Source organism: Camellia sinensis, chromosome 14 (assembly GCF_055761805.1).
Source record: "Camellia sinensis isolate YWXY chromosome 14, ASM5576180v1, whole genome shotgun sequence".
Lineage (NCBI taxonomy): Eukaryota > Viridiplantae > Streptophyta > Magnoliopsida > Ericales > Theaceae > Camellia > Camellia sinensis.
In genome coordinates, this window is record NC_138974.1 from 26,468,254 (window position 1) to 26,588,971 (window position 120,718).

General features: G+C 37.4%; 3 protein-coding genes and 1 long non-coding RNA gene across 4 annotated transcripts; 2 read left to right on the forward strand and 2 right to left on the reverse strand.

Moving 5' to 3' along the window:
• The first annotated feature begins 17,241 nt into the window (after positions 1-17,241).
• On the forward strand, positions 17,242-19,382 carry LOC145807553 (uncharacterized). Its single transcript, XR_014350766.1, has 2 exons — positions 17,242-18,115; positions 19,027-19,382. It is a non-coding gene; the product is annotated as an uncharacterized LOC145807553 (long non-coding RNA).
• A 24,991-nt stretch (positions 19,383-44,373) lies between these two features.
• Positions 44,374-57,392, forward strand: LOC114263164 (uncharacterized). Its single transcript, XM_028203662.2, has 3 exons — positions 44,374-44,959; positions 45,261-46,602; positions 46,686-57,392. The coding sequence occupies exons 2-3, from the start codon at positions 46,540-46,542 to the stop codon at positions 47,076-47,078; spliced, it is 456 nt and encodes a 151-aa protein (XP_028059463.2). The 5' UTR covers positions 44,374-44,959; positions 45,261-46,539; the 3' UTR covers positions 47,079-57,392.
• Positions 55,294-55,980, reverse strand: LOC145806859 (uncharacterized). The gene has a single exon (XM_082904693.1). The coding sequence runs from the start codon at positions 55,978-55,980 to the stop codon at positions 55,294-55,296; it is 687 nt and encodes a 228-aa protein (XP_082760819.1).
• Positions 57,393-68,652: 11,260 nt separating the features above from the next.
• LOC114263165 (putative methionine--tRNA ligase) lies at positions 68,653-87,002 on the reverse strand. The gene is made up of 17 exons (XM_082906443.1): positions 86,747-87,002; positions 86,492-86,636; positions 78,234-78,387; positions 77,896-78,051; positions 77,112-77,342; positions 76,828-76,971; positions 76,481-76,571; positions 76,231-76,337; positions 76,018-76,132; positions 74,198-74,334; positions 74,024-74,089; positions 73,779-73,907; positions 73,531-73,674; positions 73,309-73,429; positions 71,220-71,455; positions 71,008-71,109; positions 68,653-69,258 (listed from the first exon to the last, which is right to left on the reverse strand). The coding sequence occupies exons 1-17, from the start codon at positions 86,856-86,858 to the stop codon at positions 69,028-69,030; spliced, it is 2,421 nt and encodes an 806-aa protein (XP_082762569.1). The 5' UTR covers positions 86,859-87,002; the 3' UTR covers positions 68,653-69,027.
• Positions 87,003-120,718: the final 33,716 nt, after the last annotated feature.

Consider the following 120,718-nt stretch of genomic DNA (forward strand, 5'->3'; position numbering starts at 1 on the left):
TTAAGGTGTAGTGTCAATTGAAAGTTTGGCCTTATCCAATGCAGAAAGGACAGCTTGTCTATGAACTCTTGAAGCCATAAGCAGTCCCCAGATGGAGATGTCTACCTGTATTTTCTTAAGCTGTTTCAGCACAACCTCTTCTTCAAGTAACTTTTCTTTCTACTTTTCCACCTCATTGTCCTTCCCAAGCGCTTCTGGTTGATCTAAGTGTGGGGGCTTGAAATACCACCCACTCCTAGTCATATGGTCAACTTCGCCAACATACCAGGTATCATCCGGCTGGCTTTGCCCCCAATCTTCATCTGTGTGGGCCAGACATAGGTCGTCATCTTCCCATCACATGCCATCGGCAGCCGACAGACACCTGTTTGGCTCTGTCACAACTATTCCTGTGCCTGCAGCACCTTCCGTTCTTGTGCTCGCAGCATGCTCCGTTCCTGTGCATACAACACGTTCTGTCCCCATAGGGGCTTTGACCTTTCTGACCCTTTCAGAATCTTCAATCCTTTCCCGCTCAAACTGCCTCAGTGCAGCCTACTGTTCAGTGTCTTCTGTACCCAAACTATCTGTATTTTGAGCAAAATTCTTAACACCAATGCTCTCCGGCAGTGTATTCTGTTCCTCAGCCCTTCCAACCACAGCTGATGTCCCCGTCCCTAACGGACCTTGTTCTGACTGGGGTTGTTCAACAACGTCCGGCTCGTCGCTGAGCCACCCAGTAGCTTCTGCTGATCCTTCTAGACCAAACTAGTTGACAGTCACGTCCCCTGAGTCTTGTTCGTTGAAGAATTGAAGGTTTGCGATGTCCTTCTCCAGTTCTGCTAGGTTATCTGGCCCCTGATTAAGTCCATCCTCCCGTACTACACAAATCTCTGCCCCCACTGGCAATTCCATGTTTGGCCTAGCCTGGCCTGCTGATGTAATGTAACCGCTCGGTTGTATATAAAGCTCGCAGACCCCTCAGGCTCTTTTTGATCATTCCCATCTGCCTCCACAGTCGACCCAATTCTATCTTCGATAGTCACCACCACCGTCTCAGGTTGGGTTTGGGAGATGTCCAACATGCACAAGTTAGTGTTGTCAGGAATGAACACCTCCGACTTGGGTATGTGGGAAGGGGTGATATATATGCTAGGGTCGTATGACATAACCCCAGTTTGGATTAGATTGATGCGTTTGGGAGGTGGAGCTTGGTTATGTGGTGGGAGAAGGTTGGTTGTGACATTCGGTTTCTCCGGAGGCACGATCACCCAGTTATCAATGAGATCCTAAATCTCATGACGCAATCGAAAGCACTAGTCAGTGTCATGACCATGTTGTTGGTGAAAGGCGCAATACTTGGCTGGGTTATGGGAAGCAGGACGCACCGGTGAATGGTGTAGCTGCAAGGGTTCTTGGGGTGGTGGTGGTGGTAACCATACCCACATCTGAAGATCTGGTAGCTGCAGCACTGCTTGTGCCTGCATTCGTACTGCGGTTGAATGCCCTCTTAGGCTGCTCTCTCTCATGATCAGTGAGGCCTTGTTTCATGGCATCCTCGATTTGCACCCCTATCTCGTGTAGATCTGTAAAGGTGGGGAGGGGGAAAACGATCATCTTCTGCATGAGTTTGGGCTGGAGGTTGCGCACAACTATCCATATTTGGTCCTTGTCGACCGGCCTGATGGTCATCATCGAGGCTATAGCCCTCCAATGGGTCACAAAATCGGAGAAGCTCTCCTTCGGCTCTTGCCTAGTTATTTCAAGATCACGAGTTGTGACCTCGATCTGAGTATTGTAGGGGTATTGAGCTATGAAGGCCTCAGCCATCTCCTCCCAACTTTTCTTAACGGAATCCTCCAGTTTTGCATACCAAATAGCCGCTACACCCAACAGGGTCCGGCCAAACAAAGAAAGCTTCTGCAATCTAGAGAGGCCCATCGGCCTTAGTATATCCGAAAACAGCCACAAATGCACCATAGGATCTCCAGACCCGTCGAAACGGTCAATGTGCGGCATTTTAAACCGATCTGGCAGAGTCACGGCCGAGTTGGTGTACCCATCCTCTATATCGGGGATGGAGTAGGCCCCTTGGGACTTCTTGAACAGCTTTTCTAGCTTGCTCACTTTTAGTGCTGTAGGGTCCACCTTGAACTCAAAGGGTAAATCCACTAGGTTGGTGGGCGCTTTGGACAGCTGGGGTAGAATCGGGGGCGGAGCTGGCCCTATTGGAACGTCCGTATTGTCTTGGACATTAGCTGTCTCCCCGAGTATTGGAACTCTTGGTGGGGGAGGAGCTTGGTGTGAAGTAGATGCTCCAGTTTGCTGTTGTAGCCTGGCAATTACCTCTGCCTGTTGGGCCATAACCTCGGCCTGGCATGTGGCAAATTCTGTTTGACGGGCAGCATCCTGCTGCATGGTTTTCATATTTTCCTGGAGTTGACGCATCATCTCTTCCAAGCCTGCCATATTGTGCTAATCTAACTAAATAACCGGTATATCTGTCCCTAGAGTAAAAATTGAGACCTCAGCCTGACTGTTCACTGGTGGGGTAGACAACTGATCTGACGACCGCTGTACCGATACACTGCGCCTTTTTGACCTTCGTCTGGTAACCGGGGGTAAAGAAAGGAACACTGCTTGTCCGTCTATCAGATCCTTGGATCGATTAAGTCTAGGACCTCTAACCCAGAGTGCTTGGGGGATATCTGCCTAGTCGGATGCAATGGTGCTAAACTACCTTGCAAAAAGATAAATAAAGCATAATAAGGAAACAATGAACAGAAAAAAAAAAAAAAAAAAAAAAAAAAAAAAAAAAAAAGGGATAGCATAACGGCTTAAATTAACACAACACACAGTTGGCAAACACAAGCTGAATGAACTGTTCTCAAGCCACTAATCACTGCCCCAAATCTGAATCTGATACCCGCAGGTAAAACTGATTCCCAAATACTGATGCTCGTAGGCCTGATACCCAGATTTGCAAACTAATAAGTGCATTCCTGTAGAGGTTAACTCCAAAAGCATATAGCAAGCAAGTGAAAGCCAAAACACCCCTATGTTGGGGTAGGGTTTTCCCTGTCCTATTTTCGTCAAGAACTAGGGTTTCACTATGCACACAGTGGCTTCAAACAACCTACATTCGGGTAAGCAACCTATCCTAGTTTGGAATAGTCACTATGGATTCTGATATGCACTAGGTCGAATGGTCAAAAAGGGTGCCCCGGTAAAAACCGAGGTTTGTGTTCCCGTCGCGGCAGAGCCCGCAACCAGTCAGCCTTATGGCACGCTTCTCGAAGCGAGCCTCTGGCAAACCGTTCAGGAATAGCATACGACAAACATGGTGTCCTAGGCGCACCAATGCAAATACAATGCAAAGAGACACATAAGTGTAATCGAAGCAAGATATCATGAGTTCGAGTCAACTTCTCTAAATCCCCAGCAGAGTCGCCAGAAACTGTAGACGTGCCCGAATGCCACGAGCTCCCGCGCGCGAAATTGGCACGGAAATCCGTTTTTTTCATTGGACTTACTACTACAGTTCGAACTCAAATGTCACGGTTCTGAATCTAATCTCGTAAAGTGCAATGCAAGACCGATAAATCACCAAATAGTCCAAATCCGGCAAATCATTTTGGAAAACTGATTTTTATAAAGAAGTGTCAAACATAGACTGTTTTTCCAGATATAAAGTCGCTACCTAAATATTTTGTTTTGGGAGAATTTAGGAAACCCTGACTCATGCCTAAAGTCACGTGTCCGTCATCACCAAAGTTGCCTCGGCTCAGGAACTTTGGTACGAGAGGGGAAGGTCATGCAATGAGCACCCCCGCTCGCCCGATCAAAGATCGGCCTATACTAAGTATGATATCTTATTTTTGAAAACACATGTGCTCTTATTCCGATTGATTAGCTAATCTTACTACGTGATGCGTGCAGCATACAAGTATAGACTAGATCACCTAATTTGGAACAAAGCATTGCATATTCGTTTTTTTAAAAATGGTTTGAAGTTTGCTACTTGCACGTAGGCTAAATCAGGGATTTGATGAATTGTTCCAATTCAAGTAATCCAACCTTCACCTACGGGCATTCAAGCAGTTATAGCAAATAAGCAATTAGCCTCATGGCAAGAATGCTATCATGGCAACATTAACACACATGCAATATGCTAAAGCATAAACACTCACAGTGTACTCCGAGCCAAAACAGAGAACTAGTTAGAAGTCATGCATGACCCTAGTTCATGTTAAGATGGCTAATGCAACGCATACGAGAATGTAACTAAAATAGGCTCGGCTATTCTAGAATGGTATGTGAAATGCAACTTGATAATCATGTATTCAAATCAGAATTGAAATACAATGCAGTTTGTATGAAGCGCCGAGCCCGGTGTATGCAAGACATATGAATGGATGCACGCATGCAAGCATAAGAATGCTAATTGAAATATGCCCTAAAACTAACCACTGAAAGCAGGTAAGTAAAAGGGAGAAAGAAATGGGGGTTGAAAGACATGCATCGCACACACGCACGCTTATTACAAAATTCGCCCTCTCGACAGAGGGTCCGAATAAATAATACAAACCGACTAATTAACTAACTAACAAGCTAATTAATTATTACATAACCGAATGAATAACTAGCTACAACTAATTATTACAAAACTTAATTAATTAACAAATTAATTAATTAATTACAAATTCGAATACTAACTAACAACTAAGCATTAAAATATGTAAACAATGTTGTTCCAGCGCTGGTTGAAGGAGAAGGGGATGCATGCTCGGTTACCGTCCCGAAAAGCTCTTTGGTTGCTCTCAAGAGGCTCTGTCTACAGGGTGTCCTTGAGAACTAGCCGCTGGATCTTACCACAACAGTGCTGAGGAGTGCACCAGTGGCCTGCCGACCATGAGGAGCTTCTGCCGACCCCCTTGCCGACCAAGAGCAGGTACTGCCAGCCAAGAATGAAGGACTGCTGGCCAACAACAAGAGGGTGCCGGCCACTGGTGTGCTGTGACACCAAGCTGTAGTAGAGCACAAAATAGAGAAAATGGAGGGTCTCCCAAGGGTATATACACACTATGCCACTCCATATCACCTCAAAACATCAAGGGAGAGGCATAATCGGATCCAAGACCATCAATCACGCATCCCGATGCATGATGGCCAAAGATCCAACTTGTGCAAAATGAATGTACAAATAAACATATAAAGCCTAAAACTCTATCATGCGTCATCAAGAGCGTCAACAACCAAGAATCGAGGCACGTTTCATCACTTGAAGTATGAAACATTCCTCGTTTCTCGTGCTTGGATTAACACTTAACCCAAACAAATGCAAGCAACTAACATGGCATGCATGCAATGTGACTTAAGCATGCAAACATGCAACTACATGGCATACTCAATGCTATGAACTACATGGCATGCACAATGCGATGTAAGATAAGCATACTCAATGCTCAATGGCATGCATATTCAATGCAAAGCAACTTAAGATTCTAAATATAATGTAATGCATGCATGCACAATGCAATGAAACAAGGACAGCTTATCAATGCTATGGACATGCATGCTCAATGCAAAGCAAAATAAGCATACAAGCAACATGCAAGTGAACATGCCAAATGGACTTAAACCAAAAGGGGTAGACCTCGGTCATGCCCAAATCAGTGGCCATTAGTGCTAAAATAAAGGCATAAAACATAAAGCATGCATGCACAATGCATTGGCCAACCAAGGAGGCCTAAGAGCACAACCCTCAAGAGTGCTCAAAGAGTGACAAACATGTAAGTGTAATAACACCAAATGCACTAAAATGAGGCAAGGAATGATGCCAAATCATTCAAATAAAGCAAGTAAGGCATGCAAGAGTCCTTAAGGCATGAAGCCATTAAAGAGGACTACAAAGGAGGCATGCAATACATGGAAAATATGCATGAACCAATCATGGACAGAGCTCTAGTAGGTCAAAACAAAGACCTAAACATGCTGAGATGAGGGCTTAAACACCTAGGCAAGATGGCATACATGCTAGGCCACAAACTAGGCAACAATGCACAACACTCAAAGGCATTTAAAACATGAAAGAAATGGGAATATTGTCATGCTATAAGCTCTGAAATGAAGTATTAAATGATGCCAAATCATCTAAATAGCTTAAAGATAGCATGCATGAGTCAACAAAACACAAAGCTAGCAAGGCCAATAGCACTACAGCTATACAAAGCATGAAGCATCTGGCAACGGCAACCCAAAAAAGTCTTAGAACATGTCAAAATGAGTCCAAAACATGCATGAAAGGAAGCCAAAACAAGTTATCATGAAGGGCATAAGGCATGGTGGATACAAGGCAAATAAGGTGGATTACACTACACCTATTAAGACCAAGCATAAGATGACTTAACCAACAAAAATTAGAGTTATATCATAGCAAAATAACCCCATATAAGCACTAAAATGATGGTTCGCAAGCTAAGGCATGAAGGCATACACAATGGTTCATGTTAAGGCATAAAGGGGCCAACCCTCCAACGTATTGAATGAGTGACAAGCACAAGTGTAGGACCATGAAATAAGCATTGATATAACATTTTACATGATGCCAAAGCATGCAAACATCACAAGTGTAGCATGATAGGAGCCTCAAAACTCAAGACTAGTCAATGCATTTGCACTATAGCTATACAAAGCGTGAGTCGTATGACCATGGTAGCCCAAAACAGTCCTAATACAGTCCACAATATGAATAAAATCATGCTGGAGCATAGCCAAAATATGCTAGAATGATGAGCCAAAACCTCATGCATATAAGGCTAGTAAGCAAGATTTGCACTACAAGTATATGGAGCATGCAAGAGGCTACCAAAACAACCCAAATCAGAGTTATGACATGTCAAATGATGATCAAAAACCTACTGAAATAGAGCCAATGCATGCTAGAAAGACATGTTACTTTGATGAGCCACAAATGGGATTACACTACACATACAAGAAGCATGCATAAGGTGACCAAACCAGCCATGGACAGAGTCAAGGCAGGTCCTAAAAGTCACAAAAAAGTGCATGAACTAAGCCTCAAAAGTATAGAGATACATGCTCATTTGATAGGCCAATAACTCAAGCAAACAAAACAAAAAAAAGAGAGGGGGTCATCCCCTCTGATTTGAGGCCTCAAAACCACATGCCTACCACTGAAAATCCACTGGATTTCAATGGCTAAAAGGCCAAACAAAGACTAACTCAAAGGCCTTAAGACATGGCACAAAACAAGGCCAAACAAGGCACACAAGAGGGTAGAACACCCTCAACATCAAAGAGGCCTTAAACAACCATCTAAAGCACTTAAAAACAGAACTTTTTCAGTTGAAAGCAAGGCCTAAAACAACATGCAAGGATGGCCAAAATGTGATACAAACAAATACTAAAAAGGGAAAAATACTCACCCTTGAAGCTCAACTTCGAAACCAGCAAACTCTGAGGCCAAAAACCAACTTTCAGAGCTCAAACAGCACTCCCAAGAACCTCCGTTCAAAGATGGTGGTGTATCACTAATGCTATGTTTGGTTGGGGAATTTGAGGAGGGATTTAGAAAGGAAAATGAAAAAAGGTAGGTGAAATAAGAATAAAATATGCCTAAATTTCACATAGTTTCACGCACCTTTTCCCTTTCCCTTTCCAAATCCCTCCCTAAATCCTCCAACCAAACACAGCATAAGTGTTCCTTTGCAAAAGTGAAGAGAAAACACACTTTGGGACACTATTCAATACAATATAGAGAGAGAGTGTGTGAGAAATATATATATATATATATATATATATAGAAAGAGAGAGAGAGAGAGAGAGAGATCTTCTCTAAAAATGCTAAACCTCTGTAAGGGAGGAGGGGCCTCTCCTTTTATAGAAGAATGCAAAGCCAAGCTTGTTAAACAAGCTTGAAAAGGGCCTCATCCCTCCATACACGTGTATGGAGGAGGAATGAGTGAAAACCAGCTAGCTCAAAAGATTTAGAGTGAAATCTACTGTGACAAAGTGTTCTGTCGGCCATCAGTTGTGGCCGACAGTGCCTCATTGATGCCCGGCAGGCTTCATCAATAGCAGGCAGGGGCAAAAACATGGCCGGCAGGGCCAAAAGGTGGTCGGCATTGCCTCACAAGAAGCAAGCAGAAAGGTCCAAAAATGGGGCAGAAAGGATACAGGGTTTGAAAAGTTCAAACCTATGATGTTCCGCTGCGAAGGTTGAGTACTCGACAAGCAATCGAACTTGTGGCTGGATGTACCTGCAAGCACAACCAAGTCTTGAGGACGGTCAAAAATAGGGTGTCTACAGATGGGCAGCAGCCTCCACAAGGCGCCCATAGTCCCTAATCATGGACCCAGCAACGCGAAACATGAGTTCGGTCCTCAACCTCTTCTCAAACTCCAGACAGCGGCATTCCTCAGTCGCCACTAACTCAGGTGCAAACCTAGCTAAACTAGTAAAGGTGGCCTCAAACTCCGCCACTGGTGTATTCAACTGCTTGAGATGAGAGAATTGATCCCTCAACTTCTCTCACCATAGCAGGCAAGTACTTATCTTGGAAAGCTTCAACAAAGGCCTCCCAAGTTCCTCCAATGCACCCCCGCGCATACTTCTACCACTGACCCGCGTCTCCCTTCAGCTGGAAGGACGCCAACGTCACTCGCAAACCTCCGTCTTCGATGCCAAGCATCTCAAACGTCTTCGTCATCTGCTCAAGCCACTCATCAGCCTTCAGTGGCTCCTTAAGATCTCCCAAAAATTCATCTGGATTCGACCAGAAAAACTCCCTCTTCAGAAAGGACGGCCCTGCCTTGGCTACTTGGGCTTGGACTTGATTCTCAGCTTTGAGAATGTCCATAGATTTCCTCAAAGCTCCTGCCATCTCGCGGGCTAAGGCGCCCATGGCCTATTGACCTACTGGTTCGGCCACGTTGGCCTAACCAATTCCTTCCTCCTGCGCCAGAATTTCATCCGGTATAGGCATTTCCTGCCTCTTCTGCCTACTACGCCTACCACCATGACCTTGTCCTAACATCCTAATAAAGGTAACAAAAGAGATTAGCACATTCACAAATGTGCCGAAGCTATTTTACTCGTGTCCTAATACAATGGACAACTGTAATTCACTCCACGTAAGCACATAATCACGAAAACACATACGAATTTCGTCTCCAGATAATGACCATCTCGTGGCGTTGCTAAAGTTCCAATTACAAACGGCAGTGATCAAGTGTCTTTCCAACGGGACTCCCAGAAACCCATAGACCGGATCAACATCCTAGAAACTAAATTTCATACCTACATAGTCACATAAACATATTATCACATAGGCACATAACATTACACCTTAAGTCTCTAACAAGCAAGACAAACCTATTGTGGTACTAACCACTCCCCACGTACCCAAAGTAATCAAACTCGGTACGCTCTGATACCAAGTTGTAATGCCCTCAAAAATAATACATAAACCATTCATTCAATAGATCTATAAACATGGTAGATATTTCATTCATCAGAGTTAATATTACAAAAGGTATTTCATGTAAATTCCAAATGTTTACAACAGAATAAGTGCCCTATGGGTTTACATCTTTCCAAGTTGTTACTTGATTACAACAAAAGAAGAGTTCTAACTCTTTTATATGTAAAGCCCTCGGCTTAGATTTACATTTAAATACAAAATAATAACAAAACAGCAAAATGAAGCCTTCAGCTCCTGAACCTCCCAAGCTATACCCTTGGAGGTAGCATATCACCTGCACTTGAAAATGGTGTCTCAAGTAGGGTGAGCCAAAACCCAGTAGAGATATGCTAAACAGTATATGAGAATTAACTAAAACATTAGCATCCGATAAATGTTTAATACTTGTAAACCAACTTACACCGTTTCCATAACCAATCAACATTAACATCCATATTTCAACCCACTTCCATTTATATTCCCAATTCAATTCATTGGCATGGTTCGTTTATCCAAACAATTCAAAATGAGACTACAACTCATGTAACAACACTTTAATCATAAAAAGCATTCATACACTTTTTTTCATTTGCCATTTTACGGAACTACGTCCAAGGGAACCGGCACCCAAATATAAATAAGATTTCGAGACTTTTACCCTGGACACTCCGGCCAACTTAATTATCAATGGAGTCCATCCCCTATCTCCTCCAAAACAATAGAGTACATCTCATATCTCCTCCCAAACAATGATACATATGCAATGTATTTAAACACGTTGTCATATACAATGACCAAATATATCACATATTCAATGCGTTAATCCAACCGTCATATTCAATTACTTAATCCAATTGATTAGTTTCAATTTACCTAATCATCATGCATTCTCTACGACAATCATGGTTATCCTCGACCGATAGTCCAAAACAGTTATTTCTAGACAGATAAATAAATCTATCAAACATATAATTTATCAACTTTTCCTTAGGTGAGTGATTTATCAATCCAACTACACCATTTAGTCACAATTTTCCCAATTTCTCAATTTCCAAACCAATTTCATATTTCCACAATTGATTTCATTAATTATACACATAGTTGATATAATTCCAATTAGGGCATTTTCTCCCTTTTCTCAAATATTGCACCCATGGCCAAATTTCACCCATTATACACAAACAACTCCATTTCCAAGACCTCACATACATATAGAGCCCAAAAAAAATGGAAAACCCCTCTTTCATAATTTCAAACCCAAACCCTAACTTTACCCAAACTTTTCAAATCCCACCATTTATACAAAATGACTAATATTTATGTCAAAGCTCATAATAAAGAGTAGATTATCCCTACCTCAAATGGAGAACTCAAAGAGGAAGAAGAAGAAATTAGAAGATGCCCAAAACTCCAACTTTTTCAGATCAAATGGAAGCCCACGCAAAACTCCACCTTTTTAATAAAGGGACTAGGGTAGAAACTCTTTGGTGCTTAGGGATTTGTAAAGAGAAGGTGAAATTTTAGAGAGAGAGACAGCCGACCTAGGTTTTGGGTGAAAATAGATCAGAAAGTGAAGAAGAAAACCCCTGCTGCGATTTGATATATGCGAGGCTCGCTCGAGCGAAGGAGTTGTCGCTCGAGCGACCAAACACAAAAGAACCTCGCTCGAGTGCAAGAAGCGTCACTTGGGCGCACAATGCAAAGCTTCAGGCCTGAACCAACGCAGATGCACGCTCGAGAGCAAGAATGCTCGCTCGAGCGAAGGAACACATAACACAGGGCTCGCTCAAGCGCAAAAGTTCTCGCTCGAGCGAAGAATACCAACCTTCAGGTCTTACAAAGACGCAAATGCACGCTCGAGCGCAAGAATGCTCGCTCGAGGGAAGGAACAAATAACACAGGCCTCACTCGAGTGCAAGAAAGCTCGCTCGAGCGGAAGCTGCCTCTGAAAAGAAACCTGATGACCCTCAATCCTCGCTCAAGCGCAAGAACCTTCACTCGAGCGAAGAAGCAAATACCCAAGACTCACTTGAGCGCAAAAAGCCTCTCTTGAGCAAAGAAGCCAAAACCTGGGCAGCAACCATTTGCAACAACTCACAACCAACCTGTTTCAAACTCACCCAACACGTCCCAAAATTCAAATACAAGGAATCAAAGGACGAAAAAGATGCAGACAACAATATACAACAACGGAACCCGAGTCCGAAATACAATAAATAACGGGGAAAAACCGAGATCGCTATAGTATTTTTTTGTAAAATATATAGATATATAGTTAATTTCAATGTCACTCGTTTAACTCTTTAATATGAAAAGTTATGAGTTAATTGTGAAAATTTTAAATTTGTATTTAAAACTTATAAATCATATGATAGATCATTATAATTTTGAATTTATATTGTGCCAATTTTAAATATAAATCAATAGATTAGTTTTTATATTTAGTGGCTCTGAAATTTAAATTTTCAAATGAATTAGCATACTTTCCATTTGAAAGTCATAAATCAAGAAATATTTTTTTTATTATTTAAATAAGAACTAGCGAATAAAAAGAACATCTAACAACCATTTGATCCGTGAATCACGACTTCGCTCAGTTCGGTCAAATTGCAATAACTAACCAACCTCCCAACTGACAACCTCTTACCATCCTTTTCCTCTATTCACTTATGAGGTTTTGAAACTCTCATAACTTCTCTCTTTAAAAGTATTTTTTTGTAAAATATATTGATATATAGTTAATTTCAATGTCACTCTTATTACTCTTTAATACAAAAAAGATAAGTTAATTGTGAAAATTTTAAATTTGTATTTAAAACTTATAAATCATATGATAGATTATTATAATTTTGAATTTCTATTGTGCCAATTTTAAATATAAATTAATAGATTAGTTTTTATATTTAGTGGCTCTGAAATTTAAAATTTCAAATGAATTAGCATACTTTCCATTTAAAAGTCATTATAGCAATTTCGGTTTAGACTCGACCCATTTTATATTCTGGACTTGGGTCTCATGGTTTCATATTGTTGTTTATGTCTTGTTTTTTCTTATACCTCCTTGAGTTTGGCTATTGGGTTGTATTGATTGCATTTGGAACTTGTTGGCAGCTTGGTTTTAAAACTTTTGTTGCCCAGAATTTTGTTTCTATGCTCAAGCGCCAAGCGGTCTTTGTGAACTCCCAGTACTTTTGCAGATCTGCAAAACTACTGGGAGGGTACATTCTACACTCAAGCGGTGATTCTTGCGCTCGAGCGGTCTTGGCTCTAGAGCCCATTCTTGCTGTCGAGTGCTGGCCTTTTGTTTGTAAAACTACTGGGAGTGTGCATTCTACGCTCGAGCGTCACTTCTTGCGCTCGAGTGGTGATGCCTTTTTCATTGTGTCTTGACGCTCGAGTGTTACTTTCTGCGCTCGAGTGGTACTGATTTTTGTGTCTGGACGCTCAAGCGTCACTTTTTGTGGTCGAGCGGACTGTGCGTATATCAATTCGTGAAAGTTACTTTTTACATCACTTTTTCATATCTCTCTCTCTCTCTAAACTTTCTAAAAATCCTAAGTTGAGACCCTCTCTCTGTAAAACTCACATTCTCTCTTCTAAAATACTTGGATCCATTGATTTCTCTACCCTACTCCCTTTATTAAAAAGGTAGAGCTCACCTAAAGTTTCGTTTTCATCCGAATAGAGTTGGATTTTGGCTTCCTTAAGGTTTCTCCACTCTCTCCTTGGTCTTCTAGCTTTGAGGTAGGGATTTTTTACACTCTTTTATGATTTTTAACTTGGCTATCTATTTTTATAAAACAATATTGGGATTTTGCAGGATTTTGAATAAACCTAAGGTTTTGGTTTAAAATCAAAAAAGGAGTTTTCAAATGGATATATGGAAAATGGTTATGGGAGTGGAAATAAGGATGACTTGTGACTAAAGTACTGATTTCATACTTGGAATGAATTTTGGAAGAAAAAAAAGGATTTTGCCTTAAATGTCTTAAGTATTTATTTTGTATAAATAAATGGAATTGATGTTGAAAATATAAAATTAGATGGATATTGATATGGATGGTGGAGTTGGATATGTATTATTGCTCAGATCTTAAATTTTGGATAGTTTATCTATATTGGAGATTTTATATTTGTTTAGAAATACCTGTTTTGGACTATCGGTAAAAGATAGCTATGATTGTTGTAGAAATTGTATAAGGATTAGGTGAATTGAAACTAACTTCTTATATATGTGCGTTGAACATTGTTATTCATTTAATACATTGCAAATGTATGTGTTTTGAGAAAAACGGGTGAATATGGAGAGAGATGTGTATCACCAAATTAAGCTTGCTTGTGTGTCTAAGGTGAAAGGCCTGAAAAACGCGCATATACATGGATGCCGATTCCCGTAAACGAAATATCCGTAAAATGGCAATAGTAGCGCTTGTATAGGCTACGTTTACATGGGTGCCGTTTGACGGTTTTTCGCGGACGAAATATCCATGAAATGTTGTACCATTTTGAGAATTCTCCCTTGTTTCCTATGATAAAGGACATGATTTGAGAATTGTGGTATAAATTGAGCATGACATGATTTTGAGAAAGAAATGTAAACCGTTTTGGACATGGGCATTACATATGTATTTCACTCTTATATCTTTGTTAAGATTCATATTTTGTGTTAGATTATTTCTACTGTGTTTTAGCTCAACCTATTGGGGAAAATCATTTTCATGTGTTGGTGATATGCCTCCACCAAGGACTTAGCTTGGGAGGATTGTGGAGTTGAATGCTCAGTTTTATTTATTTTTTATTCACTTTTGTACAAGCCTAGGGATTTATTTGTGTTGAGCTTAAGACTCACTTTTAATATATCCATGCCTTGACTTGGAAAGATATAAGCCTTTAGAGCATATGATTACCAGTTTAGTTCTTACCTCTTTTGTACAACTGAATCTTATGCAATCAAAAGAAATTATACTCTGGTCTATACTATAATTTACTTATCGTCGTGGTCGGTTTATTATATTATTTCGGGGCGTTACAGTCATAAATCAAGAAATATTTTATTTTATTTTTATTATTTAAATAAGAAATAGCGAATAAAAACAACATCTAACAACCATTTGATCCGTGAATCACAGCTTCGCTCAGTTCAGTTAAATTGCAATAAATGACCAACCTCCCAACTGATAACCTCCTACCACCATTTTCTTAATTCAATTATGAGGTTTTGAAACTCTCATAATATCTCTCTTTAAAAGTATTTTTTTGTAAAATATATAGATATATAGTTAATTGTGAACATTATAAATTTGTATTTAAAACTTATAAATCATATGGTATATCATTACAATTTTGAATTTATATTGTGCCAATTTTAAATATAAATCAATAGATTAGTTTTTATATTTATTGGCTCTGAAATTTAAATTTTCAAATGAATTAATATACTTTCCCTTTAAAAGTCATAAATCAAGAAGTATTTTATTTTTTTTATTAATTAAATAAGAACTAGCGAATAAAAAGAACATCTAACAACCATTTGATCCATGAATCACAACTTCGCTTAATTCGGTCAAATTGCAATAAATGACCAATCTCCCAACTAACAACCTCCTACCACCCTTTCCTCTATTCAAGTATGAGGTTTTGAAACTCTCATAACATTTTTCTTTAAAAATATTTTTTTTTGTAAAATATATAGATATATAGTTAACTTCAATACCACTCTTATTACTCTTTATAGAAAAAAGTTATGAGTTAATTGTGAAAATTTTAAATTTGTATTTAAAACTTATAAATCATATGATAAATCATTATAATTTTAAATTTATATTGTGCCAATTTTAAATATAATATATTAGTTTTTATATTTATTAACTCTAAAATTTAAATTTTCAAATGAATTAGCATACTTTTCATTTGAAAGTTATAAATCAAAAAATATATTTTTTTATTATTTAAATAAGAACTAGCGTGTAAAACAACATCTAACAACTATTTGATCCGTAAATCACGACTTCGCTCATTTCGGTCAAATTGCAATAAATGACCAACCCCTCAAACTGACAACCTCCTACCACCCTTTCCTCTATTTAATTACGGGGTTTTGAAGCTCTCATAACATCTCTTCTTAAAAATATTTTTTTATAAAATATATAGATATATAATTAATTTCAATGTCACTTTTATTACTCTTTAATATAAAAAGGTATGAGTTAATTGTGAAAATTTTAAATTTGTATTTAAAGCTTATGAATCATATGATAGATCATTATAATTTTAAATTTATATTGTGTCAATTTCAAATATAAATTAATAGATTAGTTTTTACATTTAGTGGCTCATAAATTTAAATTTTCAAATGAATTAGCATACTTTTCATTTAAAAGTCATAAATCAGGTAATATTTATTTATTTTTATTATTTAAATAAGAACTAACGAATAAAAACAACATCTAACAACCATTTGATCCGTGAATCACGACTTTGCCTTGTGCGATCAAATTGCAATAAATGACCAACCTCCATGTGACGAGTCAGGAGCCTCTCCTTGCAAGCTTGTGCTTGCGCCCGTCCTTGCAGGCTTTCGGGTCTACTTTTAGGTCCAATTTTGATAATCCGAACCGTTTATATTTTATGATTTATTCAGTATATCATACCTGTAAAAAATCAAGTTGATCGGATATCAGAAAGTATGTGTTTGAAAAATTGAACTAAACACTATTTTTTAAAGAATTTAATAAACAGTTTTCGAACATATGCTTTCTGATATCCGATCAACTTGATTTTTTACAGGTATGATATACTGAATAAATCATAAAATATGAACGGTTCGGATTATCAAAATTGGGCCTAAAAGTAGACCCGAAGACCTGCAAGAACGGGCGCAAGCACGGAAGCTGCAAGGAGAGGATCCTCACTCTCCATGTGACAACCTCCTACCAGCCTTTCCTCTACTCAATTCTCTCTCTCTCTCTCTCTCTCTCTCTCTCCTCTTTTATAGACGATTCAATTCAAGTGGGGGCATAGAAGACAACACATGTAATTGAATCTCTTACATATAAACGTACAAGTGCGGATAGGGCAAGACACCGCAAACCTAACACCCACCCGCCCATTATTATTCCAACCATAGCTTTGTGGTATCAGTAATGCCACATATTAAAAAAAAAATGTACAAAAATTAAAATATAGTTAATCAAATTTAAATTTACAATACACATTTCATTTTTACAGATTCAAAAAAAAATGTACAAAAATAAAATGTATAGATCGACCAAATTTATTTTGGTTGTAACTGCCAAATTTAAATTAACACTATACATTTTATGAATTTGTAGCTTTTTAACAAACTGCATTCGTGGGCAAAAAGCGGTAAAAGAGTGAGCTCAAACGTTGGAAGCAAAATTTAGTGGAAGAAAGAAGTGTTGTCAAATTTTAACAACTTTCTACTCTAAACAAAAATTGTTGACGGTCATGGTGGTATGAGTCATGGCCCATTTAGTAATCCCATTATTTTGAATTTCAAACTACTCTAAAAGTAAATAATCTACAAACTCATCTTATGAGGAGATAGAGTTGTGGGTAGTTACATCTCTACTAAGGCTATACGTACTAGGTATTAAAGGTTATGGGTTTAACCGATTAGTTTTCTGCAAAAGGTTTTTCTCTAACTCTCTGCTATTGAAGAACAACCTTACTTTTATATTGTGAATAGTGTGGATAGTTCTTTAATAATTTTACCCCACTATTGAGAATTATTCGAGTTCATTAATGGAGGTACGTGATCCACTCACATAATCATTGTATTTTGTTTGAGCATAAAATATATGTCTAAATCTAATTATTTTCGTTGTATTATTTTTCCTACAAAGATATATATATATATATATATATATATATATATATATGTATATATATATATATTATAACGATTATGGTTTAAACCCGACCAGCTCATTGTTTTGGATCCGGGATTTCTTGTCTTGATGGTTGTTCATGTCTCCTTCCATCTTATTCCTTGTTGAGATTGGTTATTGGGTGTCTTGGTTGTGTTTGAAACAAGTTGGGAGTTGGTTTTTTTTAAAATTGTTGTTGCCTAGATTTTGACTTATTCGCTTGAGCGAACTTTCTTGTTCTCGAGCAAACTTTGAGAACTTCTAGTACTTTTGTACGTCTGCAAAACTACTGGGAGTATGGCATTCTTCGCTCGAGCGGTCCTTCTTGCGCTCGAGTGATCTTTTGGAACTCTCAGTACTTTTGCAAGCCTACAAAAGTAGTGGAAGGGTGGTGTTCTTCGCTTAAGCGGTACTTTGTTCGCTCGAGCGGTCTCTCTTTTTGTGTTTGGTCACTCGAGCGGTGTTTAGGTCACTCGAGCGGTCTGCGCATATATCTGTTCTGAAATGTCACTTTTTGAGTCACTTTTTCATATCTCTCTTTCTAAACATTTTAAAACCCTAAATCTAGACCTTCTCTCTCTAAAACTCATCTTCAACCTCCAAGTACACTCAATCTATTAATATTTATACCCTTTGTTAAAAAGGTAGAGCTCACCTAGAACTTCATTCTAATTGGAGCAAAGTTGATTTTCAGTTTCGTCAAAGTTTCTTCTCTCTCTCTCTCTCTCTCTCTCTCTCTCTCACTTGTCTTCAAGCTTTGAGGTAGGGATTTCTCCATACTTTAGTATGATTTTTAACTTGGTTATCTGTCTTTTTGAAGAAATCTTGATATTGGGGATTTTTGGAACAAAGCTAAGGTTTTGATTTGAAATCAAAAGAGGGATTTTTCAAAATGGGTCCTTGAACATGAATATGAGATTGTAAATATGGTTGAGTTGTAATAACATAGCGGATTTTACCCTTGGAATTGATTTATAAAGAAAATGAGATTTTGCCCTAAATTGTGAATATTTGATTTTGTAAAGAGAAAATAGAATTGATGTTGGTTTTATGAAATAGGGACGATGATGATAATGATGGTGGAGTTGGATATGAATTATTACTCCTATCTTGAAATTTCAAAAAGTATATCTTTATTGGAAAATATTTATCTGTTTAGAGATATCTGTTTTGGGCTATCGGTAGAGGATGGCTATGATTGTTGTAGAAATTGCATGAGAATTAGGTGAATTGAAATTAATTTCTCATCCATTTGCATTGAGCATTATTACATATTTAACACATTGAAAATGTACTTTGTCTTGAGAAAAAATGATGAATACCTTAATGAATCTGGGTAGGGGTGTAGATGTGGAATTATGTTGGCCCATGTGTCTTTGGTGAAAGTCCAGAAACTCACACAGATAGGTGTCGCGCCTTCCAGTTAATACCAGTAAAAATGGCAAGTTGGTAGTGCTTGCAGTCTACTTGCAGACACGTCCTAGTGATTCTCAGTATTGTGTCCACTGCTTTATTTTTTATTGTAAAGGAAATGATTTCATGAATTGTAATATAAACTTGGCATTGCATGGTTTTTGGAAAGAGATATAAAATGTTTTGGCACGAGCATTGCATATACATTCACCTTATAGCTTTGTTAAGATTCATACATTGTGATAGAGTTTCTTTACTAGGTTTTGGCTCATCTTATATGGAAAATCATTTTCAGGTGCTGATGATATGCCTCTACCAAGGCCGTAACTTGGAAGGACTTGGAGCCAAGAGCTTGTTTTGTTATTGTTGTAATTATTTTTGTACAAGCCAAGGGTTTTATTTGTATTGAGTTTCAAACTCACTTTTGTTGTAACGAAGCACCGGCTTGGAAAGTTGTAGCCGCTAAGGCATTCATTTATCTGTTTGACTCTTATTTCATATCTTTTGCTTATGACACATGCTATAGATTCAGGGTTAAAGCTTATGAATGTATAACTGCATGTGCCATCTTTGTACAACAAAAATCATATGAATAAAAGGATATTATATTTAGAATTGTGTTGTTGTTTGATGAATACTGTGAGATGATTTTTTTTTTTTTTTTTGAGGGGGGGATGGGGACGTTACATATATAATAGTAAATAACTGCAATGTTTTAGAAAAAGTAAGGTGCTAAAAATTCAATAGATAATCAGTGATGTTCATATTGCCCCCTTCAGTCATTTAAGATGTTCGGTAAAGAGAATCTTTGACATTATTGGACATCATTTTTGTACTACTAAACCTAAGTTGGTGGTAGGTGTGTAAATTTCGACCCGGTTTGGCCCGCTATCGGGCTATGTGGATTTTTGTCTTTTTTCGGATCGAATTGGACCAGGATGCAAGCTGAAAAGTGCGGCTCAGGCCCATTCATATTAGGGCCTAGGGCTTTTTTTTTTTCCTTATGAAAAAGAAATGAAAAATATTATATATATATATATATATAAGGGATAAAAAAACAAAAGAAAAATTGTACTAAAGTATTTTAGTTAAGATTAATGAGATGGTTTGGTAATGTTTCATGTGGTACTTAAATTTAATTATGCATGACTTATGTTTTTTTGGTTATGACAAAAAAAATATGAAATTATAAAATTTTGTTATTTTGAAATGAATAATTTTATATATATCAAAATGAAACTTTTAATATTAGAGTCATTAAATTAAATAGATAACATTTATTGAATGAATAATTTTTATTTAAAAATTAAATAAAATATTAAAAAAATTATTTCATTAAATAAAATAGATGTAGATTATTGGTGATGGTAGAGCAATTGCATCACTAAAGGTGAAGTACATCCTAATTAGATTGGCACCTACTAGCCTACCAATCATTTGCATTATACTTCACCTTAATAATCTAATACCAAAAAAATAATGAAATGACATAGTGAAAAACAAATTGTTAATCAATCATCAGAGGAGACAGACAATTCACTCGCGTTACTCGAGGATATGTCATCCAAATCATTTTGAATTCTTTTATTTTTACTATAATTTTGTCTTCTCATAAGTGCATACATGTGATCTCTGAATATCATCAGTGCCTCAACCATTTGGGGCGAAAGCCTGCTGTAATAATTGCTTAGCACCCGTCCACCTGCACTAAAAACTATTTCAGAAGCAACTATAGAAATAGGAATGGTTAGTATATCACGGGCCATCTGTGAACGTATAGGCCGCATAGTTTCATTTTGTTTCCGCCAATCCAAAATGTCAAAATCTTCAAAATCATCTACTGGTAAACTTTTCAAAACCATCATAGTAGGGGCAAGTTGTTTTTGATCAACGAAAATACATTTTAAATTTTTTTGTAAACCAGTGTCTTTACACCTAGGATCAACTACAATGACTAAACCTAAAACATGAGGCAATAATCGATCAAAATAGTTATCAAATTTCTCTTTCATTGCAATAATAATGGTTACATAAAATTCATTATCCATATAGTTTGTAAAAGCTTTCATTATTTCTGCTAACATATGTAAAACAAATGATGAAATAGGAATATATATATATATATATAAGTAATTTTGTTGCAGTATAAAAACTTTTAGAAAATCTTTATATAAGGCTACTTGGCTTCAATTTAGTTCTATGGGAGTTAGTACTCCTCCTATTGATATTGTGGCAGAAAATAAATCTATTGTTTTTCTTTGTTTACAAGTTGTCTTTAACATATTATACATTGAATTCCACATGCTATCTACATTTAAATTAATTTTTAAATGGCATACCTCCTCGTTGACAAATTTTTTTGTATTCTGAAATTCGATTAGTAGAAGACATAATAGTAGCAACTGCATTTTTTATTATCAGTACAGAAGTCTCGTATACATGCATAGCTTCTTTAACAATCAAGTTTAAAATATCAGCACAACAACGAATATTAAATAAATCACCATAAACAAGTAATTGTAAAGTTGATTTCAAATGGGCTATAGTATGATTGTAATTATGTTGCATTATCTAAACTAATGGTAAATATTTTATTTTGCAAAGCCCACTCCTATGATAGATTTCTTATTTCTGCACCAAGCAAATGACCAATGTATGAAAGTTCAACTAATCTAAATGAAATAATTCTTTTATTTAATTTTCAATCATTGTTAACAAAATGTGCAGTGATACATTGATATTCTAAACCATTATTTGACCACAGATCAGATGTTAAACAAACTCTTCTATTCAAATTTTTGAAGATGTCAAATAATTTAATTTTAATATCCTCACATTTCCTTCAAATTGTATTTCTAGTAATATTTCTTGAAAAGCCTTAATGTTGCGGTGCAAACCCTCTATGAATCATTTTTAAAAAATTGGGATATTCACTAGTAGTAAAAGGTTGTTCTTTTTTAATAATATATTCAACTATAGAATTTTGTATACATATAGGATCATATAAAAATGTTTTCAAATGACAAGTTGATGAAGCCCCCCAACTGCATTTGACTTCTAATATTAAGTTGTTGACTTTGTAAATGTTTGTTAGCATGCTTTTTTAGATGACTAGTACCCCTACAGATGCATCACTAAGTAAATGTGCACCATATTTACATTCTTCTTTAATTGTAATTGTGCCATCAGGATTATTTACAGATATTCTTTTGAAATACTCCCAAACACTAGTAGTTGTGTCCCTAGATGATGATCCAACTGTTGGAAGAGAGATATGAAGTACAGTAGAAGGAGAATCAACAACTTCATGGAGTGTAATATATGCATCAATATCGACATAAATATTAGGAATATTAGGATCCATAGTAATGTAAGTAAAATAATCTATAAGAACTAACAATTCATTTAAATAATGAGTAAACAATAACAACTAATATATATTAAGAAATAATTAATGTAAAAAAATGAGTAACTAATAAATTTAAGGGGTATGTACGTGTAGGTCCTAATAAGTAGACTTATTGTCTAATAGGTCCTATGAGCAAAATTTGTCATAAAAAAAAGTCACTAATTATAAGCTTTAGCGACAATTTATAAAAATCATGACAAAAAAAAGTCACTAATTGTCAATTTTTAGTGACATATATAAAAAGTTGTCACAAAAAATTATTTTTAGCAACAATTTTACCAACACTTATTTTCAATAGGACTTGATAGGAATTAAGTCCAACTATTAGGACCTATTAGTAGTTTACCCTAAATTTTTAATTCAAATAATTAAAGTTACCGACTAGCGAATGCGATACAAAAATTAACTTCTTCTAATAATAGCTTCTTCTTGCACAATTGCAATTGCCACTTAGGTATGAGACTTCAAAATTAATTGAAAGAATTGAAAGTTGAAAGAGATTGAGAGTTTGAGAGAGACAATTGTTTGTGAGAAATAAAATAGGAGAGGGGTGGTATTTATAGGAGTTTGGAAGGAGGGGAGTTAATTTATTAAAAAAAAAAACAAAATTTTTGGCCATTGGGTGTAAACGGTCAAATGACAGTTTGAATTGATTTTTTTTTTTTGAATTTTGAATTTTGAATTTTGTTACCATTGGGCGCGCAAAAGCAGTTGTGGGAGTGGGGTTAGGCCAAGCTCATAGGGGGCGAAAATTTTCGGGTCAGGTCAGGTCAGGTCAGGCTGGGCTTCCAAACAGATGGCCCAAGCCCGGGCCTAGGGTCCCGGGCTAGGCTCGGGCCCATCCCTAGCTAGGCCTAGCCAAGTCCGACCCACCTGGACAGCAAGCGGGCTTCAAGCGGCCCACGGGCCCACCAATCATTTTTACACCCCTAGTTGGTGGAGATTTGAAGTTAAAACGACTGTTAATACAATAAAGACTGTGACAAAAATTGTAATATTCATTTCTTTATATATATACTCGCGGTTGTGCCAAGTTAAATAAATATAAATAAAATAAAATAGGGAGATTTGATTAAAATCCCCTCATAATAAAATTTTACAAAAAGTTTTTATTAAAAAGTTTAACACATATCACTATTACCAAAAATATACTTTAGTGCGTAATTTAATATTTTAAATTTTAAAATAATATAACTTTTGATTTAGATGTCGATTTTTAACAAAATTAGAATTTTTATAATCCTCTCATCAAGATCTATCAAATAAGATTATGTTGACTATGAAATTCTTAAAAAATATAAAATATAAAAAAAGTACCGTCAAAATTGATATAAACAGTAACGTGCTACTCTGTTTGATGTTTGACTTGTTTAATAATGCGGCGGTGTTTGCATGCATCCCACCATTTGACAAAATGTTGTCGAATGACTATGTTATTAGAAATACCATATTGCCATTTTAATATCCAAGGAACTTTGTATTTGGACATAAAAAGAAGCAATATAGGAAATTGATTCTTATGGTGACTAATTGGGTAAACTGAAGAAAAATAATTGACTTGATCTATGAGGATGGAAAAGAGGAGTTATGGGATGGCACCATGTTGAAACCACAATCTCAGAAACCAAGAATGGAGTTCTAACTTGAATTTATGATCAAAAGAGACTAAATAAATATCAATAAATAGATAACAAAAGTAAGTGACTTACAATGCTTTACTAAAAACTGGAAATAACTTCATAATACATATTACAAAATATTTAGTGTTTAATACAGGTTGAAAGGGTATTTGAGAATTCAATGAGAGTTCTCTCATTTCTCTTCCTCCCCTAATTAATGATTGCGGAGGTCTTTTACAGAGAGAGCCAATGACTGTGATGCATGTGATCTAACAAGAGAATTTGACGAGAAAGTAGCATGTGAATAGGTGTTGTATGCTACCTTCGGTGTTTGATAAGAGAATTTGACTGGAAAGTAGCATGTGAAGGCACATAGGTGCTATCTACTGCTTTCGGTGATTGACTGAGTGATTGATGCACATGGGTGTTGTCTGCTACTTTTGACTGTGTCAGATTTGTGAATAGTGAAAAGTAAAATTGACTTTTTTTCACTATTCATTACTTTCAGTGGAAAAGTTGGCGAGGCATAACTGCATAGTGACTGATGGGGAATCTATATATATAAAATCAGTTTTTCTCTGAAGAATAGTATTGATTGAAGCTTTTATATATATAAAATCCAATGACTGAATTAGGCATATGAGTCCTGAGCATCTTGGAATTGTGAACCATATGAATCATGACGAGTTGAGGCTTCAGAAGAGGTTGTTTCGTTTGAGGCTTCATTTTCAATTTGTGACTTTGCTTAGGCCATCAATAACTTTGTCATTTGCGTAAGTTCATCACTGGTGGTTGACTTGTGTTTGGGCTTGGATGATTTAGGTTTGGAAGGCCCAGAGTTGGATGTTGGGTTTCTAAGTCTAATTGTTGTAAAAGGAAGTGGGCTTCCTTGAGTGACTAGAGCAGTTGGGTTCTTCTTTGAATACTTAACCTTTGGGACTGTAGGAACATGAATGCTAACTGGGAATTCTTGTTTGACTTGTTCAATAATGCGGTGGTGTTTGAATGCATCCCACCATTTGACAAAATGTTGTCGAATGACTATGTTATTAGAAATACCATATTGCCATTTGAATATCAAAAGGACTTTGTATTTGGACATAAAAAGAAGCAATATAGGAAATTGATTCTTATGTTGACTGATTGGGTCAACTGAAGAAAAATAGTTGACTTGATCCATGAGAATGGAAGAGAGGAGTTCTGGGATGGCACCATGTTGAGACCACCATCTCAGAAACCAAGAAAGGAATTTTGACTTGAATTTATGATCAAAAGAGAAAAACTAAGAATGACCAAACGACTCATTTAATGCAAGAGGACTTTAAACCATGCATCAATATAATCATAATAACTATATTGGATTGGATGATTAAGGAGGTCTCGTAGTAGAAAGGGAAGACCTCACTCATAAGAGATACAATACTTTGAATATACAAAAAATGGTAAATGATTTTACTGGTATTGACTCGATCATAAATGGGTTTAATGACAATGGACTGGTGGTGGTAAAGAATATCTTTGTAAAAAGAAATTAACTAGTCTGGATGTGAATGAGTAAATGCCATCTAGAAGCGAAATATGATTTGACTAAATCAATAGGGTTATGGATATTTTTGTGGACTGGTTCTTTGTAAAAGAGATTGGATGAGCAAGGTTTAAGAACATAATTGGTTCTTGGTGTTGACTGTATGGATAATTTGGAGGCATGATTTGCATTAACTGAGAAGCAAATGGGCCAGTTGCAAGAGTAGAAGTGCAACTAGGTTTAGGAATAGTACCAAGAATTTGGTATCTATTTACTAGGTCGACTGGTGGTGTTGAAATTGCTTGACTCGATGGTATTATGGCAAGTGGTTTAGAATGAGGCTTCTGACTTGACATCTGTAAGGAGAAAAATGGAGATTAGCATCCACTGAGGGTCTCTAAACTGGCAAGTTGTATAAAACATCTGTAGTGACCAATCAATGAAAATCGTCATTGAATATTGTGGTAATTAACTTCAGCACTAATTTTTTACTCAAGTTGTTTAATCATGCGACAATAACAGCTGACTAGTAATCTGTGAGTAGAGCAGTAAGGAATAGGTACTTTTACTAAAGTTATTGAAAAGGTTTGTGACTATCCACCCTGTAAAAACTCTCGGGTAAGAAAATCAGGGATAGATTTTTGACTATCTTGAATATATTCAATATCATATTCGAAAATACTAAGAATAGAATGCCAATGGGCAAAAATTTGCTTACTAACAATATTTTTAAAATCTTTTTCTAAAACATATTTAGAACTTTTACAATCAACACATACTAAAAATCTTTGATTTAAAATATCACAGTGAAATTTACTAATGCATAATACAATAGATAAAATCACTTTTTTAATAGTACTATGCGGTGGCCAAATAAATGAGATTATGAGATTCTTCAGTTGGCCGAATATAAGTCGGCTCATGCCAGGTCTAGCTAGTGGAGGCCAAAAAGCAAGTTAGCCCATGCCAAGCCCAATGGAGGGCCGTAGCTGAGTACAACCAAGTTAGAGGGCCGTCATAGCCGTGTACCCCGTGGGCTGTATAGAAGGCCTAGGAATGAGGTCAAAGCCCAGGATAAGGCAATTTGCCCCTAGATGGTCCCTAGGGAGCATTGTAAAAGGAGGAGCCATAATCAAGAGAAGGGGATAACTAAAAGAAGAAGAAAAGATCAGTGAGAGGGAGGATTAAGAGGTTCTTTTTGGGCGAGAGAGAATTTCTAAATCCATTTCACCACAATTGGCGCTGTTTGTGGGAATACTCAAGCGCGTTCATGGCAGACGTAACAGATGATCTTCCGTTTATTGCTAACGATGTTACACCAAGAACCATGCTTGGTCTGGAGAATATCACCGCACGAAGAGCCTTGAATTTCGATCTAGTAACTTAATCTTCACCTTCAACCTCAATGTAGGAAACCATGCAGACGATAACGGACCAAGCAAAACAAAACGAACAACGTTTGGAAGAAATGGCAGCTAACAATGAACATTTACGTAAAGAGCTGGCTCTGGAGTTAGCCAAATCTCAGTCGATCGCACAACATCATGAGCAGGGTCGGTCACCAGAACAGCAGAAGGATAATCAACGACGTCGGCATCTAAAACACGATAGCAACAACACTTCTGACTCATCACCACAATAACCCAGAAAAAAAAAGGGGCGTGTTGGCGTGTCCAGCTTATCTGAAGGAAGTCTATATGTGCGACACAGGCAAGAAAAATGAGATTCTTCAGACGAGGAAGACAGACATGATCCTCTCGTACGACGAATCACAAGGGCCGTCCTGCCTAAAAAGTTCAAAGCACCGACATTTACGTTGTATGATGGTAAATCAAACCTTACGGATCACATTCACCATTAGAAACAGGCGATAATGTTGCATGCAGATGATGAGGCGCTTATGTGTTACATGTTTCCAAGCAGCCTGGGTCCATTGGCGGTCCGATGGTATTATAAACTCGAACCGACCTCAGTAAAGAGTTTTCATCAGCTCCAAAAATCCTTCCAGGCAAGATTTATCACCAATGAGGTCCAGCCTAAGCAGGCCAACTTGCTCTGGGCGACGCAAATCAAGCCGGAAGAAACCCTTCGCGAATATTCGGCATGCTATTGGGAATGTTTCAACCTGGTTGATGTAGACACCCCATTTTTGACCGTCCTCAAGACTTAGACGTCATCGTTTGAACACTCAATGATTTTGTATGTTCATGTTCATTTTGAGTGCCCGAAGTTCTCGACGGAGTGCCTTGTTTTTGAGTCACTAAACGCTGTGGACCAAGGGCTTGTTGTTTCAAGTCTGGAGGAGAGGGTGGCCTGTCGGCCAACCCCATGGCCTGCCGACCATGACTTGTGTCTGTCGGCCATCAATGGTGGCTGGTCGGCTATGTTGATGGTCGGTCGGCTACTTTGATGGCCGATGACCATTTTTCTCCTTTTTTAGATATTTGTTTGCCAGCTGTGCCAGTTGTTGTTCACTGAAGTGCATCTTCATACACGTGTATGAAGGGATGAATACAAGTTATAATCTTGTTTTTCTATATAATGGGGGTGTCTTCCCCCATTTTTTAGGGTTAGAAAATTTGGATCAAAATTCTCTCTCTTTCTCTCTAGAATTCTCTCTCTCTCTTCTTATTTTGTGCCTTAAACTCTAGTTTCTCTACACCTTTACACATAGAGCCTTAACCAAACACTCTCACCTTTGAGCTGAGGTTCTTTGGGGTTTAGTTTGAGCTCTTGAAGGAGGTTTGAAGTGGAATTATGGGTTGTTTTGTGCTTGAGCTTCAAAAGGTAGTTCACTTGCTTAGTGTACTTGCTTTGACTATTCATTTTGCCATCCTTTTACAATGTTTTTGAGCTGGTTTTCAACTACAAAAAACTCTGATTTTTTAGGCTTAACATGGTGGTTTGAGGCCATTTTGTGTTAAGGGGTAGTCCACCCTTCTTGTTGCTTAATTGTGTAAGCTTTTGCACCATCTTTTAGCATATTCAAATCAAATTTTTGGGCCTTTAAACCACTAAAATTAAGAGTTATTTCAGTGGTAAAAACCTCATTTTGAAGTCCAAAATTGGAGGGGGTAGCCTCCCTTCCTTGTGTCTTGTTTGCATGCCTAGATAGCTTAACATGTGAGCATGTTTTTCTGGCATTTTGTACCTTAATCTCAGCATGTTTTTGCTACTATTTTGACTGGTTTTAGCTCTGTTTTGAGCTGGTTTGGTCCTTTGAGGCTTATGTTGTGTGGTTGTAGTGCAAAGAGGCTTCACTAGCTTAATGTTTTAGGCTTTTAGCATGAATTGCATAAGTTCCTTGCGTGTTTTAGTGTCATTTTGCACTCCATTTCAGCACTGAAATCTCTCCAATCTCCCTCTATTCTTCACTCCTTCATTTATTTTGAAAGGGATTTTGAACCCCGTGTTGGCTTGATTGTGAAATTGAGACACTCGTGCTTAATGGTTTCAATCCTCTTTTGAGGGTTTCTACTAACCAACGGCATGAGGTCTCTTTCATGCTCAAGGCACTTGTGCTTTAAGCCTTCCTTCCATTAGAGGACACTCACCTTTTGGACTAATCAATTAAAGAATGGATTGGTAAGCTAAAATGAGTAAACAAAAGTGATAAGTAAAACTTAAGCAAGATAAGCATATTGTGTTGCATTGCATCTGTTCAATCGGACGTTATATTGAACACAAAGAAGATTGGAGCATTTCATACTCAAAGTGATGAAATGAGCCCATCTTCTTGGTCTCCATTGCCTTTGATCACACATGATAAGGTGATGGTCTTGAGTTTTGTTTTGCATACAATGAAGTTGTACTTCTTTGTTCCTTGGCCATCATGCATTGAAAATGCTTGGTTGGTGGTTTTAGATCCAAGTGTGCTACTCATTTGAGGTTTTGAGATGATAAGGAGGGTAACAGTACATACACTCCTTGAGAATACACTGCTTTGTCTCTGTTTGCTCTCTGTTGCAGCAAAAAAGAGAAGTCTAGGGAAAGGGTGGCCGACTGGCCACCAAAACCAGCCGACCGGCCATCAATGGAAAAGTTGCTCAGTGTGCTCCTCAAAGGGGTTAGAGGTGTTCTAGGAGTTGGCACAATTTTCAGTAGTCAAACGATGTGAAAACAGAGGCCGCAATGGCAAAGCGGTAGATTTTCGGGAGGAAGCCAACCAAGCATGCATGTGTCCCTCGCCCTTGAGGCCATTTAATTGCTTTAAGTAGTTAGCGTAGCTAATTATTCAATTCAAGCGTTGTACTTAATTAGTTAGTGTAACTAGTTATTCAATTCCGATTTGTTGTAATTAATTAGCTTAGAATAAGTTAGTTAGTTAGTTTCAATTGTGTTGTAATGGTTAGCTTAATTAGCATAGCTAGTTGGTTAGCGCTTTATTCATTTGGACCCTCCTTCGCGAGGGTATAATGTTGTAATAAGTGTGCGTGCGTGTGTGCATGTCTTCCAACCCCACGTCTTTCTCCTTTTTACTTAATCGCTTTCAATGGTTAGTTTAGGATCATGTTTCGATTAGCATACCTTATGCTTGCATGTTTGTATCTATTCATTCGTCTTGCATGCATTGAGGCTCAGCGCATCATTCAAACTGCATTGCAATTTCAATATCTTCTTTGAATACGTGTTTCAAAGCATGTTATCAAATTGAATCGAATCAAATGTCATATTAGTAGCTGAGCCTATTAATTGCATTATTGCATGTATTGCATTAGGCATCTTGTATAGTTAGGATCATGCATTTTTCTAACTAGCTTTTGTTTTGGCTTGGAGTACTCGGTAAGTCTTTATGCTTTAGCATACTTGCATGAGTGTGTTTGCCATATTGCCATGATTCGCATGCTTGCCATGAGGCTATGTGCTTAAATGCTAAACTGCATGAATGTCTGTGGATAAAGGCTTTATTGCTTGAATTGGAACAATTCAATAAATGAGAGTTTTAAGCCCACTTTTCGAAGTGGCAAATCATGTTTTAAGCCCATTTGAGGTGGCAAATCCGCATCTTTTAAGCCCACTCGAGGGTGGCAAATTCAAACCATTTTCGAAAAATAAACATGAGTTGAGTTGTTCCAATTCTTGCAATTTTAGTCTATACTTGTTTGTGCGCGTCACGTAGTAATGTTAGCAAATAACCGGAATAAGAACGCATAATGTTTATGAATATCATATCATGGTTAGTAGAGGCTGATCCTTTGATTGGGCAAGTGGGGGTGCTCAATTCATGACCTTCCCCCCTCATACCCAAGTTCCCGAGTCAAGGCAACTTTGGTGATGACGGACACGTGGCCTTTGGCACGAGTCAGGGTTTCCTAAATTTCCCCAAAAATAAAATATTTAGGTGGCGACTCTATAATCTAGCAAAGTAGTCCAATTTTGGCATTATTTGATTTAAAATCGATTTTCCAAAAAGATTTGCCGGATTAGACTCTTTGGTGTTTATCAGTTTCACATTGAACTTTGTGAGATTAGATTCAGAATCGTGGCGGGAGTCCAAACTGTAAGGCTTCATTCGAGCTCTCCGAAAGCAAGGCGCGAAAAAAGTCGAGCTACAGTAGATGATGCCTGAAATGACTCCATGGCCATCACTGCCTTCAAGATGGGCTTACACGTTGATAGTCTGCTCCGGCGCTCGTTGATTAGACGACCTCCTAAAATAGTGTGGGCTTTAATGAAGAAGGTTGAGGAGTATTGCAACGTGAAAGATGATGCCCTCTGCGTCACAGCCAATCAGAAGGTCATGGAAATGGCGACACCTGCCCTGGTATAGCCAATAAGTGTAGCCCTACCAAAAAGGAGCCCTGAGCCGCGAGGCAGGCCAAAACAAGAAAGTCGCCGAGACCCACGCCGATCAAGGGACCACCATTCATGTCGATCGAGCGAGTAATATCAAGTGGAAAGCAGACACCCCAGGCATTCTAACAAGAAGTATACTGAGTTACATGAGCCGATTAACAAGATACTTGCCAAAGTCCAGCATCTACCTTTCTTTAAGTAGCCAGCCAAGATAATTGGACCCCCCGACACAAGATGAAAGGATCGGCGATGTGACTACCACAAGAACCATGGGCACCAAATCGACAGATGCTAAAGGACCATCTTGAGGAACTGGTGCAAGATGGTTGACTAGTTTAATACCTCCCTCACAAGGTCAACCCATCCAATGCGATGGCTCTGCGCCGGGACTCACTTCCACTAAGTGTAATTCATATGATATATAGTCTTCTGTCGCCAAATAGCATCCATACGATTCAGTCTCAATAGTCTTAACCATGCCAGTCCAAGCCGTCCACACTAACCAAATGACCTCATTAGGCCAGCTAGATTAGCTTCAACGACACAGATCTCGAGGGGGTGATCCTTCCCTAAGACGATGCCCTTGTCATCGAGTTACAAGTAAACAAATTCTTTGTCGAATGCATTCTGATTGATCAGGGGAGCACATCAAAGATCATATACTATAAGACATTTCTTAAGCTCAGCTTCAAAGATTCAAACCTACTGCTGGCAGAATACCCCTTGTTCGACTTCAACGCCAATCCTGAATACCCTCTGGGCAAGGTCACTTTGGTTTTCTACATAGAAATTGTTTGCTCTCACATTATAGTCAGTCTGCTCCTATAATATTATTCTTCCTGTATGAGAGAGTGCTGCCATTGTCAGTTCGTCAGAGCTAAAACAGAAGGTGCTTTTGCGTTATTGAGTTTTAATAGTCATATCTTGGAAGACAAACGGCGACATATCTCCAGCACCCATGATGAGGCGGCGAATCTATTTTATCACACAGGTTTCGGTTTGCTTTATTTTCCTCATTTTAGTGTTTTAATTTGTTATATGTATTTTTGTTCATCAAGATATAATCTCCCATGATTTACTGTTCTGTATTTTTCTAGTTTAATTAACTATGAATCTATTTGTTTTTATTTAAATACACAATTTGTACAAACAAAACCCACTGATTGGCAACTGTAACACAAGCACGTAACATGCCATCACCTTCTTTGACGACTCTCCCCGCACGAAATTGGTTGAATTCCTGAACTCTACAAGCTTGTTGCCACTCATACAAAGCTTCACTTCATTTTTCCACGAATCAATGATCACAACTCTCTCTCTCTCTCTCTCTCTCTCTCTCTCTTTCTCTCAAGCATAGGATATGCCTCCAAAACAATTACCATATTGCCATAGCATTGCCTCCCTAGTGTATTTAACCGCCAATTTCATTCAACAAAGAAGTTCTTCCTCTGTTACAGTATTCATCATCATCATCTCTATTTCATTCTCACTTTCTTCTTCATCATCTTGTTTTTCATGAGATTCAATTGATTACAATTGTGTTATATACGGACTGGTTTCCGCAATAGAGTAAGGTGAGACTTCGTAGACGAACTCTGGTGCACCGATGGGTGAAGGCCTGCACAAGGAACAAATGGTTAGGCTACCTGACCAAAGGTTGGTCAGAAACCCCTCCAATGGTTGGGTCAATACCAGGGTTTGGTGGAGCAAAGGTAGAGAAGACATGTGTCTCTAGGGTGTAAAGGGATGTATGGTAACCTTTTATAAACAAGGCTTAGCTTGCTCATCCAGTTTCTCTCTCTGCCAACTGGCACTTATTTGTTACGCTAGGTCCTTCCTCATTGAAGGAGAGCAAAGACTCTGTTGAGCAGTTCCGTCATTCGCGTGCACCAAGCGCCTTTTACTCACATGGTGTTGGTTGATCCGTTGGAGCTCAAATGTCTGGGAGTAGGAGTCTTGGAGCCCAAGTTATGGACTAACCCACTTCGGAGTAGGGATGGGTGCTAGGGCTAAGCCCATGGCCTTCCCCACTTCGAAGTGGGGAATGGGCAAGACTGAACCCCTAACTCAGCCCATCTTAGAGTGGGAGAGAGGGCCCACTTCAGAGTGGGGACCTTCGTCTAGCCCAACTAGGTTCCATACAAATAGGCTTGAATAATTGTGCCCTCTTCATTTGCCCCTTGGCTTGCACTGAAATTTATTAAGTGGAAGCCATTATTATATCTCGGCCCAATTTGTTCAAAGTGTGCTCCGGCCTTCGTGATTATGGATGGTTCTCGGCCTTCAAATTTATAATTTTTTTTTTTTTTTTGGATAAACATCTTGACCCACTTGCTTCGTAGCTTGGTGCTTGCTTGGTCCCTTGGGGTCGGCTTGTAATTGCAATGTTTGCTAATGTACATGCTTAGCCATGAACAAATTAAGTGGGCCCCATATCCACTGAACCCTTTTCTTTACTATTTCTTCACTTGCTCTGCCTTTGTATGTGATCTTCAATTTATATAAACAATAAGCTTTGAGTGCTTGCTAGTGTAGACACTCCATTTTGACCGTCCCTAAGACTTCGGTGCTTCATTCTGAACACCTAATGATGAAAGGTTACACTATGCAATCTTTCGAATCTTTAGCAAAAGAATTCGGTTTCAAGCTTGAAAACCTAAACTTTGCACCCCATTTTGACCAAAACCTTCTTTTTTTTTCCCTGTCCACTAAGAGAACAGCAAGCCAACAGATTACCGGCAGGCTAATTTTATTGGGACTGCCGTGCATTCTATTGGCCAGCTAGCCATGTTCAGCGTAGCAAATATTTTGCAGTAGTAGGTTGCTCCCATGCACGGGATTTGGACCAGCTGTCTTTTTTAGAGATATTTTCGACGTGAGAAGCTAAAATTCTATAAATACAGCACCTTCCCTTAGAGTTTGGGGTTAGAAAAAATTGCCCAAGGCTTAGAAGCTTGTCCAACACACTTCTCTACCCTCTTGAATATAGATACACCATTAAAGCTTAAACTTGAAGCTTTTTGCTGAAGTTTTGAACATTCTTTCAGATACTTGAGGGTGTTTAGATTAAGGTTTGTTAACTAAGAAGATCTTCCTCTCTTTCAACAGGTGAACTTTGAACTTTTTCATCACCTTTTCTCTCACTTTTCCTTGTCTTTACATACTGATTTCAGAGTTATTTTGGGGCTTAAAATGTGATTAAAACTTTATTAAAAGTGGGAGGACTAGCCACCCTTCCATTGGCTAGCTCACTAGCTGTGCACCCTTTGTTTTCTTTCATTTTTTTTCACTTTCTTTTCATTTCATTTGGTTAAATTTCAGCACTTTTAGCACTGTTTTAGCTTATTTTTGTGTGACGTGAATTGAATATGGTCTTATAAAAGGATCCTTGTCCTCCCCGATACATGTGCTTTTACTTCTTATGCTTTGAATATCATATTTGTATTGTTGTAAGTTCTCATAGATTTGGCGTGTTTAGGATATAGTGGCCAATCCGTTTGCGTTGATCGCTTTACTTTGATCCTTATAGCTTTCCTTATGTATCTTGGAACCTTATGGTCATGAGAGGATTAGAGCTTAGGCTTAGCCACCTGGCATAAGTTTGCTTAACTAGCTATAAATTTATTGCTTTCATACTATTTGCTGTTGTCCACCTTGAAGCTAGGTAATAGCTTTCATGTCAAAAGTGTTGAAAAACTCTCTTCTCGATCATTTTCAAAACATGGAAATAGATGTCTCATCCTTATTCTGTGACTAAAAGAGAAGTTATCAACAATTTTTGACGAGTTGTGTATTTAAAGCTTTAATTAATAGATAGCTTGATTCTTGATTCTCTATTTTCCTCGAAGTTGTTGTAAGCTCTCTTCTAGTTCCATCTTTGAAGCATGGAAATGGATGTCTCATCCTTATTCCATGAGTAGGAAGATGAGCATACACCAACTTTTTCATAGTTTTCATTCATTTACTTAGTCTTGTTTTGATTTTGTTTTAAATCCATATGAGAGCTCTTGCATCGGAGATATTAGAAACTCTCTTCTAGTTCCTTTTGAAGCATGGAAATGGATTTTAATCCATGTTCCATGAGTAATGTGGAGAAGTACGTTTGGAAATACTCTTGGATCCTAAAGAACGTTCCTGATCCTCTGATTGCCACCTAAAAAAGGGGATTAACACTCCAGTCAGGGTTGCCGGAATTAGCACTCCGACGACAAGTTAGTATATGTCTCTTGTTTGCTTGTGTCTTAAGTTTCTTAGGTTTGTTCTCACGTACCTTTCTTTGGTTGATGTTCCTCTATTTATATTTGCTTTTGGGCCCTAAGGTCGGGCCCACTCTTAATCCATCACATGATTGCTCATTCAGCCCCTTCTGTCGTATGCCAATTCCCACTCGGCTTTTTGTTCAACTGGTTCTATGGCCGATTAATCTATTCGGCTTCAGGATCGGCCAGGATGAAGCCAAATATAATATATATCCTGATTTTCTTCAAAGGTCTTCGGCTTTCCTGCATGTACTTATATTCGGCTCCCACAATTGCCCCCCAGACATCCTACTAATACCAGTTAGTCGACGTGTTTGGTTTCGAACTTGAAAAGTCAAAAAAATACGGCGGTTGACCTCATTCCAACGCAAGTGTTAGAACACATACGTTTTTTAGGCATCATTACAATTTCCCGCCCCTTCATACGCTTTCTTCATTTAATGCGATTTGAAACTAGGTTGTCCCTTCGAATGTATATTTTTTGAATACACAAAGCTTCTGATTTGGCTTTCAATATACCTCCTTCATTTCGTAACCTCTGCAACTTCTTCCTGTTTCTCATTGTCTTCTCTGCTTCTTGTAAGTTCTCTTCTCCTCCATTTCGAATACCATTTCCTTGTTTGTTTTTAGTTTAGCATACTCCCTAAACTAGCTAGGATGGCAAAACATTTGAAATCCCTTCTTTTTGCGGATCGAGTTTCTAGTTTTCGACGCCATTTTTCCATTCCTGACGATGTCCATCTGTCACTCATGGCAGAGAGCACAATTGATATGGAGAGGACTGATGAAAATACAATCATCTTTCCTCTCCTATCAATTGTTGAGGGCGGAATCCGTTTCCCCCTTCACCCATTTTTAAGGGCCGTCCTTCGCCCCTAGGGTCTAATCCCTTCCCAACCTAATGTAAATTTTTACCAAATCATAATGGGAATTGTAGAATTGAACCGATGCCTTAGGATCAATCTTGGTGTCCCTGCTATTCGGCATTGTTATGCCTTGGCCAAATCTTCTGGCCGGCAAGGGCACTACTTTCTCAAGGCTAAAGACACCGACCATCATTTGGTGACTATGCTTGCCAGCTCTGGCAAGCGTGTTGACGATGTCATGGTCGTTGTCTGAGGCAACTGGGAATTCGGCGAGAGCGAAGATCGCCTAGATCCTGTGCCTAGACGAAAAGGCGAACCAGGTGGCCGTATAGTTTCTTACATATATTTGCTATATATTTACCCGGCTTTCCTTCCATGTACTTATCGTTTTATTTATGCAGGCAACAATTTGAAGAAAGTTTTGGTTTCGGCCGACGACGTTGTCCAGTTCTTTGGTCGTCCAAACCTCCAGAAATAAGGGAGGGCGGCCCACATACTTCTGAGATACGAGTCGACTTACTCAATATTTTCGACCGTAAATAACATTCCGATTCTAAGGGGCGAACAGCAGCTCACGACCCTTATCTTCCCCAACTTCAAAAACCTCAGGCAGATTGGTTTGGAAGCCTCTGATTCGAAGTAGGCGAAAGAACAAGTGCCGAAGAAGTCGCCAAGCAGCCAAATCAATCCACCTTGGAAGCCGAAAAAGTTAACGCGGCTCTAAATTTGGCTTTTGAGGAAGCCGGCCTCAATCCATCCAACCCTCCATCTACTCCAGGCCAAGAGGACGTCTCCTTTGAAGATATTTTTACCGACTTAGGGGACCTTCCCAGTGTGTATCCTGGGAACATGGCTGGGGAGTCGCTCACGCAGCTGGCCAGGAGGAAAAATGCCGAAAGGATTGCTGCCCGGAGAAGAGCCGAGACCAACCGATCAGAACCTCCCCCCATTGTCGTGACTAAGTCTTCTCCGCCTGCTACTGTGGAAGAAACGGCTCAAACTGAAATGGCCGAGACGGAGCAAATTGTCGAACAAGGGGATCAGGAGGCCGAGCAGAGGGGGGAAAAGCGTCCCACCGAGCGCGAGGCCGACTCTAAGGAAAAGCTAACCGATAAACGGCCGTGCATAGAGGAATCAGACTCGGTTGTGCCGTTCATAGTTCAACCAAGGATAAAGAACGTGTCGATTGCTTCTAATGCGTCGGCTTTGAAAGATCCGACTGTGGCCTTGAGCATGGCTTCCTCAATTTCCCTGCCAGTTGACAGAGTGACTTTTCGGGCGGAGCCAGATTTGCTGTCAATAGCATTAGCCGCTCAATCGGCCATATTGGTACATGACTTGAGCCTTATCTGCAGTCTTCCTCCTATATTTTTTATTTTTATTTTTTTAACTTTAACTCAATGTTTTGCAAAGAGCGGGCAGGATAGCCGAAATCGGCCGCCGTCAACATGATGCTATTGAACAAATTAGTTTTCTGAAAGCTGAAATTGAAAATGAAAAGAGAAGGGCCGTCGAGGCCTCTCGAAGAGCCAAGTCTGAGGTGGCGAAAGTGGCAAAGGAACGTGCAAGAGTCGATGCCGAGGCAGAAAAGGTGAAGAATTCCGACCAACTCAGGATGGCCGCCGAAAAGAGAGCAAACGCAAGTGAAGACGCGCTCAAGTTAGCCAAAGAGGTGATTGCCAAACTAGAAGCCGATTTGGAAGAGTCGAAGAAGGCAAAGGAAATAGCCGACTCTGAGATTTCCAAAGCGTTCCAAGCTGGGAAGGACGCCGCCTTGGAGAACTACGTGGGAGAAGTACCCAAGTTCGAGAATCGGGGCTTCAAACACGATTGGCTCAAAGCCCTCATTACCGCTAATGTGACATTGGTGCAGCCAATTCCATACGAGCAGGTGGACGTTGAGCCACTGGAGTCTAACCCTGAAGATTGACTAGGGTGATATTTTGATTTTTGTCAAGCATCTTCGATGCATAGTTTTTGTAGATTTTTGTTAGTAGATTTTTGTTTATTTACTTCGGTTGGAAGTTAACTGTAAGGTAATATTCATGTGTAAAATGACTACTATCTGTACTCAATTTATTAATGAAAATTTTCTATGCTTTTTTGTCTGCTGCATGTGCTAGTTAACAATCTAGTAAGATGTAAGATCATGAGATGAGTAAATTAAACATCTGAGAAAATAACTGTGTAGCTTTGCAATTTAGCCGAATAAATTAACGAATCTGCCCTTGCCCAGTTAATGAATGAACTGGCCGAATACCAGCGGTTCATGGGATGGCTATGGCACATGAACTTATCGGCGCAAGGCCTTGAAATTTAGCCAATTAGATTAACGAATTTGCCCTTGTCCTTACCCTAGCTAATGAATGAACTGGAGCGCCAAATTCCACGACGGTTCATGGAGTGGCTGGGGCACATGAACTTATCAGCGCAAGGCCTTGAAATTTAGCAGATTAGATTAACGAATCTACACTTGCCCTAGCGAATGAATGAACTGGAGCGCCGAATGCCGGTGGCTCATGGAGTGGCTGGGGTACATGAACTTATCAGCTCAAGGCCTTGAAATTTAGTCGATTAGATTAACGAATTTGCCCTTGCCCTAGCTAATGAATAAACTAGAGCGCCGAATATCGGCGGTTCATGGAGTGGCTGGGGCATATGAACTTATCGGCGCAAGGCCTTAAAATTTAGCCGATTAGATTAACAAATCTGCCAAGGGTGGTACTGATCGGAGATAAGACTTCAAGCCGTCCAAAGCGGCCTGGTACTCGGGGGTCCAATCAAATGCTCTGCCTTGCCGAAGTGTGTGAAAGAATTATCGGCAATGATCTGTGGAACGGCTGATAAACCTATTGAGCACGGCGGCCATTCCCATTAGCTTCTGAACCTCTTTGACTAACCGAGGGGATCCAAGCTCTAGAATTTTCATGATTTGCCTCGAATTGGCTTCGATTCCGTGGTGGTTAACGATGTAGCCAAGGATTTTGCCGTATCCGATGCCGAATGCACACTTAGAAGCGTTCAATCTCGTCTTGTACTTTCAAAGGATGCCGAATGTCTCTGACAAATCGACTAGATGGGAGTGCTTTCCCTTAGATTTGACCACCATATCGTCGATGTATACTTCTATGGTACGGCCGAGTTGTTCCTTGAACATGGCAGTCACTAGTCTTTGATAAGTTGCCCCCGCATTATTCAGCCCAAAAGGCATGACCTTGCAGCAATAGGTTCCTCTTGGGGTGAGGAATGCGGTTTTTTCTTGATCCTCCGGATGCATGAAAATTTGATGATAGCCCCTGTAGGCATCCAGGAAGCTCATGCGTTGATGATGTGCCATTGCATCTACGAGTTGGTCTATTCTGGGGAAGGGAAAACAGTCATTGGGATAAGCTTTGTTTAAGTCCGTGAAATCCACACTAACACGCCAAGAGCCATTCTTTTTCTTTACGACCACAGTATTGGACAACCATGTAGGATAGGTTACTTCGCGAACTGCCCCAGCGTCAAGTAACCGATCTATTTCTTCAACAACGGCCGAAGTATGCTCCGCGGCTGATCGCCGACTTCTCTAAATAATTGGCTTACATTTCGGATCAACGTTTAAGCGATGTTAGGCCACTAATGGATCCACTCCTAGCATCTCGTATTGGGACCATGGAAATACATCAATATTGCCGAGTAAGAAGGATACCAATGCTTGCCTTTCAACTTTATCCAAGGAAGTGCCAATCATGAAGAACTTGTCAAGACTTCCGTCAATTTCGACCCGATACAGGGCTTCGGTTGCCTTTTCACTTGGGATCCTCCTAATGCCATCGAGGCTCTCCCTATCCGATACCTCAATTAAATGCACTTCCAGCTCCCTTGGTCTCTATGCAGCTAGAAGATAGCATGCCTACGCCGATTTCTGAGAGCCGCGAATTTGTTCGATACCGTATTCAGTTGGAAAATGAAGTAGTTGGTGGTAGGTGCTTGGCCCGGTTTGCATCGTATGTAAGTTCTGCCCATGATGAGATTATATGGCGAAGGAAGCTTGACTACTACAAATTCTACGTCTACTGATCTGGTGCCGGCCCTCACATGTAGTGTGATTTTGCCCAGAGGATACTCCAGGTTAGCATTGAAGCCGAATAACGAGGTAATCAGCCGGAGACAAGTCTGAGTCGGTAAAGCCAAGTTTGACGAAAGTTTTGTAATACATTATTTTTGAAATGCTGCCCTGGTCAATGAGAACACACTCAATGGCAAATTTGTTTATGCGTAGCTCGATGACGAGGGGATCAGTGTGGGGGAGGGTTACTCCAACTAAATCACTATCATCAAAACTAATCCTTCCAGTGTCATGGGGCCGTTTCGCTGGCGTCATTGGGCTATGAGGGCTAAACTATAACTGGATTGTATGCACCTCGGATGACTCTGGCAAGCTGTATATCATATGAATTACACCAAGAGGAGGTGACTCCGGCCGTAAGGCTACTGTATTTGTTGAATTGTTCTTTCAGACGTGTTGCGTAAGACGGCTGTCTTGCACCAATACTTCCAGGTGATCTTTTAATGCATAACAACTATCGGTGTCATGACCGTGGTCTTTATGATACTCACACCGTTTATCTTGTCTTCTTGCATCGGGAGGTCACATCATCTTGGGCGGCCACTTGAAGAACGAAAGGTGTTGTACGTTCAATAAAATCTTATTGATCGGCTCTGTTAGCTCCGTGTCTTTCTTGCCTGAGCGCCTTGTGCACCTATTATCCACTTGATACTGTTCATTAGCTCAAAGTGAACATTGGTCGTTTGATCGGCGCGAGTCACGCATTTTGTCTCGTTTAGGTTGATTCCGCCGCTCGGGGCTTCTTGATGGCACGGCGCTAATCGACTGAACAATTCCTGACGTGGTTGTCTTAACGGCTTTACGTCCGACTTTGATCCGCAGGGCATCGTCTTCCACTTTGTAGTACTCTTCGACCTTCTTCATTAATGCCCAGACGGTTTTTGGGGGCCGCCTGGTTAATGAACTGTGAAGGGGGCTATCAGCATACAATCCCATCTTAAAGGCGGTGATGGCCATGGAGTCATTGCAAGTATCATCTACCAGATTAAAGCACTCCCAATAGCGGGCCGAGTATTTGCGAAGAGTTTCTTCCGATTTAATTTGCATGGCCTAGAGAGAATCGGCTTGCTTCGGCTGACCCTCATTAGTGATGAATCTCAGCCTGAATAACTTTTGGAGTTGGTGAAAACTCTTAATCGATACCGGCTCCAATTTATAGTACCACCTCACGGCCAGTGGTCCCAAACTACTTGGAAATATTCGACACATGAGGGCTTCGCTGTCAGCATGGAGCGTCATCACTTGCTTGTAATGATGAATGTGATCAGTGGGGTCCAATTTTCCGTCGTAAAGGATGAACAACGGTGCCTTGAACTTTTTGGGTAGCACAGCCCTTGCAATTCGTCGCATGAAAGGGTCATGTTTATCTTCCTCACCCGAATCATCGTTTCTCCCTCGTTTATGCCGTACATATGGACTTCCTTCAGATGAGCTGGATACATCAACGCATCCTTTCTTTCTGGGCTCCAGAGATGGTGAGTCTGAATCACTATCATTATTGCGTTTCTGAAGTCGACGTCGTCGACCATCCTTCTTTCCTAAAGGTCGAACTCGGTTTTGGCATGTGGCTTGTTGGGATTTCGCCACCTCCAAGACCAAATCTTGGTGCAGGTGCTCATTCTCAGCCATCATGTTCTCCAGCCGCTGTTCATTTTTCTTTGCTTGATCCATAATCTTCTGCATTGTCTCTTGCATTGAAGTTGAGGGTGAGGTCTGAGCTACTGAATCAAAGTTCAAGGCACGTCGCGCGGCGATATTCTCCGGTCCCAACATGTTTCTTGGAGTGAGGTCATCTCTTTGTGTAGTTTCGTTAGCGACTATCGGAGGATCTTCTGTGACGCTCGCCATGAATATGCTTGAGTATTTCCACGGACGACGCCAATTGTGGAGAAGTAGGTTTGGAAATACTCTTGGATCCTAAAGGACATTCCTGATACTCTGATTGCCACCTGAAAAAGGGGATTAACACTCCGGTCGGGGGTGCCGAAATTAGCACTCCGATGAACAAGTTAGTATATGTCTGTTGTTGCTTGTGTCTTAAGTTTCTTAGGTCTGTTCTCACATATTTTTCTTTGGTTGATGTTCCTCTATTTATATTTGCTTTTGAGCCCTAGGGCCGGGCCCACTCTTAATCCATCACATGATTGCTCATTCGGCCCCTTCTGTCGTATGTCGATTTCCACTTGGCTTTTTGTTCAACTAGTTCTATAGCCGATTAATCTATTCGGCTTCAGGATCGTCCAGGACGGAGCCGAATATAATATATATCCTGATTTTCTTCAGAGGTCTTCGGCTTTCCTGCATGTACTCATATTCGGCTCCCACAAGTAGGAAGAAGAATCTCTAATTGTTTCCCTCAATGATGTAATCTTTTGTTAATAAACTTCTCTTTCAAACATGGCTAACCTCTTCTCTCCAAATTTGAGTACTCACTTCCTCTTATTTTCTATGAGATATAGTAGGTTTCGGCCATCGCTTTGCATACTTCTTCTTAATTTGCTTTAGTTTTGTATCCATTGAATATTCCATCTCTTTTGTACGGCAATGGTGGTTTTTCAGCAAAATAGAACAAATCTTGAGGCCAAAACAGAACTGCTTTCTGACTGGGAACAGGGCAATTTCTAGCAGCAAGCAGAGAGGTTTCCGAAGGATGTTCTTGTTTGTGCGCACGTGATTCCTCGCCACTCATTCAATTCCTTAGATTAGTCACTTTAGAGATTCGTATTTTGTAATAATTAGTTAGTAATTAGATAATTAGTTCATTCATTTGGGTTTATAATAATTAGTTAATTAGGATATTCGAACCCTCTTGTGCAAGGGCAACTTTGTAACACTTGATATATGTCTTCTAACCCCTATTTCTTTATCCCTTTTTATTTACATGCTTGTCGTGGTTTTACAAAGCATCATGTTTTCCTTTATCATTCCCATGTTTTACATCCATTTTTGCATACATTAAAATTCGGCTCATCATACATAATGCTCTTATCAATTCTTAAATGATTATGTGCGCTACCCCATGCTTTGAGTTGCTTCATATGTCATATTCGTAGCTGAATTTATTAGTTGCATTTTGAATGTGTTGCATTAGTCATGCGAATTTCTTTAGGGTCATGCATTTTTCTAACTATCTTCTTTTCTTCGGCTTGCCTCGTTTGAGTACTAGGTGAGCATTTTTGCTTTAGCATATCATATATGTGTTTGTGTTGACATGTCAAGTATACTACCATGAGGCTACTCGCTTACTTGAAATATCTCTATGAATGCCTATGGATGGAGGCTATTTTGCTTAGATTGGAATGACTTTGATTATCGTACATATGAGCTTGCTTTTCCTTTGAGTAGCACATATTCAAAACTCTTTTCAAAAAAGCAAGAAATCAAAGCAATCCAAAGTAAGTGATGTGGTCTATACTTGTTTTCTTCACATAGTAATGTTAGTATATTAATAATCAGAACATGAGCATATAATGTCCATAAAATTCATATCATGATTTAGAAGAGGCCGATCTTTGATCGGGTGAGTGGGGTGCTCAATTCATGACCTTCCCCTCTCGTGCCTAAGTTCTCGAACCAAGACACTTTGGTTATGATGGATAAGTGGCCTTTGACATGAGTCACAGGTTTCCTAAATTTCTCAAAAATATTTAGGTGACGACTCTGAAATCTAGCAATGCAGTCCATTTTTGGCGTCTCTGATAATTAATGGATTTTCTAGGAATTATCTGATTTGGACTCTCATTCATTTTTCTATTTCACATTGCACTTGTGAAACCAGATTCAGAACCACGGGAGTCCAAATTGTAAGGCAATCGCATCCAAGGAGAATAAACCCCTCTAAAGAGCATGAAAAACTAACTACAGTTGGGCCCATTACTCTTGACTTTCGACTGCCTTTTTTTTCTTTTTGGCTCGGTCCCACTATTGGGTTTTTAACTCCTCTGAAATATATTCTTGTTCGGCCCACTTAAATAAGTTGTTTGGATCATTTGACAAGGTATAATGCTTGTGTCGTTTCTTGGTCTGCCTTTCTTTCAATTTGAAAATTGCAGGAGCTCAGTCTTTCACAGATTCACAGTGTAACTCGGCTCTAACCCTATATGTACTGTCTTCTGCCAAACAAACACGTGGTTGTCTTGGGTTGGCCCCTGTACTGGTTGTTTTTACACTTTCTCTCACCAAAACTTCAAATTTTGTTGACCCAGCAACTCTTCTTCTTCTCTCAGTCATTTGATTTTCAGCTTCTCACTCCAGCAACTCCATTTTTATCGGAGCAAGTTTTGAAGACCCATCTTCTCCAACTTTGCTGTCAGCCGATTTGGTTAGTTATCGTTGGCTTCTCACTATTTGTGGCAAGCTTGGCTCGTTGCCGTCGCCGCTATCATGTGAGTTTTTTTCGATCGGGAACTCCACCTCGATTGGTATTTCAGGGTCTCATATTTCAAGCTCCATCATTACTTTTGGCACCTTACATTCGGCGACTGAGGTCGTACCCATTCCTGGTGCTTCGCTGCCAACATCTTAACTGAGGAGTCGTTGTTCTAACTTTGTTTTCTGACTCCGGTGAGATTCTAGTCGATTTCAGGGGTTATGCTCTCTTCCATGTTGGTAAGTCTCTGTAGCCATATTTCTATTTTTTATTCGTGAGATAGTGAACCCCCTTTGGTTGTCTAAACATATATATATATATATATATATATATATATGTTTTATATGTCTCCATAGTGGGTTTGCTCCTCCATCTTCAATTGATTTGATACTCGCTCCTATAAATCTGCTAGTGCTTATTATTTTTTCAAAATGGCTAAAGACCTTCTTCACCTACTGGCAAATTCTCATTTCTTGGTACGAACCTTGATTTAGACAAATGTGATTCTGATGCTACTTCAATAACTCTCTTTGCTAGTAGGTCGGTGTTGCTATTGTGGGTTTTGCAGTCAATCGTTGCTTGGTGGATGTCATTGTTTCGTAGTTGGTGGCACTAGTTTGGTATTGTAAGTTCACCAAATTTGTTTTACATAACATCTTAATTCCTTCCTTCCTTTTGCTCCTTGGTTTCTTGTGGTAATTTTCTGTTGGACGTGCCCCATGTTGTTTGGTTGGTCATTCCCTTGTTTCGAACCCTTGATTATGTCAAATGGGTAAGTTTAGGAGTCTAGTGAGCACACCATCCAAACTAGTCCTCTTCCGCGAGAAGTACCATATTCCCGAAGACATTACACTGGTGTTAGGGGGGTTAAACACACCTCGGTCACCGACCGATGACACTGTGCCTTTCCTTGTAGGAGCCATCGTAGAAAGGGGATTTTGGTTTCCCTTGGACCCTTTGTGGCTCAAGTTTTTTCATTACTTCAAACTCCACCCCATGGAAATATCTATGAATACTTTTAGGATTATAGGTGGCTTCATAGCCCTTAACAGATTGTTTGGCCTTAGCTTAGGGGTGTGGGACATACTCCATTGTTACAACTTCTCCCATCACCTGAGTGGCACCTACTACCTTAGAGTTCAGTCTAATGTACCCCAAATGATCTTAGATAGGTGCTTCTCAACTGAAAACATGAGTGAATAAGGAGCATCTGGCCTTGAGACCGCCTTCACGTACCCTGACTGAGCTATGACAAAACTACTTGGTTATGTGGCCACTTACAAGCATAAGCTTAAAGAGAGGAGGGTTCATGTGATTGACTACTTTAGCAAGTCCCCCCAGAGAGGTCATCTGAGCAACAAGCTTGTGACAACACCGGTGCTTCTACTTCTGCCGTTGTTCAGTCATCAAGTGAAATTACGAGTGAGGGCCCTCTTTTTGACGACCAAGAAGACATGACTCGCCGAAAGCTTGACCTTATAGCTCTTGCTTATGGTACAGACCCTGTTCCTAAAGTGGCTACTATGACCGTTCGGTAGGTCGAACAAAGAGTCTTGGTTCCAAAACAATCCGTACAGACTTCCAAGGAAGTTTCTTCTCCTATTTCACCTACTACCACCCATACTGAAGCATAGAGGGTTTCAAGAGAAATAGGAGTAAAGAAAAGGATGTTGTTGAGGGCTCTAAAGAGCAGACTTTGGCTGAGGAGTGGCTGCCGCCTTTGGAGTATAAAAGTCGGCTTATTACTGTAGCTGACAGTGCGACAGCTTCTCGTGAGTTGTTGTTCAATCTGTCCAAGGAATTACTTCTACCCCTGGACATGGTTGAGTGTAATGTGGATTCTGAATCTCTAATCAAGGGATCTAGTCAAATAGTGACCATTGTAAGTGTTCTTTTCTTGATTTGATTACTTTCCTTTCCTCTTTCAATAAACTTCTCTAAGTGTTTTATCTTGGTCCTTGACAGTTGGCCCAGCGGCTTCATGTTCTGGAGCAGCGTCGCCTGGAGAAAATAACAGACTTGGACCGAACTACGAAGGTGCTAGCTAACACCGACCTTACTCTAAAGTCAGCCAAAGCCGATCAGATAAGGGCCGAAGATGAGGCTGCCACTACTAAGGCATCGGCCATTGCTAGGGAGAAGGCGTTGTTGGAGGCTAAGAAAACTGCTATAGTGGCTCTAGCTGCCAAAAAAGAGGTTAAACAAAGAAAGGCTGAAGTGGAGGCCGAGCTGGAGGCAATGAAGGCCAACCAAGCTAAGCTTATTGAAGAGGCCAACCAGAAGGGTTGGGACGAAGCTAAGGCAGATTATGCTCAACAAGTGCTAGAGCTGAGGAATGGCTTATTTGCCAAGGGTTGAACGGAGGCCTTTCGTGCTTTTGGAACTGAGGAGACTTCTGCCCTCTTCAAGGACGTCCCCGTTCTATCTAAGACTGCTAAAGCAAAGGAGACATCAGTGGCTGAGACTTCGAAGGCCACCCTTTCTGTTTCCTTCCTTCATCTGCCTAGCCCTATTTCTAAATGAGCAAGAGAAGCCTTGTGATGAGAATTAGTAGTCCTTTACTTCTTTTTTTTTGCATTTTGTCACTTTATTTCTGCAAGTGTTGGAGTTCGGCTAGTTAAACATCTTCATTTTGTAAGACCGAGCTCCCCTTTTTTGTAATGGACGCTTTATAGTAATGCAATGCTTTGTTGAATTTTTGTAAGTCTTGAACTTCAATCTTCAATTTTGCTTGTATGTGTTATGCTTGCCCCCGACCGAGCAGGGGCTCTGTAGAGAAGGAGGCCACCTGTTCAGTTAGACTAGGCTTCATGCCTTAGAAAAATTAGAAGAAAGAACTTTTCATGGACCCTAGCCGAGCAGAGGCTCCGTAGAGAAGGAGGCCATCTGATCAGGAAGGCTAGGCTTTATGGCTTAAAAAAATTTTGAGGAAAGAACTTTCCATGCCCTTCGGGCGAGCAAAGGTTCCATGGTCGAGTGGACCGTCTGATTGGTCAGACCAGGCTTTGTGCCTTAGAAATGTCTAGTTGGATTAGGCCAAGCATTTTGTTGCTCGATCTTTACTTGATTCGGTCAAGCTTAACTCATCGTAGAGTGTAACTCGGCTCTTCATTGAGCGCGAGTTGGTACCACGGACCATGCTTTCAAGTAACAATACTTGGCATAAATTCCACCAAGCTATATCACTTGGCGCCTGTAGACATCCCATTTTTGACCGTCCTCAAGACTTGGACGTCACCGCTTGAACACTCGGTGATCATCCATGTTCGTGTTTGTTTTGAGTTCCCGAAGGTCTTGGCTACATGCCTTGCCTCAAGATCTCTCGACTTGCTTGTTCTGTGCTTGGTTTTACCCCAAGGACTTGTTTGTTTTTGCACCTGAGGGTAGAGAGTAGCTTGCTAGCTACTCCTGATACCCACCGGCCATGGCTTGAGGCCACCGGTTGTGTTTTGAGGCTACCGGCCATTGGTGAAATATACAATTGGCCGGTCGGCACTTAGTGTGGTCGGCCGACTATCTGTTTGGTCGATGGCCTCCTTTTCTGGCCAGTGCCACATTTTTGCCTTTTTAAGGCATGGTGCAAGCCAGCTGTGCCAGCTGGAATGCACGGACCCTCCTCTCCATGCACGAGTGTGGCTGTTTTGCTCCTTTTGCACCTTTTTGGTCTAGCTTCTTGAGAAAGCTTGGACCTTTGTCTTAGCTTCCTCAAGAAGCTTGGACACCTGTCCCAGCTTCCTAAGGAAGCCTTGGCCCCTTTGGCTTGGCTTCTTTAGGAAGCCTTGACCCCTTTGTTGGCTTCCCTTGGAAGCTTAGCCTTTTCCATTGTCTATATAAGGAGACCTTTGTAAAGGGTTGAGCAAAAAACCAGAGCTTACATATATATTCTGATATATATCACCTTCTCTCTCTACATCTTCCTCTCTCACCCCTTTTGTGTGTGTTAGAGACACTAAAAGTGTGTTTTGACCTTAGTTTTGCACTAAGTCACCTACTATTACACCATACTTCGACTTTGGAGGCTTTGAGAGTTTGTTCTTGAGGTTTTGGGGTGGTTTTGATCAGAAGAAAGGGCCTGAGCTTGCTGTTCTTGAGGTGTTCTTCAAGGGTAACACTTTTGCTTTAGATTCCCCAATCTTGCACTAGTCTTTAACCTATCTTGCTTACTGATTTAGACTTTGTGTATAACTGAAAAAAGTCTTGTATTTGCATACTTAAGATACTTCATTAAGGTTGTTTTGGTGTTGGGGGTCGACCTCCCCCTCTAGGGCCTTGTTTAGCCCTTTTTGTGCCTCCATTGTTAAGCTTTGGTTACTTTGGTGTATTGGCCTTCTCACCACTGAAATCCAGTGGATTTTCAGTGGTGAAGAAGGGGGTTTGAAGTCTTGCATAGGGGAGGGACACCCCTCTCCCCTTTGTGTCCCATTTGTCCATGTTTTTGACTCATAAGGGTAGCATATGTGCTTGGATGTTTTTGGCCCCATTTCAGAGGTTCTTGGACGTTATTTGGTCATATGTTGCCTCTGTCTTTGGTCGGATTTATGGCCCTTTGCATTCATATCGTACTTGCCTTACATTCCCCCATTTTGCCTAGAAATGTGCCTTGCACTTAAGCCATGATGCTTGCATGTTCCAGCTTAACTTCATGAAGGTTTTAGCATTATTTTGCCATGCTCAAGGACTGTTGGGTGCTGATTCGACCATGTTTGCCATGTTTGGTATAGTTTCTATGTGTTTTGGCTTGCGAGCCTTGAGTGTGTAAGCCATAAGCATGCCTCATTTGGTCTATTTTCAGTGATTTGGAACCATTTGCCATGCCATTTCAGTCCACGTTTTATGCTTGCATGTTTGCATTTTGTTATCCTTTCAATGCTTTGGAGAGACATGATCCTATACTCCATGAATGGTCTTTTGTGCATGCCTTTTGTTTTGTGTCTCTTAGCTGCCATATTAGAGGGTTCGGGGACTTATTTTGGTGCATTAAAACTCTATTTTTGGTTGTATAGCTCATGCCATGCTTGCTTGGGGTGGGTGTTGAGTAGTGCTCCCATTTGTGGCCTTGAATGCCTTTCATTTTGCATCTATTCCCTAGCATGATTTGGCATCATCATTCACATTTTTTTTTAGAAGTTAACCTGAGTGTTTAATGTCCATGCTTACCACCTTTGAATGTTCTTGAAAGTAGCCTTCCATGCTCGGGTTTTTGGCTCATTGGTGTGCATGCTTGCATGAGCGCTTGTCCTCCATTTTTGGCACTTTTGGCCACTGTTTATGGCAAGGCTGAGGTCTGTCCTTTATGGTTTAAGTCCACCATTATACGTTTGCCATATGTTTGTTGCATATTTGGCTCATTATGTATTGCCACATGCTAGTCTCATTGCACATTTGTCCATGTTTACTACATTGCATGTTGCATGCTTTAGTACATTACACATTGGTATGTTTAGTTTGCATTACATTTGGCATGCCTTGCTTATTCAGCTTCATGTTGCCTATTTGACCCATGTTGCATATGTGAGGTACATTGCATACTTGCATTACATTTTGCTTGGTTTGGGGTGTCAAACCAAGCATGAGAATTGAAGAGTGTTCGTACTTAAAGTGACGAAACACGTCTCAATCCTCGGTCGCCGATGCCCTTGATCTCAACATGATAGGGTGTTAGTATTCATTTGTTTGTTGCATGCATTTACATTAAGTTGCTAACTTGGTTTCTTAGGCCATCATGCATCGAATTGCGTAATTGATGGCCCGAGGGTTGAAGGCCACGCTCCCTTGAGTCCATTGCATGATAGGGAGTGTGGCCATGCTCACATTTGCTTGAAAACTCCATGCCATACACTACTTGCCCTCTGCTGCTGTCAACTGCAGGATTCTACAGGAAGTAATGGCCGGTCGGCCACCTACAGTGCCGACCGACCATCAGTGGCTGACCGGTGGTACAACAGTTGGCCGATAATCCCATTACCATGGCCGGTGAGCTTTAATTCTAGCCGGTGACATCCCAGAGCACTTAGAGGATGATTCAAAAGGGGTCTGGAGATTTTCAGAATTTTCAGGGAAGTAAGGCAGTGAAAACAGAGGCAGCAGTGCTATAGCAGCGAGTTTCCGGGCGAGACGAGTCAAGCATGCATCATTCACACATTCTGTGGCAGGGCTGCGGCCACCTTCCTTTTGCATTTAATTTGTTAATTAGTTAGGAATTCTGTAATAATTAATTTAGCGGTATTCATTTGGTTGTATAATATTTATTCAAACCCTCCGAGTGAGGGCAATTGTGTAATAAGTGTGCGTGAGTGTGTGTATGTCTCCCAACCCTACGTCTTTCTTCCCTTTTATTTGCTAGCTTTCGATGGTTAGTCTAGGGCATGTTTCAATTAGCATACAGTATGATAACATATTTGCATCCATTCATTCATTTTGCATGCATCGGGTTCGGCGTATCATGCTAACTACACTTGTATTTCAAATCCAAATTGAATACGTGTTAGTTGTAGCATTTCACATGTTATTGTAGATTAGCCAAGCCTATCTTAGTTGCATCTTGCATGTGTTGCATTAGCCATCTTAACATGAACTAGGATCATGCATATGATTACTAACTAGTTTCTGTTTTGGCTCGGAGTACTCAGTAAGTTCTTATGCTTTAGCATCCTTGCATGCGTGTGAGTGTTGCCATGACAACATGCTTACCATGAGGCTATTTGCTTATGTGATATAACTGCTTGAATGCCTGTGGATGGAGGTTGAATTACCTAAATTGGAATAATGCGTTAAAACTGTTAGTTTTAAGCCCACTAGACAGTGGCAAAATCATCTTTTCTAAAGCCCACTTAAGGGTGGCAAAACCTACATTTTAGCCTACTTGCGAGTAGCAAACCATTTTCAAAACAAACATGTAATTTTTTGTTCCAATTTAGGCGATTTAGTCTATACTTGTTTGCTGTGCGCATCACGTAGTAAATCTAGGCTAATAACCGGAATAAGAACGCATAATGTTTTCAAAACTAGATATCATGGTTAGTAGAGGCCGATCTTCGATCGGGCGAGCGGGGGTGCTCATAGCTGACCTTCCCCAATCGTACCCAAGTTCCCGAGCTGAGGCAACTTTGGTGATGACGGACACGTGGCCTTAGGAAAACGAGTCAGGGTTTCCTAAATTCCCCCATAAAAATATTTAGGTAGCGACTCTGTATCTGGCAAAGCAGTCCGTGTTTGGCACTTCTTTTCTAAAAATCTATTTTTCTCAAAACGATTTGCCGGATTTGGACTCTTTGGTTCAGACTAAGAACCGTAACAATTTGAAAGTCCTGAACTGTAGTGAACCCAATATGAACAGAACGAGACTCATCCTCCCAGGGCGTTCGGGGACGTCTACAGCGCCCTACTCTGACCAAAGGGTCGAATTTGCGGGCTGGGGCGTAGGTTAAGACCCATAACCCATTCTTGCTCAATTGTCGAGCGAAAATATGTACGACACATGAAAAAGAACACAATTTATAAGGAAAAGTTGATGTCATTAATACTTAGAAAATTGTGATTACATTCGAACGATGTGTAGGTCATTATATCACTGATAGTATTTCTTCAAGTTGGCAACATTCCAAGGACAAGGAATGGGTTTGCCTGTTAGGTTAATCAAGTAGTAAGCTCCATTGCCCAAGGAAGAGGTAACTCTGTAAGGTCCTTCCTAGTTAACGCCGAGCTTCCCTTCACCAGGGACCTTCTTATGATCCATGACCTTCCTTAGCTCCAGATCTCTAGGTAGAAATTGTCTAGCTAGCACATTTTTATTGAAACTTCTAGTAAGTTGCTACTAGTATGCTGCCAAACAAATGAGGGCGGCTTCTTTGCGCTCCTCTACTAGGTTAAGAGCTTGGGCGATAGCCTCATCATTGCTTGCTAGTTCAAAGATTTCAGACCAAATAGTGGGAAGGTCAACCTCCAAGGGGATGATGGCCTTCATCCCATAGGTGAGGGAGTAAGGCGTCTTCCCTGTCAATCGTTGTGCTGTTGTTCTGTATGCCCAGTAAACGTTTGGCAATTCTTTCACCCATTCACCTTTGGCCTTTTCTAGCTGCTTCTTTATCCCATTGATGACCGCCTTGTTAGAAGCTTCAGCTTGACCATTGCCTTGAGGGTAGACTGGAGTAGAATTTCTGAACTCAATTTTTAAGTTAGAGCAGAACTTCCTGAAAACCTTTCCATCAAATTGGGTGCCGTTGTCAGAGAGTAGGACCCCTGGGATGCCGAACCAAGTAATGACACTCCTCCATATGAATCGTTTCATATCATCCTCCTTGATGTTTGCTAAGTCTTCAATCTCCACCCACTTAGTGAAATAATCGATGGCAGCAACGAAGAACCTTTTGTTGGCAACACCCCTTGCCAAAGGTCCAACGATGTCTAGACCCCAATGTGCAAATGGCCACGGGCTGGTAAAGGGAGTTAGGTATTTGGCTGGTTGATGAATGAGTGGAGCAAATTTTGGCACTTGTCATATTTTCTAACATACTGTTAGGCGTCTGTTTGCATACGTGGCCACCAGTACCCATGAATAAGGGATCGGTATGCCAAGGACCGACCTCCAGTGTGGCTGCCACAAATCCCCCCATGAATTTCAAAGAACTAGTTTTCCACGATGTTGGGATGAACACAAATAAGATATAGGCTGAGGTAAGACTTCTTGTAGAGCTTGCCAGAAGGTGAGACCCAACAGTTTGGTGCCTCATTTTATGTGCTTCTTTATTGTCATCTAGAAGGGTGCCATTTTTTAGAAAAGCAAGGAGTGGGTCCATCCAGCTCCGACCTAGATCAGTACAGAGGACCAAGCTGGTTGAATCGATAGTCAGTTGAGGAACAAATTCGACCCATATCTTGCGACCATTTCTGGAATCCACCGAGGAGCCAAGACAGGCTAAGGCATCGACATGGATGTTTTCATCTCAGCCAATTTTCTCAACCCTGATAGCTTGAAACTTGCGGATGAGATGTTTGGCTTGTTCAACATATGATGTCATCTGCTCATCGCAGGCTTCGTATACTCCAATCAATTGGTTCACCATAAGTTGTGAATCGTTGTAAACGAGTAGTTCCTCCGTATTAAAGTGTTCAGAGCTACGTAGGCCGACTAGCAAAGCCTCATAGTCTAACTCGTTATTGGAAGCCTTCCATTCAAATCTAATGGTTTGCTCCCAAACAAATCCTTCTGGTGAATAAGAACTACTCCTACACCAGAACCCTTTTGGTTGGAAGATCTATCATCAAACAGCTACCAAATATCACCAATGAAAAGTTTCCATGCCTCAGTGGAAGTCTGATAAGTGTGGTGGACTCTATTTGCTAAGGCTAAGCTCCCTTTGAAGGGATTGGTCAGTCTTAGTGTAAATTCAGCAACAAAATCCGCTAATACTTGAGCTTTAATAGCAGTTCGTGGCTAGAATTTAATGTCGAATTCCCCCAAGTCTACAGCCCACTTTGCTGTCCGACCCGAGAGATCAGCTCAACTGAACACGGACTTAAGAGGATACTCGGTAAGGACAATGATGGTGTGCCCTTGGAAGTAGTGAGCAAGCTTCCTAGAGGCGATCAATAGGGCATATGTCAATTTCTCTAGTGGCAAGTATCTGGTTTCAGCATGCAGGAGGGTCTTGCTAATGTAGTATACTGGCTTTTGTTCCTTTCCCTCTTCTCTACAAGACTGCACTCATAACGTGATTGGACACAACCAAATAGAGAAAGAACTCTTCGTTAGGGATTGGAGTAGACAGAAGGGAAGGGGAGAAAAGATACTTCTTCAATTCTGTAAGTGCTTCAGAGCACTGGTCATTCCATTCGAAGTTTGCTTTCTTTCTTAGGTATTAGAAGAAGGGCCTCATTTGATCGAAGGACCGACTAATGAAATGGTTCAATGTTGCGGCCATGTCAGCAAGCTTTTGGAGTTCCTTGGCCTTCGTAGGCGCTTCAATGTCTTGGAGGGCTTTGATCTGCTCAAGGTTGGCTTCGATGCCCCGCCTAGTCACCATGTATCCCAAGAATTTCCCCGAACCTACACTGAATGCACACTTCGAGGCGTTCAGGTGAAGCTTGTTGGTCTTTAGGATTTGAAAAACGTCCTCCAAGTCTCTCAGATGGTGCTCGGCCAATTTACTCTTGACCACCATGTCGTCCATATAAGCTTCCATGGTCTTGCCTAGCTAGTCCTTAAACATTTTGGTGATCATCCGTTGATAGGTTGCACCGGCATTCTCAGGCCGAAGGGCATCACCTTGTAGCAGTAGATGCCCCTTGGACTAATGAATGGTGTCTTGTCTTGGTTAGGGCCAAACATGGGGATTTGATGGTAGCCACTGCAGGCGTCCAGGAAGCTCATCCGTTCATGTCTGGCCATTGCATTAACCAATTGATCTATCCGAGAGAAAGAGAAATTGTGCTTAGGGCAGACTTTGTTGAGGCTAGTGAAGTCGATGCAGACTCTCCACTTGCCATTTTTCTTTTTCTCTACGACGGTGTTGGACAACTATTTTGGGTATTGCACCTCTCGTATGATCCCTGCTGCCAGCAGCTTATCCACCTTTTAGACTACTGCTTCAACATGCTCTGTGGACGACCGCCTGCTTTTCTGGACTATGGGTCGAGCTCTTGGGTGGACGTTGAGTTGGTGACATGCAAACTCGGGGTCCAACCCAGGAGTCTCATAAGCGAAACAGGCAACCACTTCAATATTCTTGCGGAGCAGGGCTACCAATTGTTCGTTTTCGTCAGTTAAGAGTGAAGCACCGAGCAAAAAGAACTTGTCTGGCTCCCCTTCATCCACCAAGACCATTTCAAGGTCCTCTACCATCTTTTTAATTAGTACTCCACCAACATCTTCTAGTATGGGTTGATTAGGTACTTTGACCATTTGGACTTTTTTGCACGCTTGCTTGGACTTCATAGGGGTGATGAAGCGATGCTTCACAACTACTTGATCGCCTTTGATCTTTTCCACTCTGTACTGTGTTGGGAAGCGAACAATCTGGTGATAGGTGGATAGCACTGCCTCCATTGCATAAATCCAAGGTCGTCCAAGGATTGCATTGTAAGGAGACGGAGTGCTTATCACTAAGAAGTCGACAGAGACCACTTTGGATTTTGCTGTGACAGGCAAGGTGATCCAGCCGAGCAGCCACTCGGTCTGTCCATTGAAGCCGACCAGAGAAGAGGTTGCGAGGGTTAGGTGTTGCTCATTGAGACCCAGTTTCTTTAAAAAGTCGTAGTACATAATGTCAGCGACGCTTCCTTAGTCGACTAGGACCCGTTTCACATCAAACTTGTTTGCTACACCCACAGTGATGATTAATGCATCGGTGTGGGGGTGTTAGATTCCTTGCAAATCCTTCTTGATAAACACAACGTCAAACCAAGAGGGTTTTGCTTCCGTTTTGGATTTTTTAGGCAAAGATTCTACTGACATGACTTGTTGCAGGTGTGTGGCTCTCTAAATCTCGTCACAAAGGGCATTTTCCCTTTTAGTGTCGGTCATTCCATGGATGACGTTGGTCACTAGCCTTGGGGCTTGGTCTTCTGGTGAGGGGGACTAAGGGTTGGTCGGAAACCCGTCCAACGGTTGAGTCAGTACAAGGGCTTGGTGGAGCAAAGGTAGAAAAGACGTGTGTCTCTAGAGTGTAAAGAGATCGATCCCTTGTAAAGGAAAGTAAGGTTTCCTTTTATAGAGAAGGCTTAGCTTGCTCATCAAGTTTCTCTCTCTGCCAACTAGTACTTATTTGTTATGCTAGGTCGATCCTCATTGGAGGAGAGCAAAGACTCTGTTGAGCGGTTCCGTCATTCGCAAGCACCACGCGCCTTTTACTCACATGGTGTTGGTTGTTTCGTTAGAGCTCAAGTGTCTTGGAGTAAGTGTCTTGGAGCCCAAGTTATGGACCAACCCACTTCGAAGTGGGAATGGGAGCTAGGGCTACGCCTATGGCCTTCTCCACTTCGGAGTAGGGAATGGGCAAGATTGAACCCCTAGCTTGGCCCATCTTAGAGTGGGAGAGGGGGCCCACTTCGAAGTGGGGACCTTCGTCTAGCCTAACTAGGTTCCATACAAATAGGCTTGAATAATTGTGCCCCCTTCATGTTCCATAGAGGAACGTGACGCTATCGAGGTTGGACCCAATCTTAATACCCCATTTATATAAGGATTTAGTGCTTACTAGAACCACCATCATTAACTATGGTGGGAAGCTCAATGTACAGAGATAGGATCTGCTTGAGTATGGAGAAGAATGTGAAAAGGCAAAGAAGAATGGAATATGAGGTTGTGAAGGAATATGAAGGGTTTATGGACCAAATTGGTAATGAAAAACTTGAAGAATTTGGAGATCAAATTGTTTTGTTGGAGATTCTAAGTCTAAGTATGAATGTGGAGGAGATGATAGAGATTGGAATAGAAATTGGAATGGGATGAAATGGAGCTTGACATGAAGAGTGCGTAAACTTGAAGGGTGAGGGAAGAAAAGCGTTTGGAGACGAGGAAGCATCTGCAGAGACATTTGGCGTCTAAGAGCATGTTGAAGATGTGGAGTACAATGTCGTCTAGTAGGCGGTGATATGTGTCCTCTAGTTCTTCTTCACCTAGTGCTGCTTCAACAAAGCTCATTTATGTCCTCTCTCTCTCTCTCTCTCTCTCTCTCTCTCTCTCTCTCTACTATAATTGCAATTTGAATTTCATGGTTACACACTCTAATGTGTACTAATTGAGTGTTGTTTTTTTACGCTCTCTATGTAAAAGAGTGAAAATGATAATGGTTATGTTGTTTCTAAAAGAGTGAAAATGGTTCAGCTATACTGATTGGGTGTTATTTTTTTTGCACTCTCTTTGTAGAAGAGTGACAACAGTTCAGCTATTTCTTGCAGCTCATGCCATGATGTTTAGATAAATAACAAATACATCTCATGAGATCTGCTTAAAATATAGATTGCCTCTGTGATTTAAAAAATTACAAATATTCTCTTGTCAAAATTTTTATTTAACATAATTAACTAAAAAAATGAAATTCATAATTATTTTTCTATACAATAATAAAATTACTAAAATTATTAATTGAAATAAATTTCTAATATCGTTAAAAACTATTAATTAATTTGATGATTTATTAATAAAATGGACAATTTGTTATGAAATTAAAAACCTCAAGGGTGAAACATAATTTTTAGAACCACATGAACGATTCGTAATTTAATTAAAGCTCATGAGATGTATTTGTAATTTATCGCATGATGTTTTGAGGAAATTAGTGGTTGTTTGGCAAGAGGTTAATTGGTTGTCTTGAGCGTTACTCCACACTACTCTGGACAGACACCTGTCTTTTTATCTCCTAAAATAAACGCGGAAGTGGTGAAACCTATTATTTTAATTCTATTTAGATAAGTAATTTTGTAATAAATGTTGAGAATGGGAATTTTCTTCTCATGTTTAATTTGTATGTTAGAGCGGGAAATTGTGAGAAACAGAATTCTGTTATTAAGAAAAAAAATTATTTATAAATTTTATATGGGGAATGTTGATGTATTTAGTCTTAAGAGTTTTTTTATAAATTAATTAATATATTTTGTTTTGAAAAGTTATATTTATTTGATTTAGTGCCATTTAAATTTAAGTGAATGTGCTTTTATGATTATTTTTTTAATTTTTTATTCATTTTTGAGATGGAAATGGAAAGGCGAGGTGTGGAATATTCTTTTTGAAGGGATTGGTGGCTGAAGTATTAGTTGTCGAGTATGGAAAGTTATATTTCTGTTAGTGTGATTTTCAAATGTTACATTGGAGTGTTACATTAAAGTGTGACTTTTGAAAAAAATATACTAAAAAATTTTTTTATGTACATTAATTGAACTGTTACATGTAAAGAAAAAATATACTAAGAAATTATAAAGTGGTAAAACAATTAGTATAATAATAAGTTGTAAAGAGTCTATGTATTCATGGGAAAATCCCCCATGATGGAGTTTATTAAAATTTTTTGACCGATGAGAGATCAAATGGTATAGTTCATTTGTTGGTAGCTTGGAGGATTAAAAGCATGAGCATTGCTTTTCAATTGGCAGTTTTTGCATTAATTACTACTTCATCAATCTTATTGAGTAGTGTACCCGCTGTATTTGCTTCTCCTGATGGGTGGTCATGTAACAAAAATGTTATATTTTTCGGTACACCAGTATGGATTGGATTAGTTTTTCTGGTGAGTATCCTTAATTTTCTAATCTCTTGAACCTAATCATCTCAGTTTTTTAGAATATTACGTTATTAAGTTTGAGAAAAATACACTAAGAAATTTTTTAATGTTACATTGATTGGAGTGTTACATTTAAAAAAAGTATAAGAAAGAGTTTTTTTAAAATGTTACGTTGTTACGTTTGAGAAAAATATATTAAGGAGTTTTTTAGTATGTTACATTGGAGTGTTTTGTTTGAAAAAAATATACTAAGGAGCTTTTTAATATGTTACATTGGAGTGCTACGTTTGGAAAAAGTACACTAAGGCCATGTTTGATTCACAAGACTAATAGTGAGGTATTAATAATTCTATCAAATTCGTGTGGTATTCACTATCTAATTGGATTAATAGGATACATTATCCATTGGATTAATAATCTCACCTCTACCCCATTACTAATAATCCTACAAATTTGTTGGATTAATTATCCATTAGATTAATAATCCTAAACCAAAATCTTAAAACAAACATAGGATAATTGGGCTCACAGATTAATAATCTCAATCACATACCCTAATCCATCCAATCAAACATGCCCTAAGGAGTTTTTGTCTGTTACATTGATTGAAATGTTGCGTTTGAAAAAAGTACACTAAGAAATGTTTTTAGTATGCTACATTGGAATGTTATGTAATTTCAACATTATGAGAAAACTCACATTTGTCTCTCCACATATAATACACGCGCGTTTGTACTCAACCATTTTATGTAATTCACAGTAGAATGAGATTTTTTGATCCATAAGAAAAAATGGAGGACCAAACCGTTCATAAGATCACTATTTAAAATTTATTGATGTTTCACCCTTAATTAAACTTATTTCTTTCTTATCAAAATAGTGATATTTGTTAAGAAATAAATTAATTGATTATAAAATATTTATAATATCAAGATTGTTCCTTAAAATAAAAACATTAAAAAAAAAAAATCTTACTCATATCCCTATTTTACATACATCCAAACATGACAGTGAGAACACAATCAACTTGTTTGGTTGCAGAAAATTGGGCTTACTTTCAAATAATTGAATTTTTTATTCTTTGTAACTTTTTGTTTTTAGTCAAAATTTTAAATATTTTTATTAAAAAAATATATTTTTTAGATATACTTAACATAGATACACTTAAAAGTATAATATTTATGAAAAAAAAAATATTTAAAAAATTCATCAAATACAGAAAATATAAAATTTAGTACAATTTCATATTCTTGTGTATTTATAGAAGTTTTAAAAATATTTTTTCACAAATATTTTATTTTTTAGGTGTATCTAAGTTATGTGCATCTATAAAGTAAAAAAAATTAAAATATTAAAAAAAATCACTAAAAATAATTTTTAAAAAATACAAAAAATAAAAAACTTAATTTTCAAAAAATCAATCAAAACCAAACAAATTGAATATTTTTTTCTCCTCGCCCTGCAATGAAATTGAAATTAGAGCACCACCCGTAATCTTTGTAATTTATGTTTTGTGACAACTTGATCTTACAGCTCTAATTGCATCAATTTTATTCTTTAATATGCTACATTATTTTAATTTAGGTTCCGTTTATTTTGACATAAAATAATTTTATCAGAAATATTTTAATCATTTTCTATTGTTTAGTTAAACAAAGAAAATATTTTTCATCATTTTCCCAAAAATGATTTATTTATAAAAATTCTACAAGTTAATTTTTACAAAGTTGACTCTCACTCACTACATTTTCAACATATTTAACATTTTCAAATAAGTATTTTAACTCATTAAAAAGTCATAAATGACATTTTATTGAGGCCAAGTTTGGGAAGATCCAAAAAAGCCAAAAAGTCAAAAAGTTACTCAAAAAACTAAAAAGTTAATACTATTCACCAAAAGTCAACAATTACGGCTGCACAACTCCCAATTCAAATTTTTCCCTACAAATCAATTTTTACAATTTTTTATTACACATTTTTCAATAAAAAGTTAAAAAGTTAACCCAAACATCCATATTTTCAACCTCAATTTTTTAGTCCAAAAAGACAAAAAGTGCACTTTTTTAGTCTTCCCAAACTTGGCCTGAATTAAAATTTTTCTTTTCGGCAATAAAATATTTTTGTTTCAAGTATCAACCAAACGCCGAAAAACAAAAACAAATTTTTTTTTTTTTCGTGTAAAATATTTTATATCGAAACAAATGGAACTTTACTCCAATTGTTTATGCCCTTTTAAAAACGGCCGTGATTCAGGGCCCGAAAACGGGGGGGCTCGAATGCCCCGTATTTCCACTTTAGGTAAAAAAAAAAAAAAAAAAAAGGAAAAAAGAAAGAAAAAAAGAAAATAGTTTCCAAAATTGGAAATTAGGGGCATTAGGGGCAAATTTTTTAGGGCCACCAATCATTTTCCTTTTAAAAATTACACTTAAATCTAGTGGTAAAATAGTTCATTCAATCTTTCTCAAATTATTTGAAGGATTGATGCCCATTTTAAAACGGTTCATTCCCATTTTTAATGGAGCATTTTGTTTTAATTTCTATCTAATTTCTTCATAAATGTTATCAGTTAGATTGAATTAACACAATATAAAAAAATTAAGGGACATTAATTCATACGATTGGAGTCAAATTGACAGAAGAACAAAATATGCTAAAGCTTAATGTCTCAATCCAATAATGACATGTACACAGTTGCTCACTTCCTAACAATGTAGCCGCATTTGTGAGTAAAACAAAGTACTATTAACTAGCAAGAATAATAGAGGAAGTGTTTTTGATTTGTTTAAAAGCTAAAAATGAAGCAACCAATTGAACATGAAAAAGATTCCTACAACAACTAGCCTAGAAAATATTCAAGGATGTTGTCTTCATGCTACTCTTGTGCTTTCCCAAAATGTCCCCAACAGCTTCCCGCGCCATCTTCATCTTCAAAACTAGCAAAAATCACCGCATCATCATCATCGCAATCACCATCAACAAACAATTTGATCATGTCAAATTCCGCCCCCTCAATGATGTTCCCTGTAATGGCCGGGTCTCTTTTCCTCCCCTTCATTTCCTTCTTGTTGATTTTGTCCTCATTTGCTCTCTTGGGTTCGAAATGTTCGGAGGACACTCCTCTATTTGAAACTATTATTCTTGTTTTGTTCGGTGTTGGAATTCACCAGTTCCGGAGGGTGCAGAGTTCGGTCCGGAGTGTCCGGGAATCAAGTCGGAAAATTTCTGGGTTGCTGGCTAGGGCCGCATGTGCAGGGGCCCTGGGCCGTACGTGCAAGGGCCATGGGCCGCACGTGCGGTGAGGGTGGAGCAGCTGGGGTTTGCACACTGCCTAAAAGGCACGTGCGTGAGGAAGGTGCGAGAAGCGCCGCACGTGCGGGGTGGAAGTGTCGCACGTACGGGAAAAACGCGCTGCACGTGCAGGACCTAGGCAGTCCGGAAACTCTATTTTTCTACTCCTTTGGTCCGAATTTGTATCACATTTGGGGCTCATTTCTCTCACTCTAAAACCTAAATTTTCTCTTCTTTCTCTCTAGAAAAACATTCCCAAACATTAAAACCCCTTGATTCTTGCAATCCATTGGGTCTAGATCATCATCCTCACTCTCAAATCTTGAAGGTCAAGTTGGGGCTCTTCATGGTGTGTTGGAAATCAAGACTCTTCTCATCCTTGAAGTTAGGGTTTCACCTCTCCTTCTTCATCAATCCTTAAGGTAGGGTTATTCTTGAGTTATATATACATGTTTGCAAGATTGAGTGTTGATTTTTATACTTCTTGAATCTATTTCGAAATTTTGGTTTTTGATTCAAAATAATGGAATTTCTCAAAGGGAAGTTTAAAGACTCAAAGGTTTTTATGTTAACCCTTAAGATCTTGTATTTATGACCTCATAAGGTAGGTTTTGATAAACTTTCACCATAAAATGGGAGTTGCTTGGGTTTTTGATGGAACCCTAGAAATTGGGGATTTTGCAAAATAATGAAAATGCCTTTGAAATAAATTCCCTTCTTGTATTAAGAGGGTGCATGAGAGTAAGTTTTCCCCCCTAATGTTTAACATGACGGCAATGAACTTGACACATGAAATATGAGATAGTATGTTAATATTGTTGCTCATCCTTGAACTTGTAATGTGGTAAGATGATAATTGTTGAACACCATGGTTTGTGAAAAATTGAAATCTTGGAGGGTGATGCTTGAGAAATTTCATAAAATCTTGAAATGGCTAGAATGTTAACAAAATGTGCATGATGAGAAGTTATGTTAAGAGTTGATAGCGTTGTTTGAGCATATGGTCAATTTGTGAATTGATATTGGAAGAAGGTAAAGTGAAGAAAGATTGTGAGATATAAATTGTTGCATCATATTTGCTTTTAAATTCATTATCATTATTGAACTTCTTGATATGAGTTGGAGATCATTTATATTGAAAAAGTTTACATTGTAATGAGAACTATGATAATGTGCATGGGGTAAACACGTGGTAAGTCTGGATAGGGGTGTAGTTGAACTTTGTTAAGTTGGCCTGAGTGTCCATGGTGAAAGACCATAAAACCGCGCGGATAGGTGTCGAGCCTTCCGGTTAATACCGGTAAAAATGACAATTTGGTAGTACTTATAGAGTCTACTTGCAGACACCAGCCTAAGGATTACCAGTGTCGTATTTACCGCCCCTATTGAATTAGTAATGGAAGTTTGAAATTGATGAGATCACATTACTAACAGGTACTTCATCAAAGTAGTAAAGACCTTCAAGCATCCTAGCACGCCCAATCATCATCCCCGAGTTCTGGTCCTGAAATTCACAATGGGATTCAAAAAATGTAACACGACAATTAGAATCCTTAGATAGTTTACTGACAGACAAAAGGTTACAGGCTAAGTTGGGGACGTGAAGAACAGCATTGAGATTAATTTTCTCAGATAGTTTAATAAATCCTTTTCCTGCAATAGGTGAAAAACTACCATCGGCTATTCTGATTTTGTCATGACCAGAACAAGGGAAATAGGTACTAAATAAATGGGAAAAACTAGTCATGTGATCGGAGGCACCGGAATCTATGATCCACGGAGAGAAGTTTAGGCAAGAGAAGGCTTTAGGATTTCTACCTATTTGTGCCAACAAAACACTAGGAGTACCGGTTGAGGAGTTGGATTTTATCAGCTTTAAGAGTTGATCAATCTGCTCTTTGTTGAAGGGACCTGAATCGGCTTTATTAGCGGTAGGAAAGCCACGATTCTTCTCTCCTTGTTTACTGCTTTTCCAGTTGACAGGTTTGCCATGAATCTTCCAACACGTTTCGCGTGTATGGCGAGGCTTGTTGCAAAAATCACACCAGACCCGTGGCTTATCATCAAACCTGCGCTGGTAATTTGCAGCCTTGTTGGCCGCAGCATCACTAATTAAAGCAGAAATTTCAATTGATTCACCATTACCTTTTTTCTTAAGCATGACGCTCCTTCGGCTCTCTTCCCTTCTGACTTCGGCAAATACTTCGCCAATGGATGGGAGAGGAGGTCTGCCAATAATTCTTCCTCGCACTTCATCGAATTCAATGTTGAGGCCGGCAAGAAACTTGTAAATACGGCTGTCTTCCACAGTTTTCTTGTGGTGGTTGCAGTCGTCAACCGATTTCCATTCGTATGTGTTGAAGATGTCAAGATCCTGCCACAACCTTTTCAACGAATTGAAATATTTGGTGACGGAATCATCTCCTTGACGAATCTCTCCCAACTTCAAAGTTAATTCGAAAACTTGAGATTGATTTCCTAGGTCAGAATACATCTGACTAACATTATCCCACAATTCTTGTGCAGTAGTATAGCACATGTAATTAGAGCTTATATCCTCCTCCATGGAATTGACCAACCATGTCATAACCATGGAGTTTTCAGCGTCCCAATTGTCGAACAGCGGATCATTAACAGCAGGAGCCTTCTTGTCACCAGTGATGTAACCGATCTTTCCTTGCCCACGGATATACATCCGGACAGATTGTGACCAGCGGAGAAAATTATCACCATTTAGGCGGATGGTGGTGATTTGGACAGAGTGAGAGTTGGACGTTTTCACCGGAATGGCAGCGGCAGGGGTTGAAGTGGTTCCGGACGTGACTTCCGACATGGCTATGACGGTTTTAGGGCTGCTGTTAGAATTTACCTTCACCTACTCCACTACACACTCCACTTCACCTACCTCCACTTCACCACACACTCCACTTCACCTAACCCACTATCACCTCCACTACACCTACTACCACATTTTCTTCTATATATAGATTGTATAGGAATTGTAATGTATCAATCTTGTAAATCATCAATCAATCAATCAATAATACATATATGTTTCCACAAAAAAAAAAAAAAAAAAAAAAAAAAAAAAAAAGTGAAGGTAAATTCTAACAGCCCCCGCCAAACTCAAGGAGGATAGAAACTAACCAACTTGAGTTTGAAGAGAGGAACAAAACAAGAAAATACATAAAAATAAAAAAGGATAGGAGACACTGTATGGTCGTGTCAGACCGTTGGTGAAGACACTGTATGGGGTGTCATAACGTTGTAGAGGACACTGTATGGTGGTGTCAGACCGATGTAGAAGACAGTTTATGGGGTCATGTCGGACCGTTGTAGAAGACAGTTTATGGGGTCATGTCGGACCATTGTAGAAGACAGTTTATGGGGTCATGTCGGACCGTTGTAGAAGACAATGTTGTGACAGTTTACGGAGTCTTGCTGGACCCTTGTAGAAACTAACCGGAATCAATGTCGGGACAGTTTACAGAGTCTTGTCGGACCCTTGTAGAAGACAGTTTATGGGGTCATGTCGGACCGTTGTAGAAGACAATGTTGTGACAGTTTACGGAGTCTTGCTGGACCCTTGTAGAAACTAACCGGAATCAATGTCGGGACAGTTTACAGAGTCTTGTCGGACCCTTGTAGAAACTAACCGGAATCTATGTCGGGACAGTTTACAGAGTCTTGTCGGACCCATAAAGGAGCTAACCGGAATCAATGTCGGGACAGTTTACAGAGTCTTGTCGGACCCATAAAGGAGCTAACCGGAATCAATGTCGGGACAGTTTATGGGGTGAAGCAATTTTAACAGCCTCTTATTTGATAAACAGGATGCCTACAAAGGTGTTAACATACAAAACACCTTTTGATTGTTTCAAAACTTTTTTTCCTGACACGAGGTTGTTTTCTGATTTACCCGCCAAAGTTTTTGGATGCACTGCCTATGTTCATGTTCCCAATCAATTTTGTTCAAAACTTGACCCCCGTGCTATAAAATGTGTTTTTTTGGGTTATTCCTCAAACAAAAAGGGGTATAAGTGCTTCGATCCTCAAAACAAGAAATTTCATGTGAGTATGGATGTGTCATTTGTGGAAACAAAATCCTATTTCCCCAACACTTCTCTTCAGGGGGAGACAAGTGGAGTAGGTGAAGGTAAATTCTAACACCGCCCCTATTGAATTAGTAATGGAAGTTTGAAATTGATGAGATCACATGATAATATTGAGAGTATGGTGATTTTGAAATGGTGCATTGAAATGAATATTTTTCCTCATTTCTTAATCTTGACATGCCATTGCATTTACATTTGTTTTTATGTTAAGGAAAAAGCATAACTAGATATACTTTGTGAGAATTTCTCTACTGGGCTTTATGCTCACCCCTATAGGTCTTGGTGCAAGTAAAGATGTGGTGCTCCCGTCGAATTGAGGGTGTGGAAATGTTTTGAGAAGAATAGTGTGCTCTTTATTTTGTGGTGCTTATCTGTAAAGCCTAGGGCTATTTTTGGTATGGTTCTGAGAGACCACTTTTGTGTAACCAGGCTTAAGCCTCTGAAGTTGAAGCCTGTAAGGGCATTTTATTTATTTTTGGAACTAGATGTTTCACATGCTATGGATTCAGGTGTTCTTTTATTTCGTTGAATGTGTACCGCATGTGGGACTTTCGTATCAAACTCTTTTAATCAAACATGGAAAGGTGGAAGGATTATTATTATTGTCTAGTGAATGTTCATTAATGTGGGTAGTTCATGTTGAAGTAATTCGGGGCGTTACATTCCCAGACAACAGCAGGTACAGCACCGGCACATGACACCACACCACCTCACCTTCAATGCTTCCATGGGGCCGATATTGTTGTTGATGTCTCCAAATTCACATAATTCCTAAACTCCACAAGCCTCTCACCACTCAGATAGAATTTCAAAGCCCTCTTGTACGGATCAGTGATCACAACACTGAAGCATTGGGTGCTCGGGCACAACATGTGTTAAGATGGCTTGTCTCTGCTCTGCATTTCTTAGGCAACGCAACAACAAAAAATGTGATATATGATTTAAAACATCTCTTCTTATCGTACACATCCTACTCTCAATTTCTTGTTCAAATTTAAAGATTTTACGGCCAGATGTTGGATGGAGAATTGTGATGCTTTAGAATTTAGTCCCAAACTTGGCTCCCCATTTCAACAAGGAGAAGTCATCGTCATCCGCCATTTCTTCTTTCTTTCTCAGAGCTCAATCTCTGGTTTCTTTCTTCTCAGTATTTTTGCTATGTTTTTTCTGTCTCTAGAGAATTCTCCAAGAAAAGGGTTGGGCCACTTCTTATTCAAGAAATATGGGATTTTCAAAGAGTGATGAATTTTTAAGTACAAAAATTCAAGAATTCAAAGCACATCCAAATTGTCGTTAGATGCTTTTTGGCTGGATTCGTGGTCCAATCGGCAAATCCATGGTTCAGTTAGTTTTTTATTAGTGACGAATCAAAAATTAACACGTAAAATCATCTATATCATTGTAAGTGAATTAAGGAAGGCTGTTTTTAAGGGATGTCATTCTTTTTTTCACTTGCTTCTCGGGACCTTTGAACAAGTCTTATTTTGGATTGAGCAAGTTGAGAAAGAAGCTTTTAGTTAAGGAAAGTGAAGAACATTTAATTTTGAAATTCAAAATGAAGCCTAAAGCCACTGCTTTAGTGACTTCGGCTTTGAGGTATGATCTTTTCATTCAAATCCAAAGCATAACATATCAAAACCTACTGCTATGCTTGGATATTATAAGATTTGAGTAGAAATTTAAAAAGGGAAAAAGTAAAGCAAATTTGAATATAGTAAAAACTAAATTTTTTCTCTTTCCCTACCCCTTTCCATTTTCAAACCTCTATCAAAGTACATGATCCAAACACAAGTTGATTCCACTGTAAACTCTATTCACAATTTCATCCCTGCTGATAAATATTATACAAACAGATTTTATGAACAGAAAATTTTATAGAAAATAATGACAAATTTTGAATTCATTTATGAAAACCTCAAATTCCATCACTTTTTATAATTGTAAAAATGGATTGTGATCCTCTCCATTTCAAAATTGTAATGGAAGATCTTCATTGCATTATCTAAGGGTTTGTAATGATTCTTCCTAAATGTAAAATATTAATAAATTCTCATACTTATTTCACTATGATGTAATGGACATCTTCCATTACAACCATGAAATGGAGAGGATCTTAGTCTGTAAAAATGATATGGTTAAATCAATCTATATGGACTTTCTGAATACAAATTTTGTAATGTTCTGCATTTTCCTCTAGTTTTATCCAATAAACAAATCTTAACTTCAATAAGCTAAATTAACCGTCAATCGCACAGCAGTTTTGATGTAATCAAAACAGTAAAATACTATGAACCGGTGTAATCTACTTTCAAATTTCAATAACAAGAAATCTTAATCGATAAAAACGTGCGAAGTCACACAAAAAAATTGCAAACTATAATCTATTTTTCAGCTAAGGCATACCATGAATTTGTCACGTCTAGGCATACCACAAATTTATCCCATGTAGCAACACTTTGAAAACGTACATAAAGCTCCACTCGGTTTTAGGCAACCGCAAAGTGCTTGTAATTAGTATTTTACATAATCCATTTTGAGAAGAAAAAAAAAAACCCACTATAGAGATAAATAGAAAACAAAATGACATTGTGGAGACCAAATAAAGCAAGGAGAGAATTTTGATTTTTCTTGCAAAATATTTTGTTATTTTTTTTCTGTGTTTCACCCAAAATTTGTGTGGAGATCTGCCTACCTTATTGAGCCACCACATATGGATGAAACCTTGCACACGCCTGCCGATGTGGTGAACGGAACGTCTTTGTAGCAAGCAACCAGCTCCTTGTCAGTGTGCAGATCCACTTGAACTGTTTCCCAGACTTTCTTTTTTGGATTTAAAATATCATCAGGATCACCTTTGAACCCAGGAAATGTTACTCTCTCTCCAACAGGAGCAGATTGGGGTGGCTCAACCAATTCAACCTGAAATTGCACCACCATCAAATCAAGATTTACATTTCCTAACTGTCTCTTAACTAAAACATCCATTCATGATCAATTACCCAATAATCTTATGTACCATCATAAAATATCTCTGAACCCTCCTAATGATCATACAATAATATGACCTTGACAGCCCCAAACATCAGTTTAGTAACAGGAAGTCAAAATATTCACCCAAATATATTCTAAAATTCAAACAATTATTGAAAATCATTTTGAATGTAACATTAAAAACAAAACCCAAATATATACATATATATTGTAACATGAAGACTTGTTCAACCATACTCATAAACACCAATAGTTTTCCGTTGTAGAAGACATGGGACTGAAAAGCAGAAGATTATGAAAATGGATTTATATCCATGTTTGGAGTGCATTAATTTCTTTCTTACTCTCTTTTCTTACTGATCATTCAGGATTAGCACAAACACTTTCTATGAGGATACCTTTTCACTTTCTTCTTTAGGAGAATATCTTGTTGTCACTCTATTTGTACTCACTTTGACTATTATTAATAAACTTTGTTGTTGATAAAAATAAAAATAAATTTTCTAAAAATCTTGGTGTAAGGCTGCAATTAGAATTATGGTGGGTTTGGCCGTGAAAAATTGCAAGGTTTTTTTTTTTTTTTTTTTTGTGATCAACAAGAAAGAGTTTTATTGATGAATCAAAAAGAAAAAAGGTTAAGGCATCCTCTACAAATAAGATAACAAAGGAAGAAAATATAAAACCCAAACAAAGACCACGTCAACAAACTTCTACATGTCACACCCCAACAACCAATCTCCAGCCAACAAAAACAGTAGAATCCCCCTAAAAAAGGAATTCACCGAAGGCCAAAAATTGCTAGGTTTAGAGTTCGATAAGGTAGAAGGCTTTTAAGACTTTTAGCTGGAAAATGTGAAAAGTATCAGGTTGCTGGATTTTCAAAACAAAGACTATTTAAGGGCCTAGATGAAGTGTAAAAATAAATAGGTAAAATTGGCTTACCTCTTGCAAGGTGAGACCAAGTATATATATTGAACTAGATTACAATTTATAAGGAAAATAAGGGAAATTACATAAAATCAATTTACTTTTTGTCATGTTTCTGTTGTGTCCTGTCCTGAAATTTTTAAACTTACACGTTTTAGCAACTTTGGAACTAAACAAGCACCCGAAACAGGTCGAGAGCTGGGTGAAGTAAAAAGGTCCCATGTCCCACTCTGACTCCATTATATTTTTAAGTCACAAAAATATTTACATCAGATAACGAATTTCTAACCAAAGTTGTTAGCGTTCAATACTCATATAACAAGTTGTAAATGGTGGTCCGCTTTCAATGTGTGGAAGCATTGATACCCTTGCTTTAAGTAAAGGTTCAGTTTACCCGTATTTACCGTAATCCAAGATCAGAAGAGTGAAGAGCGTAGGCATGTTGCATGTTTTTTAGTTCAAACTTCTAAAGTTTCTAATAGCCCCTTGATTTTTTACATGTGGATAGTGTCCAACACATTGTTTTAATTATTTCAAAATCTTTTGGCGTGCCAGTGAATTCACCCCACCCCTGGGGAGGGGTTGAGGAAGGATCACCCCGTCCCAAACCCGACAGCATCCTGTCAAAAGTTATTATGGGACATTTCCTTTCTTTTCATCTTTTTTTTTTTCCCCCCATTTCTTTTTCTCTCTTCTTGTTCCCGCTCCATTTGGTGGCTAGGCAAGACAAAGTATAACTGGATTACTTACTTTGGTGTGATCACTGTCGGATGCAGCAAGAACCATTGCTTGTGATTTTATACCCCGCATGGCTGTTGGCTTTATGTTGCAAAGAACACAGACCTTCCGATTCTGACAAAAAGAGCATCATCATGAACAAACTAGCAAAACAACAGGCAATAACTAAGTAGAAAAAAGAAATTTAGTAAATTAAAAAACTGGAGAAGCAGAGAACAGAAAACCTGCATGTCTTCAAGTGGTATATAATTGACTAGTCCGCTGACAACAGTTCTAGGTTGTCCTTCACCCACATCAATCTCTTCCACATATAAAGAGTCAGCATCAGGATGTTTCTGAGCTTTTGTAATAAGACCAACACGGATATCAAGTCTGCTTATCGAAACTTCTGCTTCAGCACTGCCCTTAGATTTGGCATCGGCGGCAGATTTTGTTGGCTGTTGTTTCTTACCCCTTTCGTCTGTCAAAAAAGGACAACACGCTTGTAGTAAGCAACAATCTGGACCATATTATTATGTTTGACAATTCACACCAGCATGCATGTTCTTTTTGGGAGTTGGGTTTTTTTAGTTTTAACTTATTTTCGTTTTTTGTTAACTTTTATTTAAACTGACTCAAATGGCTTTACTTTTTAGATTCATCTCAACTAGATGATCGAAAAAAAATTTAAAATTGGATCCTTTTAAAAAAACAAGTTAAGATAAGACAAAACAATCCAATTTTTGTAAGCTTATTTGAGAAAATTTTGCTTAAAAATTTTAAAAATTGGAACCTATTAAAAAACAAGTTAAGATAAGACAAAACAATCCAATTTTTGTAAGTTTATTTGATAAAATTTTGCTTATTTTCGTCTTTAGTGAACTTTTTCAAATTGACATCAATTTTTAAAAGTTTTTTTATAATTGTGTGGTTGAGATGGACCTAAAAAGTAAAATTTGACTCAAAGTTGAAAAAAGTTTAGAGAAGACAAAAATAAGTAGTCTTTTTAATAGAAAAAAGACACACATGCATGGCAAAAGCAACAAAGGCAAAATTTTGTACTTTTCTTCTTTACAGGGCCCAAGCTAACAGGCAAAAACTAGCTAGAAAAATCAGGCATCGTCTCATACTAAAGAGTATCTACAAGCATCAAACAACACGAAGAAAATAACACATACTAATCATAAACTAACAAAATATGAATAAATTAATCATTCAACAAGTAAAAAACCACATTATCTCTAAAACCAAATGAATCAGTTCACTCTTAAATAGAGAATACCAGTAAGGAACCAGCAAGAAGAAATATATTCATGTGTAAGAAATGTCCAAGGACTACACAATACACATATATAGGGAGAGAGCAACATACACCAGTGTAAGACTTCATATTCTTACATTACACCCTATATAATTATTTGTTAGATCCACATTTTAGAGAACTAACCCTTGGAGTTGGAGTACACCCTCCTCCCAATTGCATAGGAGGACTACATACAGTCATGGCCAATAGATTTGGACACAGAAGATGTTGAGATTCTGGACAATCTTCAACGGATACTATTTAGACCAAACAGGAAACTTATTTGTAAAAGTAAATCCATTAATCACCCCTTGTGTGAGATATGTTAAGCATGCTCTAGCCCTATTTTTTGTGATCAGCAACAAAAAAAATAAATTGTATTAGAGAATGTGCTGAGGGACACATCCTTTATACAACCAAAAAAAGAAAATGCTAGATATACGTAACATACTAAAAACCAGATAAAATTCAAGCCTAAATTCAACTAAGAACCAAAACATTTCCCGAAACTTAAATAAAGTACAATAAAAAAAAACACTTCCTACAGGTAAAGAAATCAAGCCATTAATGGCCCTTCTTACTTGGGGCCCACTAGACCACCCTCTACACCCAAAATAATTCCTTAATCTTGATTGCATCATTCAACCAATCCGTACCTCAGTCATAATTAAGTTAGAGAGAACTCATGAAAATTCTCTGCTTAAAAAAAGAGATGCAACAACAGAAATAAGAAAGGATTCTTAAAATTGAAAAAATAAAAACAAGTCAGATCAAATTAATTAATGTCAGGGAACAAGAGTGTGACCGAGTAAAGGCAGCATAAATTTATTTCATGTCATCAAGAAAAAATGGAAAGTTGAAAACCAAATTCTCAATGCAACAAATGCCTATAAATCAAAAGAAAGACAGAAGGTTCCAAAACTACATTAAACGTATAGAATGCATAAACTTCAAGAAGAAAAAGCTGTTGGATTTGGCATTCACAAGAACTGACTATTCATTGAAACAGAAAAGAGTAGAAAGAATGTAACCTGAAACTTTCGTTTTCTTTAATTGCTCAGCAAGGTCCTTGGCTTCAGCTTCTGCCTTCAGAATCCTATCAGCTTGACTTCCAGCAAACTTCTGCCTAAAGATCTCTACTTCTTCATCTTTCTGCGCACTCCGAATCCCCCACAAAATAAGTAGGCTATACAACAAATGCATAAAACAAAAGCTAATAGACAACTTATGATGCAAAATAATAACATATATACCAGTTCCTTAAACAATGGCTCTGGTATTCCAATTTTGTGACCAGCAGGTAGAAACTCCCAGGGTCTCTTTGCCCTTTCAATATCTCCTTTTTCATCAGAAAGCAAAACTTGCATTTCAGCAGGCAAATTGAGCTGCTTAAGTACCTGATGTGACATTCGAGGCAAAAGCATATATTTTAGGTATGATGAACATAATAAATCTCATAAACCCCAGAGATGCCATGTGGAGCCGCAGACAGTAAAATTACCTCAAGGGAAAAAGATGGCATAAAAGGTTCTAATAGACATGAAAGGAGATACACTAGCCCCGCTGAAGTCTTCATAACTACTGAACAGGAAGGTTGGTCCTCCTTGTAAAGTTTCCAGAATTGGCTCTCCTGTATAGCATATTGCAAATATTGATTTTCTTGAAAGGGGTAAAAGATAAAAATTTAACAAAATGTCTGACTAAACAAGCATCCTAAACAAACTGTAGAAAATGTGGCAGGCTTACTTGCAGATATGCATTTCCCTCACCCGAAATACTCATTGCAGTCTTCAATCCTTGCTTTAGTTTAACCTATGCCAATTACAAACAGGAACAATATACTCATGCATGCAAATGGGGAGTATTTTTCCAAGTCAATTGATGCAATAACACAATATTGGCAAGTAGGGCATCAATTACCTTCTCCATGGCTTCTAAATATTGCTGTACATAATCACCAATTTTCTCTCCAAATGTCTTTGTTAATTGATGTAATTCTGCTCCTGGAGCATCAGGAATGATGGCATGATATCCTACACCTCTACTATCTTCCAAAGCTGGCAATTTGCATTGTGACTAAAGTAAAGTCAGACAATGCAATTAGAAGAACAAACTAAAAATGTCTATAATCCAACAGTCAATCAACAAACTAAAAATGTCTATAATCCAACAGTCAATCAACAAAATATCCCTCTAAAACACCAGATGATATATAAATAAGTTTTTCAGGAAAAAAACGAAAAAGAAGCGCAAAAAATTAGGGATAGCCTAAGAAGCACGGACATAGGTACAAACACAGGGCACAAAGATTCTCAAAATTAGGATATACAAATGGTGAGGATATGGCAAACAATATATGTTTAATATATTTTTATTTACTATGTACATGTGAAAATAAATTTAGGATGCACAACTATGAGACGCATCGATATATACGTGAGATTTTTTTCTTTTTTTTTTAACTTCTACCCTCTATATATATCTAGTATTGCTAGCCTATGTTGTGATGTTAAACTCTATCCGAGGATAACCTTGCAATCTTTACATATTAAGCGATATGTTTTTCTTACAAGAAAATAATATATTTGACTCTCATTTAACCCACTTTCAAAAGTTATCAAGTGTTCTCTCTCTTTAAACAAGATGTCGGTTACTATAAGATCAAATGCTACTGTGAAATCTAAGATTTCTTCTCCGACCTCATTTCGGCCGCTAGAACCATATCTACCATGTACCCTCTCGTACCCTTTTCTTATCTTTTTTCTAAATAACCATTGAAATATCCACCTATAATTATCTTCTCTTTTATAGGTATTTTTTTCATTAATTCATCCAAATCATCCCAAAATTTCCTTTTAAATATATTCTTCTAATCCTATTTCAGGTGCATCGGCGCTTATCACAACAATTATATTTGTTCCAATTACAAGTGTATATTAGCATTATTCCATCTCCTATTTTACGACTATTACTACTTTATCTTGAAGATGTTTATCTACAATTAATCGTACACCATTTTTATCTATCTTTACCAAAATAGTAAATTTTATACCTAGTATTTTTTATTTCTTTTGCTTTTTCACGTACACACTTGGCTACTTGTAAACATGACTAACTTCCCTCTAATCATAGTATCTACTAATTCCATAATTTACCTATTAGAATTCCTATATTCCAAGTAGCTAGTCTAAACCTACAATCCTGGCCTACCTTTTTAACCTGTTCTTGTCGAAGAAAGCACAAAGACCCATGCTCATTTTCCAAAATGCCCAAAGGTAGAACAACGCGTCATTTACAGGGAATTCCCTAGCCCTTGCATATTCATATTAGGATTCATATTCACAAGAGATCTAAGGGAACTTTTACATGCTAGCTATTTTTGTATCCTAATTTTCTTAAAATTGCTGAGTCTTGTGCTCGTGTCTGTGTGTCCATGATTCTTAGGTTCTAGCTCTGAGGGTAGTGTCCAAAGAGAGGTGCTTGCGAACCATTGCCATATCTTTTAATCTTAAGGGAAAAAGAAAATAAAGTGAAGTATGGCAATGAAGTGCCAAACCAGATCAGAAAGGAAAAAAATGAATCACTTGACATTTTCCCGTCTGCTATAAATTGTTGTGTATGCAGGAAATTTGGCAACACCAAAATATATTAAAACCAGTAAAGAAACAGTTAAAAGTCAAAAACATATTAAATAGAAACCATTTTCCAACACTGAATGCTTCATTTCAAAAAGCAGTTACCTGGATCCTTGGCAATAAAGCTCAAAACACGATTGATGAAATTGCCTAAATTATTTAGCAACTCGCTGTTTAGTTTTGCTTGCAAATCTGCCCATGTAAACAATGTGTCTGATACCTAATTATTACAATCCCACAAAAATTGTCAATGGCAAGAATAGAGAGAGAAATTAGGGCTGCTAACAATGTCAAATAATATTTTAGCAAGAGTACAACCTCTGGCCGATTAGTTAACAAGTAATATCTCCATACTTCCACAGGAATGTTTGTATCTTTTGCATCATTTCCAAAAACACCTATGCCCCTACTCTTTGAGAACTTCCCTGCACAGAAAACCCAAAATAACAAACACATTATATAAAATGGGCAAGAACCAAAATGTTAAAGATTCATAAATGTCACTCAACCACCCAAAGTAATCAGCTGCCACTGCAAGTTGCTAAACCACAATTGGTATTTCACTAACCCGTTTCATAGTTCAAATACTCAGTGACACTAATTGTTTTCATCAAAGTCCAGTTTTCACCAGTTCCAAGAAGAGTGGATGGAAACATCACCTGGAAAAGGCATACATTAACAGCTAAAAAAGTCAATATTCATACCATCAAAACTAGAGTCAATTTTTTTTCAATATGTACGATTGTTTTAACATAATTTTTTTTTTTTTATTTATAGTTTGTGCCAAATTTTACTATTCTAGATTTGATTCGAATCAAAATTCACAAAATTAAGATTTCGATCACAATATGATTCTCAATTTGACAACTATGATCTCAAATCATTGAAAAATGGAGCTAAGAGCAATGTACTCACAGTGTGGAAAGGCACATTGTCCTTGCCCATAAACTGATACAGCTCCACATTTTCAGGATTCTTCCACCACTTCTCCCACTCAGATGTGTAGCATGATGTGATTGAAACGTACCCAATGGGCGCATCAAACCAGACATAGAAAACCTATTTTCAGACAAAACATGGCCAATTTGGAAAATCTGAAAATACTTATTATAGTCCAAATGCTTCCTATTTGACAAATATGAGAAACGCCAATTTGCAAATGTGAAATATTACAATTAACAACATATTTCTTAATTAACCTTGTCCTTGAATTTCTCATGAGGAACAGGAACTCCCCATTTCAAATCTCGAGTAATACAGCGAGGTTTTAATCCTTCTTTTAGCCATGCATTTGTTGCTTGGATAGCATTCTGACTCCATGAACCAGCCACGGACATGCGGTTTGTATATTCTTCTAGTTTATCCTTCAACAAAGGCAGTTCAAGAAACATATGGTCGGTATCACGGATGCGTGGTGTGTTTCGACAAACCTGTTTACGAAGCAAGCTCAAGCATTATTTAGAAGAAATACAAACCAAGAAATTTGATGTTATTTTTACATAGGTCCCGTTCAGGAATGAGCTATTTTAGTTGGTTTTTTGACTTTTTACGAAAATATATGCAGAAAAGTAGAGAGTGGTGTGACAACTTATAGTGACTTTTTGGATAAAAATCGTACTTCCCAAATGGGGCCGTAATATTCACCATTCTCATGTTGCTCTGTCCCAACTTTTTTTCCTCGACAGACATAATTTGGTTCTACAATACGAAAGAACAAAATATATAACAGGTGACACTCATCCAGCTTTCTTCAGATTTCATTTAGTTGAGATTCAAGAACACTTCAGATTTCACCCAGTTAAGAATCATCCAGGGAGGCTCTCAGTTTCAGGCCACACAATCAAGGATATTTTAGTCTGGAGTCTAGACCCAATCAGAGCTCACTTAGGCCAACATATAGAAAGTAATAGTAGTCCATCGGACTACATTTACAATAAGTCATTGGGATAACAAAATGGTACACACTAGAAGAGATGAACATACCTTGCATCTAGGATCTTGTAGTTCTGTCGGATTTAAGAGCTTTCCACAGTTTTCGCATTGATCTCCTCGTGCAGAATCATAATTACAACCTTGTGTAGGGCACGTGCCCTCTACAAGTCGGTCGGCTAAGAACCTTTTGCATGTATCACAGTATAACTGCATCATTAACATATTCCAGTAGAATTAAATTGCAAATAAGATGTACTGAGAAATATTGTTCAGGAGACGAGCTAACATCTACCAATTAAATAATTGAAGGAAAAAAAATGACACCCAACAGCAGCCCAGATCACCTTTATAATCAAAGAATGTCAAGCGAATGTCAAAGTAGTTCAAACCTGCTGCATTGTGTTCTCAGAAAGCCATTTGTTCTCCAGCAGTTTCATGAAAATGGCTTGGCAAACTTCAGTCTGCTGTGGGGATGATGTGCGTCCAAATTCATCAAAACTTATGTTAAACCATTTATAGACCTCCTTATGAACTGCATGGTATCTGCAAAAGCAAGAAAAAATTAGATGGAAAGTATATATGTATAATGGAGATGCTATATATCTTAAAGCAAGATAGGTAATATCCCATCCCGTGTAGCAGAGTGCTGTCAGCCATCTCTGCAAACTTCGATGGACAAAAAATGTCCCAGAGACTGGTGCCCACTAAACATTAAAAAATGTCTCAGCTTTTCTTCATTTTTTATTTTGTCATTGTTGGTAGTTTTCTTTTCAGTAAACAATCAAATATGGCAGACAGCATTGACAATAACAAGGAGATTATTTGCAGTAGGGGCTGCCAACAACAGTGGTGCTCTGGTTGACTTTAGACACATGCCAGTAGTAGTGGTTGGGGTTTTTCAAAAATGCTTAAAATTTTGCAAATGGTAGGACATTGGAGCCATGGATATTAACGCCAGCCAAGTTTTCTACTAGTGAGGCTTTCTTGGCTTTCTTTCGATGTACATGTGAGAAAAGATATGGACAGGTCAGTGTTCTCTCAAGTGATGACAAGGTGCCTGCCAACTATGAAACATGGACATCTCTCCAGGGGCCACATTCAAGTGTCCAACACATGTCGGACACGGACATGCATCAAACACACTGGGAAAATGTGTCCAACATTTATGTTGTCAGTATCTTATGATTCATGATACATATCCTATGCTTCAATACTATTTAAAGGTAAATCGATACTATCATCAATACATATCTTAAATTAAATGTATCTTATGATACATGATCCGATAAATATGTTACATTACATGAATACTTAAATTTCTTAAGCAATTTCGGGAAGAAAAAAGAATTAATTGCACTTATTTTATGAATTAATGCATTGTCAGAAGTTTTCATTAACTTACTAAACAATAGTATTTTTTAGATGGAAGGGTACTTTTAATTTTATTTTTGCGTACCTTTTCGACAAATATCTACTTGTATGGTATTAATTTTCTTGTGTTATTGATTTATGCCTACTTACACAGTTAAAGTTTAAAGTTTTCTGCTACAAATAAGCTATTTGAAAACTTGAAAGTTTTAAATAAAATATTAAAACTTAAATTGTGAGTGAAGACAACATGTAAAACATATACACAATTACTAAGAATGATTTTTTAGAGTAGATTTGGTTCAAGAATTTAATAATATACTAAAATGCTATTTTTTTTGTTACACATATTCTAACTCCACTATACATTTTATATGCATTAAGTATTGATGCATGCATATCTGTGATTTAAAAAACCTTACGCTTTTTCAAGGATTATACATCGTTTAGTGTTTTATTCTCACAAGATATTTGTTTGTCTATAACTATATTTATTTTTCTACAGATTTTAAAGGCGTTAAAAAATCTTACGATACATGATACAATAAGATATGTGATTTAAAAAAACAAAAAACCAAAAAAATAATAATATACAATTCGTATCCCAATTTGAGAACTAACCCTTTTGATTTTTTTTTCATCGGAGACATCTACATCAATGCGTTGCAGGGGCAAAATTTTGAAAGATTTAAATGTGTGCTAACTTGTAAAAAAATAAGTCCAAACAAAAAAGTTTATGTTATGTTCGATCAAAAGCCCTATCCCTGCATATACAAAGAAGAAGAAGAAGAAGAAGAAGAAGATGAAGCTGTCAAAACTGTTCAGGTCAATTCCTGAAGCTCTTTATTTCTCTCTCTTTCCCTCTCTTTCCCTCTCTTCTTCTTTGCTAAACCAGCCCACTATAACCAGTTTTTATCAACATAGAAAAATAAGAAATGAAAAAACATAACTCTCTCTCTCTCTCTCTCTCTCTCTCTCTCGCTCTCTAAGAGCAAACGAACAACCTACAATATTGGACAATAACGAGGGTAGCCCGTCTACATCATTATTATGTAATGGGAAAAAATAAAAATAAATTAGCCTACGGTGATTATATCTTGATGTTTAGGTTATAGAATATGTGGAATTTTATTTTTAATTAGTATTATAATGCATTTTTATTAGGGGAAATTGCAAATCAGTGGGACAAAATTATTTGCATTTTCATGGTGGTGCAACTTTATTGTGTGCATGGTGTACGTTCTTACTGTATGTCAGAGTTGCACCACAAAAAATTCCATCTATAGTGCAATAATTTCTCCACTATTCCACTTATTTGTAATTTCCCCTTTTTATTATCTTCAAATAAAATATTCATATATACATATAAATCTACATATTTTCCATGCATCACCATTTTGTCATGTGTTGCTCTTTTAAAAAAAATTCAAGTCAATGTGTCTGTGTCATAAGTGTAACTTGATATTATAGGTGACATGTCAATGTTATGTTATAGGAAAATAATTAGTTAGGTGTCTTGTGATTGTATCTGGATGTTTAAGCCAGAAAATATAAGGGGATTAGGTCAAATCACCCCATAATAAAACTTTAATGTACTGAGGACAAACACAAAAAAAAAATTCTTGAAAAGTCCAACACATACCACTATTACCAAAATATCCTCAGTGGATAATTTGATATTTCAAACTTTAAAATAATATAACTTTTTATCTAAATGTCAGTTTTCAATAAAATTAGTATTTTTAGAATCTTCTCATCAAGATCTATCAAACAAGATCAATGTTGACTATGAAATTCTTAAAAAAATAAATAAATAAAAATTACTGTCGAAATTGACGTAAACAATAACATGTTCCCCCATTTCACAGTAACATGTTACCGATTACCAGAGTAACACGTTACTGTCATATGAACAGGGCATTAAAAAAAAAATGTAGTACATCTTCAATTTTACTTTTATATTTACAAACTAATAAACAAACAAGATTACGAATCACACATAGCAAAAACAAATCAAAAAAAATTAAAAAATTAAAAAACAATTAATCAAAAACTATAATTTACCTGCAAATACTTTACTATTTCTTATTCAAGTAAACCCTGTGGGTTATCTGGCCATTCCTTACCTTTTTGACATGAAGCCATTGCTAATTTTGCTAGTATTGCTATCAACTAAAAACAAAAAATGAGATAACCATGGTGCAAGCAACTCATTGCTGGTATTGGAGTTCGAGAGAAGCAAATCAGGGTCATGTTAAGGGCAGCACATGGCTTCGTACGAAGCTCAATGAAGAAGAAAGGTGAACCCGTTTCGTGTGAATCGTTGTCAAATCTATGAGACATATACGCAAGGGGGGTTATGAAATATAGGCCGCCTCTGTAGGGTTGCATGAAGTAAAACAAATTAGGCTATCATTTTCAGCAAAAAAGAGTCTAATAAGGATAAGGGGGTTTTGGCCAAATTTCCCGAAAATATATGGATATGTAGTTTCAATTAGTACAGTATTGCATTTTTATTATACTTGAACATATTAATGCATTTTTATTATATTCATATATTGACATAATAAAAATAAAAATATATATTTTTAGTGCATCACCACCACGTCATGTCCTACACTTTTTAAAAATTACCATGTCAGTGTGTCTATGTCATGTGTTTGTATCCATGCTACTTAGCCTCCTAAATCTCTAACTTTGAGTCTAATTTTTATTTTGGAGAATATCAACAAAATGGAGAATACAGGTCACAAATGCAAGCAATGGATCAAGATGAAGATGTAGTACAAAGGTTGATAGGTGCCACAATGAAGTTAATGATTGGTGTCTCCTCAACATCGTTACTATCAAAGAAGAAAGAACATGGGAAAGACAGAATTAAAATTAAAAAAATAAATTACCTCTGTTTATGGTATTGGAATGATAGTCTGACCTCATGCGATAAAAGGTGATAAGTAATACCATGGAATAATGGATGATATTATATGCATCAAAAGGATAATGGGGGAGGATTAATTTTGACCATTGGGTGAGGATCGATAATAATCCCAAGGGGAAGGATTAACCAAATCTCATGGGGGAGTCAGATTAGTTATCCTCCATTTCATAGAGCATATGATGGATAAGAGCTAAATCCCAACTAAGGCATTTTTTTCCAAACAATGTACAGCATATAAGGGGGACATGTGGGGCCTACATATTTTTTAGTCTCAATCCCTCCCCTCTAATTCAACCAACAAATATGGCCAATGTTTCCACTTATTTAACTTCAAATTTGAAATCACATGCTTAAGAAGTACTTCAAAAAAGTTGGGTATTTGGTTTCACACCTATAGGGTTTTAGCAAATAGGCGTCAATGGAAATAGTGGGGACCTCACTATGGCCACCCTATTATAGAAAATGTTAGCATTCCCCATCTTGAAGTGATTGGAATTAAATAGACAGTACTCCACGAGATTTCTTGCAAGACAATTATTTCGAAGGGAAATTTTTACTAATTGAAATCAAAAAAATCGAATCAAACAATCAACCACACAGAGAAATACATTCTATGGTCTCCTCAATAAGCCTTGATATGAGGAAATCATTTGAGAATAAATAAGAAGTCCCCAAGAGCATTCTGCAAAATAAGTTCAGTACGGAATCTTTATTTTCGCCACTCTAGATACGTAAAATAATTTAGAACAGTACCAAACAGTTCCTAAATTTTGAATAGCATTTAGATGGCGAATTTTCATTTGATGTGGTTGGGTTCCCATATAAATTATACCATACAAGGTATTTGTGTGCTCTTTTCATCAGTCCAATAAAATACTAATCCTTGTGGTTTTAGAAGCTGCCTGAGCTTTCAATCAGTCAACATCAAGATGTCATCCTGGGAAGATATCATCTCTATGTCATCAAAGATAACAAATATTGAGGTGATCTCTGAAACACAAAAGAGGACTTTTAATAATACCATATAAACAAACAACTCCAAACTAGAAATCTATATGATCTCACTCACCCATGTGGAGAAATGCTGCCTAGTTTCCTCCTATGAAGCATGGGTACTTCGACAAACATATTGTACCCATACCAGGTATTTCCTGCGTACTAGCACTTTGTATGGTACATCTACATACTTACCACATGCACGAAACACATACCTAACTTTTTTCTTCTTAGTTTTTGCCATGCCTCAAATGTACCTAGTATATACCAAATTTGTACCTCAACTGGAATAATATTTTATTCTATTTACAAGGTCAATTTCATTACTCTTTTTTTTTATTATTTATTTATTTATTTATGCTAAGCATGATTTAAAATTAAACTTCGGTTTGTAAGTTATTTAATATAACAACATTTAATTTTACTTATATCGCATCAACATATCTATACCCGTACCAGTACCCATACACGTGCTTCATAGGTCTCTTCAAAGCAACCCACAATGAGGAAGTGTTTCGACATAAATAAAAAAGTCAACATAAATATTTTTCTCAATGGGTTTTGCAAGCCATTTTCATTATCTCCACTTTCCAGAACTGAAAATAAATTAAAACAAAACCAAAAAGTTTTTAACTTTTAGGAAAATGATTTAGAAACAAAATTTTCCCATAAAAAACTCAACCAAGATGATTTGACAGTGAAATTGTTAGAAATTATAAGTCATTTAGAAATTATAAGTCATAATGAACAGTGTCTCGGTTGGAAATGAAAGGAGAATAAAGGGAAACATATTTATGTACTAGAAGGAAAAGCACATGCCAAATTAATAAATATATATATATATATAATGACAAAAAATTATATACATAAAAATGAAAAAAATGAGCAGTTGTAACTGTTTTGTGAGTGAGAATTTTTTTTTTTTTAATATTAAAAATAAATTAGTTAAAATTGAAATTAATGATAAAAATATTTGTGTGTTTTAGAGCAAATGCTTTAAGACACTAACTTTATATTTTGCTTAGTATATCAGAACATAGATAGATAGATAAAATTTTGGTAAATTACACTTAATCCCTTTTATGTTTGGCCATTTTCTTACTTTGACCCTTTAAGTTTGTTTTATTCCCACTTTGGCCCTTCATTTTTCAAATTTTTCCAATTTACTCCTAAAGCTAACTTTTGTTCAAAATTAGACAAAAAAAACATCACGTTAACTGTCACAAAACATAAAAAAATATATTATTATATTAGAGTTTGGGTTTGTGTAAGATGATGCATAAGTTATACATAATAAAATATTTGTATGGCACGTAACTGTCCATGTGTCATTTTCTGTCTAATTTTGAACACAAGTTCGCTTTTGGAGTAAATTGAAAAAAAATTGAAATATGAAGGATCAAAATGGAAAAAAAAAAAAACAAAACAAAACAAAAACAAAAGGACCAAAGTGAAAAAATAACCAGGGGTAAAGTCCTAAATTTTTTGTAGAGTTTGTATATCATTATATGAGGACTGCTATTAACACCTACGTAATTTCTTTGGACCCTCCATTTCTTTGAACCCCCACCCAACTAAATGAGTCCCCTCTATTTTATCTTTGAACCCTCTCCTTAGTTCCAAGTATACCCTCTCCCTAACCCACGCTCCCATCCTAACCGTTCACCCTCCTCACCCTCAACGCCTGTCGTGCACCTTCCTGTCGGACTGCTACTTGACCTCGCTAGCAGTGGTGAGGTCAACACCTGAAGCTTTCTTCTCTCTCGCTTTCATCTCTTCTTCCTCCTCAAGTCCCAAAGCTTTTTCTTCTTGCACCTCTGTTCGGTTCTACCTCCCTACTTTCTCTCTCTTGTTTTTCTGTATCTAGATGGTTCTCCAGTGCATCGACATCTCGGATTCTATTTTCCGGCGATAGTATTAATTGAAGGGATCGAGAGAGAGTAGGCATCTCCAGTCATCGGAGAACCATTTTTTGCTCTTTCTCAAAATCGATTCTTGCCTCAAATCGTTCTATTTATTGGATTCTTTTTCTGTGACATACTTTTGATATGTTCTTTGGTTATGTAAATATTGTTTCCGATCTTGTTTTCTTCGCCTTAGAGCAAGCGGTTTTGTGAATTTTTGTTCCGAGTGAATGTAGAGCTTCAAGATGGAGAAGAAGAGGAGGTGACCATGGTAATTGGTGGTGGTGGTCAGGAACTGGCCGAAGGTGGTGGTGAAATGGGGGTGGTGACTGCCACAAGTAAGGGGATGGGATTAGGGTTAGGTTTAGGGTTTGGGAAATTAGATGCAAAGAGTAAAGGATGAGGGTAGAAATGAAATTTTATGTTTGGACAAAATTGGAATTAAAAAAAAATGGAAGAAAGGGGGTCCTAAGAAAATAAGTAGGTGTTAATAGCAGCTCTCTTACTCAAATTTTAAATAGTATATATTAGATGTCCTATTCCTATTCCTATCCTATATGAATTCTTCCATCCATAAGTTTTGCTTGTAATTTTCATTAATTTGGTGTTAAAATATAACCCACCTAAGCATAGTAGACATTAAAAGAAATAATTAAATAAATAATAGGGAAAATTTCACTTTACCCCCTGTAGTTTGGGCCATGTGCGGTTTACACCCTAACGTTTGGAATTGACCACATAACCCCCATGTGGTGGTTTGTGGACTAAAGTATACCGTTAAACATTCCGCCCAACTTAACAATAAGTATGAAATACGTGACAGACATAAGGGGGTTATATACTCATTTTCAAACTTTAAGGAAATAAATCACACATGAATATGAAATAAAGTACAGGGGTTTAAATGTACTTTGCATTCCAAACAAATGACGAAAATATTCGTAATTCACACTTAAATTACTTGTATACAAGGGTATTTTAGTCTTTTTATTAAATGATTAACAGACCTAACAGTGCACCTTAGTACACAAACTGCGTGGGTTATATGGTCATTTCCAAAAGTTAGGGAGTAAATTGCACATGCCTAAACTATAAGGGGTAAAGTGAAGTTTGTACTAAATAATATGAATTAAAACATAAATTTCTGTTTGTTTGCAGAGTTAGTTTGAGTGGGATTATTAGTGAGGGACTAATAAATATTGTATTTGTTTGTGTATTAATTGGTTAGGACTAAATATATGAAATTACCTAAATATCTTTATATAAAAAGTAACTTTGTTATAGGGCAAAACTGTCTTTTCCCCTCTAATTCTCCAATCGCAGCCCACCTCCCCCTCCTTGGAGGATATTAATATTAGTCCCAAAACCATGGGATTACTATTCCAATCCCATGGCCTTTGACTAAAACAAACAAACAAACAGGCCAGAGTCTAATTCTTACTTGTCACAAATCTGTTGAGGAGTACAATTCTCTTCCATGGCCTTGGTTTCAGTGGCAGTCCCATACTCATCAGTTCCACATATGTATACAACGTTGTAACTTCGAAGTCGGCAGTACCGTGCGAACACATCAGCACTCAAAACACCTTTCGAATAGGTACAAACAAACAGAGTGTAATCAAATCAAATTACACACGAACAAAAACAAATGTCATTTGTATATATATATATATGCATAGAAAGAGAATTTATTTACTGCCGATGATGTTGCCGAGATGAGGGACGTTGTTGACATAAGGCAAGGCGCTAGTGATGAGAATGTTTCGCTTTCCCGGAATCGGAAGTTTTGTCGATATTCCATCGCCCATATCGACAAATCTATGGGATTGTTGTTTGTGTTTGCTTGCTTCACAATCACAACGCAATTTATATTGGGGGCTTTTGCTTTGCTTCTTCGTGGAGAAAGTCAGAGCAGTGCCACTGTAGCCTCCATTTTACGCCATTCTTACTTTAGTATTTTTTTATTGGGCGGTGATTGAGGGCCCGAAAGCCGTGCCCCGAATTGCCCGAAATTTCCATTTCAGGTAAAAAAAAAAAAAAAAAAAAAAGGAAAAAAGAAAGAAAAAAAGAGAACAGTTTCCAAAACTGGAAATTAGGGGTATTAGGGCCAATTTTTTTAGGGCCACCAATCATTTTCCTTTTTTATTTTTGTAACATCTATAATTATACTCAAGGTTGGGTGGTTGGTTTGGAAATTAGTTATTTTAATTTTGGGCTACTTAAAAAAAAAAATTAGGGTTTTTGTTTGCTTTTTAATTTAAATTTTAGAGTTTTATTCGTATTTTAATTTGATACATTTGTCCATTTTCGTCACATTAAACTAAGAAAACTTGGGTAGAATTTCAAATTCAAAATCACAAATTCAAATATTTGTATCTTCCTCGTTGTAACTTCATTCTGCCTCATTTTTGCATCATTAAATTTACCTCATGGCCTAGTTTTCATCCTACTCTTCATACACCTTGTTTCACATCTTTTTATTTGTTGTCGGAGCTCTGAAAATTAGTCAAAAATAAAAAATTTCTCTCTTTGAGTAAAATTTTCATATTCAAATTTACATATTCAAGCACTTGTATCTTCTTCACCGTAATTCCATTTCACCTCATTTTTTGTGTCGTTAGATTTAACTTATGGCCTAGTTTTTATTCCACCCATCATATGCCTTATTTTACCTCTTTTATATGCTGTTGGATCTCCAAAAGTTGGCCAAAAATAAGTTTTTTCTCTTTTCTTTTTTCTTTTTTCTTTTTTTCTCTTTTTCCTCCTGTTCCTCCATGGCTACTGGCTTGCTGCTATTGAGGCCTCGTTTGGGAACCTTCTCTTTTAGCCAAAAAGTTACTAAATTAGCCAAAAAGCCAACAACTCATACCAAAAAGTCAACGATTCTCTTTTCTCTCTACTTTTTGCACATCTTTTCGTAAAAAGCTAAAAAGTTATCCCAAACATACTAATTTTTTTTAGCTTATATTTTAGCCAAATAACCAAAAAGTTACTAAATTAGCATGTTTTCAAACGAGGCCTGAATGTTGATTCATCATCATTATTCGCAAGATGAGGCGGTGGTGGTAGTAATGGTGACGGTGTCGTCAAGTAGTGATAGGTATACAACTACACATAAACATCAAAAACCAAATGGGTTGTTGAGCATTATGGGCATCTTGGTTTCCAATCAAGCATCATCTATTCCATCTCCATTGCCAAGAATAATGTTGCAATAGCAGTAAGAGAGAAAAAGAGAGAAATCTTAAAAACTAGGCCATGAATTGAATCTAACCATATAAAAATAAGGTGAAACGGTGTTACGACGATAAAGATACAAGTGCTTGAATATGTGGATTTAAATCTGAAAATTTTGTCCAATGAGAGAAAAATCTTATTTTTGGCCAACTTTCGGAGCTCTGACGACAAGTAAAAAGATGTGGAACAAGAAGTATGAAGATTATAATGGAAACTAGGCCATGAGGTGAATCCAACAACACAAAAATAAGGCGAAATTGAATTACAACAAAGGAGTTACAAGTGTTTGAACATGTGTGTTTAAATTTGAAATTCTACCCAGATTTCCGTTAGTTTAATATGATAAAGATGGACGGAGACATGGATGAAACTCTAGGGTTTAATATGTCAAAATTGAAATTCTGGAGTTTAAATTAAAAAACACTCAAAACCCTAGGATTTTTTTTTATAATTAACCCTTTAATTTTTTATAAAAATATGTGATTTTTTTTTAAAAAAAAAAAAAAAAGAGTAAAGATAGTGATTTGATAATTAATAAGAGTGAATTGATAATAAATCTAATTTAAAGAGGGTATAAGATATTAGGTCTATTAAATATTTTTTATTGGTGAGAGATTCACCTTTTTTGAAATATTTTGATGACAAGAACTTTGTTGTTTTGGGAGAACATTTTAATTTCAATTTTATCCCTCAATTTATTTGTTCATTTTTTCTATTTGTTGACTATCTGTTCAAATTTATATCTATCTATTCAAATTTTTTATCTATCTGTTCAAAAACATTTATCTGTTTAATTTTTTTTGACTATCTGTTTAAATTTTTTTACCCAATCTATTTAATTTTGTGATCTTTTCAATTCAAATTTCTCTTTTCTGTTCAAATATCTATCCAAATTTATTATCGGGCAAAATAAAAGCCAAACCAAATCATATATGTTGAAATATAGAGCTCAACCAACCATACTTGTTGCAATAAATGACAAAGTATTATCCATTATCAGTTGAAATGCAAATCTTTTGTTATTGAAATAACTAAGCTTTTATTCAAATTTTATTTATCTGTTGAAATTTTGAACAAATCTGTTCATATTTTGAACTAATATGTCCTATCTGTCAATTTTTTTTAATCTGTTAAATTTATTTCTTTATATTCATCATCATGATCATCATCACCAACAACAACAACAATATATATATATATATATATTTCAATCTGGAGAGATCTGTATCAATGATTAATAAGATTTCTAGACAAAAATTACCCCATTAACTTCTCTACTATAATTCTCTTCATCTCTATCTCAATAGTCAACGATGAAGGGAGAATGAATCTAATGATGTACTTCTGTTTCATCTTGTGATACCTCTGAAACTCAAGACTTCCATTGCAGATCATCTCAACTCAACAACAGATCACACATCCTCCGAAAAATGTGTCTCACTGTCGCCTCATTTATCATCAACCTCCCGTCGGCCAGATCTACCTTGTCGTCGAAGATCTCGTCACCAGATTTGCGAGTTGAAGTCAAGTCCGCCGCCAATAAAGAAGTCGGAGAAAATTGAGAAGGAAAGAGAGAGAGATCGGCAGCAGGAGTGAGTGGTGGTAGTGAAGATATCTCTGTTCTACCTTCACTATAGCTCAATCTACCAAGTTCTTCACATCCTAGTACACTGCCGCCACTCTTCTGCCGTTGGGATCTAGGCGAGCAGTGATGCCGCCGAGATCTATGGAGTGGGGACGCCGAATCGACGGTCTAGCCCTCCCATCTGTCGAGTAGGAACGTTTGATCTAGCGAAGATTCGTCGAATTGGTGCCCTAATCTTAGGGCTTTGAAATACTCGGATTTGGAATCTATTCATTGGGGAACTGTTGTAGATCTTTAGCGGCGGCGGCCAATGAGAACGTCAAAGAACTTCTCCGACCATAGCGATGGCTAGAAGGACAAGTCTAGCGTCGGCGAAGGGAAGAAGACTATGTTGAGTGATGTATCGAAGAATAAGCTAACAAAGCAGATAGCAGATCTAAGATAGTTAATGAGAGAGAGAATAAGAAGAGATAGGGGTTTTGCGATAGTGATGGAAGAGAATAGAATGTGTGTGTGTGTGAGAGAGAGAGAGAGAGAGAGAGAGAGAGAGAGAGAGAGAGAGAGAGAGAGAGAGAGAGAGAGAGAGAGAGAGAGAGAGAGAGAGAGAGAGAGAGAGAGAGAGAGAGAGAGAGAGAGAGAGAGAGAGAGAGAGAGAGAGAGAGAGAGATAAGAGCATCTCCAACGGTAATAGGCATTTTACCTATTTAAATATTACTATAAAGTATACATTTTATTTTGCCTATCAACTGTTTCATGTTTCTACTCCAACCATGCTCTTTATTTTAGCTATTCATCCAAATACTATTAACTTTGTAGAATGCCACGTCAACAACAAAGATGGAGGGAAATAATCCTAATGATTAAATACATTTTGCCTAGCCTTGAAGGCTAGCTACATGTAGCTAGTGAATGTGAGCTGAGCCAAAATGCCTAATCATATGCCTAGTGCATTGGAGTTGAAAAAAGTGAGTTACATTAGGCATTTTGACTAACAAGCATTATATGCCTAATGGGTTGGAGATGCTCTAAGGGGTTAGTTTGGTTTGTATTTCTGAAAAAATTTTAGGAAATTTTCTCTACAAATAAGTTTTTAAAAGTAATCAAACTAAATAAATTTTTTCAAAAAAATTTCTCAAAACTTGTAAACTAAACAAGTTTTCCAAACAAATCTCTCTCTCACACACATCAAATCAATCACTTTTTCCAAAACTCTCTCTCAAAATAATTTTCCAAAACATCTTTTGAAAAAAACCAAACCAAACATATAGCGATCCCGGATTTTACCCTTGTTGTATAGTGATCCGGACATGTGTCCGTGGATGTTGGTAGTTGTTTATTATCTTGTTTACATCCTTTCTTACGTTGTATTTGAGTTATAGGATGTGTTGAGCGGGTTGGTTACAGGTTGGTTGAGTTTAGAAACCAAAACTAGTTGCCCAGATTTTTGGCCTGTACGCTCGAGCGGAGGTGTTGGCGCTCGAGCGTAGATTACATCCATCCAGTATCTTGTTGTGCAGTGTTGTGAGCTCGAGCGTAGGGTTGGGAGCTCGAGCGGAGGTCTGGTTCTGCGAAAGTGCTGAGCGAGTGCATTCTGCGCTCGAGCGGGAGGTTGGCCGCTCGAGCGTAAGTCTGTGAGTGGCCGCTCGAGCGGGGTGTTTTACGCTCGAGCGGAAGACTGGGTTTAAATCCCGAAATTGTGACTTTTCAAATCACTTTTTGCTTTCTCTTCTCTCTCTTACTTTTCCAAAATCACCATTGTTGAGCCTCTCACTCTAGATACTACCTTCTCTCTAGGTTTTGATCTAGTAGGAGTGATTTACTCACCTTTGGCCTTTACAAAAAGGTTGTTGATCGTCGAGGGCTTCATTTTAATCTGAAAATCTCGGGTTTTGGAGCACGTTGGGTTTTGTCGTCTTCTCCTTTGGGACTCCGAATTTGAGGTAGGGATAACCTACTCCTCTCTATGGGTTTTGTCTTTAAATTTTGGTATTTTGAGATGTTGGGCTTGGTTTGGTAATCTTGTAAAGGTTTGGGGCTTTTGTGTAATTTTACAAAGGTTGGGGTTTTATTCATAATAAACCTAGATGCATGTTTGGCATAGAAAAATGGAATGATTATTGAATCATTGATGAAAATGGGACCTAAGGGTTGAAATGGTAATTACGGAAAATAGCCTAATTACATTGTTTAATTAATTGGGATAATTAATTGGTGAGAAATGAGGAAATGAAATGTTGATTGAATATCCATTTGTGCATTTATTTTCTGTTTTAGAAATAACTGCTTAGGGCTATCGGTGGAGGATAGTCGAGATTGTTGTAGACAATGCATGATGATTAGGTAAACGGAAACTAATCAATGGAATGTGTCATGGAACTTGACGATTGATAGAATACATTAATTGTATGTATTGTGTGATTGTATATAGAACCAATGTGTTTATATACGTTTTGTGTAGAGGAGGAGATAGGGGATGTACTCCGCGGTTTAGGGGAAGATAGGGGATGTACCTCTAAACCGGATAGGTATTGGGAGGAGATAGGGGATGAACTCCGTAGACAGAGCTCATATGCTTGTCTAGAGAAGTGAAGATAGAGCTCATATGCTTATCTTTGTGAAGTGTGGATATAGCTTGTATGCTTATCTGTGGATATTGTTGATATACATATCTGTTGTAGAGTGTGGATATAGCTTGTATGCTTATCTGTGGATATTGTTGATATACATATCTGTTGAGAATGTGGATATAGCTTTTATGCTTATCTGAATGTGAGATATAGTTTTTATACATATCTGTGGAAATGATGATAGAGCTAACATGCTTATCTGTTGAAAAAGGGAAAATGAAAAGTAATTGGGACTTGTAAGTCGTTGACATAAATATGTAATTTATGTGATTGTATCAGTGTTGACCAACTATCAATTGCTAATGTTTTAGTCATTGTCCATGGTTGGTTTAGTGTATTTCTACTGGGCTATGGCTCACCCTATATGGGAATATCATTTTCAGGTACAGGAAGCATGCCACCTCCAAGGACATAGCTGGGAGGCTTGTGGCGGGCATAGTTTTGTCGTTTTACTTTGATGTATTACATGTAATTTCAAGCCAAGGGCTTAATGTGTAAACGAGTTAGAACTCTTTGTTGTAACCAAGTGTTAACTTGGAAAGCTGTAAGCCCGTAGGGCATTTTGTTATGAGGTTAAACATGTAATACTTATGTCTTAGAATTCTGATGAATGAAAGGAATGCGGTTAGTTTAAATGTAAATTCATGTCTTATCTGATGGGTTTATTGTTATTATTTTGAGGGCGTTACAACTTGGTATCAGAGCGTACCGGGTTTGAATACTTTGGGTACGTGGGAAGTGATTAGTATCACAATGGGTTTGTCTCGCTTGATAGAGACTTAGATGTAGTATCATAGGCTATGTGCTTAAGTGATAACATGCTTATGTGACTATGTGGGTATGGGATTTAATTTCTGGGATATTGATTGGATCCTTGAGTTTCTGGGAGTCTTGTTGGAAAAGCACTTGATCAATGCTGTTTCTAACCGGAACTCTAGTAACGCCTCGGGACTATTATTATCCGGAAATGAAATTCGTAAGTGCTTATGTGTTTATGTGCTTATGTGGAGTGAATTACACTTGTCCATGCATTAGGACGTGAGTGTTTAGTTTCGGCACATTTATGAATGTGCTAACGTTCTGTGTTGCCTTTATTAGGATGTCAGGACGAGGAAGAGGTGCTAGGCGTGGTAGACCTGCGAGGCAGGAAGTACCGTTACAGGGTGAGATTCCGGCAGTGCAGGAGGGAGTTGGGCAGGCCAATGTGGCCGAGCCAGTAGGTCAGCAGGCTATGGGTGCCTTGGCCAGAGAGATAGCAGGAGCTTTAGGTATTCTTAGAGCTGGGAATCAGGCAGCTGAGACAGGGCCTTCCTTCTTGAAGAGGGAGTTCTTTCGGTGTAATCCGGACGAGTTTATCGGGGATCCTAAAGAGCCGCTTAAGGCAGATGAATGGCTCGAACAGACAACGAAGACGTTTGAGATGCTTGGCATCGAGGACGGAGCACTGAAAGTGACCTTGGCATCTTTCCAACTGAAGGGAGATGCGGGTCAATGGTGGAAATACGAGAAAGCTCGTGTTGGTGGTACTTGGGAGGCGTTTGTGAATGCTTTTCAGGAGAGGTTTTTATCAGCAGCAGCTAGGGAGAAGCTGAGGGATCAGTTTAGCCGGCTTAATCAGCAGGGCTTGTCAGTGGCCGAGTTTGAGGCTACTTTTACCAGTCTGTCTAGGTTTGCACCTGAACTGGTGGCGTCTGAGGAACGCCGTTGCTATGAGTTTGAGCGGAAATTGAGGCGGGGCCTTAAGTTGAGAATTGGTGGGTCTTATATTCGAGAATATAGACACCTAGTGGACGCTGCAGCTCATATGGAGCTTATGATGCAGGAGGAGGATGAGGGTCAGAGAGGCTCCAAAAGGAGCCAGGATAGTCAGAGTGATGGCAGGAGACAGAAGGGTAATAACCCTCAGCAGTCTCAGGGTGCAGTCTCTAGATCGACCTTTCCAGTGCCTAGTGTAGGCTCGGGGAGAGGCAGTCAGGGAGAATTCACTTGTTACAAGTGTGGCCAGATGGGTCACAAGGTTTCAGTTTGCCCGCAGAAGGGTGGGGGTCAGAAAGCTGCTTCTTCTTCAGCTAGACCGCAGAGTCAGAGTTTGGGCAGGGGGCAGCTCTTGACTTGTTATCAGTGTGGACAACCTGGGCACATGAAGAGGTTTTGCCCACAGTTGAGTGCCACTTCGGGAGCGTCTGGTTCTAGGCAGACGCAGGGTTTTCAGCCAGCTCAGTCTGTGCAGGCCTCGAGGGCCAATCCGGGAGCTTCGTCATCCCAGTCTGTGCAGCAGTCTTTTGCTCCGAGAGGTGAGCAGGTAGACCAGGGGCCTACGGGGCGCGTGTATGCTGTTACCGCGCAGGATTTAGTACCAGCTCCATCAGTAGTGAGAGGTACTTTTCTGTTTTGCAACTCAGTTGCTAGTGTGTTGATAGACACGGGTGCATCTCATTCTTTTGTATCTGCTGCATTTGCATCTGTTTTGGAATTGGAGTTAGCACAGTTAGCATCTCCTATTTGTGTGGTATCGCCTTTGGGTGGTGAGTTGATCCTGAAACAGGGTGTTAGAGGATGTGATATAGAGGTCGCCGAATATAGGCTTCCTTTTCCGTTTGTTGTCATGCCCATGAAGGGTTTTTATGTTATTTTGGGTATGGACTGGTTATCGTCATACCGGGCTGTTATTGATTGCTACCGCCAGACGGTCACGTTATGTACCTTGAGCGGGGAGTGGTTCCATTTCTTGGGGGACCGGGTTGGTAGTGTTTTGCCACCGGGGTATGACTCGCGAGGGCGAAGTGAGCTTAGTAGTCTACTTGCCAGCTTTGAGAGTGGTGAGAGTGGTGAGACCCAGGCTGTGTTACCGAGGGTGGTTTGTGAGTATTCGGATGTCTTTCCCGAAGATCTTGTTAGTTTGCCACCTCACCGAGAGATAGAGTTCTCTATTGATTTAGTGCCCGGCACGGCGCCGATTTCTATGGCACCTTACCGTTTTGCTCCAGCAGAGTTGGTTGAGTTGAAAGTTCAGCTCCAGGAATTGCTCGATAAGGGCTTTGTTCGCCCTAGTGTTTCACCGTGGGGAGCACCGGCCCTCTTTGTTAAAAAGAAAGATGGTGCCTTGAGATTGTGTATAGACTACCGGAAGTTGAATCGGGCTACGGTTAAGAATAAGTATCCTATGCCCCGTATAGATGATTTGTTTGACCAGTTGAAGGGTTCCCGTTGTTTCTCTAAGATAGACTTGAGATCGGGTTACCATCAGTTGAGGGTCAGGGAGGAAGATATTCCTAAGACGGCATTCCGTACGCGGTATGGCCATTACGAGTTTCTGGTGATGCCATTCGGGCTTACCAATGCACCGGCAGTCTTTATGGACTTGATGAACCGGATTTTCCGGGAGTTCTTAGACCGATTTGTGGTCGTCTTCGTGGACGACATTCTTATCTATTCGCCTTCTGAGAAGGAGCACGAGGCACACTTGAGAGTGGTGCTTGAGTTACTTAGAGCCCATAGACTGTATGCCAAGTTTGGGAAGTGTGAGTTCTGGCTGAGGGAAGTCAAATTCTTAGGCCACGTGGTATCCGGGGAAGGGGTGTCTGTTGATACATCCAAGGTTGAGGCAGTGCAAGATTGGGCACAGCCTAAGAGTGTGTTTGAGATCCGCAGTTTTCTAGGATTAGCTGGGTATTACCGTCGGTTTGTGAAAGATTTCTCCAGGTTAGCGTCACCGTTGACTAGACTGACTCGGAAGGGAGTCAAGTTTGTGTGGAGTGAGGCTTGTGAAAAGTCGTTCCAAGAGTTGAAAGTTAGATTGACCACCGCTCCGGTGTTGATTATTCCGGAGAGAGGGTTGGGTTATGCGGTTTATTGTGATGCCTCACGAGAGGGTTTGGGCTGTGTGTTGATGCAAGAGGGGAAAGTGGTAGCTTATGGCTCACGTCAGTTGAAAATACACGAGAAGAATTACCCCACACACGACCTAGAGTTAGCAGCTGTGATCTTTGCCTTGAAAATTTGGAGACACTACCTTTATGGTGAGAAGTTCGAGGTGTTCTCGGACCACAAGAGTTTGAAGTATCTGTTTACCCAGAGAGACTTGAATTTGAGGCAGAGGAGATGGATGGAGTTCGTCGAAGACTATGATTTTGAGTTACATTATCATCCGGGAAAGGCCAATGTTGTGGCCGATGCCCTTAGTAGGAAGACCATTAGTGATGTTGCTAGTATAGCCATCCGGGAATGGGTGATGTTGGGAGCACTTGGCGAGTTTGATTTGCTACTGGGCGAATCTGTTGAGGCTGCGGCCTTGTTTTCTGTTGTTGCGCAGCCTACACTTGTGACTAGAGTGTTAGAGGCACAGAGAGGTGACCTTGAGGTAGCATCCCTCCGAGAGAAGATCTCCAGTGGGAAAGTTGAGAAGGGTTTGACGGTGTATCCCGACCTGAGTGTGAGATACCGAGACCGTTTGTTTGTATCGGAGTCTTGCCGAGAGGAAGTACTCCGAGAGTTTCATCATTCGCGCCTTGCGGTGCATCCAGGAGGTACTAAGATGTATCAGGATTTGGGTCGCCAATTTTGGTGGCGGAGTATGAAGAGAGATGTGGCTGTTTTCGTGTCGAAGTGCCTTACTTGCCAGCAAGTGAAGGCCGAGCATCAGAGGCCAGCGGGTTTGTTGCAACCCTTGCCTATTGCCGAGTGGAAGTGGGAGCATGTCACTATGGACTTCGTTGTAGGTCTTCCGAGGACTCAGCGGGGTAGTGATGCTATTTGGGTGGTTGTAGACCGGTTGACTAAGTCGGCGCACTTTATTCCTATGCGCGTGAGAGATTCGGTAGATCATCTTGCCGACTTGTATATTCGGGACGTAGTGAGATTGCACGGGGTCCCAGTGACGATCGTCTCAGATAGAGATCCTCGTTTTACTGCCAGGTTGTGGCAGAGTTTGCAGAGTGCCTTGGGCACTAAGTTGACCTTTAGTACGGCTTATCATCCTCAGACTGACGGGCAGTCCGAGCGTACTATTCAGATCCTCGAGGATATGCTTCGGGGTTGTGTCCTGGACTTCAGTGGGACGTGGGAGAGGCACTTGACATTGGTAGAGTTTGCCTACAACAACAGTTTTCAGTCTAGCATCGGTATGGCACCGTTTGAGGCCTTGTATGGCCGACCGTGTAGGTCTCCAGTTTGTTGGGCCGAGGTGGGTGATGCACCTTTGTTGGGTCCGGAGTTGGTTAGGGAGACGACGGAGAAAGTTGAGCTTATCCGTAGGAGGCTTGTTACAGCCCAGAGTCGACAAAAGAGTTATGCCGACCGTAGGAGGAGGCCTTTGGCGTTTGAGGTAGGTGATCATGTCTTTCTGAAGATATCACCTAGGCGAGGTCTGATGAGGTTTGGGAAGAGTGGGAAGTTATCCCCTCGGTTTATTGGTCCTTTTGAGATCCTTGAGAGGATTAGTGAGGTTGCTTATCGATTGGCCTTACCACCGCAGTTGTCCGGAGTGCATGACGTGTTTCATGTGAGTATGCTTCGGAAGTATGAGCCAGATCCATCACATGTGCTGGATTGGAGCGATTTAGAGGTAGATGAGGATGCCTCGTATGAGGAGAGACCGGTTCGGGTCTTGGATAGGCGGGATCAGGTCTTGCGTGGCAAGACCATTCCTTTGGTGAAAGTCTTGTGGAAACATCACGGAGTGGAGGAAGCCACTTGGGAACGTGAGTTGGAAGTCCGAGAGAAATATCCGGACTTGTTTGTTGTTATGTAATCTTATATTTAAATTTTACATCTTGTTGAACTTAAGAGCTTTGATACATGTCTTAAGTTGTAAAACATTGAAAATATTTTGGTTATTGGAAGTATGTTTTGGAACTTGCCTAATATGGAAGTTGAAAGTGACATTATATGTGTTAAATATATTGTTGAAATTGGAAGGATAGTGCATAATGTTGATGCATGTTGAAAGTACATATGTTGTTTACATATTGTGATGTGTCTCTTGTTAAAGGGATGGGATGACCGGTAATGGGTCGAATTGTTGAATGTTAAAATGTAACATTGTTTAAAATGGAGGAAAACTTGTTTTTGAAAACTTGTGTTTAATTTCGGGGACGAAATTCTTTAAGGGGGGGAGGTTATAGCGATCCCGGATTTTACCCTTGTTGTATAGTGATCCGGACATGTGTCCGTGGATGTTGGTAGTTGTTTATTATCTTGTTTACATCCTTTCTTACGTTGTATTTGAGTTATAGGATGTGTTGAGCGGGTTGGTTACAGGTTGGTTGAGTTTAGAAACCAAAACTAGTTGCCCAGATTTTTGGCCTGTACGCTCGAGCGGAGGTGTTGGCGCTCGAGCGTAGATTACATCCATCCAGTATCTTGTTGTGCAGTGTTGTGAGCTCGAGCGTAGGGTTGGGAGCTCGAGCGGAGGTCTGGTTCTGCGAAAGTGCTGAGCGAGTGCATTCTGCGCTCGAGCGGGAGGTTGGCCGCTCGAGCGTAAGTCTGTGAGTGGCCGCTCGAGCGGGGTGTTTTACGCTCGAGCGGAAGACTGGGTTTAAATCCCGAAATTGTGACTTTTCAAATCACTTTTTGCTTTCTCTTCTCTCTCTTACTTTTCCAAAATCACCATTGTTGAGCCTCTCACTCTAGATACTACCTTCTCTCTAGGTTTTGATCTAGTAGGAGTGATTTACTCACCTTTGGCCTTTACAAAAAGGTTGTTGATCGTCGAGGGCTTCATTTTAATCTGAAAATCTCGGGTTTTGGAGCACGTTGGGTTTTGTCGTCTTCTCCTTTGGGACTCCGAATTTGAGGTAGGGATAACCTACTCCTCTCTATGGGTTTTGTCTTTAAATTTTGGTATTTTGAGATGTTGGGCTTGGTTTGGTAATCTTGTAAAGGTTTGGGGCTTTTGTGTAATTTTACAAAGGTTGGGGTTTTATTCATAATAAACCTAGATGCATGTTTGGCATAGAAAAATGGAATGATTATTGAATCATTGATGAAAATGGGACCTAAGGGTTGAAATGGTAATTACGGAAAATAGCCTAATTACATTGTTTAATTAATTGGGATAATTAATTGGTGAGAAATGAGGAAATGAAATGTTGATTGAATATCCATTTGTGCATTTATTTTCTGTTTTAGAAATAACTGCTTAGGGCTATCGGTGGAGGATAGTCGAGATTGTTGTAGACAATGCATGATGATTAGGTAAACGGAAACTAATCAATGGAATGTGTCATGGAACTTGACGATTGATAGAATACATTAATTGTATGTATTGTGTGATTGTATATAGAACCAATGTGTTTATATACGTTTTGTGTAGAGGAGGAGATAGGGGATGTACTCCGCGGTTTAGGGGAAGATAGGGGATGTACCTCTAAACCGGATAGGTATTGGGAGGAGATAGGGGATGAACTCCGTAGACAGAGCTCATATGCTTGTCTAGAGAAGTGAAGATAGAGCTCATATGCTTATCTTTGTGAAGTGTGGATATAGCTTGTATGCTTATCTGTGGATATTGTTGATATACATATCTGTTGTAGAGTGTGGATATAGCTTGTATGCTTATCTGTGGATATTGTTGATATACATATCTGTTGAGAATGTGGATATAGCTTTTATGCTTATCTGAATGTGAGATATAGTTTTTATACATATCTGTGGAAATGATGATAGAGCTAACATGCTTATCTGTTGAAAAAGGGAAAATGAAAAGTAATTGGGACTTGTAAGTCGTTGACATAAATATGTAATTTATGTGATTGTATCAGTGTTGACCAACTATCAATTGCTAATGTTTTAGTCATTGTCCATGGTTGGTTTAGTGTATTTCTACTGGGCTGTGGCTCACCCTATATGGGAATATCATTTTCAGGTACAGGAAGCATGCCACCTCCAAGGACATAGCTGGGAGGCTTGTGGCGGGCATAGTTTTGTCGTTTTACTTTGATGTATTACATGTAATTTCAAGCCAAGGGCTTAATGTGTAAACGAGTTAGAACTCTTTGTTGTAACCAAGTGTTAACTTGGAAAGCTGTAAGCCCGTAGGGCATTTTGTTATGAGGTTAAACATGTAATACTTATGTCTTAGAATTCTGATGAATGAAAGGAATGCGGTTAGTTTAAATGTAAATTCATGTCTTATCTGATGGGTTTATTGTTATTATTTTGAGGGCGTTACAAAACAACTTGTCGTACTTTTTATCTCTAAAACACATCTCTCAAACACAAACCAAACATACCCAAAGAATGCGTAAAATGAGGACACGCGAAGTTGCGCAGATATATACTAACATATCACCCGTACTATGTACGAATTGTGTTTATAATTATCTATATATATAAATTGTAATTTTTCAATATTTTTTTTTAAGTATCTTTTTTTTTGATAATAATATTGGATTTTTCAAGGAATTAAATGTCTTTTTTTTTATTATTTATATTAAAGTTTAATATTTTGATAATAATCATATTGTGTATACAATTATCTATATATGCGAATTGTGATATTTTGATAATATTATATTATATTAAAGTTTAATATTTTGATAATAATCATATGTGTTGGACTTTTCAGGAAATTAAGGCCTCGTTTGGGAACAGGCTAATTTAGTAACTTTTTGGCTATTTGGCTAAAAAGGTAGGTAAAAAAACTTGTATGTTTGGGATGATTTTTTGGCTAATTACGAAAAGATGTGCAAAAAGTAGAGAGAAAAGAGAATCTTTGACTTTTTAGTATGGGTTGTTGGCTTTTTGACTAATTTAGTGACTTTTTGGCTAATTGGCTAAAATAGCCTCTTGCCAAACGAGGCCTAAATGTCTTTTTTTTATTATATTATATTAAAATTTAATATTTTGATAATAATCATATTGTGTATACAATTATCTATATATGTGAATTGTGATTTTTAAATTTTTTTTTAAATGTCTTTTTTTTTTTCCTTTTTTATATTATATTAAAGTTTAATATTTTGATAATAATCATATGTGTTGGACTTTTCAATGAATTAAATGTCTTTTTTTTATTATATTATGTTAAAATTTAATATTTTGATAATAATAATATCTGTTGGACTTTTCAAGAATTTTTTTTTATGCTTGTTCTTAATGCATTAAATTGTTATTATGAGAGATAATAATCATATGTGTTGGGACTTTTAAGGAATTCATATGTGTTGGATTTCAAAGAATTTTTTTTATGCTTGTTCTTAATGCATTAAAATGTTATTATGAGGGTAAGACTTGGGAGTTGGGAGAAGTTAATAAATACTAAGATTTTTTTTTTTAAAATCAAAAAATCAGGAAATTTAGATTGAGAGATTGGAACTCCCACAAGACTTGGGGTTAAAAACCCCCATTTTACTTAATATATAGTATAGATATAGATAGATAGATAGATCTTTTTATTTTTATTTTTATTTTTGTGTGGTTTCTATTCTGGTTTTTTTTTTCCAATTTATTTAAGATGGAGTTGTGGGTATCTTTTTTTTTTAATTTAATTTATCTGTGGTTTCCATTTGTTTTTAATTATTATTATTTAGGTAAATTATGATGTGAGTTAGATATGTGATAGATATATGAGTTTTATTTATTTAAAGTTTATTTAGATAAATTTTAAATTTTTTTTTTTAGTTTTTTAGTTTTTTTTTGTTATGTTATAATATAATATATAAAATATAGGTAGATATCTACAACTTTAATAAAAAATATTATCTGATTTTTTGGGGAAGAGAAAAGGATTGTAAGTTTTAATATTTTTTTTTGAAAATTTGTGAGGGAGATTAGGAGGGAGAGATTATGAAATATTTTTGTTATTAAATAAATAAATCAGTCAATAGTTTTTTTAATCTATTTTGTAAATTAAAAATCAATAATTTTGGAAAATTGATTAATTTGTCCCATTAAGTGTACATAATAAAAATACATAATTATATTATTAAATCATAATTCAAATTTAGATGTTATATCTTTTTGAGATCTATAGCTAAATTCTTATCTTTTTTTATTTTTATTTTTGTGTGTAACCATAGTATATGGGAGAAATTGAAAAGGATGTTGCAATAATTATGAGAGAAGTCAAAACGGATTGTGGGTTAGGAGAAGTCAATAAATGCTGAGGTTGGGTTGAGAGAAGTCAATGAATGCTGAGGTTTTTTTTTTTTTTTAATCAAAAATTTAGAAAATTAGAATTAGGAGATTAGAGCTCCCACAAGTCTTGGGGTTAAAAAACCCTTTTTGCTTAATATATAGTATAGATAATATGGGTAATTTGGTCATTATATACAACTATGTCCTCATAGGCATAATTGTTTACGGCTCGGGCTTTGGCCAAACAAATATTCTAACAAATATTAAAAATATTTTCTAACAAATATTCTCATCTTATAATGTTTACATCATACTTAAAAAGTTCTTAATTTAAAAAAATACAATTCTTAAGTTTTTAATATATTTATATTAAAATGAATTTAATTTATAAAATCTATCTTAAAATCACTTTGATTTATTTTATAATTTTTATTTGAGATAATAGAAAAAGGTGTTAATAAAATTTTATTTTTTGACATATACTTTTGTCACGACCCAAACCCACTCTTATAGGTTTAGCGTCGTAACTGACCAATAATCCTGGGATTACCAAAGGCCTCTAAACAAATAAATAATATACAGAGGCTAGCGGAAGCAAATACAAACATATAATGTCCATAAAGCTGTGTAGACATACATAAGACTGAAATTTAAAACTTAATTTACATAATTAAGACGTCATGTCCACGCCACTATCCATACATACAAACAAACAAAAGGCTTCTTCGAACTTAACAAAAGAAATATAAAAAAACCTTTAACATGATTCACAAAGGCTTGACCACTGCAAAATAAGAATCTCTTCGGGAGACACTATGGCTGGCTGATAGAACGAAACTCCAAGCAATCAGTTCTAAGCCTGGTCATGCGCTTGGTCGCCTACATACATACATAATAATACGGTGAGCTGGAGCCTAATGAATAACAACAGAGTAAAGGATTTATGAATAATATCCAAGCAGTTTAAAAAATCAGAGTTCATATTAGAAACAAATTCAAATTCATATACATAACCAAAGGTCATGAGTAGTTATATGTGGTACATCCATTAGTTATCATATCATCTTGGTTTTGTGACCCATATGCATAGTCGGTACCAACGACCTCAAAGGTCCATATCTTGTGCACAAGTAGCCATGGCATTATGTCCCTCAGGCAAGGGCTATGTATAAACCACGATATTGTTTCCCTCGGGTAAGGGCCATATGATCATAAGCCACGATATTGGTTCCCTCGGACGAGGGCCATGTGAACTGAGGATGCCACAAATATATTTCAGAGAATCAAACATTCATTCATTATTTATAAAATTGTAGTTCATAAACAGATCATATCTTATCATTTTGAAAATACTTATAATCAAACATAGTGTAGCTCGGCTTTTTCGTGCCCCCTCTCGGAAGCTCAGAAGAACACTTACAGTCCGGACTCCCGCGGTTCTGAATCTAATCTCACAAGTGTAATATGAAATTGATAAACATCAAAGAGTCCAAATCCGGCAAATTGTTTGAAAAATTGATTTTGAATCAAAAATGCCAAAAATGGGTTGCTTTGCCAAATACAGAGTCGCCACTTAACTATTTTATTTTATAAAAATTTAGGAAACTCATGACTCATGCCAAAGGCCACGTGTTCGTCATTACTAAAGTTGCCTCGGCTTGGGAACTTAGGTACAAGAGGAGAAGATCATAGATTGAGTACCCACTCGCCCAATCAAAGATCGGTCTCTACTAATCATGATATGATTTTTATAAACATTATGTGCTCTTGTTTCAGTTATTAGGCTAGTTTTACTATGTGATACGCACAAGCAAGTATAGAGTAGTTTGCTCAAAATGGAACAATACAAATTCATGTTTGTTTTGTGAAAAGGATTTGATTTGCCACCTCAGGTGGGCTAAAAGCTATGAATTTGCCACCAAACAAAGTGGTCTTAAAACTGTGAATTTGTCACTAGACATAGTGGGCTTAAAACGTACATTCATTGAATTATTCCGATTCAAGCAACAAGCCTTCATCCACAAGTATTCAAACAGTTTATCAAGTAAGCATTTAGCCTTATGGCAAGCATGCTAGTCCTGACAATCACTCACACTCATGTAAGTATGCTAAAGCACTAAAAACTCACCTAGTACTTCATGCCAGAAAGATATTAGTTAAAAATATATGCATGATTCTTAACTATGTTAAATGTCTAATGCAACACATGCAATAATGCAATTAATAGGCTCGGCTACTAATATGGCATATGAATCAATTAAATACATGCGGCTAAACACGTATTAAATGAAGGAATTAAAACGACAGTGATGCGCCGAGCCTCAGTGCATGCAAGACAAGATGAATGGATGCAAGTATAAAGTATGTTAATTGAAACATGTTCCTAATCTAACCATCAAAAGCGATTAAATAAAAGGGAGAAAGACGTGGGGTTGGAAGACATACACATTATTACATTTTGCTCTCAAGAAGGAGAGTCCAAATGAATAAAGCTAAACTAACTAGCAACTAAGCTAAGCTAATTAAAACTAATTAAGCTAATTATTACAAACCAAATGAAATAAATAGCTAAACTAATTAACTAATTATTACATCACTTAAATGAACTAACTAGTAAGCTAACTAATTAAGTTACAACACAAATGTAAGCATACTAAATAATTAAAGTCTCTAACTACACTGCCATTACTTCGCCTCGAGAAATGGAAGATGCACATGCTCGGATATCGCCTGAAAAGACCTTCGCTTCGTTCTCGAAAGCCTCTGTTTGCAGAGTTAAACACTTCCAGAACTATTTTGCTCCACCTTACCAACATTTTTCTGAGGTTTGCATCAGTGGCCAGTCGCCAACTGGTAAAGGCTACCGGCCACTTGCTGGCTATAAAAGTGGCCTGCCGGTCATCAATAGTGCCCTGCCGGCCACTGATGCACTGGATCATCATGCTGCAATAGAGGACAAACAGAGCAAAGAAAGGGTATTTCCAAGGATTGACTGCAGAATTCACCCATCATTTTCATGAACAAATCCAAAGAGTTATGAACTTAAGCCACAAACCACCAATCTAAACAATTTCATTGCATGATGGCGTGTGATTCAAGATGTGCAAGCTCAATAAATGCAAAATAGGACACACAAGAACCATCACCCTATCATATATGATCAAGGGCAATAGAGACCTAGGAAACTTGACACATTTCATCACTTCGAGTATGAAATGTCCCAATTTTCCTTGTGTTCAATTAACGTCCGATTGAACACACAACACACAAATTATTGTCTTGCTCAAATTTAATCCCAAGTTGTTTAGTTACTCATTTTAACTTACCAACCATTCTTTAATCCAATTAAGTCCAAAAGGTGAATTAAAGCCCTCTAATGGAAAAAAGGCTCAAAACACAAGTTGTTTTGGGTATGAAAGAAGTCTCATACCATTGGTAATGAACCCTCTAAGGGATTAAACCATTAAGTATGAAACCTCAATTTCGCACTTAGGCAAACAAATGTCTTGACACCATTTTCAAAGCAAAATGAAAAGCCAAGAAACGAGGGAGGTTGCAGAGATGATTAGTGCTAAAATGAAGTATGAAAAGCTCTAAAAACATGCAATCAACTGAAACAAGTGGTGCCTAATGGCTTAAAGCATGAAGTTTGTGAGGACTATTACATTACAACCATGCAAAACAAGACTTAACTGACCCAAATAGTCCAAAACAGAGCTAAAGCAGCTTAAAACAATGGCAAAAACATGTTGGAATATAGCTACAAAAAGCTAGAAAATCATGTTAACATATAGAATTAACTAGGCTAGCAAACAAGACACAATGTGAGGCTAACCCCTCCAATTTTAGACTTCAAAACATGTGTTTTTACCACTGAAAATACTCTGAAATTCAGTGGTTAAAGGCCCAAAAAGGTTGGTTTGAAAGTGGGAAACAAAAGTGCAAAAGCCTTAGAAGCAAAGAATAAAGAAAGGTGAGACACCCTCCCCCCCAAAAAAAAAAAACCTTAAATGGCTTAAAACACCAATTTCAGCCCATTAAAACAAAGATTTTTACAACTAAAAAATGGCCCAAAAATAGTGGGAAAAGATAGAGAAACACGTGTACCAAAACAAGTTAAAAGACAAGTGTTATACCTCTTGAAGCCAAGCATAACTTTAGGCACAAATACAAGTCAAAACCACCTTCAAGAGCTCCAACAAGACCTTACAGGACCTCAACTCAAAAGTGATCAATTTTGGTTAAGGAAACCTCAAAACATGAGAGAGAAGGACCCTATATATAGAAAACATAAAATCTATACAAGGAGATCCAACCCTCCACGTATGGACAGAGGCAAGCATTTGTGTAAACAGCTGGTATAAAATATCTGCAGAAAACACTGGTGGCTGGTCGGCCATCATTGATGGCCGAAAAGGCACATTAATGGCCGGCAGACAAGAAACGATGGCCGGCAGGCCACCAGAGATTGCAGGCGGAAAAGACCAAGACATGGGCCAAAAATGAGACAAAATGGATGCAGGGTTTGAAAGGCTCAAAACTGTGATATTCCGCTAAGAACTTCGAGCGCTCGACGAGCAACAAACTCGTTATCGAATGTATGTGCAAGAACATCCAAGTCTTAAAGGGCCGTCAAAAGTGGGGTGTCTACACATAGCTTTATACAGTTATTACTCACAAATAGCTCAGATAGCAAAATGGACAGAGCAGGCAAATCAAGCAACCTATGGCGTGAGACCTACACAAACACATAACAAATGCACATTGAACACACGCCCGAAAAACACATAACTTATTCCTTTTCTATCTTGGTGTGTTTCTAATCCTTATCCTCATTATTATGTCTTAATTAAGGCTCGGGAATGCCTAAGATGTAATGAGGATGCCAAAATATAAGTTGAAACACTTAGCCAAATTTTCAAAAATATGACAGTCCGCTCGAGCGCAACTTCGGTTGCTCGAGCAGTCTGCAAGAGTACTGGTTGCATGATTTTTACACTCGATGGTCGCTCAAGCCAAAGACTGAGCAAATAGGGCCTCTGCTCGAGCGCAACTTCGATCACTCGAGCAGTCTGTAAAACTCTACAAAACTTCTAAAAGCAAGAAATTTATGCTTGAGCTTAGACTTCTTCGCTCGAGCAGAGGTACAAATATATAGATGGTCACTCGAGCGCAGGTTTTGCCACTCAAGCTAACCCCCAAACTCTACAAAAGTACTGAGAGCTCGATTTCTTCACTCGAGCGTAGCTCCAGCGCTTGAACGGAGAGTGCAAATTTTGGAATTTCCAAATTTGTTTTCCAAATTCAAAACTCAATTTCAAAGCTTCAAAACACATCCTTTAGACCAAAACTTGATAAAACATTTAGAAACTCATAGTATGTGATGAATTACAAACCATTTCACAAAATTAAGCTCAAAAGTTTTGCCAATTGTACAAAACAAAACTTAAAACTTCCAAAACATAACATGCATAAATTGTTATGAACTCCAACATTCCAAAACATGATCAAATGATATAAAATGACATGAAACTTGATGAATTTCCAAAACCAAGGTGAAAGAATGACATGCATGAGAGAATTACTTGAAATCAACTTCAAAATGTTTAAAATGCACATGTATGCATAATTCCTTCTCAAAACAATCTACCTAAGTTCAATTCTCATACTTATCTACGCAATTCTCTTGAATTCATGAATCTACCAACACAATTGCAAGACTAAAGGCTTGAATTCTTACCTTAGGTATTCAATGTGATCTAATTGCTAAGTTGGTTGAACATGCAAGTCAAATTCTTCCAATTCTTCTTCCTCTCCCTTGGTTTCAAGCTCTACCGCTTGATCTCTTTCTCTCTCACTTTTTTGAGTAAAAAAGATGAGAAATGAAAGTGTAAATAATGACCTTAAGTCAACAAGTTGCCTTATATAGGCTTGATTAAGGAGTTTAATTAATGACTAATTAATTGGCATTATTTATTCTAATTATTTAGTTCAAAATCGAATTCTAATTAAATTTACCATAATGTTCTAAAAATTCTAGATAACACATAAATGGAGTCAATTTCGTATTTTGTGGCCGATAAGGCCTTTAATTCGCAGAATAGAACAGAAACACAAACAGATATTTCTATGACAGACATATATAAATGCAAATAACATATAACACATGCAATTAATGTAGAATTTCATCTTAATTACTTATTAGGCCTTCTTAATCAAGGATCATAAACTAATCACATGATGGGGTTGTTACAACTTTTTTCTTTTAAAACAAAAAAATTTAAAGTACTTCTATACTTCTATTACTTAACTATTTGATTTATACATTCATATTTATTATTTAATAATATTTATATTTATAAATATATTAAATCTAGGTGCTCAAACAAAAAATCCAATTTTGAATTTTGTTTGGTAAGAGGCCCACTTGTCCATAAAGACAAGTCTAGGTTAAATAACCAAAATACTCTTTCTCTATATATATGATATACACTGCCAAAAAATCAAAACCATTCCTCTACTTTCTCTCTACTCTCTCTCTTCACTTCCTCCTCTGTCGCCTCTCACGCTCTCTCTACTCTCTCTCTTCACTTCCTCCTCTATCGCCTCTCACGTCATTGCCTATCATGTTGCCGCCTCCTCCGATACCATTGTGATTGTCATGCCACCTCCTCCGATACGACCACGAGCGTTGTTGCCACAGTGTTAAGAACCAAAGGTTCCTAAATGCTGCTGTCATCGATAATGGTGGCGACGAAGAGGTAATTGTATTCAATTTTGCACATCAAGTGATCATCTACATATGCTTGCCACGACATCTTTCATTATATTTGGAGGTATTCTCAGGTTTATATCCCAAATCGGTCTAGTTCACAGATCTTCGCCTCTGCCACTAGTGGATCTTCATCATCATCGTTGATATATATATATATATATATATATATACGAGAAGGGTGCACACATTACGTGTGTGTAACATATTATTCAAATTTGAAAGTAAACTTGCAAATTTGAATTTCAAAATTTGAAACTACTATGGTAGTTAAATTGTTGTAAAGAACGCGTGTAAGTGTAGGGGAATTTTTTTTTTTTTATTCAATTTACATATGGTAGAAGTTTCAGAAGATCAAATTTAGGCCTCACTTAATATAATAGTAGAGATATAGATATAGATATACATGTTTGTTTCATGTTTCTTTATCTCTCTCTCTCTCTCTAAATCTGAGTTCTGTAATAGTTGTTGTTGTTGTTGATATTGATGATGGTGAAACTTTGAAATAGAGTAGTTTTTTTTTTTGTTTTTTTATTTCCTATAATGAAACTTTGCAATAGATTAGTTTTTTTTTCTTTTCTAATTTCCTTCTACTTTCTTCTTTTTCTTATGAATAGAGTGAGAAAGATCAGATAAAAAAACAAAAAGAAAAAAGATATGATCTGATTTGATTTAATTAATTTATAATTTATTTTTCTTCTAGAGAGAGTGAGAAAGATTAAGGCCTCGTTTGGCAACATTACTTTTTAGCCTAAAAGTCAAAAAGTCACTAAAAAAAATAAAAAAGCCAACAACGTATACAAAAAAGTCAAAGATTTTATTTTCTCTCTACTTTTTGCACATCTTTTCGTAAAAAACTAAAAAGTCATTCCAAACATATTATTTTTTTTACATCATATTTTAACCAAAAAACCAAAAAGTTACTAAAAAAAACCTATTCTCAAACAAGGGCTAAATATGTTTCCATAGACCAGATATGTTGCAATAGATAAAAAATGCTATTTTAACATATAAAATTGCTATTTTTACACCTAATAAAAAATTTAACGGATAAAAAATTTTGTACAGATAACATTTGCACAGGAAAAAATTGAATTAATAGAAAATTTTTTTTTTGAACAAATAGGTAAAAATTCAGGAGGTTAGGTGGTAAATTTCAACAGATAGCAAAATTTTAAACAGATAAGTGGAAAAAATTTAAACAGATAAAAAAAAATTGAACAAATAGATGTAAAGTTAAATAGACAGAAAAAAAATTTGAACAGATAAATATAAATTTGAATAGATAGTCAACAAATAAATAAAAAAAACACAATAGATAAATTAAGAATAAAATTAAAAATAAAATATCTTTCAAGACTTCTCACCAAACTATTTTAGAAAAGGGTGGACTCACGAACAATAAAAAAAATAGTGTACCTAATACCTTAGGGTAGCATTTGGTAACGTTTACGTTGTTGGATTATGTTTAAAAAAAATTATAAATTGGTTTTTATTTATTTTTAGAAAAACATAAACTACAAACGTGTTTGATTTGAACAAAATATTTGAAAAATTTTAAAAACATAAACTAAAAAATATGTTTGTTCAAGCCTAAAATATTTATATTTATTTTTTATTATTTATGACAATGAGATCATACACATTATAATTGAAAAAAAATTAATTAAAAAAAATATTTGAAAAAAATTGTTAGTCAAATTTTTAAATTTCTGTTTAAAAACCAACGTAAACTCATTTTTTGAGTTTACATTTTTTCCTCAAATTTATAAATTGAGACAACCATTTATAAACTAAAAAAATTATCAAATAAGTTTTTATGACAATTTTTTAAATTTTTGTAAATATAGACTGAAAACTAAAAACGAAATGATTACCAAACAAGTCCTAGACAATATCTAGAATGAATTTTTTTAGGGGAATTTTCTTTAAGGTCCCTAATAATAGTAATTTAGAGAATAAAGGACACCAAAAAAAAGAGTGATGCATCAAGTCCCTCAACAACATGGCGCGCATTTTTAATTATTTTGTGGACCAAAATACCCTTCACACAATCAACACACAGACGAAACTGATTCCAACGACTGAGTTCCATTCCAAGCATCCAACCATCTTCACGAACAAGAGAACAGCGGAACTAGGGTTTCAATATCATCTTCACCATCGACATTAGAGCTTCGTTATCTTCTGCAAAAATCATTCTCATTCCTTCCTCACAAATTTCTCTGACCCCGTTTTCACTATTCATCGTCATCTCAGTTCATCTTCGTCACGTCGCATCTTCATCTCAGGACATATCAACCCGTCATTAAAATTTCATCCTAACTCTGGTAAGTTTTTCTACAATACGACTTGATTTTCTCTAGAAACACAGTTAATTGCATTTTATATTAACCTTCTATAAATTAAGATTTCAATTTCGTAATAAAAAGCTACATTAATTTGAAAAAAGTTATTTCTGTGTGTTTTGAACTTATTCTTGAACATGTTTGTGTCATTTTATCTGTAAATTTCTCTGGTATTTGAATTTCTCTGGTTTTTGCTTGATGTATGTTTCTTCTTTCAATTTTCTCTGGCATGTTTATTTTGAAAAAAGCTATTTCTCTGTGTTTTCATCTTATTCTTGAACATGTTTCTATGATTTTGTCTATAAATTTCTCTGCTTTGTAAATTTCTCTGTAATATGTATTTTTAATTGGAATATCTATCTTTCTCTGGAATGTCTATTACTCTCTTGTCTCTGTCTAAGTTTCTCTGGTATTTATAATTTTCTCTGACCACATCACTTTCCTCCCTTGTGTGTTTCTATCATGTTTAATTTTCTCTGGTTGTGTATGTAAATTTCTCTAGCATTTTAATATTATGGACTGGAATGTATGTTTCTTCTTTGAATTTTCTGTGGCATGTTTATTTTGAAAAAAAGTTATTTCTTTGTGTTTTTGATCTCTTTCTTGAACATGTTTTTGTGATGTTGTCTATAAATTTCTCTGGAATATGTATTTTTCTCTAGAATGTCTATTACTCTTATCTGTGTGTAAGTTATAATTTTATCTGGCCACATCACTTTTCTCCTATTGTGTGTCTCTATCATGTTTAATTTTCGCTAGTTGTGTATGTAAAATTCTCTGGCATTTTAATATTATGGACTTGAAATTTTCTCTGGAATGGAAATTTTCTCACGAATGTGTAGTTTTCTCCGGAATGTGTAATTTTCTCTGATATGTCTATTTTGTTCAATTCTTGGTTTCAATGTGGACTAATTTTCAGTGGCATGTTTACATTACTTTGTTTATTTTATCTTACTAATTGTAGAATGGAAATTTTCTTTGGCTTGCCATGTTTACTTTTCTCTGTCTTTCATTTTCTATACTTGCTAGATATATGTTTCTTTTTTCAATTTTCTCTAGGTATATTTTACTTCTATATGTAATTTTAAAAATTATTGAAAATTTCTCTACCATGTTTATGATGCTTTGTTGATTTTCTCTGGCAATGGAAATTTTTTGTAGCTAGATGTATTCCACAGGAAAACAATTAGCACTCTGAAATTTAATTTTTAGTATCTGATTTTGTCTGACATTATTTTCCCTAGCCACCTTAGTTTTCTCCTTTATGTGTACTTTTCTTTGGCATGTTCAATTTTCTCTGGGATTTAATGTTGACGTCTTTATGTTTTCATCATTGTCTAGAAATGGCAAAACGTAAAAGCAACAAAACACCGGAAACACCAAGCAAGAAACAGAAACTCTCTCAGTCTTCTTATGATCTACGATAAAAAACCAGCAGCAAAAAACCGGAAACACCAAGCAAGAAACATAAACTCTCTCTGTCCTTTTATGATCTAAGATCAAAAACCAGCAGCAAAACACCACAAACTCCTTGCCAAAACATATAAATCTAAGGTGATGAAGCAACTAGCATCAAGATGGGTACCCTAACTTCAACAGACTCAAGCTCAAGGGGGAAAAAACCTGTTAAACTCTAAAGAAAGAGAGCTCACTACAGCATTCAATACCGATCCAATCACTCATCTGTTGTCTCCTTTTTTCAAACATTTAAATTCAATTCAAACTAACTTGTAGAGCTCAAAATACCCATTCTGGTATTTGATCCAAGCTCTAACCATTGGAATGATGGATCCAAGGAAATTTAGGAAATCTGATGATGATGTAGTTGCAATAATCCAATATTACAATGAAAAAACAAAAGCATTCACAGTTGGTAAAAAGAACTTGACCTTAACAACCAATGACATGACCTTAATTTTTGGGTTGCAAAGAGGTAAATGAGCCATGTCATTAAGATACTCTAAAAAGCCAAAAATCTGCATTCCTAAGGAGAAGATTCCAAAAGGACACAAGGCTCACTGGTCCTGTTCTTAAAAATGCCTTGGTCGAAGGAATGAAAGGCAAGCAACCAACTGACTTCAAAGATGTAGCAATCATTGTTACATTGTACTTGTGTCTCACCCTATTTTTTGCAACAAGTGGGAATTCAATAGGGTGGGTTTTTATAAAGTATGTGAAACCTCTTGAATCAATGAAACAGTATGATTAGCCAGAAGCAATCACATAAACATTGATTGATTCTATCATAGCATTGCACAAAACTCCAGAAAAAGTTACGAGGTGTGTCATTGCATTGCTGGTAAGTATAATATCCATTCAAATTTGCAGTTATCGTACTTAAAAATTTGTGTGTTTAGCAAAATTTAATTACTTTAATTTTCATCACAGTATTGGCTATGTGAACATGCAAATATCATTGACTCAGAAGACAGTAACACAACTGACTTCCCAAGATGTGCCAAGTGGAACCTGCAAAGCTTGACGAAACAGCTACAGAAGACACCAGTCCACTCTCTTGCACCTTGTCAGGTTAGATTTCTATCACCACTGAAATCTCAGTGAAATTCCAAAATTTCTCTGACCGTTGGTTTGTTTCCCTCATTGTGCCTTGATTGATTGAGATCAATTTTCTTTGAACTATCAATTTATGTTTCTTCTTTGGTTACCACTGGTTTATTTCTGCCATTGTAATCAATTTTCTCTGCAATCCAAATTTCTCTGACCACAATTGTAATACATTAACTTATATGCCTTGATTGATTTTTTCTAATATCTGAATTATGTTGATTGTTTCATAATTTTCTCTGGCCCATAAAATTGTTTCTCATTGTGTGTAATTTTCTCAGGCCCATACTTTATGTGCCTTGCATCTTTGATTAACACTGTTTATTCCTACCTTTCTAATGAATTTTCTCTAGAATCGAAATTTCTCTGACACAATTATAGTAAAACATTAACTAATATACCTTGATTGATTTTCTCTGATATCTAAATTATGTTCCTTGTCTGTAATTTTTTCTGCCTCATAAAATTAACTCATTTTCTGTAATTTTCTCTGACCCATATAATTTTCTATGAAGTTTGTTTCCCATTAGTATCATTTAGATGAATTTTATTTTCCTTATTTAAATTTTTTCTCTCAGTGAATTTTGTAACATTTTTTTAATAAAAGAGCCTTCTATTACAGATAGATAACAAGGAGCTAGTAAAAAATCGATCAGAGGAGTTCTGTCTTGGTAAAAAAACGAAGAAAGAATAAAAAAAGGCAATTGTCAAATTCAAGGAGACATTACAAGATTCATCTAAAGAAAGAGGGAATGAAGAAGCAGAAGGCAACACAGAAGAACATGAAGCCAACAATGTACAAGAAGATCAAGCAACTAGTGGAGAAGCAGAAGCCAGAGAAGAAAGTGAAGAAATAGAAGCAGAAGACAAAGAAGAAAATGAACAGAAAAAAGAAGACAGTGAAGAAGAAGATGAAGGCACTCAATCTAAACAGCAAGAAGAAAACAATGAGGAAAGTGATGAAGAAGAACGTGATGAGCCGATGGACCAACATTGTGATAGCATTTGTGGCTCAACAATGCATCAGCCTCAAGAATCTGAGGAATCAAAGGATGCCCAAATTGCTGATCTACGTCAAAGACTAAAGGCACTTTCCAAATCTAAAATAGAAGAATAAAGAAATTGGAATGAATTACTTGCAGAAAAGGATATTGCAATAAGAACCTTGACATCACTTAACTCAGAACTTCAAGAAAGAGACAACATAATCCAAATGAAACTAAAGATGTTGGAGGTTCAAAAAGAAAATGATACAAAAACAATTCAAGAGTTGAGGTATTCAATTTCGGAGCTTGAAAATGAAAATGCTAAATTGCATGAACAAGTTCAAGAACTATCTGTCCAATTAGTAACACAACCATACCGAACACCAACACAAGTTCAACTACAAGGTCAGTGAAAATCTTGAGCCACAAAAAGTTATGTCCTTGTGTCAACATAACTCAAAGAAATTTCTATTTATTATAATTTTCTCTGGAAGTTAAATTTCTCTGAACACATTAGTTTCTGCTACTGCTTATTTGATTTTCTCTGTCTATTTTCTTATTCGATTTTTGGGGACTGTTTGATTTTCACTGTGTATAGTTGGAATGCAAGTGGAATAACAACCACCAACCCTACAAGAACAAATGGCACGCAAAGAACAACCAAAACAAAAGACAAAAGTCTATGGTAACTGGAAAATATTGAATCAAATAAATTTACATATTGAAATATCATCTGTTACTTTAGAGAAATTTCACTTTTATTGATATTTTCACTGTCTATAGTCAAAAAAGATCCTACACCAATGACAAAAAATTTAAAGGCAAAAGAAAGGAAAGAAAAGCAACACGATCCAGAATTTCAATATCCCAAAGTTATGAAAGTGACTAGAGGTTCGAAGCAAGCTGCAAAGCAAACCGAGCAAACCACGAAAGACAAAGAAGTACATGATGCTGATGCGTAACCTTCAGCTTGTCATTTTTAACATACGTAAACTGAAAGCCAACCTCAATAGCATACTTGCATAAAACAGTACGGAACTCAACCACACCACCCTCAAACTTTTGTCCAACACACGTAATATTATTTCGCCAACCAGCTGACAATAACACATTTTCTTGGTGAGAACAAAACTTAGAGAGTGAATTCCTTTCAATATCCACCAGCCTATCACATTCACCATCCACAACATCTACCCAATTAGACCCTACTTCATCCTCTTGGTCAGAAGTACTACATCTAGTAACTGAAATCAACTATATCAACACCACGTGCACAAACAACCCTAAACATATTCAGAAAATCAATATCATTTTGAACCATACAATTCGGATGGCCCACAATAGAATATGAAATACACATCGTCTTAGGTTGCAAATTTTCCCATGTTTTACACAAAATGCCAACCAATTCCTCAAAATTCAATTCGCATGAAACATTAATGACAATAGTATCATTCCCATATTTGCACAGTAACAACACTGCACTGTCCATCAAAACTGAAAAAAAAAAATAAGAAAAATAATTTGTTCAACATAAAAACACTTTACAAGAATAACATAAAAGTCTAGAGAAATTTCTAATAATTATAATTTTCTCTGGATTATAATAACAAGCTTATAATTTTCTCTAGACTCAAATAAAATTCCAGAGACATTTACAAACTTATATTCACCTTCAAGATAACAAAAACAAAATCACAGAAAAATTAATGAATCCGGAGAGAATCACAGAGAAATTTACTGCTAACTATTAAACACAATCATAGACAAAAAAACACACAGAAGATCTGTTATAAAATTATAAGCTTCTCTGTGATTGTCACTGAAGTACAAGCTTACAATTTTCTTTGCGTCATTCTGCAATATTACAGTCATATCAAAATTCAGAGAAATTTACAAACTCATATACACATTCAAGATAACAAAAAAACAGTGCACTGCCCATCTAAACTGAAAGAAAAAACACAAAAAATAACTTTTGCTCAGAGAAACAAAAACTTATATTCATTTTCTACAAACTTATAATTTTCTCTGAACTACAAACTGAAAGTGAATAACAAACTTATAATTTTTTCTCAACTACAAATAAAAGTCCAGAGAAATTTAAGAACTTACATTCACTTTCTCAGATTCTATCTGCATTAGAAACTAATAATATGTCCATATGAACTTATAATTTTCTCTGTCATTTTTGTTGGATTATAATAACAAACTTACAATTTTCTCTGGACTATACCAACAAAAGTGCAGAGAATGAAGTTTCTCTGGTTTAAACAAATTTTTCTGGTTTGAAAATATAGAGGACAAAACTTATCATTGATCAGTATGTTGATGAAAAACAGAGCACGAAAAATGAACTTTGATTAGCATGTTGATGAAAAACAGAGCATAAAAAATGAACTCTAAACATCAAAATCAACCACACTGTCAACACTCTTTGAAATTGATAAAAAAAAAAAGAGAATGAAAAATTAATTCCAAAAATAAAAATCAACTCTGTCAAGTTGGCCTCTGTTTAATATTGATCAATAACAGCAAATGAAAAATCAACTCCAAAAATCATAAACAACTTCACTGAGCTAGCTTCTCTTTTAAATTGATCAAAACTGAAAACAAAAACCTAATGCAAAAATACACTCGAAAAACTAATATGAAATCGGAATCTTTACATAAAATTCAAAACAAAAATAAAAAATTCATGTGGAATCTCTATCGAAATCATACCTGATTCAACTCCACTGAAAAACCTCCGCGATCAACACACTATAACACCTACACGATCGTCGTAATCTCTATCGTGAAGTCCACTGCAACACTTACGAAATCCCTACAAAATCTCTGACAAAATCTCTACCGTGAAATTAGTTTCCAAAATCTCACCGTGAAGTTAGCAGTTTGCCAATATCCAAACGATCTTATGTTATAACAAGGGTAAATTAGGTATTTTATAACATAAAATAAAGTTGAGGGACCTTAACCATCATAACATATTATTGTGTACCCCTCCTCCTATTAAAAGTTAGGAAGGGACCTTAGACCAATTTTTCCATTTTTTTATATCAAATTTTCCTATAATTATTTTGTAGACTTCAAAATTTTAAATAGAAACTGTTCGTAGTAGTATAGAAGAAATTTTGTTTGTAAACTACTTGCCTTATAAGAAAATAATTAACATTAATTGAAACAAAACTGCAACGAATCTATATATTATATATTCTATAAGTAAAAAGAGATTTTAAATGAGGAGGCTTATGAATTTTTTAATATGTTAGACTAATTTTTTTAATTTTAAATAATTAAGAAATTTTTTATTAATTAGCTTTTATTTAACCATATAAAAATAAAACTCTAATTAGTTTACGATGTATTTGATAATCCTCCATCGGAAAAGGAAATAAAAAATGAGTTATTTCATTTATATAAAGTGAATCTATACTCTCATTTAATATTATAGTATTATGCATATTTCAATTCAATAATAGTTTAAATTTTAAAATAAAATTTAAAAATATTAATTAATTAATTTTTGTGTAAGTTGGTTGGACTTTTGACGTTGTTATTAGGCTGAATCATTTTTGGTTTAATCGCGATTTTATCAAAATATATTGGTTAGATTTGTTTCTTTTGAAATAAATTAAAAATTGATCTGATTAAAGATTGGACGACTAAGATTGCTTAAATAGAAATATACTTCTCGACCAAACAATTATTAACTTTTAAAATAAATTTTAGGAAAATTTATTAGAAAGTCCCACCATAGGAACATGTGATCCATTTGGTCCCACGTAATAACTGTTTAATTCATAAGTCCCTTTTATGCGTGATTTGTTATTGACTGATCCTGTTTTCAAACATGAATGGTGTTTGGTTGCCGATAATACCCTCTCATGTTTGTTGGGATGTTTTTGTTTATATTTGGAATGTGTAATCCCACATTTTTGTGGAAGGCAGAAGTTCAGTACACAAGAATAAACAATGTACATATATCACCACCCAATCGTGAATAAACTAAACTAAAGTCTTTGGGCTATTTTGGGAAGTTGATTACAATCAGCTTTTGTGAGAAAGGGAAGTGGGTTATAATCTGGGAAGTGTATTATAACTCACTTCCCAAAAACCCCTTTGTGTTCAAAAAGCAGGGACATGGAGTCCCCACATACAACCACTTACAGGTATGCAACAAACCACTCGACAACAGTCACACAAACTTATGGGACTCCATCGTACACATGAAGACTGTGCACAAACCCCACACAATTTTCACTATGAGATTTGTGTGGCCCATACATCAGTATATAGTGTGTATAGAACTAACATCTACAAACATCAAACACCCTTAGACCCGAAATCAAACAATAACAGTACAATAGTTGGAAAAAATCTCCCATATTTCACACATCTTACAAACTGACGTAAACGATTTCACATAACATGGATGAGACACAAAATTCATGTATTCGTAACAATAAAACACAAACCAACGACTTGTAAAGGATTGTACATTACGTGGGCTTACTAAGGAATAACGATATGTATGTCGACGATGAACGAGATCCACACCTCGGCTTGAACTTCGTCACAGTACTTTGCTAGATACGTGAATGTTAGGGTTCCATACACCTACAAAAACCCATCCAAAATGTACGTACCAAATTTCTGGAAATAATCCCCTGAATATCAAATGTGGGATGTAATCACGGATTTTTTGTAATTTCAAACACAACACATGATAGTCGAACATGGCTAGGGTTTCCATCGAGCTACTCAAACGAAATATGTTTCCAATTTGGGGATGTTCCGCACAATTTGAATCTCCACTTTCGGGTTGTGAGTGGCCATTCAAGCAATCACAAGTTGATCCATTAACTTTGTTCACATTTGGGCGTTAATCCGGATTTGTGTATCGACCCTTGCGTTCATGTCATACTCTTATGACGTTCCACAATCCCACATTTTACATTATTCACATCACCACTAAAATCATGCTAGTACCATTTTTGAATTAACGTGAAACACACCGCCTTATTTTCATAAATGATCAACCAATACCTTTTTGGCAAACAAACCACAAATAGTCAACAATTAGTTTGAAGGACTACATAGTGTACAAGAAAACATTTAGGCCCCGTTTGTTATCCGCTACCACAGTCCACTCCGGACTGTGATAGATGAACAGTGAACAAAGCTTCCGTTTGTTTTGATTTTGGAGCTCCGAATTAGTAGTCCGAAGGGACTATGATGGGCCTCGCCAAAGGGTATTAGTAATTCGGAGTGAGAGATGGTATTAGCAACTAGTCCGTTTAGATTAGGTGTTACGGGACGTCCGCCCGGTCAACGATTATTTTTATTTTTATTTTTATTTTTTTACTTCTTGGGCATTTTTTTTTAAACATTAATGTTTAATATTTTTATATTTTTTGTTAAGTAAAAATCATAATTTTATTTGTTTTATTTTTTTATATAAAAAATAA

Bases quoted from the DNA above. Each gene is read 5' to 3' on its own strand.
- LOC114263164 (XM_028203662.2), top strand. From the start codon at position 46,540: ATGGTTGAGTGTAATGTGGATTCTGAATCTCTAATCAAGGGATCTAGT. The intron at 46,603-46,685 runs GTAAGTGTTCTT...GGTCCTTGACAG, and splicing joins CTAGTCAAATAGTGACCATT to TTGGCCCAGCGGCTTCATGT.
- LOC145806859 (XM_082904693.1), bottom strand. From the start codon at position 55,980: ATGTACTACGACTTTTTAAAGAAACTGGGTCTCAATGAGCAACACCTA.
- LOC114263165 (XM_082906443.1), bottom strand. From the start codon at position 86,858: ATGGGCGATGGAATATCGACAAAACTTCCGATTCCGGGAAAGCGAAAC. The intron at 78,388-86,491 runs GTAAGAATTAGA...TTGCTTTTGCAG, and splicing joins CCTCAACAGATTTGTGACAA to ATACCATGCAGTTCATAAGG. The intron at 78,052-78,233 runs GTTTGAACTACT...TTAATGATGCAG, and splicing joins CTGAGAACACAATGCAGCAG to TTATACTGTGATACATGCAA.